The following is a 144,179-nucleotide window of genomic DNA, read 5'->3' as shown; positions in this document are numbered from 1 at the left end:
TCATCTTAAAATTCTGGAGTGTGGGAGGAAACTGAGGCAAACACAGAGAGAACATACAAACTCTACACAGACAAGGCCAAAGGTGGTGAATCAAACTCATGACCTCAGTGCTGCGAGGCAGAAGTGCTAACCACTAAGCTACAATGCTGCCCATGTTTATAATAGGTTGTAAAAAACAAATTCTGTGTATATGGTTGCTATTCGCCACTATGTCAGTCACTAAATACATTTTAAAGCCCTATACATTAATCTGTCTGAATGGTAATGGCTGGAAACTAGGGCTTTAAAAATATTACTCACCTGATGCCAGACCACCCCCATGACAAAGTACTGTGATGAAACGCATAGGTTTGTAGTGCTCAGAATGCACTGTTCTTAACATGATGGATGAAATAAGAGCAACTTTTATTCAACTGTATGGTAACCTGAAGTGCTTTTAAATTGCATCTTTTCTATGTGGTTTTACGAAATAAAAGAAAATTATTGCACTATGGAGCTCCCCTTTATTATACCTATTACTACATACCAACCCATGCTCATTCAAGTGTAGATAAGCCCTTTACGTAAATCACTACTATTTTAACTTCGTTAAATTTAAGAAGGACAAGTTCTGCCCATCTTCTCTATTCATCCACATGTAGCAATTCACCTAGAACTATCATCCCTGGAATAGTGCACCTCCTTGTATCTACCCAAAAGTGTTCTAAAACCATTTTTCATTAAGGAGTAAGGAAAAACAAGTCAGTGTAAATTACCTTGTTGTTAGGTACTGGGAGGGTCCTTTTGCCCACAATACTGTTATTAAAAGAAGAATCACTGACATCAGATGCAACACTGGACTTGTCAGAAAGCAAGTCCTCAGTGGAACCCAAACTGCTCAGATTTTTCCTTCCAGATGGACTAAATTTTTTAGCTGCTTTGGGCTGCAAAATAAGCAAATAGATGCAAGGGAAAGTCACAAGACAGCACACAAATATTGGGTCACTGAAGTGCTAAGCCTTTTAAATACTCATAAGTACAAATGCTCAAACTATATGCATAACATTTTATGAAAAGGTTTAGTGAATTGGTTTAAAAAATAGAAAGCAAAAAAAAAAAAAAAAAAAAAAAAACCAGGGCAGGGGAAGGAAAGGTGAGTCAGGTGGGTGATCTGCTTTAGCATCGTTTTTATTTGTGAACAGCAAACTTCGAACCTCTAACAGTGCCTAGCGTACACAGTTAAGTTTAAAAAACAAAACAAACAAAAACAGTACACTTGTGTTTAAAAACACATTCAAAAACATGTCTTTCAAAACAAATCCGAGTCAGTTAACGATGGTATTGAAAAAACATTCATGGCAATCAAACTAGTAAGATTTGATTGCATTTCTAATAGATTCATAATTTGAGCATCCCTAGTAGTAAAGCATCACAATACAAGTCAAATTCTGATAGCAAATATTTTCTATCTGATCATTCAGCGCAAGGGAAATAATTTTGGTCCTATGACACCACTAAAATCATATCAATATAACGATGTTTTTAAAGAAATACAGCACAGCTATAAATACCAGGAGTGACCAAAAACACAGTTATGGAGCCACATAGAAGATGCATCAAGAAGTGTACCAATCCAAATTGCAAATTAGCCGATTAGAATGGAGGTTGTGAGGGCTGAAGAACCTTCAACTGGGACATCACTCTTGCTCATCTAAAACTGAAAGTATCATTCATGCAGAAAAACTACACTACTAAGGCCTCTAAAAACATCAAATATCAATTGATGACTTCTCTTCATCTACTTTCCATACGAGTGCCAGAGGCATCAGGAAAACATTGCAGGAATGGGAGTTGGCAGATTGATAAAAAAAAAAAGTTTTCACAAATATAATTGCAGTTTTTGTCCTAGAACAAATCAGAAATGCCACATTGGAAGGGACAGTACATTAACATGGAAAATGATTGTTAAGGACCAGCTCCATTATGTTTATGTGATTGCAATTCCCAGCTCTTAAATCAGTCAATCAGTAAATAATGCTGCAGAGAAGGGCCAAACAGAATATAAACTGCCCCAATAAACACGACTTCCCTTGTCAATGAGGATAAGCATCCAAAGAGACATGAGTTTCTGCATGAGCACCTGTTAAAAGTTGGAGGTAATTCACAGGTTGTCACACTGGGTAGATATCAAGACAGTCATTAAAATTAAGTTAGCCTTTAAAGCATTACAATACACAGAGCCAGTACAATACATCCCCTAAACAACTAACCCGAAGAGTGGGCCACAAACATACGAGATGTTATAGACTTGGTAATGAAGTATAACTGTTAGATTTAATAATTTGAAATAGCAGGTATTCACATAGGCAATCACATATGAGCCATGGACATCAGTGGCTAACACTGTTGCCTTGTCATAATTGGTGTGCGTGTGGTGGTAGTGGGGGTTAGTGGCATGTGAATGTTCTCACCAACTTAATAAGGCTTCTGGGTGTTACAATTTCCTCACATGGTCCACAGACATACCAGTGCATTCATTTGTTTCATGGGGGCTGTGGTAGAGAAGTTACACCAAGCACCAGTCGGGCAGGTATTAATCTGTATGCTATACAACAGAAAATTTTATTCAATGTTCGATACATTAGTGCTGGGTAAATAAAGGATAAATATGAGCACGAATTTCCCTCCTGCCAATACTAACTGAACCAAGCAGGGTATCATGTCCAATCGCAGAAGACACTTCAATGCCATACTTGGAATTTAAGAGTTACCTACACAAAAAGGCCTTAAGATTAAACGCTTTTTTTTTTTTATATTCCCTAAATTAAAGGTCCCAAAACATGACCTGTTGAGGAGACAGTTTTAACAAAGAAGCCATCAGTGGTAATAGTTTTCACGATTACCTCTATTGCGACACCGAGGAGTCCTCCACCGAGGAGTCCTCCACTTTAAATCTGAATCTGTGGAAAAACAAATTTTAAATATAAGCAGTCTTTCCTCCATACCAACGCTGTAGATCTCCGATCGCAAGTTATTCCGACTAGTTAGGTGTCCGGCAGTAGACTTTCACGTCATTGCGACCTCCATCTCTTTTCATTTAAAGCGGCAATGTCGGGTTAGGTGTTTAAACACAACCTGCGGGGGCCTTACATTGCCGCTTTAAATGAAAAGAGATGGATATCGCAGTGACTGAAAGTCTACTGCCGGACACCTAACTAGTCGGAATAACTTGCGGTCAGCATCCTGCTGCGATCGGAGATCTACAGCGTCGGTATGGAGGCAAGACTGCTTATATTTAAATAGTTTTGTCACAGATTCGGATTTTAAGTGGAGGACTCCGCAGCGACGGAATTTTCCACATCGTTAAAGCGTACCCACCCAGAAGCCATATATGAATTTATGATGGCTACAACAAATCCAAATGATGGAAATAAAGTTTACCTTTCCTACAGTTAGGTGGCTGTTTTTCATATGCGTAGCAGGTGCCTTCACAGGTTGCAGCTTGCTTACAGTTTTACCAGTGTTTGGCAAAGGAACATTACTTTTCACTTGTTTAGCTTTAGACTTCTGCACAAGAGGGGAGACTGAGAGACTCTTGACTACTTTTGGTACTTTCAGGGGGCTGGTACAGTTTTGAGATTCCAGAGACTGATTTTCAGCATCTGTTTTGGGGACAGCAAGCCTCTGTTGCATTGAGGGAGGAAGCTGGTGGAATGGGCTATCCTGTATACAATAAGTCTCTCTTTTAATGGCAAGAGGGGTTTTGTTGACCTCATTAAATGTCTCAAAGAGGTTTAGTTTGGTCTTGGACTCCTGAACAAATTTCTCCACCACTGGGTTTGGTACAGTCTGCGCTGGCTCCCCATTCTTGTTGTCACCACTGGAAAAACACTCCAATTGCAGTGCTAGTAAGTGAGCTTCTTTAAAAATTTCAACAAATTTATCACCACTTAGAGGACTCCAGACACTCTGCTCAATATTGTGAGGTGGTGTCTTTTCCTTTGATTCCTGGTACTGCATGGCAGCACTAACACATTTCTCTTTGTGGCCAACTGGTCCAATGAACACTTCATCGCAGTCTTCATCTTCTTTAGCACTACATGAAACAGCAACATGCACCAATTAGATGATTCTACGTTCTATCCCAATTATTAGGCTTGCAAAGCAACAAATTAAATGTTACCTTGTAGGAGACAGCGATATATCAAAATCAAACTTCTCATCAGCCAGAAGGGTAAAACCTACAAATAGAAAAATTTGGAAATTAAGCTGCCTTATAAACAATGACAAAACAGTTCTTTAATATAGTTCCAACATTTTACACAGCACTTTACAGAGAATGTTTAAACATACACATTAGTCCCTGCCCCCATGGATCTTACAGTGTAAGTGCTCTACCATAAAAATAAAAACACATTATGGTTTGTTTGTTTTGTAGGAAGCCTAACCAAACACATGGAGAACATACAAGCTCCACATAGATAGCATCCCAGTCAGTAGAACCCCTGGCTCTAGCATTATGAGGCAGCAATGCTAACCACATCACATTTATTTGACTTGGCAGTCTGTACTTATGTACAAAGCTAAATGGAATAGATTCATAGGCTATTCCCTAGTGTAGTGATGGACAGTGCCTTTACCAGCAGCCCCAACTCCTTACTGCTTTATTTTATATTAATATAGCGCCAGTCAGCAATGCACAGAAAATTTGTAGTCATTCACATCAGTCCATTGGAGCGAACAATCTAAATTTCCTAACATACATACTATGGTCGCTTTTGTAAGTGTCCAATTAACCTGCCAATCAGTATATTGTTTGGAGTGTGGGAGGAACCCAGAGCACCTGAAGGAAACCCAAGCAAACACAGGGAGAGCATACAAACTCCATACAGAAAGGGCTCTGGTCACAATCTAACTCATGACCCCAGTGCTGTGATACTAACCATTTTGCCACCATACTGCTCAATTGTTCTCCCAGTAGAGATACTAGTCAGTCTTTATCTGTTTTACATTCCACCAGCCCAAACATCCCTTTCTTATTGTCGTGCTCATCTCGCAACATGTTTAGCACAGCAGGTCATATAATAAAATACAAACTGAACTTTCTTATTCTTTGCCCAGAGCAACCAACTTCTACATCACGTGACCTCCTCCATACAATGTAAGGCGGTCACGCAGCACAGGAGATCAGAAGAGGAGGGATATATTTGCACCACACAATCTCCTTCCTTCACAGGATTACTGCTTGCTTCTTTAAAACCAGGTAAGGAATTTTTTAGGCAGGATCTGTTACGCACTAGAGTGCTCGAAAAATGTTTTTTTTTGGTTCCACGGACATTATATATTATAGGAAGTATTAAAAACAAAAAGCACAACAGGATGACAGACGGTAACCTCTGCAAATCTACGTTGTGTCTGTTCTAGCCCCCTAACGTCCAAATGCTGGTGGTGAATCTGGTGACCCAGAAGACACACTGAATTGTTAGATTTGTCTCTTATAGCTTGTAAAACTTTGTGACTTCATAAACTCCAGGAGAAGAAACAGATTCTTAATGAATTTCACCTGTTTTTGATTTAATCTTGTAACATTTTGTCACAATGCAAAAAAACAAACTGGGAACCTGTAGAACAGTGTGTGTGTATATATATATATATATATATATATATATATATATATATATATATATATATATATATATATATGTCTAGTGGCGTGTGTTAGTCTGTCTGTGCGTGAGAAAAAAAAAACCAAGCTGCAGCGCCACCTGCTGGGCAGAGTTATACACTGACCTATATATTTCTTGAAGGAGAAGTGACAGTTGGGAGTGGTTGGTGGTTGCCGGGGGTGACAGTAGGGAGTTTTTAACACCTTAAGTAGCTTGATTTGACTAGAATGCATGAGTATCATGCACGGGTTAACTGACCTACTAAATTCTTAGTGTGTGTGGGGAAAAAAACCTCAAAAAAAGGGCTGAAATTTGGTATACTGACATTATTGACGAGTTGAGAGGTCAAACACATTTTCGTGAGGTAATTTTACCTCATGAACACACATGTGTACAGTGGCGGATTAAGGGGTGCGATCGGGGCGATCGCCCCCCCCCCCCCCCCCCTAGCAGGGGTTTGCTGCCGACGGCTGCACAGTATGTGCAGGTCCGTTTGGCAGTGACAGTGTGCTGCTGTGTTTTAAACACAATCAGAGCAGCCGGTCAGCACACTGTCCCTGCCTGTCACTGCCGAGCGGACCTGCACATACTGTGCAGCCCCCGGCAGCCTCAGAAGTCAGAAAGGGGGTGGGGCCTAAATCGCCCCGCCCTAACATCCCCCCGGGGAACAAACATTTTCTAGATCCGCCCCTGCATGTGTTGTGGCGTGTGTTAGTGTGTGTGTGTGTGTGTCTGTGGAAAAACCTATTTTCTCAGAAAGGGCTCATCCGAATGACCTGAAATTTGGTTTACGGACATTATTTGACAAAAAAATGCATGAGTATCATGCACGGGGTAACTTGTGTGTGTAAATATATATATATATATATATATATATATATATATACACACACACATACATACATATATATATACACACACACACTACAAAATGTCTAATCAAATCATATGATCTTCCCTGTGTCAATGACTATCAAGAAAGCAGCAAGGGTTCATAAAGTATATTTTTAAAAGGTCTCACTGTTCTGTGTTTTATTTTACCAAGAGATTGATGTTCTATTAGAACTTTGAGAATAAAATCATTGCTTCTGCATGCATGCTGCCATTGAAGACCATGTAACCACCACCTACATCAGAAGGAACAGTAAGCTTCTCAGTCAATCATAGGTAAGCTTCTAATTCACTCAACGCCCAACCATGTGATTGCTGTAAAATATAGCAAATTGCATATACTACAAGCTATGTGTATAACAACTCCTTTAAAAATGTGTTCTAACATAATATTTGAAACAAATCAAAGTAAAGTATGAAGAAAGGCTCAAATACATAAAATAGAAGCAACTGTTAATATGCACTTACCACTGACAGCATCCATTCTAAAGAACTTATTGTTGCTCTTAACTATGCCACCTATGCAAAAAAAACAAAAACAAAACACACAATATATCATAAACACATAATGTGACTTTAAACAGCACTGCAAAGAAGTCTGTATTGTTCATGGAGTGTCTATACAATTTTATTCATCCACGGACAAACAACCCCCCCCCATCCCTCCATCATAAAAACCAAATTGGACAACAACAATGATTTAGCTACACACATGTAGGTTTGTTTAACAAATTTGGTTGGTTCTCATTCAATTTGTGGTCTCAGTCTAAACCAGTGGTTCCCAAACTGTGTGCCGTTGCGATCTCACATGGGTGCCGCAGCCAGGGTCGGTGGTAAGCAAACCAGGGCTCTAATTGGTTACTATTTTGGCTTAGGGGTGCCTTGAAAAAAATATGGAGACCCTAAGAGTACCTCAAACTGAAAAAAAGTTTGGGATCTACTGGTCTAAACTATCAAAAGACAAACAGATTGATAATGCAGTTGGCTGATAATCAGCCCATGTGTGAGCTCAGCAGCCAACATAAATGAACAAAATTAAATTGACAGGACCAGACTATATTCAATTATACGCTAGGCAGAGCAACCATATCTGTATATATACACTGTGAAATAAGCATCCCAAAGACTAACTCTTCATAAAATACAATAGTCAAGAAACAATGGTAAATTTAGATTTTATAGATAGTAGACTGCAGCAAAACAAGTTATTGCATTGGGACTTTGCAAGTTAACTGCACCAGTGCCTTGAGCCTATTTGCACACAGGCTGCCAAAAGCACTGTGATAATGCAGAGATGTTGTACTGTTACCACTTAAAATGGGGCGCTATGAATAAATTAGTCACTTATCCCAAAAGTGCAGTAGGTGGTCCCAGTGTGCTACATCATAATTCAGGTAATGGGAAAGGCATTGTGTTACGGCATTCCACTATAATACGATCATATTTCATCAACTCACCCTACGAGAAGCAGCATATAAACGGTGTACGGGACAACCCAACAAGTTACTAGCGCTGTGGTTTGGTAGCGGCCGTGGACGGCTGCACGGCAGAGAGATGAGTATATAACGAGGCTGTTCGCGTCCCCGGCACCGGCCACTAACCTGCTCTTACACCGTGCTACCAAGTCACATAAACGGCCCACAATTCAAATATCCCTCTGACCTCTCAGACATGCACGTGACGAGGTACGTATATCACTGATTGGCTGGTTTAAAGAATTGCCCTGGAATATACGTTGAGCACGTACCGCAAAGCCAGCCGGGAAATGTAGTTTTTGTTTCCTTAAGCTTATTTTAGCAAAGAAGACAGTGTGGTAGATCGGTTGTAACATTACTTTATTTGTTTGTACAATGTATAACAAAATTCGTGATACTTTATACATAGTGAATTAATTGATTTGTTCTAAAGGCTATAAGCACTAACAAGGACTTCTTGAAACTAGTCCAGAAATAAAAGAGAATTACACATAATCAGGGATTTTGCTAGATTCTATGTTTTGGAATTTTTAGCTACTACTGGATATTCGACAGAGATATGCCAGTTCTCGGGTGGAAAAATGTGGAAAATAGTGGTACTAGTGGACACAGGTGGAGTGCATGTCCATTTGTCAGTGGTTTTTCTATTGCTGTTTTATTCTCATGCATTTTATTTTATGCTGTTCTGGCTGGTGTTAGAACTTTCCTAATAGTGGGGTTTAAACTTAAAAGCCTACACCTATATAATGTGATGTGATTTTTTCAGCACTGACCAAATACAGAACTAAACTTTCTGATATTAGATGTCAGACCCTCCAACATGACCCTTTCCACCCAGTAAATATGCTTTGATCCCTATTTCATACTGTGTCCTCCATTATGCTGCTTTTGCTCCCCTTCTGTCTCCCCTATTTTACACTGTGCCCTCAATTATGCTGCTTTTTCTCCATTTCTGTCTCCCCTATTTCATAGGGTGTCCCTTATTATGCTGCTTTTGCTCCCCTTCTGTCTCCCCTATTTCACACTGTGCCCTCCATTATGCTGCTTTTGCTCCCTTTCTGTCTCCTCTATTTCACACTGTACCCTCCATTATGCTGCTTTTTCTCCATTTCCGTCTCCCCTATTTCACTCCCCCCCCATCACTCACCTTTCTATTGCCTGCTTTCTTCTGAATTCTTCTCTTCTGTCTTTCTCTTCTGTCTTGCTTGTCGCGGCTCCTCTCTGTGCGATCTTCACAGAAAATTCCAGGCATGACGTCATCAGTGCGAGCGCAGCAAGGAGGAAAGAGGGAGCCGGAACTCCGCCACAAAGAGATAAGATACGTTTTCTTTCTTCTGGGGCTCCAGACCCTGCCTATGGGCCCCCTATGTCCGTGGTGGCCCCCCGGCAATTGCCCAGCATGCCCATGCAGAAAGAAGGCCCTGGTGTGGGCCCCACCACTCCCTTCCATGCCATACTGCCTTTCCATCATAACACTCTATTTACAGTACTTATCCTATACATGCCCCCAACATTATTTCACAATTTTCTTTTTCTTATTCAATAGTGTGACATATATATACCTATATACATATAATCCTCCAGACAGCACTGACCGCACTCATATCTACCCACATAATCCTAGATCTTTGTTCCTCTCAGGTCCTTCAGTCCCACTTGGTCAGATATCATCATATCCCCAAAGACAAACTCTCATAGCAGGCATTCTGGGGCTTTAGGACAATAGGTTGCACATTCATGCACCAAAACTTCATCCGCACAGAATTTGAATCCACATATTTTTATTTTGTAGCCTTAAGTGATACCCCTTTGAAATAATTCGATATATTTGTTTTAGTCTAACAAATAATCTAGTATATATGGGAAGGGTGGTGCCACCTTCTGTAATGTCAACAGTCAACTTATTCAACAGTCAAATGTAAATGAAATGGAAGCTCCAGTGTAAAATGTATTAATTGGAATGAATGAGGTAAAGAGAAAAATACGATTCAGTCAGGGATACGCTATTAGTAGGACACTTGGGACAGATTCAGTTCTGCATGAAGAGCTGCCAGGTATCACCATTATGTGCTGTGTGCATTTTTGGTTACTACAGCGCTGAAATCTTCACTTATTTTTCTTTGCACCTCAATGAGGTGTGCCTCCCACCAAATGCATGGACATACTTGCCCGTTTTAAATCACCCACTCAAGAATTGTCAATCTGTATACCTGTTGACCTAAAATACCATCCATAACAAAAGGCATCAACCTCCATACCTCATGGGCAAAAATACTGTCTATGACAAAGCGTATAACTGAATTTGTTGTACGCATTACGCTTGTCAGGTAACATTACAGACACCCAATCATACTACTGCAAGCCAGAAACTTCATTCTGCACAAGCGTAACTACATTTACACAATCTGAATATTCTCACCCGATATGCTTCATCTCCCCTTTAACCTGAAGGTTATATGCATATTCATATGAGGCTTGAAGCTTTTATCTTTAGAACTAGCACCCCTTGGTCATTTCCATTCATTAATTTTCTGTCCCAAACCCCTATCTTTATTGTACTTATTATGATATGTTACCTCCAGTAAATCACAGCTAACTATTTGAAATGATATCAACTGCTTACAATGTAATGCTCGCAATGTTTAACATCCATTATAAGCAATGCATACAACAGACTTTTAGTATGTGTAACTTCAGTTACATTTTGGATACATTTTGGTTATTCTGTCTTGCATGAGATATGAGACTGGACTGAATATATACAGTGTTGAAAACCAACCCAGAGACTTGGAAGTATATACATATGCAATTTTATCTGGATCTTATACCCACTGAGTTCTGAATTATTTCTGACAACATCACCACCATTGCGCTATTCCTCTGTTGTACCTATCAGATATATATATTGTGACAAGAGCCCGCTACTGCTGAAGCACACGCAAACAACTTCTTCCTTTTTATGTAGTTTTATTGTCAGGATGGTAAATGTTTTGACACCGTACAAATTTCACAGCAATTTTTGGAGACCCTAAACGCTAGCTAGACATAGCACAGCTCTCTCAAGACCAGCCAGCTTCCCCAGCGTTGGTCTCAGTGCACAAATGACACAAACAAGCTTTTATGCATGATACTCCTCCCCCAGCCCTAGCTTGATGGACAGGTGACACACCCACCTTCTCTTTAAGAGAAAACGCCCATCACTGGCTCTGTTTGCACTAACAGACACACCCTGTCTGTTTGCTGAGAGGAAATCATGTAAGTTAACAAAACTTTAAACTCCACATAAGTTTTTACTTGGTTTAATCTCAACCTAGGTGCATAACTGCGCCAATGTTTTATTCTGCTTGTATGTTTTCTCTGCCTCTTGTCAGATAAATGCCTCCCATTGTTACATATCCCTCCCCCTAGCGCCTCCAAGTAGGGGGACGCGGACTTCGCGAGGAGCGCATACTTTCGTGACAATGCATCTGCATTTTTGTGCAGAATCCCAGTTCTATGTTCTACTGAGAACTTGAAAGGTTGCAGTACCAAGAACCAGCGGGTTACCTTGGCATTTACCTCCTGGTTGTTCTGCATCCATCTCAATGGTGCATGGTCTGTCTTTAAGGTGAACTCTCTGCCTAGGAGATAATAGTGCAGAGCTTCTGTAGCCCATTTTATGGCGAGACATTCTTTCTCCACAGTGGCATATTTTTGTTCCCTTGGAACCATCTTCCGACTTAGGTACAGGACAGGATTTTCTACTTCATTCTTCTCCTGTGACAAGACTGCACCTAAGCCAACACCAGAAGCATCAGTTTGGAGGAAGAACCTCCGGGTAAAATCCAGTGCTTGTAGAACTGGGGAGGAACAAAGAGCTAACCGAAGATCAGACCAGGCGGTTTCTGCAGAATCAGACCAGGTTAATCTATCTGGACAACTTTTTTTTAACATGTCCGTAAGTGGAGCAGCTCTAGTGGCGAAGTGGCTTACAAACCGCCTGTAGTAACCTACTAAGCCTAAAAAGGTTCTTAACTGCAACTTTTTTTCTGGTCTTGCCCAATTTTTGACTGCCTCCACTTTGTCTAGCTGGGGTTTTACACGTCCTCGACCAACAACGTACCCCAAATATTTGGCTTCTCTCATGGCTATGGCACATTTCTCTGGGTTAGCTGTTAACCCTGCTGACCTTAATGAAGCTAGGACCGCCTCAACTTTGGCTAAATGTGATCCCCAGTCTGGGGTATAAATCACTATATCGCCCAGGTAAGCGGCTGCATAAGCTGTGTGAGGTCGTAGCAATTTATTCATGGCCCTTTGGAAGGTGGCAGGTGCCCCATGCAATCCAAAGGGTAGGACTTTATATTGTTAGAGACCATCAGGGGTGGAAATGCAGTCTTTGGCTTGGCCGTGGAAGTCAGGGGAACTTGCCAATAACCCTTTGTTAGATCAAGGGTTGTCAAATAATTGCTACCAGCAAGATTTTCCACTAGTTCATCCACACGTGGCATCGGATAGGCATCAAACTGCGACATACTGTTTAGGCACCTAAAGTCATTGCAGAACCTAATTGTCCCATTGGGTTTCGGGACAAGCACAATGGGACTATTCCATTCACTAGTGGACTCTTCAATTACATCTAACTGGAGCATCTTCTCGACCTCCTTTCTCACGTCCACCCGTCTGGCTTCTGGAATACGATATGGCTTCTGCTTGACAATGACTCCTGGCGCAGTGACAATGTCGTGTTCGATTAAGGTAGTGCGCCGAGGAATGGAAGAGAAGACATCCCTGTTCCGGCGAATCATTTCTTCAGTCTGTTGTCTCTGCTGAATGGACAAAGCTGGCTCTATGGGCACTTCAGACTTTTCAATGGCAGTACTCACTACCTGAGGAGAGGTTTCCTCATCATGCCAAGGTTTAAGGAGGTTAACATGATATATTTGCTCCTCCCTTCTTCTACCTAACTGGCGGACTCTGTAATTGACACGACCGACAGCCTCTAGAACTTCATATGGACTCTGCCAATGGGCGAAAAGTTTGGTTTCCTGGGTGGGAACCAGGACTAGGACCTTGTCCCCAGGCTTGAAAGATCAAACAACAGCACTTTTATCATAACTTTTTCTCTGTCGTTCCTGAGCCTCTTTTACATGTTGCTGCACAATGGGCCCTATCTTTCCTAGCCTCTCATACATTTGGGACACAAATTGTACCAGATTTGGCTCCCTGGGACCTTGCTGCTCCCACCCTTCTTTTAACATATCCAAGATACCCCTGGGCTGTCTCTCAAACAATAACTCAAAGGGACTAAACCCTGTTGAAGCTTGAGGTACCTCACGGATGGCAAACATCAAATAGGGAATAAGAGTGTCCCAATCTTTTTTCTCTTGAGCCACTCCTTTCCTGAGCATGTGCTTTAATGTGCGGTTAAAGCATTCCACCAAGCCATCTGTTTGTGGATGGTATACAGAGGTGTGAAGCGCCGTAACCCCTAGCAACTGGCACATGTCCTTCATCAGTTTAGACATGAATGGAGTACCCTGATCTGTGAGAATTTCTTTGGGTATTCCCAAGCGTGTAAACATCAATACAAGTTGTCACTCACCAGAGTGTGAGTGCCTCCACTCTGGTACGTGGTTCTCCATCTTTCCCGCTCACACCTGTGTTGAACCGCGGCCGTCCGCCATCCTGTCGCACTGCGCATGCGCAGGTCCCTTTAACAACTACACCTGACCACTAATGTGATTGATGGATCAATCACCCCTCCCTACTTAAGGCACCTGCAGCCTTAGGTAGTTGCCTGATCTTGAAGTCTCACTCCCAGTGAACTTCTATAGCTGTGTGCAGTTTCCAAACTGCTTCCAGCTCTACTCCTGTGTGCAGTTTCCAAACTGCTTCCAGCTCTACTCGTGTGTGCAGTTTCCAAACTGCTTCCAGCTCTACTCGTGTGTGCAGTTTCCAAACTGCTTCCAGCTCTACTCCTGTGTGCAGTTTCCAAACTGCTTCCAGCTCTACTCCTGTGTGCAGTTTCCAAACTGCTTCCAGCTCTACTCCTGTGTGCAGTTTCCAAACTGCTTCCAGCTCTACTCCTGTGTGCAGTTTCCAAACTGCTTCCAGCTCTTCTCCTGTGTGCAGTTTCCAAACTGCTTCCAGCTCTACTCGTGCTTCAGCTTCCACGCTGCTCCCTGCTCAACTCAGCGGCGGTTCCCATACCGCTACAACGCTTCACTTCTCAGCTGATTCCGGATCTACACTACTGGGTATGCTCTACTGACTATTGACTATTGCCTATTGCTCGCATACCAGTTGTATCCATTGTTGTTTGCTGCACGGGGTACAAGTACCCATATAGACTGTGTTACTGCATTGCTTCATTTAGGACAAGCTTTCACTCAAGCTACGATATCTCCTCACGCTACTACTTAGCGTTATTGTGCATATCTGCTGTGACCAGCTTCTCCTCACTGCAAGGCATCTACTCCATACAGACTATTCATTGTGCCTTCCATCTCTGCCTCACAAGACATTGCTCTACTCGCGCTGTTTCCATACAGCCACAGTTTGCCTTTCAACTTCACTCTCCTGCACCTGGACAAGTCCTCATACCTTCTCACAGCAGTGGTACAACTTGCTGCATGCAGACCACTGACTTCCCTGCTATCTACCCGCACCTGGACAAGTCCTCCTATCACAGCGGTGGTACAACTTGCTATATGCAGACCACTGACTCTCCTATTACCTACCTACACCTGGACCAGACTCCTCACCATAGCGGTGGTACAACTTGCTGAACGCAGACCACCGACTACCCTGCTACCTACCTGCACCAGTACTATTCTTCCCATCACTACAGTGGTACAACTTGCTGTACGCAGACCACTGACTCTTCCTCTACCTACCATCACCTATCCACGTCCACTCCTCATGTCTACATTATCTTCAGCCTCCAGTTTACTGCTCCAAGTCGCTGACTTTCCTCTAACCATAGCTGCAAGTTGCTGACTTCCTCAGACTATCTCTACTCTCCTGCTGTTGTGTCGCTCCAATCATTCACCTGCCTGCTTTGAGGTGCGTGCCATAACCCCGCCTCTCTAGCAGAGTTCCTTCTGGTGAAACTCGGGTAAGCAACTCCTAGTGCCCGTGACAGTAAGATCAGGCCATGACAGACCCAGGATTGGAACCAACAGTTAAGGAGATGCTGCAGCCAGAGCCGTAACTAGGGTGGTGCGGGCGGTGCCGTCGCCCCGAGCGCAAGCCCGAGGGGGCGCAGCAGCCGCCCGCTACCTTCCCCTCTGTGGCTCAAAGTAAAAAAAAAATATCTAAAAAAAATAAAATAAAATAAAAAAATATTGCCCCCCCCCCGCGACTCATGCAGGGGGGGGTGCAGCGAGTCGGGGGAGGGGGGGTCGGTTACCGCGAGTCGGGGGAGGGGGGGTCGGGTGCCGCGAGTCGGGGGAGGGGCTAGTGTGGTGGCTGGTCAAAGAATGATCACACTGTCTGTCAGACAGTGTGTATAAAGTTATTTGTCAGGACCCGCCCCCTCCCCTTCCAGGATGCTGTGCTCCGCTCCACCCCCCCCCTCTGAAAAGAAAGTGAGGAGCGGCCATTGCTGAGCAGAGAGAGTGAGTCCCCTGCATCTACTGCTGACTGCTATGCTGACCATCCAGGAGGGAAGAAAAATAGGTAAGTAAATGTTATATTGTAATTAAAATATATATTTAAAAAAAAAAAATAGGAAATAGGGTGCTCCATCCAGGAGCAAAAACTGAGGGAGTGTAGTGGGGAAGCAAAATCTATGGGGGCAGGGGACATGAAAATGTATAATGATTATTTTTTGGTATTGTATTTTTTGGTATTTTGCATTTATGTATTCTCCCCTGTCCCTCTCATCTACCCCATCTGTGCCACCTTCTCCCCAGTCCCTCTCATCTACCCCCCTGTGCCACCTTCTCCCCAGTTCCTCTCATCTACTCCCCCCCCATGTGCCACCTTGTCCCCAGGCCCTCTCATCTACTACCCCCTCTGTGCCACCTTGTCCCCAGGCTCTCTCATCTACTACCCCCTCTGTGCCACCTTGTCCCCAGGCTCTCTCATCTACTACCCCCTCTGTGCCACCTTGTCCCCAGGCCCTTTCATCTACTACCCCCTCTGTGCCACCTTGTCCCCAGGCCCACCTTCTCCCCAGTCCTTCTCATCTACCCCCCTGTCCCACCTTCTCAGTTCCTCTCATCTACCCCCCTGTCCCACCTTCTCCACAGTCCCTCTCATCTACCCCCCTGTGCCACCTTCTCCCCAGTTCCTCTCATCTACTCCCCCCCCATGTGCCACCTTGTCCCCAGGCCCTCTCATCTACTACCCCCTCTGTGCCACCTTGTCCCCAGGCTCTCTCATCTACTACCCCCTCTGTGCCACCTTGTCCCCAGGCTCTCTCATCTACTACCCCCTCTGTGCCACCTTGTCCCCAGGCCCTTTCATCTACTACCCCCTCTGTGCCACCTTGTCCCCAGGCCCACCTTCTCCCCTGTCCCTCTCATCTACCCCCTTGCACCATCTTCTCCCCTATTCCTCTTACTTGTCATCCTGCAGCCCACTTCCAGCACTGGGTTTATATGTATTTAAAAATCCAAATTTATATAGTGTATGTCGTGTAAAGTACAGGAAATAGAAAATTTGTCATTTTCATATTCATAATCTATGATTTCTATTTTCCTCTACATAGTGTCTATTGCAAAAAATACAGGTGTAGCCAAGGGCTCTTATATTTTTTTACTATAGTGAGAGAAATTTGTATAGGTTACACCTGTATTTTTGAGGCTACCAACTACACAGCAATACAAAAGAATTCATTCAGTAAAGTGCTAGCCACACCCCCACATTAGGTTGGCCACACCCACTTGGCAAATGTCACTCCCTTTTAGATGGGGGGCGCCGGTGCCCTGTCTCGCCCAGGGCACTAAAATGTCTAGTTACGGCACTGGCTGCAGCATCTGGTCACTCGGGTAGAACAACAGGATGTTCGGCAGCAACATCTGTTCCAGTGTTTCCAGACTCTGGCCACCCGAGGAGTTCCTCTACAAAATGTTTCAGCGACTGTTGAACCTCCAGCGCCTTCTCCTTCCCCAGTGCCATCCCAGGTGTCTACTGCTTCCACGCTACACCTGCCTACTCCCTCAAAATATGATGGAGATCCCAAGATGTGTAGAGGTTTTTTGAATCAGTGCTCTCTCCATTTCGAGCTTCAACCTCTACATTTTGACACTCACCGTGCCAAGATTGCCTACCTCATTTCTCCGTTTTCCAGACAGGCTCTTGCGTGGGCCTCCCCTCTGTGGGAGAGAAATGACCCCCTATTGGAGGATAGTGCACTCTTCATTTCCACGTTCCGCAAAATTTTCAATGAACCTGGCCGCGTTGTCTCTGCGGCTTCCAGCATTCTCCGACTACGCCAAGGATCACACTCTGTGGCCCAGTACGTCATTCAGTTTCGGATACTCGCCTCTGAACTACAGTGGAACACCGAGGCCCTGATAGCTGCCTTCTGGCAGGGTCTGACGGATAAGATCAAAGACGCATTGACCACACAAGAGTTACCCTCCTCCTTGGACGATCTAATTTCCCTATGTCATAGGGTAGACATGAGATTCCGTGAGAGGGAGTCTGAAAGAACAAGCACCTCTAAGGGGTTCACTCGCCCATCACCTCAAGTTCGTCATCTTCCCCCTCCAGTGGAACCCATGGAGGTAGGACATTCTAAGTTAACATCTAGAGAGAGGGATCGACGAATACAAAATAGACTCTGCATCTATTGTGCTGACCCTACTCACAGCCTGAACTCATGTCCTAAGAAGTTGGGAAATGCCAGGCCCTAACCAGTTCTGGAGAGGTAAGGTTAGGGTCCCTGGACACCTCTCCATCTTCTATGGATTCCAAAGTGTGTGCATTTGATGTTACCAACTTCTCAGCCACCAGATCTTTTATCTCTCAAGCACTTCTGGATTCCGGCGCTGCCGGCAACTTTATCTCCAGTGCTCTTGTTAACCAGTGATCCCTACCAGTGGCCCCGTTAAAAACCGCCATAGCGGTCACCGCTAAAGATGACTCTCGCATCATTAATGGACTTATCACCCACTGTACGACTCCTTTGACCCTTCAAATTGGAGCCTTACACCGAGAGAAAATCTCTTTGCTGGTCCTTCCTGCTACTACTAGTCCCATCGTTCTTGGCCTTCCATGGCTTCAGGTTCATTCACCACAAGTTGATTGGAGTACTCCCCAAGTCACATCCTGGGGCCCGGATTATCATCATAGATGCCTAACCCGAGTGGTACCACCAGGGCCGGACTGGGACTAAAAATCAGCCCTGGCATTTAAAAAACACACAGGCCCACCTGCTGTTGACTCCATGCGCGATATTGTTGCACGCTGAAGTGGCGTTGCTGTGTATCACACTTTGTCTTCAGCCCACCCTGATCAAATGTCTTGTTGTGCAAATCAGTTTGCTTAAATAACAAAAGCATACCGTTCCGACTGTGTGCGAAAAATAAAACGACTACAGTAAACCCAGGGCCTGAGCAAGGGTTTCGGTCACCGTAGGCAAATACACCAACAGCGCCTCCCAACCCCCGTTCCACCCAATGTATAGAAATACTCCTAAATATAAATATTCCAAAATATTCTTCAGCATTCAAATTTAGATTGATTGTGCCGTTGTCTCTTACCTGTTCTTGCTCTTCTCTCTTGCTGCTTTGTTGTCTTCTCGCTGGCTTCTGGAAATTTGGAGTCCTGTATTGAAAATGCAAAAATTTTACTATATTGCAAAATGTTAACAAACCCTTAATGATTAGGCTCTTTAATTAAAAAAAAACACTCCATTATGGACAGATAACACTACCCCATTGTACAGGCATATATAAGCAATATCTGAACATTTGTGGTCAATAAAATATTTACCTCTACCAACCCCATCTAATATTCTAGTGATAGCTGAGACCAGAGAGCAGCCATGTAACTGCCACACAAAACAGATATCATGCCCCCCAAAGCTGCTCTATTTTTTAAATACCACGCAGGACATTTTATAAACCCTGTAGACATATTCAGCCCCTCTCCCCCCCTGCAGACATTTTCAGTCCATCTTCCGCCCCCCTGCAGACATTTTCAGCCCCTCTTCCTCCCCCCTGCAGACATTTTCAGCCCCTCTCCCCTCCCTGCAGACATTTTCAGCCCCTCTTTTCCCCCATGCAGACATTTTCAGCCCCTCTTTTCCCCCCATGCAGACATTTTCAGCCCCTCTTTTCCCCCCATGCAGACATTTTCAGCCCCTCTTTTCCCCCTCATGCAGATATTTTCAGCCCCTCTTTCCCACCCATGCAGACATTTTCAGCCCCTCTTTCCCCCTCCTGCAGACATTTTCAGCCCCTCTTCCCTCCCCGCACGCATTTTTGTGTCCCGTCTCTTCCCCCCATGCGTACATTTTCGGGGTCCTCTCTCCCTCCCTCGGGGACATTTTCAGGTCCTCTCTTTCCCCCCCTGTGCACATTTTCGGGACCTCTCCACCCCACCTGTGCACATTTTCAGGTCCTCTCACCCCCCCTGCACACATTTTCGGGTCCTCTCACCCCCCCCCTGCACACATTTTCGGGTCCTCTCTTCCCCCCCTTCCTGCACACATTTTCGGGTCCTCTCTTCCCCCCCTTCCTGCACACATTTTCGGGTCCCCTCTCCCCCCTTCCTGCAAACATTTTTGGGTCCTCTCCCCCCGGGAGCACCATTTTCCCTGTGAAAAGAAAGAATACACTTTTTTGGGTCCTCTCACCCCCCCCCCTCACACATTTTCAGGTCCTCTCACCCCCCCCCTTCCTGCACACATTTTCGGGTCCTCTCTTCTCCCCCCCCCCCCCCTGCGCACATTTTTGGGTCCTCTCTCCCCCCCCCTTCCTGCACACATTTTCGGGTCCTCTCTTCCCCCCCCCCACCTGTGCACATTTTCGGGTCTTCTCTCCCCCCTTCCTGCACACATTTTCGGGTCATCTCCCCCCGGGAGCACCATTTTCCCTGTGAAAAGAAAGAATACACTTACCTCAACAGCCTCCGGGAATCCACTGTGCGCCCTCCACAGTCAATCCTACGCGCCCGCGCGATGTGACGTCTGACGTCACGCGCGGCCGCGTAGGACTGACTGTAGAGGGCGCACAGTGGATTCCCGGAGGCTGCTGAGGTAAGTGTATTTTTTATAAAAGCGCTGCAGCAGGGCCGGCCCACAGAGCCGTCATGACGTGTGACTTCATGGCGGCTCAAAATATAAATTTTATTTAATTTAATTGTATTTAATTTAAACGGGGATCGCAGGGAGCCGGACCGGCCCACACTGCCATCGGCCCTTCTGGCAGTTGCCAGAAGTGCCAGATGGCCAGTCCGGCCCTGGGTACCACTCAAAATCAACAGATCATCTATAACACCTGGTCCTCCGGGCCTTCCTCCACAGTATGCCCCGTTCGCTGACGTGTTCGATAAGGCGCAATCTGAACGCCTGCCACCTCATCGGGCATGGGATTGTCCCATAGATTTACTACCTGGCAAAAACCCTCCTAGGGGCCGTGTATACCCTCTCTCGCTACCAGAGACACAGGCTATGTCAGAGTATATCAAGGACAACCTTCATCGCGGATTCATTCGACCTTCCAGCTCTCCCGCTGGAGCGGGCTTCTTTTTCGTGAAAAAGAAAGATGGGACCTTAAGACCCTGCATTGATTATCGGGGGCTCAATGCCATAACCGTAAAAAATCGGTACCCGATTCCTCTTATCACCGAACTCTTTGATGGTATAAAAGGTGCTCGAATTTTTACCAAACTTGATCTCCGTGGCGCTTACAACCTAATCCGGATCAAGTCAGGCGACGAATGGAAGTCAGCATTCAACACCAGGGATGGGCATTACGAATACCTAGTTATGCCCTTTGGACTGTGTAATGCCCCAGCTATCTTCCAAGGATTCGTGAACGAGATCTTCCGGGACCTATTATACGTGTGCGTTGTAGTCTATCTGGACGACATTTTAATCTTCTCTCAAGATCTTGTCTCCCACCATCAACATGTGGCAGAAGTTCTCTCCAGACTGCGGAAGAACCTCCTATTCTGCAAATTAGAAAAATGCTCCTTCGAATTATCCCAAATTCCATTCTTGGGATACATCGTGTCCGGAGTAGGTCTGGAGATGGACCCAGACAAAGTTAATGCCGTTCTACATTGGCCCCAGCCAACTACCCTCAGGGCTATACAACGCTTCCTGGGGTTTGCGAATTATTACAGACGTTTTATCCTGAACTTCCCATCTAGTGCTTCTCCTATTGTGGCCCTGACCAAGAAGGGCGCCAATACTAAACACTGGTCCTCCGAGGCCCTTCACTCTTTCCAAAGCCTTAAAGAAGCATTTTCTACCGCCCCTGTTCTTCGGCAGCCTGACGTAAATCTTCCCTTCTTTCTCGAGGTGGACGCCTCCAATGTCGGACTAGGAGCTATTCTCTCCCAAAGATCTGAGCAACAGAAATTCCATCCTTGTGCCTTCTACTCCCGGGGTCTTCTACCCGCAGAAAAGAACTACACCATCGGTGACAAAGAACTGTTGGCAATAAAAGTCGCATTGGAGGAGTGGAGATATCTACTGGAGGAGGCTCATTATTCGGTAACCATCTTCACCAACCACAAAAATCTCCTCTATTTACAAACAACCCAATGTCTAAACCTTTGACAGGCGAGGGGGTCACTTTTCTTTTCTCGCTTCGAACTCATTATAACGTTCAAACCTGCTGCAAAGAACAGGAAAGCAGATGCCTTATCCCGGGCATTTGCCCCTCCTTCTGACATCTTGGATTCTTCCGATTATCCTATACTGGATCCCAAATGTGTGACTTTGGCCACTTCGTCCACCAATGTGCTACCGTTTGGAAGAACTCTTGTTCAGCCATCTCTACGCAAGAGAATATTGTCATGGTACCATTCTTCACGTTTCTCTGGACATTCTGGTGAACGAAAGACTTTTGAGATCCTTTCCCGGAGTTATTGGTGGCCTTCTATCAGAAAGGATGTCAGAGAATTTGTGGCCGCTTATGAGATCTGCTCTCAGTTTAAGTCTTCCCGCAGAACACCAGCGGGATTGCTCCAACCATTACCTATCCCTACCAAACCTTGGACCCATATAAGTATGGACTTTGTCACCGAACTTCCTCTTAGCAAGAGATGTAATACCATCTGGGTAGTGGTGGATAGATTCTCCAAGATGGTTCACTTCGTCCCTCTCACCGGATTATCATCTTCTTCTACCTTGGCTGACCATTTTATCAAATAAATTTTTCGAATTCACGGCTGTCCGTCCGAGATTGTGTCCGATAGAGGAGTGCAGTTCGTCTCCAGATTCTGGCGAGCCCTTTGTAAGAACTTGGGTATCCGACTGTCTCTATCATCGTCTTACCATCCCCAATCAAACGGCCAGACCGAAAGGGTCAATCAAGATCTCGAGACCTTCATAAGAATCTTTTCCTCAGCCAATCAAGATAATTGGGTAGATTTACTCCCGTGGGCTGAGTTTGCCCACAATAACATGTACCATGAGTCTTCAACTAAAACGTGGTTTACGGTCACCATCCGTCTCTCCCAGAGTTTCCTGCCCTCCCTCCCACCCAAGTCCCTGCGGTGGAGAGACTTTGTCAAAACTTTAAAACCATCTGGACTCAGGTGAGATCATCCCTGAGGAAAGCATCAGCCAGATACAAATTCTTCGCAGATAAAAAGAGGCGAGCCATTCCACCACTCAAGCTTGGAGACCGTGTATGGCTTTCTACAAAAAACATCCGCTTGAAGGTTCCGTCCATGAAGTTCGCACCACGCTTCATCGGACCATACAAGATCACTCAAGTCATAAATCCACACTCTGTGTGCTGCACGAGTGGTTCACGGACCCAGGTTATCTGTATGTACGTCTGTAGAGGATTGGAATTTCGCTGTCCACTTGAACTTTTAAACATATACATTCAATACCATGTTTTAGATACTGAAAAAGTGAACGTTTGTTTCAGCCTTCATCGTTTTTCAGAACTTTTTTCAAAACTCTTTTCAGAACTTTAAAATAGCAGGCACTCTGCTGAACTTTATGCTGTGTTTAATTACCTGTATACTTGCCAATACTTTGAGCTTGAAGATAGAGGAATTATATATGTCTTCACATTACGTTGTCTTTATCTACATTTGTTTGTTTGTGATTTAGATACATTACAGTACATTCATCTTGTATTCTATCAGGCGCCTGGGGATTACCCTGAGTTTACTTGAGGTTTTCTGCATACTGCTCCAAGTCGCTGACTTTCCTCTAACCATAGCTGCAAGTCGCTGACTTCCTCAGACTATCTCTACTCTCCTGCTGTTGTGTCGCTCCAATCATTTACCTGCCTGCTTTGAGGTGCGTGCCATAACCCCGCCTCTCTAGCAGAGTTCCTTCTGGTGAAACTCGGGTAAGCAACTCTTAGTGCCCGTTACACAAGTTCTCTAGCTATGGTGCTGGACTTTATGTTTCGTAGGGGAATTGCTTCTGGATACCTGGTTGCATAGTCAAGCACCACTAGTATATATTGGTGCCCACGTGCAGATTTTACCAGTGGCCCCACAAGGTCCATGGCTAGCCGTTCAAAAGGAACTTGTACTATTGGTATTGGAATGAGAGGTGCCCTGTACATGGGTTTAGGACAGGTTCTCTGGCAAATGGGACAGGATCGGCAATACTTTTTCACTGCCATGTGTACCCCAGGCCAGTAAAACCTAAGCAGAACTTGTTCCCGTGTTTTATCCTCAGACATGTGTGTGCGCTGCTTTTAACACTAGGGGTACATGGACCCGAGGAACCATTAATTGTTCTACTTTTTCCCCCTGTACATTAGCAACTCTATACAGAAAATTATTTTTAACAATAAAATATGGTATACCTTCTACAGGCTGGGCGGCTTTCGCTACCCCATTTACCTCAGTCACACTTTTAAAGGCATGTTCCAAAGTAGCATCATTAAGTTGGTCTCGAGCAAAAGTCCTGCAGAGGAAAAAAATTGGTATTGCGGACCAGTCCGTATCCTCACAGACAGGCGGGGTGGGCTCATCTGCTACATCCCCGACCAATGCTAGTTTGGACTGTCCATGTTTCCCCGCAGGTGGATGCTTTTATGGAACTCCTGCTGTGACTCCCAGGATGGCATTCCGGTTTGGCGGTTCCCAAAGATCGATGTCCAGATGTTGCGGATTCTTAGGCGGTTCCTTTAAGACAGGGCTTCCGACCGTTGCATCAGTTGCTGGCATGTCCGGCCGGATCCGCTCACCGAGGACATCATTAAACAGTGGGAAGTCTCGCCCCAAAATAAGTTGATATGGGAGTTTAGGTGCTTTGGCAGCTACCACCATAACAGTTTTGTCTTTGAGTGTGACTGGTAGTATTGTTCTTTCATACTCCTCTGTCGTGCCATGTACGCAAAGAACCTTCACCTTGGGCAACCGAGAAGTTATGGTTTCGGGTAAGGCAGAGCTGGAAACCAATGAGAGTTCACTCCCCGAGTAAACCAAGGCCAGAACAAGGTTTTGGTTGATTAGCACAGTCACCCGGAACAAACAAGGACTTCCTGATGTGGGACTCATGGTAAAACAGCTTGGAAATGCAGGCCCAATATGTGCCATGGAACAGTCCATGGGTTCCTGTAGTTTAGGACACTCTGCCTTAAAGTGGCCTGGCTCACCACATTCAAAACACTTCAGATTAGACAGCTTTGCAGCTGGCCCTCTGTCCGTAACAGTGTTTCCATTGGGCCCTGTAGCAAGGATTCTCAAACCTGGGTTTTGGCGTGGCAGCGGCTTTGGCACGAATGCAGGTTCTTTAGTCATTTGCTGTAGCGCACAAAACCTTTCTACCATGGTGGCAAGCTCTTCATAAGTTTGTGGGTCTGATTGCAGAACCCACCTTTGCAAATCGCGGTTCAGCCCCCGGACGCAGTGATCTAGCGCCAGAACTTCAATAATCCGAGAAGGCGAATTCTCCTCAGGCTGCAGCCATTTCTTTAAAATTTTAGAAAGCTCAGCCACTTGCGCTCTGACCAGTTTTTCTTTATCATAGCGCCATTGGTGATAGCACTGGTCTTGGCCTGGCCCAGAAACTCCAATGCGAGCAAATATCTCAGACTTTAGGCACAAATAATCAGAGGCCCGTTCCTCATCTAAATCCATATAAGCTCGCTGAGCTTCACCAGTCAGATATGGCGCCAGCCTCTCAGCCCAATCTTTAGGAGGCCATTTTGCCCTTTTTGCAAGTCTCTCAAAGGACACCAGATATGCTTCTACGTCATCACCTGGTGACATTTTCTGGAGAACTGGACCAGGTGGTTCATTTCTGTCATGCCTCACCTGGCTTAACTCCTCCCTTAAGAGCCTTGTGTTTTCCACCTGTGCCTCGGCAACTCGTAGCATCTGAGCTTGCTGCTGTTGCTGCGCAGCGGCCACATTCACGAGGGTTCTCAGTACTTCCTCCATGTTGACGTCTGCGCGGGTTGGGTAGGGGAAACTTGCTTCCTGAAGCATCCCCCTCCTGACACCACTTGTGGCACGAGCCCGCTACCGCTGAATCACACGCGAACAACTTCTTCCTTTTTATGTAGTTTTATTGTCAGGATGGTAAATGTTTTGACACCGTACAAATTTCACAGCAATTTTTGGAGACCCTAAACGCTAGCTAGACATAGCTCAGCTCTCTCAAGACCAGCCAGCTTCCCCAGCGTTGGTCTCAGTGCACAAATGACACAAACAAGCTTTTATGCATGATACTCCTCCCCCAGCCCTAGCTTGATGGGCAGGTGACACACCCACCTTCTCTTTAAGAGAAAAAACTCCCCATCACTGGATCTGTTTGCACTAAAAGACACACCCTGTCTGTTTGCTGAGAGGAAATCATGTAAGTTAACAAAACTTTAAACTACACATAAGATTTTACCTGGTTTAATCTCAACCTAGGTGCATAACTGCGCCAATGTTTTATTCTGCCTGTATGTTTTTTCTGCATCTTGTCAGATAAATGCCTCCCTTTGTTACAATATATATATATATATATTGTCACACATCGAAGTCCGTTGCTTTTCACACTCGCTGTCCGGCACGCTCACTCTATTCGTCCCTCCGCTCCAGGTGCAGAAGCTTATGCCATAATAATAATACTTTGCAGAACAGAAGGGGCATGGCCCTTTCAGAGCTCTGAACCTGTGATCATGTGTTCTGTCCTGTGACCTCGCCCTGCTCTTCAGCTGAGCTATTTAAACCTGCTCAGGGCACAGGCCTGTGCCAGAGTATTAGGCTGCATACCTTTACTCCAACGTTCCTGTGCAACTTGTGGCTAAATCATGTGTATCCTGAGCCGAACTGTTCCTGACTGTTCTTCTGCCTGTCGTTTGGTACTGTGTATTCCCGATTGTTGCTGACCCAGCTTGTTCTGACAATTCTTCGGTTTCCTGATTTGGCATTCTGCAGTCCATAGTGTACCAGTCCCGGCTATGTTGACTAATCTCTTCAACTTGATACCAGCTTGTCTTGCCTGGAGGCAGCGCAGAGGGCTGTGACCTGCGAACTTACCTGCAGCTAAGCCCAAACCTCCTTGCGGGGTCCCAGGTGAAAACCGTTGGTTCGTTAGACTTCACGCCTGTTATTGCCAGCGCTAATCAAGGTTGGCGAAAGTGAAACCACTTCTGCTAGAATTGTGACATACACACATATATATATACAAGTTAACCCGTGCATGATACTCATGCATTCTAGTCAAATCAAGCTACTTAAGGTCTTAAAAAGGTTCTTGTCATGCATTTGGGCCTAGCCCAGGCTTCCTCGGGGGAAGAGCGTTACTTCCCGACGCAAGCACCCTTTTTAATGTGTGTTCATGAGGTAAAATTACCTCACGAAAATGAGTTTGAGCCCTACCAAATTTCAGCCCTTTTTGAATTTTTTTCCCACACACACTAAGAATTTAGTAGGTCAGTGTGTGTTTATCTGCTAGTACCTCTGCTGAACAACAGAAACACCCTCCGAGTCACCCGCTGTTTATTCACCAGGCACCTGAGATGGGTGTTAAATCAATGTGTACATTTTTCTATTGATGATCCTGGATTAGGGATCCTATGGTCTTGTTCAACCAAACACTCATCCTGCAGTGCAAGATTGTAATCTGGAATTGATCTAGGTGTCCTGAGAGAGCAAAGTGGATTATTTTAGAGATATGAAAAACAAAAAGAATTTGGTGTAGATAGCATGAAATTAAAATTAAATGTCCTGACACTATTCCACAGGTTAAAAAACAATAGCCCAGTGCTGAACAAATCCAAAGAACCAAAGTAACCATAGTGCTTAAATTCATTACTGCTGGCTGTAAAATTTCGGAATGGGCAAATTAAGGGGCTGCTCCAACCAATAAAACCAAATACATGGGACTTTTATGATTTGGATTTAAAAAATATATACAGACATAAAAATATACAACATTAAGATGAACTAATACAACTGGAGATTATCAGTTGTATATAAAACAAGAACAGAAACAAAAACAGCAACACAATAAACAGCAAACAGCTTGATAGTTAAGTTTAACAAGTAATATAGGGAAAAACTTACCAATAAAAAGAAATGTAGAAATGTAAAAAAGATCTCTTAGAAACCTTATAATTAATCCATGGTAATGACAGTGTTTTCTTCTCATTAATGGACCCTAAGGGGGGTATCGCCAAAAATCCCACGCTGGAAAGATATTACCGTTAATACGGTAATATCTTTCTGGATTTCAGCTCGCGGCTCCCTGAGCTGCGAGCTGAAATCCAGCGAGTAAATTACCGTATTAACGATATTTATGCGCATGATTACCGTATTAATGGTAATATTTTTCGAGCGTGGGATTTTCGGTGATCCCGCCGTCAATTGAATACCCCCCTAATTATTCAGTCAGGGTAAATAGACAGGAGATGGTCAAGAGATAGCCAATGTATTGTTCAAACATAACCAAATATGTCAGTGTCCTCTATTTTGGACTTGAAGGTTGCTGAAGCTTATCATCAGGAGTAAAACAAAAAACAAAAGAACTAGGTGGGATAGGAGAATCAATAGCTCTCATCATGGTGAATATATTATATGTATTAGGTTACAGCCCACTGAACGTTTTTTTTGTTTGCTTGATATATAGCAACTTATTTAATAAACAGATATGGAAAATTTTATCAAGAAACCCATTACCCAGAAGGCTCTGAAAACCAGAAAGCATAGCCAAAATGAGTAATATGGGTCATCAGACTTCATCATATATATTTAATGAGAAGGAGAATACTGAGGACAATATGGAAGAAATTGTAACTTATAGCATGTAGATAGGGAGAACCTTAGTCTTTGTGCGGGACACTGGGCATCTTAATTGCTATCCATACCTATGTTGATGATCAAGAACAGACCTTTATAAATTTCCCATTAAAAAAATCAAACAAGTAAATAAAACAAATTTGGTGAGTTCCAATGTCCCATAAAAGTTGAAAAATGGTCAGGGAAGATAGGAGTTGTAGCCCACAGACACAGCTTCCATAGAATATCAGGATTATATGCTACTAGTTGGTAGTTACCTGAATCTGAAGCCGAGATGCTTTCCTGCTCTGTTGCTTTCCAGCTTTGCCCTATACCTGGTTGGAAATGTAACCAGCCACCAGTTACTGTAGTTTCTAATACCTGTTGGCTGACCTCTTCATCTATCAATGCTGCAGGCTGGACAAATGAACTGTGCCTGGGATGTGGTAGTACAGACAGGTGGCTGAGGCTTCATATCATGCTGGGATATAAGTTCTGGCTGTAAAGTAGCAGTGAGGACAGATGCATGAGTCTTCATGCCATCATGGGCTAAGAGTTCAGTGGTAGTGAGAGGTTGTGGGTGGCTGTAAGATTGTGGAGTGAGACTCATGGTAAGGGCTGTTGAGGAGCAAGATGCCATATTCTGCGGAACTCTGTAAAGTTCTAACCGGGAGAAAAATCTGGATCACACGACCATTTAACCTATAGCTTAACAAGCAATGGTACCTGGAGCTATAATTAGTAGATTACATTGAAGGAGTGATTGATCCAAGGTATTAATCTGATTGTCATTTGTAGACCCAGATAGATATTTTCCTTTCCCCTAGTAAAATTAAGCCAAAAGTCTTTTTGTGGTTTTTTTATCTTTTTTCTTCCTCCTGGATTAACATATTTTGATTTTGATAAACCGGTTAATCTTGATGGATCAGTGTCTTTTTTTCAACCTTATTAAGAATGTAACCTTTCACTTCCTATGGTCAACCAGGCTTGTTACCTAAAATAACCTTAGTATCAATATAATGCAAAACTAATTGCACAAATCTGCAACTTATTTAATAATCTTTACAAAGTCCTAATGCATAGAAAAAAAATGATTAACCTTTTAGCACATTTGCATGAAATAGCCAAAGTCTTCAGTTATAGTTTTGCAAAAAAGTATCCTTAGTAATTATTTGTGAAACCCTAGTTTAAAACCTAGTGAGTAGAATTTGTGTGAGTGTGTGTCTATATTAAGGGTGTGCACCGGCCACTTTTAGTGTTTTGGGTTTTGGGTTTTGGGTTCTGATTAGCTTGAGGTTTTGGGTTCTGATTTGTTTTGCCAAAACACCTGACGAAAGGTTTTGGTTCTGATTTAGGGTTTTGGGTTCTGATTTATTTTTAAAAAAGCATAAAAAGGGTTAAAATCAAGTTTTTTGTTTATTTTTCACTCCTACGCTATTATTAACCTCAATAACATTCAATAACAATCATTTCCACTAATTTCCAGTCTATTCGGACCTCACACCTCACAATATTGATTTTAGGTACAATATTTGATTTTTTTTGGTACAGCAGCAACAGTGAACGTATTTTGAAATAGCAGTACCTATTTTTTGTTATAGCAGCAACAGTGAACGTAGTTTGGAATTGCAGTACCTATTTTTGGGTACAGCAGCAACAGTGAACGTAGTTTGGAATTGCAGTACCTATTTTTGGGTACAGCAGCAACAGTGAATGTAGTTTAATATCTGATACGCATCTATGTGGACTGTGTAGTGGAGTGGCCCCGGTACCCAATTTGGTACCGGGGCCACAATATATCACCCTCAACTGGTCTGAATTCCACTGCACATATGGCTGCTCCTACATCCTCTGCAGCATATAGAGGGTGTAGTTCGAGCGCGTCACTACCTCTTGTTTTTGACGACCATGGTACAGAGCATTCATCATTGAGATCCCATCAAGTATGTCAAAGACAGACAGCGTCGAAGTGTTATTTGTTGACTTTGTGAACAAAAAAACTGTCCCTGTTGCAAATCTTCGTGCAATGAAGAGTGACTTTTTCATTTAAAGGCTCAAGCTTTCAAGTGTAGTTTTTATAACATCATTACACCAACAGGTAAAAATCCTTTTAATTGGGATAATGGAGCCACAAAGGAAATTGCACATATGTAATGCCCGCACAATGTTACTGGCGTTGTCTGACACCACAAATCTAAGTTGGTTAAGCCACTGAGAGATTATTTCCCTCAGTTTCTGGACTGATGCACCACTGGACTCAGCAAGGACAGAGCACTGGACTGATGCACCACTGGACTCAGCAATGACTTTTTTGATTTATTTTTTTTATATTTTTTTTAAAGGATTTTTGTAGAATTTTTCTTTTTTTTTCTTTTTATGGAAGAATTTTTAATACTTTTAAAATAAATATGCACTTAGCAGAACAAAGCAGAGGACAAAAGCACCGCTGGACTCAGCAAGGACAGAGCACTGGCAAAAGCACCACTGGACTCAGCAAGGACAGAGCACTGGACTGATGCACCACTGAACTCAGCAAGGACAGAGCACTGGACTGATGCAGCACTGGACTCAGCAAGGACAGAGCACTGAACTGATGCACCACTGGACTCAGCAAGGACAGAGCACTGAACTGATGCACCACTGGACTCAGCAATGACTTTTTTGATTATTTTTTTTTAGATTTTTTTAAAAGGATTTTTGTAGAATTTTTCTTTTTTTTTTCTTTTTATGGAAGAATTTTTAATACTTTTAAAATAAATATGCACTTAGCAGAACAAAGCACAGGACAAAAACACCGCTGGACTCAGCAAGGACAGAGCACTGGCCAAAGCACCACTGGACTCAGCAGGACAGAGCACAGGATAAAAGCATCACTGGACTCAGCAGGACAGAGCACAGCACAGCACAGCACGAGAAATAGCAGGACAGAGGACCACCTAACACACCCTCCCTCTTCCCTGATCATTGCCCGAGTGAAGATGGCGGCGGCAAGCGGGGAATTTAAAGGTTCCGAGTATCGCGAGATCCGACAGCGGGATTATGACTCAGAGCCTCGTTGTAAGTTTCAGAATCGGCGGGAATACCCAGACAGTGCTCGGATCAGACTCGGATCTGCACTGTTCGGGGGGGCTCGGATTCCAGGAATCCCAGTCCGCTCATCCTTAGTCTATATTAGGGAATTTAGACTGTAAGCTCCAATGGGGCAGGGACTGATGTGAATGAGTTCTCTGTACAGCGCTGCGGAATTAGTGGCGCTATATAAATAAATGATGATGATGAATTACAAAAATACAATTTTGATTGTAGCTAGATTGCTATCTGCTGTATGTCATGTCCAGATAATGCACACAATTAGTGAGGACTCACCAGCTCTGTGGTTGTAGTGTGCCACCTGGTGTCTATTGTGTGTACTAATATTCTGACCTGTTCTTGTAGCTGGTGGAATTTATCAGCTACTGGCAATTTCACGTTGGCTATTCCCTTCTGCAGTTCCTTCTCTATGTCTGGAATGTTAGCACTTTGTGACAGAAGGGGACATTCAGAGAAAATAATCTGTATTCCCAATTAAACAACTCTGCCCTCTACAATCTCTCTAATTGTTTGAGGTTTACAACCACATAACTGTTCATCACATTTTGCTGAAACGAGTATAAAGCAAAAGGATGGAAAAGTGAAACTGTATCTAGTGAAACTTCCCAATGCATGTCTACGCAGGGCTGCCACCAGAAATGTACAAATGTAACAGGCAGGGCCCCCTTCCTTTCTCCTCTCACCCCACGTTCATTTTTAAATTATACTCTACCCAACATTTGGATCCCCCCATTCTCTACAGTCACCCACCCACCATCCCCAGTTCCATTTATCCCCTGCAGTAGTTTACTTACCTCTCTGCGTCTTCTTGCTGTCTCCTTTCTGCTACTCTCTATTGACAGCAATGTGACGCTATTAATTAATCTGTCTGACACACAGCACCTGGGGGGTTGGGACTGTAGCAGATAGCGGCAGCTGTGGGGCCCCCACATCTTGGTAGTGGTGGCAGTCATGCTGCCTACAAGCCGCATCCTTAATTACATGCAGAGGTCTCTCCCCACACCACCTCTCACTTCTCAGGAGCAGCTGCTGCCTAGAAATGGCATCCGCTACCTTCCTTAGATTTGTTTGGGCCCAGGGCTGGTGGGGCCCCACTCTGCTGCTGGGCCCCATACTCATGGCCGGCGCCACCATTAGGCAGCTGCCTAGGGCGCAGGCCTCTGGGGGGTGGCAGTGTGGCCAAGAATAACATTGAATTAATCTTGAATTAACATAAATTAATAAGGGCGATCGCCCGGCCGCCCGCATTATAGCGCTCCTTCACACCTGCAGTGCAGTGCTGCTACAGACTAGCGCAGCACCGCATTTTCAAAACGTCGGGGCTTCCGGTGCTGACAGCGTCAACGTCACGACGCAGTCAAGAGGAGCCGACAGGCGCAGGCAAAGAGAGAAGAAAGAACCTGAGAAGCAGATAGAAGAAGGAGAGAAGGTAAGTAAATTAATAAGAAAACGGAAGTGGAGAAAAGAGATGCTTCAGAAAACAGAAAGGGGTGAGAGGAGATGCTTCAGAAAACAGAAGGGTGGGGGGGAGATGCTTCAGAATAAAGGGGGAAGAAGAGAGGATGCGACAGAAGAAGGGGGGTGAGAAGAGTGGATGCTACAGAAGAAGGGGGGAGAAGAGAGAATGCCAGAGAGGAAAGGGGGGAGAAGAGAGGTTGCTGCAGAAGAAGAGGGGGGGATAAGAGTGGATGCCAGTGGACAACAGTGGATGCTACAGGAGAAGGGGGGAGAGGAGATGCTTCAGAAAACACAAGGGGGGGAGATGCTTCAGAATAAAGGGGGGGGGGGAGAAGAGAGGATGCCACAGAAGAAGGGGGGTGAGAAGAGTGGATGCTACAGAAGAAGGGGGGAGAAGAGAGAATGCCAGAGAGGAAAGGGGGGATAAGAGTGGATGCTGCAGAAGAAGAGGGGGGGATAAGAGTGGATGCCACTGGAGAAGAGTGGATGCTACAGAAGAAGGGGGGAGAGGAGATGCTTCAGAAAACACAAGGGGGGAGATGCTTCAGAATAAAGGGGGGGAAAAGAGAGGATGCCACAGAAGAAGGGGGGAGAAGAAAGAATGCCAGAGAAGAAAGGGGGAGAAGAGAGAATGCCAGAGAGGAAAGGGGGGGGGGAAAGAGAGGATGCTGCAAAAGAAGAGGGGGGGGATAAGAGTGGATGCCACTGGAGAAGAGTGGATGCTACAGAAGAAGGGGGAGAGGAGATGCTTTAGAAAACAGAAGGGGGGGAGATGCTTCAGAATAAAGGGGGGGGAGAAGAAAGAATGCCAGAGAAGAAAGGGGGACAAGAGAGAATGCCAGAGAAGAAAGGGGGACAAGAGAGAATGCCAGAGAGGAAAGGGGGGAGAAGAGCGGATTCTGCAGAAGAAGAGGGGGGCGATAAGAGTGGATGCTGCAGAAGAAGAGGGGGGATAAGAGTGGATGCCACTGGAGAAGAGTGGATGCTACAGAAGAACGGGGGAGAGGAGATGTTTCAGAAAACAGAAGGGGGGAGATGCTTCAGAATAAAGGGGAGGAGAAGAAAGAATGCCAGAGAAGAAAGGGGGACAAGAGAGAATGCCAGAGAGGAAAAGGGGGAGAAGAGAGGATGCTGCAGAAAAAGAGGGGGGGATAAGAGTGGATGCTGCAGAAGAAGAGGGGGGGATAAGAGTGGATGCCACTGGAGAAGAGTGGATGCTACAGAAGAAGGGGGGAGAGGAGATGCTGCAGAAAATGGGAGGGAAGAATAGATCATGCTACTGAAGATGGGGGGACGAGAGGATGCTACAGAAAATGGGGGGGATGGAGAGAGGATGGTACAAAAGACGGGGCAGGGGGGATGCTACAGAAAATGCGGTCATAATGAAGCACCGCTGTTACTCACCATGCTGGTGCTACTCTAGGAGTCCCGGCGAATCCCCCCCGCCAGCACAAACTCTTCAGAAAGCAGTTTGGCAGGGAAGCATGCTTGAGGTGGATGGGGGGCATTTTAAAGAAAAGCTGGTGGGCATAAAGCTGACAAGGGCGCTTAGGGCAGTGGTGTATGGGAGATATGGGAAAGCTGGTGTGCATGTGAGTAAAGTTGGTCTTAGGCAGCTAGCATATGTGACAAAAACTGATGGTCAAGGGGTGGCATATGTGAGAATAGCTATTGGACAGATGGGCATGTGTGGGAAAAGCCGGGGACATGTCAGTGTGTAACAGGTGAATGATGTCAAGTTTTTTGTTTTGTTTTGGTCTGAAATCTAACATTTGGAGCCTCTCCTCTAGATATCCTGCATTTGCTCCTGGGTAGTGAAGCATGGACAGCATTCTGCGTCAGACATCAGTACATCTGGACATCAGTGCATCTAGACAGCAGCCTTGCCAGCTAGGAGGAGGTAAGAGTTATTATTTTTATATTAGAAATGTCAAGCATGTGAGGGTCTGGGAAGTGAGATTTTTTGGGGGAGGAGGGGCGGTAAACTTAAGCTTTGCCTAGGGCGCCGGGCAACCTTGCACCGGCCCTGCCCATACTGCTGTACTCCCCTGATGGCATCCCTGCGTCTACAGCTTCCTCTCTTCTCTTTATTCTTGCACTATTATGCCATCTAATTTTCATGATCTTTTTTCTAATTTCTCACTTAACTTTTCCACTTTACTAAATAGTTTCACTCTTTATCTGACATTCTAATACAGAGCGACTCTGCTCCCGTTCTCTCTCTCACCTGAAGTAACCTAGCTGCTGATCGATCTCACTGGTTTTCACCTCCTTCTGGTCACTATTTTCTGAATTCAGGCTCCTTCCTAGGTTCAGTGCTTTCTGAAATCAGCAGTATCAGTAAACCACATAATTGGATGATTTAAAATCAGGAAGAACACAAGAGTAGTGGAGATGTGAGGAAGAAGGGTTTGACAAATCAGAATAGACTACTTAAAAGAAGTGTAGTTAGGTATTAGTTATGATGTAGAACTGCTCAACTGAGGCTAAGAAAGAGGCAACTGTCTCACAATTGTCCTGTCCTCTTTCAGGTCACTATCTCTATACAGGTTCAGCTTCTTCTGCAGGTTCTGAAGATTCTTGTACTGGGAAGTAACTCATTGGGTGGGTATTGATTCTGAAGTAAGGGGTTTCTGTGACAAATTTGCTCAAGCTCTTTTTGTAAGCAGCGTTGTTTCATAGGACAAAGGTCTAGTGCTATGGTCACTGGGTAGAACCTTTTATCACATAATTTTTAGATGAAAACCATTATATAATAGCAACTTTTAATGCCAGCCCTGACCAAGTCATATACAGCCAGTGTACAATAGCAACACAATTGAAAATGTCCATTTTGCATAATTGTTACTCACACATGCTGAATTGCCACTATGGCTGCTATGAATGGGCAAAATATTTATTAACAAGTTATATAAAATTAAATTAAATTAATCCTTGTGGTGTATTGAAGCAGAACATTTGTGACGTATAACCCCTCATTATCCTGTCAATTCACAGACAGCAATGGTGACACATGCAGGATAACATTCTAGAAAGATGTAAGGTTTTTCAGACAGTGTGACGGAGAGACCACCACTCCCAACAATTATTTATATTGTCTAATCGGGGAGTTGTAGTCTGTAAAATAGGTATATTCGTCAGCCACACATTTACAAGTATGGGCTCTTTTCCAACATTTCAAATAGGTGCACAATTTTCAATGAACTGTAAATGCAAAATTAATATATAAGTCCTCATATAGAGGTTTACTTACTATTTAGAGAAAAGCCTTATCTTTGGGGAAAGTAGGTGTTTTCACTAGATATAGGGCCTATACATCTAGCTACTACTGGATTCCCCGGCTATCTCTAAGTATATGTACCGCTGCAATCCTCCAATCGCTATCACCATCTCAGCGATAGCACAGGACATTAAATTAAAAAGTATTTTATTAATTAATTTAAATAAAACATTTTTTAAATATTTTTATTTTCTAATTTTTTCGTAAGTGGAACTAGAAGCTCAAGTCAGGTCTTTCAATTCAACAGCGCATGTGTAAACTGACAAGCCAGACTGTGCTGCCTATACTGCTTGCTCTGGTGAGCACTGTAGTTTGAGAAAGACCATATTGTATCTCCTTGCTACAAGCAGCTCTGGGTCTGACAGCACAAACACCTGTACTGTGGTGTTATGGGTTGCTAAGCAGCAGTGCAGTTTTCAAGACACTTGTACAGAATTGATATGAAATTGTCCATCATTCCAACTGAAGGGAAAATAGATGATTTTTCCTCTTGGTTCACACATCGAATTTCCCTGTAAGATAAACTTTCAGCGACTCACAAAAAGTGCCCTTTTGTTTCCCATATGCAATAGAGTAGAATGGTCTTTGTGTCAGTCATAGTCATGAGCGTCAATTTTTGCTGACACCCAATTTATGTGCTATGGAAATGTATCAAATGGAATTCTGAACACTAATAATTATCATGTTCTTGTAATCAATGGTTAAGGGAATAGTAGATGGTGGTTGTTCATATTTTGATTAACACCTACACCCTTTGAAAAAGCTCCTTATCCAAATTTATGTCAGGCAGTTGTTATTACTTCTGTCTATTAAGTTATTTTAAATTAAAAATCCAAGTTGTGGTGAGGTGTGTGTGCACTGGATAACCCTGGGGGTCCAGAAGTGTGTGTGTGATCCAGAACCCTAATGCTTTTTTACTATAAATGAATCCTTCAATGTGTGTTTGAGTTTTAGCGGAGATTGACAGACTTAGGCTAGGTACGCACAACATAATTTTTCCAACCAGTGTGTTACGACGATTGTACCAACGACTGAAAAAAACAAAAAAAAAGTCCCGATCAGCATGCCCTATTCAATGAGTACACACTATACATGTTTTAAAAGATTTCCCCTCAGATCTGTGCACTTCATCTGTCATAGCTGTCAAACCCTTCGGCTGAAAAGACCCTGTAAACTCTATAGACATCGTGATCGTGAGTGCATACACACTGCAGTTCTCGAAGGCAGTTGGAACGAGACTTTTAAACAGTACGACCAAACAAATGAAACAACCGTAGATGTATTGTCACGGACTTACCTGATCCCCGCCGCTCCGTCCAGCCGCACTTCCGCATTCAGGACCATGTGACCGCACCCGGAGGCGGTCACATGACCACAACCCTAGAGGCGGGGATTTTGAATCCCCTTCAGTATAAAAACCTCACTCTGACACTCGCTGAGTGTCAGAGCAACACTTACCTGTTCCTGGCTCCTGCTCTTCGTGGATTGCAGTGTCTTCCTGTTTCCAGTGTCTCCTGTGTGCTGATCTCTGCCTGTTTGACTTCCCTGGCTCTCCAATCCCTGTGTACCAACCTGGCTTGTTGACTCCGAGTTGCCTTCTGATTCTGCCTGACTCCATTCCTGTGTACCGAACCGGCTTGTTGACTCCGCTACCACCGCTTCACTCCGCTGTACTACATCTTGAGGCGAACCTGGGGACCGCGACCTGCGACTCCTGGCAGCGAAGCCCACCCCGCCTTGCGGCGGTTCTTGGTGAACACCGGGGAGATCGTTAGACTCCGCATCTCAGGTTAGCCAGTGCTAATCAAGATTAGTAATATAGTATCCAGAATCTGTTACAGTTTGCTCTGACCATGGATACCACAGCTAAAGATCTGTTGGAGCATTTAGTAGGAAGGATGGATAAGCAAGAAGCTAACCAAGAGCAACTTTTAAAATTCCTCAATAGTCTATCCACTCGGTTGGATGTTGTCCAGAACACCCTAGTGGCTGGTGGATCACCTGGGCCGGCAGTGGCCCCTGTACCTCAGGCCGCAGCAGCAGCTTCTTCCTCGCAGCTACGGTTACCTAACCCACCTAAGTTCGATGGAGACCCTAAAAATTGCAGAGGATTTTTAAATCAATGCTCCATACAATTCGAGCTTCTACCTGGGAACTTCCCCTCCAGAAAAACGAAAGTGGCCTATGTGATTTCGTTATTGTCCGGTCAAGCTTTAGCATGGGCTTCCCCCTTATGGGAGAGGGACGACCCCATTCTACATAACTTCAACCTCTTCTTTTCCACCTTCAAGAAAATATTTGATGAGCCAGGAAGGGTGTCCAATGCCGCTTCCGGCTTACTACGTCTCCGCCAGGGAAACCAGTCTGTGGGGCAGTATGCGGTCCACTTCAGAACCATGGCCTCTGAACTTCGCTGGAACGATGAGGCTCTAGTAGCTACATTCTGGCAGGGCCTTTCAGACCGAATCAAAGACGAGTTGGTATCCCAGGAACTCCCTACGTCTTTGGACGACATTATCTCCCTCTGTGTCAAAATTGATTTGCGTTTCAAGGAACGTAATTCCGAGAAGGAACAGTCGCGGCGTAGCATGATTCGCTTGGCCCCCAACTTCCAAACCCCTGTTCTTCCCCCTGAAGAGCCCATGCAACTTGGGAGGACCCGCCTATCAGCCGAAGAGAGGGAGAGGAGATTTCGTAACAAGTTGTGTTTATATTGTGGAGAGAGTGGCCATCTTCTGAGTTCTTGTCCCAAACGCTCGGGAAACGACAGGGCCTAACGAGTTCTGGAGCTGTATCGTTGGGCCTCTTTTCTCAGTGTCAGTCAGTTCCCAATAGTAATGATTGCCTGTCTATTCCCATTTCCCTTCAGTTAGGACAAAAGACCTTCCCGCAGTCGGCTCTTCTAGATTCCGGAGCCGCAGGAAATTTCATTTCTGCCACAGTAGTTAAACAATTCGCTATTCCCACACAAGCCTTGGAACAATCCATCTTTCTGATGGCCATTGATGGGGGAAGAATCCCTGAGGGGTCCATCCTGGTACGCACTATTCCTCTTCTACTTCAGATAGGAGCACTTCATCGGGAGAAGATTTCTTTTCTAGTAATACAGAGATCTACCAACCCAGTCATCCTAGGACTTCCTTGGCTTCGTGTCCACTCTCCCACCTTGGACTGGAAATCTGGTCACATATTGTCCTGGGGACAGTCCTGCTTCTCTCGCTGCCTACAGAGAGGGGTTCCCCCGAATAGTCCCAGACGTACCCAAGAATTTCCTGTGACTCTCCTGCCTGAGCCATACCAAACCTTCTCTGATGTTTTTTGTCAACAAGAGGACACTAGACTTCCCCCTCACAGAATCTGGTGTTATGTGCGTACTGTCGCTAACCAATAACGATTGTTGAACCTCGATTTGTGTTTCCAAAGCACAAAGATTTATTCGCAATAAGTGGAATAATATGCTCAAGCGAAGTAATAGTAAATACAGCCGTTACTTATCACAGGCGCTCTGGATCCAGTGCAGTCATTCAATCCTGAAGTCTGGGGACAAGATGTCTCCACTCTGGATCACAAGCTGCTGCTTATATACACAATCAAATACAGTAATACAATGAAGAAGATATAGCTTGCATCTATTGGTCCGGGTCTCAGGAATGTCCAAGGGGTCGTCAATCATTGGCTGGTTCATCCTAAGGAATCCAAAGGAGGGAGTCATCTCTGCAGGGGGTATGCTCTGCTCTTCCCGCCAGGATTCCTTAGTCTTAAGTAGTTCATAATTCCCTATCATTCATAACTTGCGTATGCACTCTGCGATTCCCTCGCAGAATGAACCAAACAGTAGGATATGTAACAAGGTTCATTATGATACCACTCATGAGGTTATTCCTTTAACCCGTTCCATGTATTTCACTAATATGCATGTAACTCTGATATAACATATAAATACTACTATATTTCGACATAACTGACTATGTGCTGCAATTACCATTAATGTGTACTATTTTATAAGTATGCGTGTTTGTGCGAATGTATGGTAAAAGACCGATTACTGTTGCTGCCACGTGTAGTGGATGCGTACGCCCTTTCACGCCGTAGCGTGCCCTTGTACGTCTTAGCGTACCGTACGCATCTTTTCAGACAAAGACAACCAAGTTTGCTAGACTTTAATTGAAATTACTTTATCCAATTTGCTGACTTCGACACTGGGACTGTGGCATTGATCTGATACCTGGTAAACCCATTCCCAGGGGCCGTGTTTACCCCCTTTCCCTCCCGGAATCTAAGGCTATGGAGGAGTACATCCAAGAAAATCTAAACAGGGGCTTCATCCGCAAGTCTGCCTCCCCAGCTGGGGCTGGCTTCTTCTTCGTAAAAAAGAAAGATGGGGGCCTCCGCCCTTGCATTGATTACAGAGGCCTGAATGCCATTACCGTTAAAAATCGGTATCCACTGCCACTGATTTCTGAATTATTTGACCGGATCAAGGGTGCCACCATCTTTTCTAAACTTGACCTCAGAGGAGCGTATAACCTTATACGCATTAAGGAGGGGGATGAATGGAAGACGGCGTTTAACACCCGAGACGGCCACTTTGAATATCTGGTCATGCCTTTCAGGCTATGCAATGCCCCAGCCATATTTCAGAGCTTTATGAATGAGCTGTTTCAAGACCTCTTGTACCAATCTGTAGTCATCTACTTGGACGACATTCTCATCTTTTTTCAAGATCTAGCATCTCATCGTACTCATGTATTGGAGGTCCTCTCTCGTATCCGAAAAAATCAGTTATTTTGCAAATTGGAGAAATGCACCTTCGAGCAGAGACAAATTCCCTTCCTGGGATATATTATTTCGGGCACCGGTCTACAGATGGATCCCACAAAATTGAAAGCCATACTTGACTGGCCCCAACCTTCGGGCCTTAAGGCCACTCAACGCTTCCTAGGATTCTCCAACTATTATCCTCAATTTATCAAGGGGTACTCCTCTCTCGTGGCTCCCATCACAGCATTGACCCGCAAATCTGCTGATGCTGGTATTTGGTCCTCTGGGGCTGTCCAAGCCTTTATATTATTAAAGTCTCTCTTTTTATCTGCACCCATTCTTCAACAGCCAGATTGTTCTCGTCCCTTTGTCCTGGAGGTAGATGCTTCTTCTGTTGGCACAGGAGCCGTACTATCACAGCGAGGTCCTTCTGGAAAACTTCATCCCTGCGGATTCTTTTCCCGTCGCTTTTTACCTGCTGAGAGGAATTATGGGATTGGCGACAAAGAGCTCCTGGCCATCAAATTGGCTCTCTCCGAATGGAGACATTTACTAGAAGGAGCGCAATTCCCTATCACCATATATACCGACCATAAGAATTTGCTTTACTTACGCACTGCTCGATGTCTAAACCCTCGACAAGCAAGGTGGTCCTTATTCTTCTCACGCTTTGATTTCAACATCACTTTTCACTCAGGACTAAGAATACGAAGGCAGATGCCTTATCTCGCTCTTTTGATCCAGCTGACATGGAATCCTCGGAAGATAAGAAATTCATTGTAAATCCATGTCAAGTATTGGCAGCTACACACCTGAAAAAGGGTTGTCCTCCAGGCAAAACATTCATCTTGCCACATCTACGCACCCGGCTCCTTCACTGGGCTCATCACTCACTCTTCTCTGGGCATGCCGGCATTCGCAAGACCTGGGACTTATTGTCCCGAAGCTACTGGTGGCCTTCCTTGCTGGAGGATGTGAAGGGATTTGTTGCTGCTTGTTCCAAATGTGCTCAACACAAGACCTCTAGGAAGAAGCCTTATGGATGCTTGCTCCCATTACCCATTCCTGATTACCCTTGGTCACAGATCTCCATGGATTTTATCACGGACCTTCCCCCTTCCAAATCCTGTACTGTAGTGCTTGTGGTCACGGATCGCTTCTCTAAAACAGCCCACTTTATTGCTCTCAAAGGCCTTCCTTCTTCCTCCTCCTTAGCCGATATTTTTATTAAAGAAATATTTCGCCTCCATGGCTGTCCTCAACATATTGTCTCCGATAGGGGATCACAATTCATATCAAAATTTTGGCGGTCTTTTTGCAATAAATCCGGGATTAAGCTTGACTTCTCTTCCGCATATGATCCCCAGTCCAATGGGGCTACTGAGAGAACCAACCAAGAATTAGAGAAGTTTCAAAGAATATTTATCTCTAGTAACCAAGACAACTGGGTGGACCTTCTCCCTTGGGCCGAGTTCGCCCATAACAACCATTTTCATGAGGCCATCTCTAACTCCCCCTTTTTTGTTCTGTATGGCTGCCATCCTAGACTACCCACCTTCTCTCAAGTCTCATCTTCTGAAGTTCCAGCAGTGGACTCTCTGGTTCGTAACTTCTCTGATATTTGGGAACAAACCAAGACAAACTTAAAACAAGCAACTACTCGTTCCAAAAAATTCTACGATAAAAGGAGAAGAATGACTCCAAGTTTTGCAGTTGGTGACAGGGTATGGCTATCCACCCAGAACATTCGTTTAAAGGTTCCCAGTAAAAAATTTGCTCCCAAGTTTATTGGCCCATTTGCTATATCTGAGATTATTAATCCCGTAGCCTTTAGATTGAGTCTGCCTCCCTCCTTACGCATACCCAATGTCTTCCATGTCTCCTTGTTAAAACCGATGGTAACCAACAGATTCTCCACCTCATCCAGAACTCCTCCTCCTGCTGTGGATCGGGATCAAGTTGAATACGAGATTAAAACTATCCTAGATTCTCGTAAAGTTCAAGGTGCCATACAGTTCTTGGTGGATTGGAAGGGTTACCATTGACCTACATGCTCCCCGTCTACTTAAATCCTTCCATAAAAAATTTCCTTTGAAACCCTATTAGGTGTTCGGAGTCCACCTTTATGGCAGGGGGTACTGTCACGGACTTACCTGATCCCCGCCGCTCCCTCCAGCCTCACTTCCGCATTCAGGACCATGTGACCGCACCCGGAGGCGGTCACATGACCACAACCCTAGAGGCGGGGATTTTGAATCCCCTTCAGTATAAAAACCTCACTCTGACACTCGCTGAGTGTCAGAGCAACACTTACCTGTTCCTGGCTCCTGCTCTTCGTGGATTGCAGTGTCTTCCTGTTTCCAGTGTCTCCTGTGTGCTGATCTCTGCCTGTTTGACTTCCCTGGCTCTCCAATCCCTATGTACCGACCCGGCTTGTTGACTCCGCTACCACCGCTTCACTCCGCTGTACTACATCTTGAGGCGAACCTGGGGACCGCGACCTGCGACTCCTGGCAGCGAAGCCCGCCCCGCCTTGTGGCGGTTCTTGGTGAACACCGGGGAGATCGTTAGACTCCGCATCTCAGGTTAGCCAGTGCTAATCAAGATTAGTAATATAGTATCCAGAATCTGTTACATGTATGCTATGTGTGCTTTGTGGAAGTGACATGACTGCCATCCACTTGCCATTCAGGAAGTGCTGGCTGACAGGAAATACCTGGCAGCCATTTTCAGTTCTCAGTATAAACCACACAGTAAAGACATGGTCTCACTGTCCAGCCTCTACTTTTGATTTGAAATCAGACAATTCTACATGGTGTCAGAAGGTTGGCTGTGATGGCACAAGGTCTCCGACGCATAGATTCACTTGTTTTTGATGACGCCATCACGGACGCATGGCTCAAATTCAAGAAGGAATGGCGTGTATACTGCTGTGCTGGACTCTAAGACAAATCAAAAAATGTACAGGCATACACCCTGCTAAATTTAGCTTGTGCTGAAACTGTACATAAATCTGACACATTTGTCTATTTAGAGGGGGAGGATCAGGAGGATCCAGACACACTAATAAAAAATTTGATGAGATATGCTTACCAGTGAAAAATGTCATAATGGACAGACATGCATTTAACACTGTTGTGCACAGCCCCTCTGAAAGCATCCAGTTATGTGCTGCCAGATTGAAACTATTAGCAAAGAAATGTGAATATGGTGACCTATCAGGTGAGCTTATTAGGGACAGAATTGTGTGTGGGACTTATGATGATGTCACTCGTACACATCTCCTGCGGAAGAAGTCACTGACACTGGACACTGCTATACACATATGTATGTTATATGAGCAGTCCAGCAAAAGTGCAATCGAGTTGAAAAAAGAACCTGATATATGTGACCTCTGGCAACACGAGCAGCAAAAAACATGCTGTGTGAATTGCGGCAGTCGCCATTCCCATTCGTATCCCATAATAGGATATCAAATCTGACTTCGTACGCAGGGATATCACAAAATTTAGTGTTAATTTGTTACATGCATTTGTTTGAATGCTTGACATTTTGTAATCTATTTTTTGTTAAAACACTTTCCACTTCACCTCATTCTGCATTTCTCATGCTTTACTGTTTACTAGTTAGATGGAAGTGACTTTGTATGGTCTCTCAAAATTTTTAAGGTAGAGGTTGCAGCACACAACACCTTTTCTCAGTGCAATGGTAGTTACCCATGAAGAAGCAGACCATACCGCTGAAGAGAGTGTTGCAGATAGGGCACAAAGTAACAGGGGGGAGGTAGTGTGACAAATAGGGTAACTGGCAGTAGGGAGAGTGGAAGATGGGGTGTCTTGGAGCAGGGTGTGTGACATATGGGGTGACTGGCAGCAGGTAGTGTGGAAGATGGGGTGCCTGGCAGCAATGAAGGGAAGTGATGGAAGTGACTTTGTATGGTCTCTCAAAATTTATAAGGTAGAGGTTGCAGCACACAACACCTTTTCTCAGTGCAATGGTAGTACCCATGAAGAAGCAGACCATACCACTGAAGAGAGTGTTGCAGATGGGGCACAAGTCAGCAGGGGGAGGAAGTGTGGCAGGTAGGGTGACTGGCAGCAGGGAGTGTGGAAGATGGGGTGTCTGGCAGCAATGGAGGGGTGTGTGACAGATGGGGTGACCAGCAGCAGGAAAGGGGTGTGTGACATATGGGGTGACTGGCAGCAGGGAGTGTGGAAGATGGGGTGTCTGGCAGCAGGGAGTGTGGAAGATGGGGTGTCTGGCAGCAATGAAGGGGAGTGTGACTTATGAGGTGACTAGCAGCAGGAAAGGGGTGTGTGACATATGGGGTGTCTGGCTGCAGGGAGTGTGGAAGATGGGTTGACTGGAAGCAGGTAGTGTGGAAGATTGGGTGTCTGTCAGCAGGGAGTGTGGATGATGGGGTGCCTGGCTGCAGAGAGTATGGGAGATGGGGCGACTAGCAGGAATGAAGGGGAGTGTGACAGATGGGGTGACTAGCAGCAATAATGGGGAATGTGGCAGATCGGGTGACTAGCAGCAATGAAGCGGAGTGTGGCAGATGGTGTGACTAGCAGCAGTAAGTGTGGAAGATGGGGTGTCTGGCAGCAGGAAGTGTGGAAGATGGGGTGTCTGGCAGCAGGAAGTGTGGAAGATGGGGTGTCTGGCAGCAGGAAGTGTGGAAGATGGGGTGTCTGGCAGCAGGGAAGGGGAGTTTGGGGAAATGGGGTGTCTGGCTTCAGGGAAGGGGAGTGTGGGAGATGGGATGTCTGGCAGCAGGGAAGGGGAGTGTGGGAGATGGGGTGTCTGGCAGCAGGGAAGGGGAGTGTGGGAGATGGGGTGTGTGGCAGCAGGGAAGTGGATTGTGGAAGGTGGGGCAATTAGCAGCAATGAAGGGGAGTGTGACAGATGGGGTTACTAGCAGCAGGGAAGGGGTGTGTGATAATTGGAGGGTGACTGGAAGCAGGTGTGGAAGTCAAGTAGTTGGATGAAGTAAACCAAAATGATTAATATTGTTTTACTGTGCGATTGCGATTGATACGCCACAGGTTATGACGCAATCGCATGGGTTAATAACACACATATTACATTCACACTTACACTTGTAAATAACACACATTTATTAAGGTTCCAATCTACATTTGTTTATTAGTAAAATGCATTAGATTGTTTATACATAAATGATAATATTTTAAAAGTATCTAAGGCTTATGATATAGGAAATGTATGTTTAGTGTCATTTTGATCTGCACATTACCATCTCAAATCTGCTACTTTTGGCTTTGTGATCCCTTCCTGCGATCAATAGTTATGGAAGATCAAAGATTAATGAGCAAAATGACATTGTGTTCGGAAAACGGATAGGTTGTTAGAATCTGGTCTAAGTCAGTTCCCTAGCCACAGCAGTTGGGGTGGCATGGTCACACCTTATCAGAAGAATCCTTTGAATTAACCTATGACCAGCAGACAACAGGAACATCATTAACCCTGAGCCAATGAAGACTCCTAGACGTGATGCTTGTGTACATAATGACATCATCAGTAGTTTTTTCTATACTGAAACCGGATATTATCAAGCTGCTTCCCCTAGCTAGTTTTCTCTTTTCCTGACTACACAGCAGACATGATTACCTTATCCTGGGCCTGGATGAAGCATTAGAGGAGATGTAATGTATTCAATATTTTTATACTTTCCTGCTTTAGTGTAATATCTTTTATGCGTAATGATGGCTTGTTGTAAACCCTGCTATATTTTGCAATTAAATATCTTTGTGCTTTGGAACCACAATAATCGCATTGGACAATGTTTATTTGGTAAGCGATAACATGACTTTAATACAGGGAAGGGGAATGTGGCAGATGGGGTGTCTAGCAGCAGTGATGAACTAAAGCCAAAATTCCACAAATATGATGTAAATGACTGATAATCTGCTGCAAGAAAATTATTACTCCAAGTTATTGCTATTCATGGTGGATCTACAAGCTACTAAATCATGGGATGTACTCACACATGTCTTCTTCATAATGACACTGCAACATCTTTCATATTTATCACATATTTAGATTTGTCACATTTTTATGACTGGATGACTGTGAGTACTAGATAACTTAATGAGAATGAGAGAGAGAAAGAGAAGGACAGAGATAGAGAGAAATAAAGATAGAGAGAAAAAGGGAGATCACTCTGTGCCAGTGATAGTCAATGTGGAAGGGGTGACAAGCCGCCTGTTGCCCACCATATACCTCTATGTCTATGCTCTGGTTGTCTGAGTGACTGTGTGATGCCAATCAGAGCCCAACAGAGGCTTCCTGAGCAGGAAACTCTTCAGTATTACAGAGCACCACATCAGCTGTAGTGGCCCCACCCCTGGGGAAAACGGTGGGTCCCTCAGGCAGTGGGGCCCACTATGGATTTTACTGTACACCAGTGGGACAGTCCGACCCTGGGTTGCTTGTCAGTTTTTACCATCTATTCTTATTCTCTAGGCTTTTATTGAACAGAAGTTTCTTTAGATGCAAAGAACTACATCAGGCCTGTCCAACCAGCGGCCCTCCAGATGTTTGTGAAACTACAAGTCCCAGCATGCCCTTCCAGCTATCAACAGGTTGTCTACTGGCAAAGCATGCTGGGGCTTGTAGTTTCACAGCACCTGGAGGGCCGCAGGTTGGACAGGCCTGAACTACATCATAATCAAATTCTGTAAAGATTATTGAAGAGATTTTACAATAGAAAAAAATCTATACCATAATCAATTTCACAAAGAGCTCCAGCATCTCAATTGACTCTATTAACCTAACTAGCTACTTACACAAGTTTTTTAATATATTGTTTTATTTAATGGTGTAACATAGCCTGAGCCATCCACATATCTAAAACTTTACATATTATTTGAGATACTTATAACGTGCAGTCACAATATTGCGGCACACAACAATTCTTAACTTGGGATAAATAAGTTGATTGTCCTTTTTATGGTAATAAAAGTAGGCTGGCAGGTCTATTGGAATTTTGATAACATCATTATTTGCTCAGTAAGGAAACATTACTTGGTAGCAGCTGCAAAGGAGACATTTGACAGCATCTGTCATATCTCTATGGACACTAATTCCAGACAGCATTTGCTGGTGGGAGTGTTCTAAGTAACAGAGGGGTGTTGTTTACTCAGAAATCTGGACCAGATCAAACTTAAGCTTGTGTAGTAAAGGACTGGGCGAAAAGACTTCTGGATATCAAACACAACTGACTACACATCACAAGCAACGGCATGGTACGATTGTTATGGATATTTCAATTAAATTAAAGGAAAAATTGCTGAAAGATTCAGTATACACAGAACTCTGAGAACTAAACTAAGCTGCTAAATTCTGCCTACTGTGACAATGAATTCCTCCAGACGGTAAGAAGATGTGTTAGTCATTTAATTATTGCTGGTTAGAGGATACTGATGTGTTGCATGAACAAACTAAGTTTGTGAATACATTAACGTTCTACCCTGCCAATTTATTACACAGTTTATATTTAGCAACTGTAGAATACTAATAAATGATGCAGTGATTCAATTTTCAATATATGTAAACAATACATTTTAATATATCTTAACCATCACAACTGTACTTATTAAACATGCGTTAGTAAAGATTACACTCACAAATGGTCATTGATAAGAAGGTACTTTTTTAAAGACAGAAAATTGTACATTTTCTGAAAGCTTGATCATTAATACCAACATATGCATGCATTGTTGTGATCCTCTACAAGTTATCTTAAGATCAATGGATTTGAAGCATGCTGAATCTCCAGTGTTATTTATTTGCCAGTAAACAAATGTTATGGTAGGATTGCAACAACTGGCAATTCTGACCTCCTATTAAGGAGATAATATTTTTTTTGGCAGCAAGATCAATTGGTCTTTCACCAATTCTGTGAGTCATCCTAATGAGCAGTCTTTACACTGTGTGTACACAGTGATTTACAAAAGCAGGTCAGAGGGGGGCTTTGGGGGCTTGCAATGGATTTAACAGAAGGAAGAAAAAAAAAATAATCATAATTAAAAAATAAAATTAGTTTTTCTGTATATGATAGGATTCTGCAGTACTAAATAATAAAATATTTGGGTCTACAGTGTTACATAAATTGGCTCCCTTCCAATTGATTTACCATGATAGGCATTTTATCACTGCATATAGATGAGTGATAGTGATATTAATGTTTTTCTGAGTTGGGATAAAGCTTAGTCTACATTGTTTGTGCAGGAAACCTATACCAACTTCAAGCACCAACTGTAGCTATAATTATTATAATAGTATACAATATATACTAATTATACTATTATTATCATTATAATAATCTAAAATATGTGACCTTTTATAGACTACTTTTGAACATTATTTTTGAAACAATGAAATTCAAAATAGGCTAGATTTAATCTTATTATAATTATATTTTATTATAGGATATCTATATTTTTCCACTCTCATAAATGTTAAGTTGCAACAACCTGAAATATTGTTAGCCAACCATGTTTATGTAATTTAATGTGTGTGTGTATATCTATATATATATATAGTAGATGTAGATGTAGATATAGATTTGTTAGTTGTATTTTATTGAGGGAAAAGTATTTGATAATAAAATCTGTGGTGAGGGAAGCCTAACAAATCCCTCAGATACCCCTTTCAATAAAAAGGTTGTAAAAGAAATGTTGCAGGACACTAACTTAATTATTTCTGTTATTTCTGTGTTGTAAAGCACTATAATATATACATATACACATGATTATAACAACCAATCTGAATTTGTTGATTTTGTTTTTGGACATTTTTGGCAACCCAATCATCCAATGTATACATCAGAATATGTATGCAGCCATCATTCTAATGCACTGCAAGAGCCCCCTATGATTCTATCAACTGTCAATCAACCTCATCTATGCAATTTGGCCTTTCGCATATGTGTCCATATTGGTAACAGATCAGGTTGCTCAATTATCTGGCTGAACAAACTGAATTGCCCATTTTTGGCAAACTTTAACTTTCTCAATTGCCATTAATCCTAATTGCATTTGGTAACTTTATAATGGACATGCAAATAGATTTGTATTTAGTACAACAATAACATTTTATTTTTGTTTCCCTTCACCAGAATACACTCTCTTCGGGCTCACAGACAAAGGATTCCTGTAACCTATGCGGACACCTGGCAAAATCAGTCCTGCAGTTGTGCAGACCAATGGTCCATTGATGAACTAGCCACATACCTATTAATTACTATAATCATTTTAATTGCACTCTTGGGGGCTTGGGCAAAAAAGGACGTATATGTGTAGTTGATTCATGGAATTGATATAGGAAGATCTTCTCGACCTCTCTCTACTGAAAATAGTGACTGTCTGAAACCTGCAGTTTGCTTGGCTTTTCGGGCTGAAGAAAATTCCAGATTATTATCTTCAAAGTTTTATTTGAAGGGTATTTATAATTAGGAACAAATGGCAACAGGAAAGAAAACTTGAAGCAAATAAAAATGTTATTTATTGCATCACCTCTTCGTGATTAATAAAAGTTTACAATGGTTCTATATGGCTTGCACAGTGGAAATACATATTTTTAGTTTCAGTTATATAGTGAAGTGTGTGGCAATAGATAACAGAAAGTTATTCTGAATTAAAACACATAACGCTAAACAATATTCTTATGGTGATGCACATGTGCATAGATAGCTTTTTTTTTTGCTTCTCTTGTGTGACTTCATTTCATAACATTAAGAGCAGCACAACTAGTTTTCACACGACCATTTGATTTGGTGCTCATGTCTCTGTATTCATAGGCTTTGTCATAGTGTAAGATGGATATGAAAGTTTGTGGCTACACACATCTTCAAAAAGAGAGGCGAGCTGATGGGTGATCCACATGTGACAATTGCACTGTTTGCGCTATATCCAATTAATGTCAGTGAGTGTAAGCAGAAATTTAATGCGAGTGTGAATCTTATGGGGCAAAGCAATGCTAAAATGTTTGTGTTCTTTTAGTCATTTTCAGTGTCATGAGTGCCTATTGCGTTTGATTTATTTTCAATCTGCCTATAAGCATCTTTAGGCTATGGCTTAAATCAACCTGTAACTAATAAGTACATTAGAATTTGTGCAGGGACATATCACCCTGTAGCTAATCAGAGCATTAGAATGTTCATAAAAAAGTTAACACACATCAACAAAATGTGTAAGTACAGTGGCGCACACAGGGGGGGTTTCTGGGTCTCCAGAAACCCCTCCCCTCTGCTAAAAAAAAGTGCCCTACATAGCGTATACAGCACCGCCGCGAATGCTTCTTTGACAGCGCCGCGGCTGCTGTATAGTAGAGTGCTGCCTAAACGGAGCTGCTGCGCATGCACGACAGCTCTCGCTTTTTTTTTTTTTTCAGTGGAGGGGAAACCCCCCCTTAAAAATCTTCTGTGCGTCCCTGGAGTACAACATGCCTTTGTATGAAGCAGTTTACACAGTGCCTTTAAAACATATTCAGCCCTCATCTCCACTAAGGACCGGATTTTGAGTTAGGAGCCAAGCAAAGAAAAGGAGCAACTTTTCACCTGGACAAACCATGTTACAATGCAAGGGGTACAAACTTTCCTTTTTTTTCCACGCAATGGAAATACTTGCTGTAATTTCATGTAGCATACAAATACTTGATTTATTTTTACACTGAAATTAAAGTTGATCTATGACATGCCGTATCCCAAATATAAATCTGTCCCTAGATTTTAAATTTACCTCCCCATCCAATGCAACATGGTTTTGCCCAGGTGCAAATGTGCTCCTTTTCTTTGCTTTGCTCCTAACTCAAAATCAAGCCCTTAGTGCACACCTATAATTAGCTATATCTAGGCAGAAAATCTGTGTGGAATTAGACAAACACATAGAAGAGAGAATATTACACCCATTTAGACTGAAAGGATCCTTACATTAATTATAAAAAACACTTTAGGACATTTCATTGAAATTTCATGATCTTTGCATATTATTTATTTTTATAGCTACATTTAGCCACAAAGTAATACATTATTTATGTAGGCAAATTAGATTTTGCTATCCTGCCTCCATAGAGTATAAGTCCCAATTTCACTTTATGACGAAGACAACACTCAGCTTATCTGTACTGATCTGTCCCAATCAGAATGTAGCTATACAACTAATAGAGTGGCGGGTTTAATTTGATTTTTTTGTTTTTACTTGTCAGTGACTATTAACACCTAATCTGTGAGACTACAAGAAAATGGCAGTCATTAGTCTGCATTGAGGACTACTGCACAAATAGCAATTGAACAAACTTTCACCTCAAGCAGATATTCAATATCTATGCAACAAGAAAATGGCCATCACTCTGATAAATGGGATAATTATTTTTATACATTTACTACAAAATATTTTCACCTAATGTCTCCTCTGTATAACCAAATTTTGAAATGCAGTGCTGCATTGAGAATGAGATTAACAAAGAAAGGTCGGTACTAAAAGGAAAAATGTATGAGAGGATCACTTAACTGGGGAAGTGAGGTGGGGGGTTTTATGTGCCCCCCACCCCCACCTAAGTGTGTGGCTGTTTCTATAATCATTTTTATTTTATCTTCATTTAGAATTTTTTTTAAAAGTATATACCATGCAATAAGGCCTCACAGAAAGGGGGTATCTATATGTACAAAAGAACTGACCACAGGAGATCCACTAATTTCTTACACAGCTGAAGTCAATAAATGAAATGTGTGATTTGTGAAGTTATCTATTGCACCTGCGAACAATTGAACCTGCAAATACAAGGGCTATGAATAATTTTACCTTTACAAGTTTCTGTTTTTCATTTTTAGTAATCTGTGGAATTATATTTGCAATTATTTTTTTCTGATATGGTACTTAGTATTGAGTGGATCCATTTAAAAAAATCTTATTTCAATCTATTGCTAGTTCAGAACCTGCAGGAAAAAAATGTGACAAATATTTGGAGGCAGAATACTTTTTCAGGGAACTTTACTTCCAATTTGTTACTTCCGAAGATCTCCCAGGTGGGCTTGTACTCTACTATCATGCAAATCATACATGGATCTTGCTGATATAAACAATTTAAAATGATTTGTGAAATGCTGCCAATGAAGTCATATTTATTATCTCATTGCCATTAAAATTTATATCACAAGTACAATTTGTTCAATCAACTGAATTTGAAAATTAATAATGATATTAGTTTGACATTTCAATCACGTATCATTTTTTCCCGTGTTTTGCTCATCTCTCTGCAAGCCTTTTTTACATTTGTATTTGTAGTTATTATATAATGCTTTGTACCCAATTGTGAAATAAACATCTCGTCTAACTAATGATCTTTGATGTCATTCTAATATTTTAATTTTATCTCTTAGTGCTGTTAAATGCTTGATATCAAGTCATAATATACAAGAACAATGAGTGTATCTGTCTGTCTGATATATCTATCCATTAGACGGACTGAAGGAAAAATGCAATGCAATCTAGTGATGTGCATGTATCATGAAGCCAAGAAACAGACAGAGCTTCACAACTGACACGATTCATATGTGTAAAAACTGGTACATTTGTAAATGTGCAGAACAATTACTATAAACCAAACCAACCACTCAAAAAAAAAAGACTTTAACTTTTACAGCACCTTTTTTGTACACTTTTTCTCCTGGACCACGGACCTGCTCTGACAGAAAAGTCACAATGAAAAAAATCTGGAGACTAAACAAGAACCCAAATTGCGTCCTATGGCGACACAGACAAAAGAACAAAAAGGTGTACCCTCTGCAATGGCCACTTTGCCAAAATGTGAAAATAATCTTGGTCATGAAGCAGGAAAACCTTCCAGTCATGAAGGGGTTATATAAAACCCAGTGAGAGCTATTTTTGTGAGATATAAAATCAAAATTCTGCAAACAAATTTAGAACAAAAATAAATTGGGGACAACAGAATTAACAGTTTCCCACATATTGGTGTCCCCAGACACGTCTGCCACGGCTAGTCAGTAGAGAGTGTAATGCACATACTAGGGAACTGGACATTTGGCTGGAAATTTCTAGGTACCGCAAATCATGTCACAGGAAAAAGCATCCACTATACATGGGAGTGATTCAAATCCTTCATTTATTAATATGCTCAAGAGAAGTTTAGATTGTTTTTTTCATAACCAATAGAGCTTCTTTTAGGTAGAACAATAGAATAAATATCTTTATTTTATCACATTGATATAGGCTAAAACCAGATCAAATTAGAAAAAAATAACCTCTCCAGCAGAGTCGGATTTAGACCTCATGGGGCCCTAGGCAAGATACTGGTTTGGGGCCCCCTCCCTGAAAAAATCCATAGCACTATAGTTTTTAGCATAACATATAGCCTTATTCAGGGCCTGGCTGGCAGACTTTAGCCCAGGGGGGCAAGCACATAGCACTGTCCCATAAGTAGCGGCCCATTTTTAAAGGTTGGTCTCACCGCCAGCCCTGGGAGGGCCCTCTGGGGACCGCTGGGCCCTAGGCAAGTGCCTAGGTTGCATAGTGGTAAATCCGGCCCTGCTCTCCAGGTGTACTTTACACAAGGTTATTCTAGGGGCCGTGGGAAAAGGTTTTAGCTTTTTACATGCAGTGCTGTACCCTCATCACTGCAAAATATACCTTTGCTCACAAATCCTTAAGGTGGAAATAAGTGGGGGGTAAAGCTGGCGTGGGAGGACAAATGTCCATGACCATTTGAGAAATTTTGGTGTGAACTCCATTCCTGGTTGCATTAATGTATAGGAGATTAGGGGAAAATAAATGTTATATTCATTTTAGTAACCTTTTTTTTTTAAAATTTGGGAGATCCTTTACAGAGAGAAAACGGTGTGATGAATTTCTGCTGCACACAAATACTATTTTCTCCATATGTAAAACTTCTATTAGATCCAGGCTACATTGGCTGTCATAGTGCTGGTGTCAAGGGCGATCAGAGCTAGACCTCGCCATCACTCCTAAAGCATTTCCCACATTAAGAGGAATCCCAGATATGTAATAGTGACATCACCAGCTTTCCTATCACCCACAGAGAACTGACTTATGTAATGCTGGCTGGCTCCTGCATGCTTTATACTGTTTATTGAAGGCATTGAAAGATATAAACCAGTTATAGTATCATATTAGGCATGGTACACATCCAGGAGATTCTAATATGCTGTGATCCAGACACAGCTTTCTCAATTCAAGTGTAAGACTAAGGAAGTATACTATAATCAAAAAGAGGTTACCTGAAAGAAAAGCAACAGGGGTAAGATTGTGGGGAGGTGTTAGGCAGGGTAAGGGGGGGGAGGGGTGTAGCAGGTAGTCCTCCCGGATATGTTCATAAGTCCACCTAATAGGTACACCAATAAAGGGGTGAATTGTAGCCCTCACATAGTGGCGACAAAGTATTAAAAAGTAAAATGAGGTAGACTGTGGTGTTGTGCCCAAGCTGCCCCAGTTTCACAGAAAGATAATAAGGAGTTCCAAAGAACATTAGTCATCAGTTCTATTTAGTACATATATATATATATATATATATATATATATATATATATATATATATATATATATAATTTGAGGTCTGGGCACATCAGGTATCAGAAGGGAGAGAAAGATTTATTTGGGATCAGGCATGGCATTAGACAACTTTAAGATTAACATTTCTGATCTCAGTCGAGGCGCGTTGGAGTTTTGAGCAATCCAACCATATATGGAGTAATGATCCATTCTAACCCAAACCCAGCCCCACATTGATCCAGTCTTCAAAATCTAATGTCACGCATACTATTTGAGTTCATAAGGGTCTTTGGTATCTGAGGGAGATAAGGTCAGGAAGTTATAGAGCTATGACAATAACATTAAGCATTGAGTATTGGTTCTATATGTGAGGAGACTTGCAGAGGTATTATAAGTGTATGATTTTTAGGTAATAGTGGTAAACAGTGTTTGAGAGGCCATATGATGCCTGCAGGTCTGCAAATGGGGGGGAAGGTACCTGTCTTGGTCAAGTCATTCAATTAAAAACCTGACAACGGCTTTATGCCAAACCATATGTGCTTATAACACCCAAGGGGAACCCCATATTGTATCAGATGGGAAACAGTGGTAAGAGAGAGGGGGTTAGGGACTACAATCTTTTGCAGTGTTTTCAAATATTTAGTGAGTGGTATATTCCTCTTGTTGCTGCAGGCCACTGTTTACAGTGAAATCACAAAAGGAACAACAGAGGAAATGATGAAAGAGCCACTTATTCAATGTAGACCCAAACTTTCACCCAACATTTAAAAACAACAAAAAACTATTCTATTAGAATGAAACAAGTATTTTCAATGCAACAATGAAAAGCAGCAAATAAATACATAATGCGTGGGATTTACAATGAATGCAGTTATACATATATTAACACTATAAACATAGCAATAAAATTTTAAAAAAACAATATAGCAACTGGCGTGGTCGTTATACAATATCCCAAAAAACATCATACAATAAACTGTAATTATATACCTCAGACCCACACAATATAAAAATGAGAAAAAAAGCACATTATAGCAAATAGCCATTTTATCCTGGTTTGCTATCATCGAGAATAATTGGAGAATCATTCATAAGTAACCTCGTCTCAGCCAAAGTGCTATTTTAAAACATGTATACGTGTGATATTTCAAGGTATGGGGTAAGGTATTAATATAACTCTCCCAAAGTTCAAAATGACCTTGGTACGTATCTCTTTCTATAAGGATATTTACATATATTAATCTAAAACAAAGTATAATTTATTCTTAAACAAAGTAAGGGGTTAATCATATGCTGAAAGAACTATGCATGGAATTACAAGCAGGTGTGGGGTGGTGATGTCTAGAGCAATGCAATGTCACCTAAGATTGTGATTGTGTTTTTAAGTAGCCTGTAATTTCCACTAAACACTGTTGTTGGGACAGGTAATGTTGGTTTAGCATAGGGCAGAGTTAATGTCATGAAGTTATAAGTTGTAGTTGAGGAAATTGAAATCAAACCAGCAAGTATGGCTTTTTGCCACTTGTAAGAGAGGAGATTCATTCCATGGAGCTCTCTAGGTAGGTGGGCATGTTTAGAAAGAGGTGGGAAAATTTATTTTGTGATACTGAAGATAAATAGATCATGGACAAAGTGGGAAGGCAGAATTAGATACATCTGTGATCCCAGGTTGTGAGTAAAATAGGTTGAGTGGTAGACTGTGGAGAGTGCGAGATGGTATTGCTTTATGGAAATCCAAATGAGTTGGTAAGGGAGAGGGAGCTATGGTAGTGGTGGGGTCATCAATGACGATGTTGAAGTCACAAGAATGAGAGTAGGTATACCAGAAGAGAGGATATGTGGGAGCCAGACAGAAAAATGGTCAACAAATTATAAGATAGGACTACAGGATCTGTAAATGACTGTAATTATAAGAGAGAAGGACTGGAATAAGCAAATTGTAGCGACTTAAAAAGCAGAAAAAAAGAGCAGGAGGAGTGAGGATACAGTAATTGCAGTGGGTCTAGAAAAGGAGACCTACAACATTTCCCGATTTCTCACCAACCCTTTGAGTATGCGTGAAATACAGACACAGAGAAGAGTGCTGAAGCAGAGGCAGTGACTGAAGGTGACAGCATGGATATAGAAGGACCAGAAGAAAAAGGGACTTAGAGATAAACAAGTATAGAATGAAGGTTAGCTTGGTATAGAAAGATTGGTTGTTCCAGGAGGCACAAAACAATAGTGGTTAATATTTATAAATAAGAGGGTTTGGAATGAGGTAAGCAGTGTTACGATTTTTGGTGTAGAGAGATGAGTGGCAGGGTAGTGGTAGGCTAATTTGCAGGATAAGGTGGCAGATAGGGTTAAATTCTTGCAGAGTAACACTCCTAGGTTGACCATATACAGGTGGAAGGATCTACTGAAATAATTAGAATAACCGGAGGGGTTTATTGTATTTAAACCTGGACTGACCAATGCAAAACTAGTTAGCTGGTTACTAGGCAGGAGGTCTATGTCTAGCCAGAGCTAGGGTTGTGTCATGCCTCGGTCCCGCTTGCGGGCACCTGTACCGTTACCTCCCTCTCACAAGCAGTAATATCCTGGCATCAGTTGCTCACATGCATCGTTGGCAGTCTGATCTGCGTATGTGCAGAATCGAAGTCCACCTTTAGAAACTCCTCTCTTCCCTCATTTAAAGCGGGATCGTGGAGCACTATCTAAACCTCCTTTCTTCTGTTGCAGCTTGCTCTCCTCCCACATTGAACCCGCTGTTGCAGTGACTCCTCTACCATCACCTGAGTTACCTGTATCGTGTCAGCTTTGGTTCTCTCCACCCGCTGCCTCTCAGAGCTACCACTGTTCCTGTGACTTCTCTGCAGCCATCTCAAGTTACCTAAGTGGTATCAGCCTACTCTCCTCCAGCATTGAACCTGCTGGTCCAGTGACTTTTCTACCTCTACTCAAAGCTTCCTGTAGTGTGCCTATCAGAATTTTCCTCACAGTCAGCATAGGGATGCCGCTGTTCCGGTGAAACGGGCGCCTTCACCTGATCTACTCTTCGGTGCCACCCTCAGTCTCCTGTCTCTGTTTTGCTCCTCCTCAACTCTCTGCTGTACTCTTCCTCTCGGGGCTGCAACCTGCAGGATAGGTGCCGCTAAGCCCATACTCCCTTGCGGGGGTCCCTGCTGAAAACCACCTACTCGTTAGACTTTTCGCCCGTGAGAGAGCTCAGTCATTCAGCAGAGTCCGGGGATCCATTGTTCTACCGAGACAACTGTGACAGGTTGCCTTGAGTCATCCTCACACAAGAGGTGTCGTGTGTCATCTGCCGGCTGTCAATGTCAAAGGTAAATTGTCATTTCAGAAATTTGTTGTTTAGCACAGGAACCCATCTTATGCTTGAAGGATATGTTCGCATTTTTATGTATATATTTAAATGTAAAAAAAAAGAGCTTTTTTTCCAGGTAAAACATCTACAAAAATTGGCTAGATACACTACTATTAGTGTGCATTCACCGAAAGCAAAAATGATTCTATCTTGTTTGTCCCGGAGGTAAGGTGTCCAAAGGGCGCTATTTGGGGACAAAGGGTACAGCGTGCCGCAACTGCAGCATCATTAGCAGACATCAGATTTTCCACCGTACAATTTACTGTTACATGAAAACAGAGCACTGGCTAAATTAGCTACACTATCAGGTTGTTGGATGTATACCTACACAAGCTGCGTGTTGGTTAGAGAACAATCTATAGCAGAAGAGAATAAATCAATAAAGACAAGGATCGCAGAACCTGCTTGTCACACAGCAAATGAAGCAAATCAATAAAGTAGGCAACTGAGCTCATAGAATTAAGACTTTTAAGAATTAATTTGAGTACTGTTCTTGCACAGGCTGAAATTTGTAAATATGGTACTAGTCCTCTGGGTAGGAATGTACAAACTAAAATAACACTAGTCTCATTACACCTGCAAAGTTCAGAGGACTGAGCTAATACTAACATATTCTCACAAACTTGTGTCAGTTTTTACGCACTACATTTTCCTTACGAATACTTTTTGTTGACATTAAACATCCAAATTTGTGAACATGTTCAAAAAAGGATGTGAACCTGATGAAACATGCTATTGCAGGCTACCAAAATAGTGTCAAGCACTGTGCCAATATATTTCATGAAATATTCCAGGCTCTGTTGTTTTGTCAGCGAACCTAAACATACCTTTCATTTTCCGTGGTAATGGGCCAACAAGACAGCATGGAATGGTTAGTCTCAGGCACAAAACCGCTGCTTAAAATGCACTGTTTGCAGCAAGGCAACATGTTCAAACAGGTAGTTTATAAACTTCCCCACAAAATATTAAAATATTCACACATGTGTGACCTGCTGATTAGGCGTTACTGCACCAGCACAATATTACTCTTATCCTAACAAATTTATTACAGTTGTATGTGGGGAAAAAACAACTGGGTCTCAGGTAAGGAGAATCAAACATTGAAAGTTCATCTATTTTTTAAATATAGAAATGGAATTGTATGCCAATGTCTATAGTGTTAATGTTAAGATTATTGTTAGCAAAGTAATTTACACAATATAAAATAATAAAAAAATGGCACAAAAGTAAGGATTTAAAGCATGATGCAGTAGAATTGTAATTCACTTCTTCATAACCAAACCAGCTTTCACATTTTGGAATTAATCAGTAAAATGGGAATTTAAATTTTATTTCTTAGTCTACCCAAATAAGTTTTATATTGTCTTTTTTGGTAGCAAAATAGAGCACACATCTTGAATAAGCATTACTATAGGGAAGAAAATTTCCTATTATTCTCCTAGTTTTGTTATTTCTAAGTGCAGTCCCTGAAATGTATTCCCACAATTTAAATTCTCCTAAATATAGCCATACTAATAATGTGTACTTTATTCAAGGTCTGATGTAGGTATAGTAGCCATTTTCATTTTAACCTCCTCACCAAAAACCTACAGTTTTGACTATACTTACGAGAATGGATACACTTTTTTCTTTTTTGTCCCCTTACCCTACTTGTTTTCTACTATTCATCTGTTTGCCCATTTCTCATAATTCAAACCAAAACCCATCACAAAAGGAAAGAAAAAGCACAAAAAAAGAGACACCCCCCCTTCCTGTTAAGTAGACTGACAACTGTTTTTTTTTATCTCCAGATCTTTTGCATTTCAAAACTGCATGGGTGCCAGCTCACAGTATTTTTTTTCTCATGTTAAATATTTTAGAATGTTGCTATAGGTTTTAACTGCTAAATTTAATACTCAAAATCTGGCTGTAGTGTATTGTCTGGCCTGTGTTCACTGTTGGAATAAAAAATAGTGATCTATTGATCACTATAAGAAATGTTGTCTATATTCCTTGGAGAGACCCTGAAACAAACATGTTCTATTTTTTGTCTATCCAGCATCCAGTAAGTATAGAGTCTTAAACTGTGTTTCACTTTCTGTTGGGCATATGTATAACAGCCCAGGGGGTAAATTTATCAAGCTGCGGGTTTGAAAAAGTGGAGGTGTTGCCTATAGCAACCAAATTCTAGCTGTCATTTTGTAGAATGTACTAAATAAATGATAACTAGAATCTGATTGGTTATTATAGGCAACATCTCCACTTTTTCAAACCCACAGCTTGATAAATTTACCCCCAAACTATAGCAGCAGTAGCTCCTGGGCATGCATAGGGCTACTTATGTGGTTAAAACCAATATCTACAGAAATCTTTCCAGAAGGTTTTAATCAGTTACCTTTGCTGCATTGGCTTCCAGGTTGGAACAGGTTAACAGAGTTTCCCAAATCCAGTCCTCAGGGATTATCCAGATTTTCACAAATGAAATAATTAGTACAACTTGTAGATCTTCTAAAACGTGTAAGTCAGTAATATATAGCTAAGCAATGCACGGTTAGGGTTCTGGAGGACTAGATTTGGTAAATACTGGGTTAACAGAAACCTTGACCACTGACTTTGCAATACTTAAGTGCTGAACTTTTGTGTGTTTACTATGTTTCAGCTTTTGGCTGCGAATCGCGTATGCTGCTTATTTTCATTTGTTTAAACCGGACATCAGCTGTGAAACCGGATTGCAACTTATTTAATATTTGTGAACCGGACTTCAGCCGTGAATATTACCGCTGCTAATCTTTGTAATTGATTTCAACTGCAGTTCTTTTCCCTGTTTACTTGTTCTGCATATGGCGGGTGTCACGGTTGGCAATGAAGGAAATAGATCCCTAGGCTCTGCTGAACATGGTCAGGCCCACCCACAGGCGCGGAGTCTAACAGGACGGTGGTTTTCACCAGGAACCCCTGCAAGGAAGTATGGTCTGAGCGGCACCGAACCTGCAGGTCGCGGTTCCGTGAGTGAGTGTACAGCAGAACGATGTGGAGGAGCCAGGTGATGCAGGAAGTAACACTGGTACCAGTAGGTAAGTGGTAGAGACACAGGAACAATAGATATATATACTGATGGTCACTGAGGAAAAAGCAACATAGAAGAATAGTGGACAACAGCTGATGAGTCACAGGAGTAGTAGCTGTTCTTCCAGGTAGCGGTGAGAGAACCAAAGCTGTCACAATGGTGTACTCAGGAGTTGGTAATAGAGATACTGGAGCAGCCATAGTTCAACACAGGTCACGAGCTGGGAGCAGACTGAAGTAGCGGAGGTAACTCGGGGCAACAGCTGATGAGTCACAGAAGTAGTAGCGGCTCTGAGAGGTAGCGATGAGAGAACCAAAGCTGTCACAATGGAGTACTCAGGAGTTGGTAATAGAGATACTGGAGCAGCCATAGTTCAACACAGGCCACGAGCTGACAGCAGACTGAAGTGCAAGCTATCCACAAGGAGAACAGGAACCAGAACCACAGGCTGCAGGAAGTGAGCTTGAAGAACAGGCATCAGACAGGTGAATCCAGGAGGTTAAAATAGTGCTCCAATAACACTTAGCCAATGAAAGAGAGGAAGGAGATCCTAAAGTGCAACAGACCTTGCACATGCGCAGATCTGACAGTAGATGAATGAATGGAGTGAGCCTGACGCTAGAACATGCCAATTTCCAGATCAATGAGATGCAGGTAACGAGACAGGTACCCGTTTGCGGGACCGGAGCGCGACAGCGGGTCTTTGTCTCGAAGATAATTGGGAGTTTAGTCAGTATATGCCTGATTCATTAAGGGTCGCAAAAAGTAGGGTGCAGGAACAAAAGGGAATGTTCTCCCAAGCTTCCTAATCCAGGGGAGGGCCAAGGTTCTTTTCCCACTCGTCCTCATGAGGATTTTGAGAGGGAAGGGCAGAAGTGAAAAGAATACTATATATTTAAAAAATCATGCCCTTGTCCAAGGGGTGTCATCTACAAAGAGATTCAAAGAGGGCGAGATCCCTAAGAACATAGGTTGGCAGTAGGGATTCAAAGAAATGGTTAATTTGGACGAATTCGAAGGGACTGAGGATTTTGGATGGGGATTGAAGTTGGAGATCCACAAGGGAAAGCCAACGGCCGTTTGGAGAAGTCCACTGAAAATTTACAACCTGCACGAGTCCAGTTACGATGTGTCGTAGTGGCAGATTCAGGAGGGAACACCGGGTTGTGCCAAATGGGGGTTAAAGGGGATATCGCAGTTGAGAGTTTTAGTTTGGAAGAGTGGGAGTTCCAGAGCAGGATATCAAATTTGATGGAGGGGAGCAATTTAACAACAGGGGGCGACGCGTGGTTACTAAGCCCCCGAGAGGGTTAAGATCGGGCAGGATTATGTAGGCAGATTCTATGTCGAGCCATGAGATGGAGCCTGAGGGGGCATATGAGGCAACGATTTGTGAGAGATGGGAAGCTAGATAGTATAATTTGAGATCGGGGAGGCCTCTGCCGCCTCCAGGTATTGGTCGTTTTAGGATATTGGCTGAAATTCTTGGAAGTCTATGATTCCAGATAAAGCGGGTGAGGGTCTTCTGGATGTTGGAAGGGAAGGAAGCGGGGACAGCTACCGGTAGGATTTGGAAAAGGTATAGCCATTTAGGGAGAAAATTCATTTTGACAGCTATGATCCTGCCCAGCCATGAGATAATAAGGAGGTCAGATCGGATTGCATCCTGGAAATGAGAGGAAGTTCTCACAAAAGAGATGATTGTAACGAGATGTGAGGAAAACACCCAGGCACTTGATCTTACTGCTCTGCCATTTAAAATTAAAGTTAGACCGGAGATCAGTATCCCGAGGGGAGACATGGAGCAGCATGGCCTCTGATTTGGTGTAGTTTATCTTACATCCCGAAACATCACTGTAGTTCTGGAGAATGCCATATAGGTTGGGTAGGGAGATCAGGGAGTAGCTAGAGGGGCTTTTTCCTGACATATGTTTTGGAGTGTGGGAGGAAACCCACGCAAACACAGGGAGAACATACAAACTCCACACAGATAAGGCCATGGGCGGGAATTGAACCCATGACCCCAACGCTATGAGGCAGAAGTGCTAACCACTTCACTGTTCAAGTTATAGGTCAATCTCCCTCCTTAATCTTGATTTGAAAATCTATGCTAAAATTCTAGAAAACCATCTGAATACTTTCCTCTCCTCTCTGATCCATTATGACCAAGTAGGGTTTGTGACAAATAAAGGGGTTCAGGAGCGGTTTCCTGACAAAATAGAGGATATATATCTTATCATATATTCCAACAGTCATACATTATATATCCTCTATTTTGTCAGGAAACCGCTCCTGAACCCCTTTATTTGTCAGAAACCGCCCTCTGCGCACTTGTGACTTAGAAGCTTACTGTAAGAGAACACAGGATTCCAGCCCCAAATCTCACACTCGCCTCTTTCTCTAAGGCTACAGATTTCGCTGGTCCCGTCCCAACACAGATGCAGGCTTCACACCTCTCAGCAACTGCCACCACCTATGTATAAGGGCCGTAGCAAGCCTATGACTTAATCACCCAATTGTGCACACTCTGTGCTCTGGTAGCTAAATAGTTAACTCTTCTCACTCTGGTATCTAAAGAGTTAATCCAGCCAAGCAATCTGTTTCTTCTAAACAGGCAATGAATTTGTGTAGAGCAATAAGGACAGAACTATTTCATTTTAGATTTAATATACAAAAATACAATGCTTAGAGAGAATAAAAAAAACAGTTAGATAAAGATTTGACATACAATAAAAAAATTGCAAACAGTTATAAAAACAAATGGGATGAAAGTACAGAGCATCACTTACATATAATAATCTGTATGCCTGGGGCAGGCAGAAAAAATGGACAGTCCTTCAATTAGATTGATCCCCAAGAAGCTGACCCTTTGTCCCTTCAGAACACAGGTTTTTAAGCAACATGAAATGGGACGGTCTTCACAGGGGCAGCGTTTAATGCTAATTGGGGGTTGTGGCCTGTGACACTTTTTCAATCACCATTTGCATGTTGCCTGATTTACTAACCAATTTTACTATGTGATCTATTTTTTCTGTAGGGTGTTACATCGATCCAATTTTATCATTAATAAATCCCCTATGACTCTATCCATGTTTTGATATCAAACACTGCCGCTTCCAGCTGCGTAACATCGCTCGCATCCAGCCCTTCCTCTCCCAAGATGCCACCAAATGTCTTATTCACTCTCTGATCATCTCCCGCTTGGACTACTGCAACCTCCTCCTTACTGGCCTGCCCCAATCTCATCTCGCTCCCCTTCGATCTGTTCTTAACGCAGCCGCTAGGCTTATCTTCCTTTCTCGCCGCTCCGCGTCTGTCTCCCCCCTCTACCTATCCCTTCACTGGCTCCCCTTCCCCTTCAGAATCCTCTTCAAGCTTCTCACTCTTACTTACAAGGCCCTCGCCAACTCCACTGCACCCTACATCTCCACCCTCCTCTCTATTCATGCTCCTTCCCGCCCTCTCCGATCAGCCAATGACCGTCGCCTCTCTTCTCCCCTGATCTCCTCCTCCCATGCGCGTATCCAAGACTTCGCCCGCGCTGCCCCCCTCCTCTGGAACAAGCTCCCTCCCTCTATCAGAACCTGCCCTAATCTGTCCAGTTTCAAACGGGCTCTAAAAACCCACCTTTTTCTTAAAACCTTCCAGTCTCCCACTTAACTCCCTACCAGATCTTCTGCCTCTTCCCCTTCACTCCCCTTCCCTTATCCTCCTTCTCTCCCTCCCTCGTGTCTCTCTGTCTGTCTACCCCACCCCTTAGATTGTACGCTCCTTCGAGCAGGGTCATCTCTCCTCCTGTCTTCACCACTTTTAACTCTGCTCTCCAGCTACCTTGCCCTCCTCCTCCCCGTTCCCTCTTGCTCCCTCCTCTCCTCTCTGGGGGTTTCCCTGCCCTCCGTGCCCTCTTGGGCTCCGCCTTATGCGGGACCTTCCCCTCTCCCCTCCCCTCTAGCTGTGCTTTGAGATCTCGGAGTTACTGTGCATTTTGTTTACTGTATCGTGCTGTCTCACCTTGTATTGTACTTTGTTTGTCCCTGTACGGCGCTACGGATACCTAGTGGCGCCCTATAAATAAAAATTAATAATAATAATAATAAAAACACGCCTAAATACAGTGTATTCGCAGAACTTACACTCATTTCCCTCATTTCTCTGTGGGGCAGAATTCTTAATTTAACATATGAGCTGCCCTTCATCATGCTATTGCGGACTATGTGGTTGATCACTACTTTTATTGATTTTAAGGGGCATACTTTAAAATTGAATTCTTTCTTATGTCAGCACAAGGCCTTTTTGAGCCAGACCACATGCTGAGCGGTACCTAAACGTCTATTCAGGTGTCAAAAATAGGCTATATCTCACCCTGGGAGCTCTTTGAAGCTGCCCCTAGGTGACACTTCTATCTTCTCACACTGGGATGTGCAAAGCCATCCAATAAATTTACATCAGACTCTCTGACTTCACATTTCACACTTTAACTAAACTTATCAATGAATTAATTTGATATAACCTATTTACACTGCAGTTATGATTGATCCCTTATAAATAACTGCAAGCTCTCTATGTTCACGACAATACTAGTAGGTTAACTGGCTGCTATCAAAATTGACCCTAGTCGCTCGCTCTCTGTCTGTATGTTAGGGAATTTAGACTGTAAGCTCCAATGGGGCAGGGACTGATGTGAATGAGTTCTCTGTACAGCGCTGCGGAATCAGTGGCGCTATATAAATAAATGGTGCTGATGATGAGGAAGCGGATCTTTACCGTCTTTAGCGATAACTACGATTTTGGCTTCAAGCATTTCTGATGGGAGTGGGTCAACTCGGAGGGTTATGAGGTTTTGAGGTGAGGAACCAATAAGTCAGAAAATGTCTTGTAGTATGTGGCCGTGAAGCCGTCAGGACCTGGGGATTTACCATTTTTTTGTCCCTTGATGGTTTGATGGCTCTCGTCTATCGAGCGCTCTTCATTGAGAAGTTTGAGGGCTTGGTAGGATAGTTTAGGTAACCTGGCTTTAGCAAGAAAGTCAGCGATCAGGGCGGAGCGAGTTCTGTTTTGGAGAAGTAGTAGGAGCCGAGAGGTTATAAAGGGCGGTGTAATAATGTTGAAATGCTTTTCTAATATCTGCTGGGTCATGGGTTAGCTGGTTATGTGAATTATGGATAGCTATAATATTTCTATGGGTTCTAGCTGCACGTAGAAATGACAAGAATTTTATCAGCTGTGCCTTTTTCATAAAAAGTATGACGGAGCCATTTAAGGCGTTTGGCCGCTTGTTTAGAGAGGAGGTTTAACTTGGCTCTAGTTTCACGGAGGGCCATCAGGCTTGCAGGGTCCGGGGCCGCTTTATGTTGAGCTTCCAGAATTTGAAATTGAATGGAGAGCTTATTGGTTCGGGTGAGATATTCTTTTTTCAGCCTGGAGGCCATGCTGATCAGGTGTCCCCTCAGGACCGCTTTGTCCACACAGTGGATTTGGAGACTTCTGGAAGATCATTTAGCTCAAAGTAGTCCTCTAGTCTTGTCTTAATCTGAGATAGTGTTTTCGCATTGTGAAGAAGGGAGTCATTAAGATGCCAGGTCATTGGTCCACTGAAAGCGGAACAGTGGCCACTGCGGGAGAACGTTCCATAGTGGTGTTCAGAACAGTATTAAAGTCACTCACTACAATAAGAACCCCCTGTGTAAATCGGGTCAGTAGGGCATTTAGCTTGGTGAAGAAACGGTGTTGGCATTGGTTAGGGGCATAAACGTTTATTTGTGTACAGAGCTTGTTTAGCTTACCTAACAAAATGAGATAACGTCCATCTTTGTCAACGAGAGAATTAAGTTCAAATTTAGGTGATGTGCAAATAAGATCGAGATGAGATTTAGCTGAGTGGTCCCAAGCATGGTACGAGTTAGGATATAGCTTGGAGCGAAGCTCGGGGTGAGAGTTGTGTAAAAAATGAGTCTCTTGTATGAAAATTAAGTGTCCCCTATGAAGTTTAAGGGTGTTGTGAAGTTTTCTTTGTTTCTGGGGACTATTGAACCCTTTTTACATTAAAGGAGAGGGCACTAAGACCCATGTGCGATGAGAGAGAGGTAGATAGAAAGGGTGCGTGGCATGGGGGAGTCTGGTGGGAGGTCCGAGTAGAACTGAGGTGGTATCGGGGAGGCTCTTGGAACACATAGTGTGGAACATACTTCGCTTATCAAGGTCTACTTGAGTAAGGAAGGGGGCAAGGAGGAGGGAATGAAGGAAAGGGGCGGGGGTGTGGGGGGGGGGGGAGGTGGTCACGGGGCGGAATAGGCCGTGACCTGTGGTGTCGAAATTGGGAGGGGGGGCTATGGGCCGAAACGGCACATTGGTCAGCAAAGGAGCCTATAGCTCCAGGTGCATTGCGAGGGTCCAAATAGTAGAAGCGGAGTGCACACCCTCCCAGGGTCTCTGAGATGGGAAGCTGGAAGTGGGGGAATTGTGAAGTGATGCCAGGTAGTATGGAGGGGGCACAAGGGGGGGGGCGGGCTTAGAGTAGGGGGGTAGAATAGGGAGGGAGTAATGGGAGATACAAAGGGGTGGGGAACAGAGAAATATATGTAGCATAACCAGGGCCGGATTAACCATAGGGCTAACTGGGCTACAGCCCAGGGCCTATGGCATCCAGGGGGCCCTTGAAAGTGCTCAGCAGCAGTATTGATCGATCGGGGGCGGTCAGTGCTGCTGAGCACTTTCACTGCGATCCTTCTCCGGCGTGCTGTAGTCTCCTTACTGAGGAGTCTCACTCTCATGAGATCTCCTCAGTAAAGAGCGTACAGCACGCCGGAGAAGGAGTTAAGTGCCGGGGGAAGGGGGGGGTGGGCAGCTCGAATCACGGGGGGGGGGCCCTCACGGGGAAATGGAGGCCCCCTTAGCCCAGGGGCCTCCATTCCCTTAATCCGGCCCTGAGCATAACACAATAATACAACTATTCATTTGAACTATACAGAATAAACAGATATTACATTAACTCGTAGTGAACTAAGCAACATCACACCACATGACGCTTGTGTCACACCCCACGGTGGGCATCTAAAGAAAAAGAAAAAAGATGCCATTTGACCAGGCGGGCGTCACAGTGGCGGCCCGAACGGCAAATATGATAGGGAGACGTAAGGAGAGAGCTCCACCAAAGACTTGGAAATAAATAAGAACTGTTGGGCTCTAAGAGTCTAGGGAACGAGCCCTCAATAAAGGGGGGAACCTCAAACAGAATCCAAAGCCCAACAGATAGCAACAAACAACAACATAACAGAGAGAACATATAAATTAGACATATCAATGGAGAATTAAACCGAACAGGTAGATGGAGGGCTCCCGGTGTCAAGATTGACAGAATAGGGCTCTAAACCTAGAGGACAGAAGACGGGAGTCCCTAAGTGGTATGTAGCCTGCGAGGCAGGTCCTCAGTATCAGGGATCAGGTAACCTATAGTAGGACCCAACAGATAGGATCATACAAAATCAACATAATAACGCAATAAGAACATCTAAAACAGACAAATCAACAGTAAGATAAATCAGACTGATAAATAAAAGGTCTCCAATAATCAGATTGTTAGATTAGGGCCATAAGCCTTAGGAACACATGCCTACCGTGGAATACCACCCATGCCTAAGTGGCATGTAGTCTTCCTTTCTTCTGTGGACAATCCTGGGGTTGACCAACGGAAAGGAAAAGAAAAGGAGAGAAAAAAAAAAAGAAGAAAAAACCTGATAAAACGAATCAAGTGCCCGAGGGTCCAGTTGGTGATGCTGAAAGTCCCGGAACAGTGGTCCATTCCAAACGAAGGGCTTGATGTGTAGGCGATCTTGGTGTTATCTGTGGGAGGGGATACTCCCCTGAAGGGCCAGCATTGGCACTAGTGATGCCGAGTTTGGGGAGTAATGCCTGAGCTTCGAGAAGAGTTCTGGCCATAAGCATTGACCCCTGATGCCAAATCAGAATGCGGAAAGGAAAACCCCAGCGGTATTTGATGTCCCGTTCCTGGAGAAGTGTGGTGAAGAGTTTGAAGTCTCTCCGCTTGGCTAGAATCTCAGCACTAGGAGAGGTGGATGGGGATAATCCGCTTCAGGTCATCCTCAGCCTGTGAGGAAAGAAGGTGGTTGGGGGAGACGCAAGTACTAAGCCACAGGGGTCGAGGCTCAGGCTTGGCGATATCAAAACATTAGTCGTGTAGAGGCCTGGCAAGTAAAGGAGCTGTATATTAGATTGGGAGATGCAGTACTCTGGTTTGACCACCAGGTGGGAGCAGAGAGCTGCAGCAGGGACTGATTTCTCAGATGTTAAGGCCACTCAGTAGGTAAGTGCCAGTTTATTGCCAGTTTAGTGGGTTAGGCTTTTGTGACCAGTCCCAGTGCCGATCAAGGCTCAGGGGGGACCCCTATGGTAGAATTTATTGGCACAGGCTCCTGTGATTGGTAAAGGTAGGGTAGAGCAGAAGAAGGGGGAGTTTCGTCCCCAACAAACAGACTCCAGCAGGATGGTTGACAGCAGTTGAAAGGTAGGAGTCTGATTAGTGGGGCTGCAGATTGGGGGAGACTGGAGGACATCGCGGTGCGTTGGAACCGGGTCTCCTTCCAGTAACTGGCGGGCAGTGGGGAAATGAGGGTTAAATGGGTGCTCCGCTTGCAGTATCAGGGGCTGCAGAGATGAGGTCTGGGCAGGGGGCACCAAACAGGTTGAGTTGTGTGCCGGTGGTCTCAAACTCCGAGGAAGGCAGCTACAGTGGGTGGTCTGGATTGCGGCCGGGCAGATGGAAATACCGCGGGCGGGAGGCAGAAGCAAAGCCTCACCTCTGAATGGGCACAGCCGGAGGGGAGTTCGGAGTCTCTCCAAGCAGGTCTCGGGTCACAGTATCATCTCCTGTCAGTCCCGAACATAGGGGAGAGTGTGAGACTCGTTTGGTGGGGAATTTTAGTGTGGATGACGGAGCTTACTGAGGACGCGTCCGAGCCACACCCTGTGCATTTTTTAAACAAATACACATTAACCACGCATATGCATGTCTGCATTCAACTAGAAGTGGAACGAAATATACGTCTCTTGTTGAGTATGGGTCTAGGCACAATCTGTTCTGACAGACAATACACTGTAGGATACGTTAAATGCATATATGAAATATAAAGTCTCAATAGAACAAACGTATCAGAATGTTATTAATGTATACTGTACATAAAATGTATTTTTTACAGTTGCTCCGGATTGCAAACATGTTCTAGCATGCATAGGCGACAGTCACCATTATCACTGAGCACATACACCTGCACTGTAGCTGATGCAAGTGATAAAAAAGGAAAGACAAAAAACAAAACAAAAACATACCCTAAAGATGCCCAAAGCTTCAATTGGGTGCTGCTGCGTGAGCTCAAGCTCCGCACGCCCTTACTGTACATTGTCCAAGTGTATGCGTCCCTTCCTCTCCTTGTTCTGCCCATTAAATTGCAGGCTGTCGCAAGTATTCTTTGCATTAAAAGAATAATTGGATGTTGCTGTGCGATTTTATGCAAAGTACGGCACGTATCAGCATTCACATTCCTTAAAGATACAGGCCCATTTTGTCAGATTTCTGTGACTTTAGTTCTGCCCTCCCTACTATTTGATAAATTGGATCCCGATTCTAATCTTCTCTCTGTTGCTTCATTATGTGCATATCAGTCTTCGGCCTATGTTGTAACATTTGTTAAACAGGCTCCACTTTAACCTGAGATCCTGCACTACTATTATTTGCATGATCTCAAATGTCACAGACCAACTGATCCTTGTCAACAGATCCGTTTTTACTATTTATTTGTTATATTGCATCACTAGCACTTTTGGGCGCATCCTCTTGTTAGTTCTGTATGTTGTAGCAGAGGCCACCAGACACTGGAGTCTATATCTCCTGCTAAACACCATGAGTGCTGCAGTTTGTTACAAAACACAACATTTTTATATTGGACAGCAATCACAAAAGACGACACTTTAGACAAATGTATTTTATTTTTATTAAACAACTTAAGGAGGACAATCATATTTCATTTTATGCAAACATCAAAATGGTGGCACCCCCTTAACCCTGCAAATACTTCGACTCTCCAGGAGGCAGTCGAATATAAAAAGATAACCACTAAAACAGAGTAAACATTAAGTCAGCATGGGCATGAAGTTCTGTGTATGCTGGGTTGAAACCTTTACAATAACATATGTTTAATATATTCTACTTTGCCAGTGACAGGTAAAAAAAACATAAGAAAAGAAACTTGTTTTACAGAAATGTGCTAGAGAAGGTCTTATATCATCTGAACGAGTAGCACTGGATGTGTTTCAGCACTGAACTATAGTGATCATTCTGGCTATTCTGTCAGTGCCCAGATATGAATCACTGTGACACCTGTTTAGCTCCAGCAAGCTATTAATTATGAATACATAAACAAAACTATCCTAGCTTGACAGAAAAAGATTACCTTTGTTTACAATGGTGGCACTTTGTGTTTGCTGAAAGGGCATATGAAAAAGTGCCAGTTTAAAAAAATGTATGACAATCTATCTTTGTTGCCATGACTATCAACATGTGAATCACAGTAATTCCTGAGTGTCCCCAGTCCTCACTGTTATAACAGTGCAGGAAAAAAACAGAAAGGTATAAAGAAAGTTTTTCAGGAATGTAATACTAGTAAAGGTTTTAACAAGACTGTGTGGACTGGATCATGGTGGATGAAGAGGGAATCATGAAAGCTGAAAAACAGAAGGAACTTATTTAATAACTAAAATGTATTCTGATTAACTTTCTGGCATACATTGTAAAAGTGAAGATTGCTGTGGTTATCTTTACTTCATGGAGAAAAGTGGAGTCCCTTCTCAGCTGTTGGCAGTTGTAGGTAATGGCAGAGAAACCTGGCTGTCTGGACTACAATAACTGCTCACAAAATATATTTCCCAATTCTCTTAAACTACAGAGAACTCCGTGCTTGTTACTCTTTAAAATAATTTTAGTGGTCTATTTGACAAGATGTGAAGAGCCAAATGTGGTAGTAAACACCAGCAAAATGCGTGTTCACCACGTATTGTTTTTTAACATTTTTTTTATTTAGCATCTGCCTCTCGGGCCGGTCCCATAGTGGGCTACTTTGGGCTGTGTCACTGGCCAATCTGCATTTTTTCTCTTTAAAATGTATTAATAGGCTACTGAGCAGAGTCTAGCCCCCTTGGGCTAAAATTTGCCAGCAAGCCATTGGCAGCTTTAGACATCTCAGGATGGCGTTAACTGTCTTTTTCAATGAGATCCAGCTGAAGCCTCTTGACCTTCACAAGGTCCGCACCTGGATGAAAGCGTAAGTACTTTCTCCATTCGCAAGCATTGTTAGAAAAAAATAAAAAAAAGTTTCATTGAGGAGGGGTGGAGGTGGTTGTCTTCACAGGGGCTCCCAGAGAAAATGAACTAACAAACCAGACAGAGTGTATTAGCCTGATAAAAAAAAGTTGAAAAAGATCAAAGGAATAGTTGTCTATACTATGTGGTCATAAGAATTGAGAAAAGAGTGTCTTTCTCAAGTCAATTACAGAGAAAGTGTTTTATTGCTATGGAGAGTAGTTAATAGGAAAATAAGCTATTAATCACGCTAAACGCAAACACAGAAGTTATAGAACATAGAATGGTTGGCGCACTAAATTGGCTGGTGCCCTTGTTTATAATAGCATTATTGTATTCAATACAAATTATATTAAGCCTGTGGTGGATAAAATATGGTAGACTGACAGGAGACAGTTTGTCAATTCAGGCTCTTTGGCTAACTGGATCATATGATTTTTTTTAGTCAGACACTAGGCACATACGTAATACCAGCTTAATTTATTTATAAAAAACAAACAAACAAAAAACTCATTGAAGATGTACATAAATACACAGTACATAAATATAAAATTGTACCATACACTCCATGGATTTTACTGGAGTAGTGTGTGGTTTCAATTAAATACACCAAAAAGTGCTTACAAGACATCTTTCACTGACATTCTACAGATAACGGCATCCAATATAGAACCAATTTTTTCTTCTTGGGTAGCAATTTTATAGACCTGTAAATAAAACAAAAAAATGTAGACAGATTATGAAATTCAGGAAAGTGTCAACAAACTGATTTTGCAATAGAAAAGCTTGGTACTGCAGAAGTTGGAGTACAAAATTTAGCTAACACTCTTCCCCCTTCGTGCAAAGTTTTGTTGCACATAACACTACCCCCCTACATCATTAGATCAGCCATGAAACACAACCTTTTAAGCATTTACAATTCAGATCACCTAATGGTAATTTATTACAAGCACTCAATTAAACTAGATGTTCATCCATTCTCTTTACAAATTCATATGCCACAAGTAATAAGATGATTTTCAAATAGTTATTCATTTTCTGCTGAAAAACAGTTGAACACAGTTGAAAAACAAAAGCACCAAAAGTAATACTGAACTCAACAATATAAAAGTCTAACAGTAACTCTTGCAACCTGCAAAGTTCTACTGCAGTAAATAGAAGGGAATTACTACTTTATTTTCAAACTCGCTTAATACATGTCAGCTAAAATCTCCAGATTAGATTGCATACCTGTATTAAAGGTGTTTCTAACCAATCTCCTGTTTGGAGTCCATAAAGCTCAGAAAAACAGGGAGGGAAAAAAAATTAATCAACTGCCCATGAGTGATAATGATCATATACAAAGATATGATCACAGAGTGCCTACTCCAACAGTTACTGGAAAGAGTTCTGATACACAATACAATGGGTTTAAGTAGATTTTAAGAATGATGCTTCAAATTATAGAGAAAAAAAAACCCTAGCTAATAAGTATGAAGTATTATGGATTAAAAAGATTCCAGAAATAATATGCTTTTATCCCATTAGAAAGCATCAGAAATCATAATAAAAATAAAAAAAACCTTGAAAATGCAAAATAGGTTATATAAATTAAAACCAGATGGGATGTGTGTCGCTGCAGAATGCTGTGGTAGTCATGCTGGTTAAATAGACCTTCAATTCTAAATAAATCGCTAACAGTGTAAACAGCAAAGCACTATGACATCTCCTCCTGTATGCTTCACATGGGAACCACACATACAGATATTACCCACTCAACTTCTCTGTTTCTCACGAAAAAACGAATGTTAGAACCAACTATCCCAAATTTTGATTCATCTGACCAAAAGGACAGATTTCCACTGGTATGAAACCCACGGTCTGTGTTCCTTCTATTCTTATTTTTGTCCTCCAGTAATGGTTTCTTTGCAGCAATTCTATCATGAAGGCCTGATTCACAGTTTCCTCTCAACAGTTGATGATGAAACAGTTAAGATGTTTCTGTTGCTTGAACTCAGTGAAGCATTTATTTTGCCTCTAATCTGAGGTGCTATTAATAGGCGATTTCAGAGGCTGGTGGCTCTAAAACTTATCCTGTATAGCACAGGTTACTCTTGGTGTGCCTTTCCTGTGGCCATCCTCATGAGAGAATATTTTGTTAAAACGCTTTAAGGCGTTTGTCACTGCACTTTCAAAGTTGTTGCAATTTTCCGTATTGCTGACCTTCATTTGATTATGATGGACTTATTTATCTTTGCCAAGCTGAGCTGTTCTTGCCATATTATACTATTTATACCCCCCCCCACCTTGTCACAACAACCGTTTGCCATTAGGCAACAAGTAAAGCAATTCCACAAATTAACTTTCAAAAGACACATGTGGCAGGGTCCCCCTCACCTCCCACATGACAAGTAGACTGCTGCAGCATTGAACGGGTTATTACCTGATGTTGCTGTGCTGAATGGGTTAAACCTCAGCAATATGGTATTAAAGCTGTATTAAAGGGTATATTAATTTAAATGTAAACATTTGATGTATGGGCGCTGTGGCGCAGGTTAGTAACTGACGCACAGTGCCAGAAGGGGCCAAGTCCGAGCGCTGCGCGTGTATATATATTATTTTCATCTTGTTCATGTACTGATTTATGAGGCAATATGCCATGTTGGAGGAAGCTTGTTTTTGTAAGAAAGGAACCCCCATGCTAATTAAGTCTTTATCTCAGTGAGTGACCAATATATCTTTTTAGTCTGAATGCACAGCAGGGGGTCAATACCTTTTTATTCTGTGTAATTTTTCATCCTGTCTTAGAACTTGTCTGAATAATGGAACAGCAAGTGATTTTGAAAATCACAGTGTGATGTAAATTTTATTAAGTTTGAAATTGCGTTTTCTCCAAGTCTAGACAGTATTACAACCCGAGGGTAAACATCAAATGTAATACCTCAGACATTGTGGTGCCAGCTAGGATCTGGGTTACTCCCTCTGCCAACATGTGTGTCAGAACTGTACACCATGTTTTGTATTATACCATCTGAGCTTGTGGAGATGATTGGTCCCAATAACTAGTGCGGAACTGTCCTTATGAGGACTTCAGCTAATAAAGATCTCTGCTTCAAGATCCTGCTTTTGACGCCTATTTACCTGCTGTAATTCCGGAGACCTACAGATTAGGCCACTCAAATCCGTTATCTGGCTGTTCCTAGGTTGGGACCAAGCATCTAATAGCAACGTTCTGCCCACTACCCTGCAGCTCTAGCCAGTGTGATAGGCCAGGGGGAGCCATCCACAGCAATCCTGATCTGAAGGAAGAGGTCAAGGGTACCAGCTCAGGTGCCCAACAAGGGAGTACATTAGCAGCAAGAGTTACCCAGAAGGAAGAGGTTCTGGGTGCCAGTAAAGGATCAGTGGTGGTAGCAGAGCCCCTCCTACTGCGTTTAGAGGGGCGCAATTGTTATAAAGAAATGCCAGTGTGGCATAGGAGATCCACCCTGTCACAGCAAACATTTACATTGCTTGCCTTTAAAATGATGAATTAATAATTGTGGTTCAACTTTCTCCACCTCTAAATTTCACTGAAGGTCTAAAAGAAACCTACTTGTTGTGGGCGCATTTGAAAATATCTTATCTTTTTTCATTAAAAGTTTTGTTCTGGAAATAAATTCATACCTGAACAAAATATAAACACTGAACTTTATGCCTAAGAAACTAATTTCAAATAATTAAGCATAAACCTTTTGATAAAAATGTCTTTATGATCGTGAGAAACATACTTTCAGTCAGGTGTGTCCAAACTTTTGAATGGTACTGTATATACTCTATATGGACAAAAGTATACGGATGCAGCGACTGTAATGACATTGTATTCAAATACATATACTTTAATATGGAGTTGGTCCCCCTTTTGCAGGGATAACAGTTTCCAATCTTCTTGAAAGGCTTTCCACAAGATGTTGGGAGTGTTTCCGTGGGAATTTCTGCTCATTCATTCTGTAGATGGTGGACGAGAAAACCTGGTTTGCAATCTCCATTCCAGTTCATCCCTAAGGTGTTCGATGGGGTTAAGTTCAGGGCTCTGTGCGGGCCAGTCAAGTTCTTCCACACCAAACTCATCAAACCATGTCTTTGTAGTCCTTGCTTTCTGCACTGGTGCACAGTCATGTTGGAATAGAATAGGTCCTTCCCCAAACTGTTGCCACAAAGTTGGAAGCATAGCATTGTCCAAAATTACTTGGTATGCTGAAGCATTAAGATTGCCCTTCACTGGAGATAAGGGGCCTAGCCCAAACCATTAAAAACACACCCATACCATTTTCCCTCCTCCACAAAACTTCACAGTTGGAATAATGCTGTTAGTCACGTAACATTCTCCCAGCATCCACCAAACCCAGACTCGCCCATCTGACTGCCAAACAGAGAAGCGTGAGTCGTCATTCCACAGAACAAGTTTCCACTGCTCCACAGACGAGTGTATGTGTGCTTTACACCACTCCATCAGATGCCTGGCATTGTTCTTGGCGATGTGAGGCTTGCATGCAACTGCTCGACCATGGGAACCTATTCCATTAAACTCCCGCAGCACAGTTTTTGTGCTTACATTAATACCAGTGAAAGTTCGGAACTCTTCAGCTATGGAATCAGCAGAGCATTAGCGACTTTTATTCACCATGCGCCTTAGCAGTCGTTGACCCCGCTCTGTGATTTTCTGTGGTCGATTTGCAGTTGTTCCTAAACGCTTCCACTTTCTAGTAATATCACTTACAGTTGACCGTGGAATATTCAGCAGGGATGAAATTTCATGAACCATCTTATTGCAAAGGTGGCAAACTAATAAAGTACCACGCTTGAAGTCACTGAACTATTCAGAACGACCCATTTTGTATCACAAATGTTTGCAAATGGAGACTGCATGGCTAGGTGCTTGATTTTATACACCTTTGGCAAAAGGGTTTGATTGAAACACCTCAATTCAATAATTAACAGGTGTGGCCAAATACTTTTGTCTATATAGTGTATGTGCCATCAAAAGTGTGCAGCAAGCACAGAAAAACATATTTCCAACTGGGAAGTTAACATTGTTACACATATAAAACTGAGGTAGTAGGGACCTATCATATTTTCCCTAACCCTCCAGCAAACAAAGGAAATGTTCTTCTCATCCTTGCACTACAGAGAAAATAAAAACGTTGAACACAATCTCTATACACTGTAATAACTGATTACTTAGATAACATGATTATCTATGGTCACAAAATGCAAGACTATTTTTCCATACAGATATAAGGTAATAACACATTTTTAATGGTGTGACTAAAACCCCCAGGGTAAGGGAGTTAAATGAAGTTAGATTTGGTTTCTTCTGTGCTACTCTGCTGGAGTCTTATGGATACACATAATTCATTATATCATAGAGGAGATTAGAGTTTATCCCGGCTACATGATCCCAATAAGAACTAAACAATGCATTTAAAATAACCTACAATAACTTAAGAACTGGTGGCTTTTGGTACCTTTTTCACTTTTGAGAAGTCTGTTAGCTGTGACAGAGTTGCTAGAGGCACCTGCTGGCCTTCCACGTGAGAGATTACTTCTTCAAAACACAAAGTTTTAGTCCCATCGTCAGTCAAAACAACAAGAACTCCAGAATCACTGTCTGACAGGCCAAACTTTTTAAAAGCTTCCGAAATCTAAATGGAAAAGACATTCATTAAGTTAGACTTCTTTTTTTAGACGTATCTTGTTTATACAGATTCATTTCCTCAAGTAGTTGAAAAAAAGTAGATGTACGATAGTGCCCTCAATAAATGGTATTGCAACAACAGAAAGAAAGGCCTTTACTACTCTACTAGTTCTTCTCTAATCTCTACATTGGTCTCCATTTACCAGCCTACTACACTGTGCCTAATTTATCTTCTTGTTCAATAATCTCTCGCATAAAGCACTGTGCTTTTTAAGATAAAAAAAGTTAACTAGTATTCTACATTTAATATACTACAAATAGTAATATTTTAATAAAAGAGTGACAAACCAAATGATAGGTTGTTGAATTTAGTTAAAATTAGTTTTAGATTACTTTTGACTGAAAATAGGAAAAAACATAAAAAAAAAATCTTTCTATACAACCTGATGCTTAAATTTCCAGTGTTAAAATGTTTACTGTCCATAAGTGTTTATACAAAAAGCAGCCAACAGATGGAACATGTTTAAAAATTCTCTGTAAAGCACTGTATCAAATATTAGAGATTTATTATTGACCTTTATTTATATAGCTCCAAGGAAAAATTGGCTTAGAATAAATATAGAGTACAAATGTGCATAATGTTCTCTGCATTAAACATAGACTTGAAGGAATGTATCCATGTACTACATAGAGCAGGGCTGTCCAACCCAATCATACGTGGCCTATTAGAGGTCATTATGTGACATGCAAAAACTATTATGGAAGAATTAAGTTTCCTGATCAGATTTTTAAACATCAGCAAAGTTCAGTGGTTTTCATTTTCAAACAGCAGTAGCTTCATTACATGGCCAGATACGGAAAATATAATGATGCTTTACAAATGAGCAAGCTTGCTTTAGTGCCATTGCTCGACCAGCCATAGTGCCCTCCCCAATGCGTAATGAAATTGTGTGACTAGTAGTACGCTTTTGCAGACTCGCATTACTTCACCTGTGCATGGAAAAGGCAAAAAATAAAGTCAGGGCAAAGCACATTCCTATTTGAAATTCCCCTTATTAAATGGTTTTGAATTAATGCTAGATTATTTTCCTATTATTGGACTCAAGAAAGGATCTGGGAGATTGTCATATACTATATGCATATGGATTTTGAATTCTAGAATATTTATTAAAATTATTTACATTGAAAAGAAATGCACTTCTCATAACACCTACATCCAGAACGTCAATCTCGGGCATATCCCCCACACATTCCTTATATGCGGCTTGAGACAAAAGAAAAATGGATTGGCGATATTGATAGCTTTACATATAAAACTTTTAATTTTATTGACTCATATATGGAAAAGGACGTTAGAATCCTCATCCTTATTGGTAAACTAAACAATATTGTTTGCACTTTAGTGAATATATAAGCACCCAATCAAAGCCAGCATCTCATTCTGACTAAAGTAAGCCACATCCTTGCTAAAGTCCTGAGAGGTGAGATCCTTATGGCGGGAGACTTTAACACTGTTATAAATAATACTCTTGTTGATCTTTCCTTGTGGCCCACCCTGTAGATAATATTGATGCGCAGAAGTCAAAAGCCTTATCAGACCTTCTTAAGGTTCACCCCCTTTATTACATTTGGAGGGTTAAGGAACCAACAACACAGGATTACCCATTATTCTTCAATGTCCACAACTCCTATTCTAGGATTAATATGATCCTGCTCAGCCACAACTTAAACTTGGAAACTGCAAGCAGCACAAATACATCCCGTAGTTTGGTATGACCACTGGAATTAACTAGAACATGCAAATTCAAATTCTTCTGACTGATTATTTGCAAATTAATTACCTCCCAGAGACCTCCCCAATGGTGTTGTTAACGATAAATTATAATAATCGGTTAAAGCAATCAATCTGAATTGCTTATAAATTATTTTCCTTGTGTGCGATGTGATCACAATTCGACGAGACTAACAATTGCATGTCACTGCTAATGCGGTCGTGTGTAATTGCTTCGTAGTGGCGAGATGTAACCGCATCACTTTTGTTAATATCATTGTTCCAACATATTCACATAGATACTTATTTTGCAATAGAATATGCATATGTATTGCTAATGACAAGGCTTCCATTCATCAAAGAGGTCTGAGGAAATCAGAATTGCTCTCCCATTGAATTTGGTATTTACTCAAAAACAATCAATACCAAGGAAATACTAACTTAGACATTGGATACACTTAAGCTGTACTAATATTCATTTATTGAGTCTTTTTCCAGATTCAACATTACTTTGGGATGTCAAACATTCTCTAGTGCCTCTCACTATTCTACATTGAATTTGGTTAGTAAACTCTTCTCATTGTCCATTTCTGTGCTAAATTCGCTAGTTCTCATCCTAAAATCTCATTATCCCATATCTCAGTGTACTACTCTGACACATTAGAAGAGAGAATCCTAGTGAAGCTCTTGTGCTAGCTAACCCCGCAGGCTAGTCTTGGTGATATTTCTGTTCTGTTCATTTTCCCCTTTTTCATGCATCTGGTCATTATTGTACAATCTATTTGTTTTGAGTGTGTGATCCATGTTAATAAATACTTTTTGTGCTTTGAAACCACAGTGATGTAATTGGCCAATCACTTATTCATCTCTAATAGTATTATGGGAGGCTCACAAAGCAGTAATTAGAGGCCATCTGACCAGCATGGCATGTGGTTATAAGAAAAATAAAATTAACAATCATAAGAACCTATCTATGCAATTACACAACTTGGAACTGCACCATAAACAAACCTAAGATCACCGGATTCTGGATCAACTCAATAAGGGCAGAGTTGAATCTCCTCGTCTCCGAACAGACTACCAAGAACTTGAAATGGTTAAATCAAACATTCTATGATAAAGGAGACAAGGCAGATAGGATTCTCGCCTCTATACTGAGATCTACAGCCACATGGAATAATGTCCTTGCTATTAAAACAGTGAGAATTACTAAATCATAGGACCCTATAATTATCAGGCATGTATTCAGAGCATACAGTACTATTCCAAATGATAATTTAAAGCAGGAGAATCCACCTGGACCCCCACCTTATGAGGATGTCATAAATAACTTCCTCTCTAAAGTTGGCTTGCCTAGCCTATCTACCTCAGCAGTAGAACAACTGAACCTGGAAATATCTACTGATGAATTCACACAAATGATAAAGGGCTAAAAAACTGCTACATTTCATGGACCAGATGGATTATTGGCAGTAAAAGAATCTCAGAAATCCTAGCCCCCCACCTTTACTCCGTGTTTAATGTTGTTCTCCAGGAAACTCCCTTCCCGAGAATCATGCGAGAATAGAAATATTACATGAAGAAGGGAAAGATCCCCAGGAATGCGCAACCTACAGGCTTCTCTCTATTGAACAACTACATCAAGTTATATTTTAAGATTTTGGCTAACCATCTTAATCAAATTCTTCTGGACTTGACCCATTATGCTCAAGTGGGAATAATCCTTGGTGGGTTAGGCCAGGGACAAAACTAGAAGGGCAATTTATCTTAACCAAATCATAAATAGAAGAAAATATCCAGCGGTAATTCTGTTCGTAGATGACAGAAATTCCTGGACATTTATGTTTGAGACGGTTAAAACTTTTGGGTTTTCGGGCGAGTTTCTTACAGGCATCCAGGCAATGTATACATTACCACTGGCCAAAGTGATGGTGAATGGCAACCCACTAGGCCCCATTTCTAATGGGACTAGGCAAGGCTGCCCACTGTCATCCCTGTTTTTCACCGTAGTGATAAAAATCATAGTGGCATTAATCAGGAACTCCTCAGTGGTTCACCGGGTGTAAGTGGGGGGGGGGGGGGGTGCCAATTCAAAATTTCTCTTTTTGCAGATGACATCTTCTTGTCCCTTACCCAACCCCAAACCTTTATTCCTGCTGTTTACAGCCTAATAAACGAGTATGGGGCACTTTCAGTATATAAAATATTATTTTCGTAATCGGAGGCCATGCTTTTCAATGTCCCATTGCAAATTAAGACAGTTATCCAAACGGCTGAAAATTTAAGGTGGCAGAAACAAAAGATAGAATATTTGAGGTGTTAATTACCTCTTCATATGAGTCTTTATTAAATAGGGGAATTTCCCCTATATACTATCAAAACTGAAATCAAATTTGCTTTCCAGAAATAGACCTATTCATTCCACAGCTGGGCAGAATCCTAGCACTCAAAATTAATTTAGTCCTCAGGTTACTACCCTCCCAGTTAAAGTCCCAATCCTGGTCTTAAAGGAGCTTCAGTCAGGATTTCTCAAATTTATATGGAATGAAAAACCTTTTAGAACAATCCCTTTCTATTCTTAATAAACAGAGGTGGTAGAGGCTTTCCTGATCTGAAGCTAAACTATCTAGTCTCACATCTGAGTCAAATAGCAACTACTTTTGCCTATCGGGACACAATTGCTTGGCTAGATATTGAAACACGCTTTCTCAGCCCAAATTTTTTTTCATCTCTTTGGGGTTTGCCTACAATCCAGAGGCCACCCTTTACCGAACCTTCTCTGTTCTCTCAAATTGTCATTTTTATTTAGTTGAGACTTTTGCTTATGTATTTTCCACCAGCAGATGCTCTATGACACCCAAATCCATTTAAGGATATCTGTCTGAAGTCTTCATTGAGGAAGGGTACGATCTCATCCCGTAAGTCTCTTAATTGATATCACCCTCGGTTCTTAGAGCAGTCATCAAAAAGTGGGAAAGAGACCTGTGCGTCCCACCTAACGAATCGACGTGGGAGGAAGCAAGAGAGGGAGTTCCTACAGACTCCACTTCCACTCGCCTCAAGGAAAATGCATACAAAATCTGTTATAGGTTGTACTAAACCCCTGATAGAATATTCAAAATGTTTCCTACAGGTAGCCCCAACATAGCAAGTGTGGCAACAGGAGAACACTCCATTATCAATTCAATGGTAGAATAACAAACACCAACATATCCCAATTGCTTGCAACTCTCTCAACATCCCCAAGATGTTAATGTAGAATGTCAAAAACTGGATTCCCATTTACTGGCAGCAGCTAAAGGACTAATAGCCACAAATTGGGAGAAAACCAAACCCTCCTTACATCTCGGCCTTTATGAAGTATGCCTGGCATATCACAAGTATGGAAAAAATAACATTCTTTCTCCATAACAAACCACATAATTTACATGATTTATTTATTTATTTTAAACACAGAACCATAGTCACACGAGTTTCTCTAGAACACTCTCTACCCCTTGAGCCTTGAATCAAAGCTCCCCCCAACCTAACTTTAGACTCTACCTCCTCTCAATATTGCTTGCCAAGCAAAACTGGAACCTCCACCATAATATAAATAAATGGTGATGATGATGATGATAATATCTAAGGTAATACCTCTTTTTTCCCCCCTCATACTCCATTGTGTACTCTACCTCGCACATCCCCCCCCTTTTTCCATTTCGTACATCCCACCCATTTTTTCCCCCCCACTATTATAAATATAAGATAAAACATTCTGAAAATATGTTATGGTTTTGTATTGCAGAAAGTTGTTCGTGCATTTTGCTTTCTCTGTACCATTTCTTCCATAAATATAAAAAATAAAACATTATTTATATAGTACCTATAAATTACGAAGATTTTTGTAAATAATATTTAATCATTCACTTCAGTCCCTGCCCTAGTGGAGCTTACAAGCTGCTGCACACACACAAACAAGCAGGAGCTAATTGACCTTTGAAATCTGGAGCACCTTGAGGAAACCCACAAGAACACAGAGAGAACTTACAAAGTCCACACAGATAAGGACCTGGTCAGAATTAAACCCATGAGACAGCAACGCTAGCCACAGTGCTACTATGCTGATCAATGAAACAGTAAACAGTTGTTGCAAACATATTAAACTATTCAGCTATATTGGATGGTCAACACAAAAAGTAATGTAGTTTTACTTACATTATTGGTAGGTGATAAATTGAAAATAATCTCTGAATTGAAAGTTCTAGTTTTCATTTTTCTTAACAACTGTAGATGAATGGCTTTATTTGTTGCCATGAGAACCTGAAGCGGATCTAAAATCTGTAACATTAAACAAAATGAATAGGTTGTTGACAACTAAGGTGATAACTTCTCATGGTCGGTGACACTCCCTCAACCTATTACACTGCAGAGAATGTTCTAAAATACTAATCAAGATGCACTTTTCCTACAAAGCATAATGGCAAATCTTTATAGTTTTATTGTCATATTGTATTATTATAAAGAAACATTTTTACAGCACTAAACAATTAGCTAGTAAATAGTGTTTAACACACAAATATAGAGCAAAGTAGAGACCGCACAGGGTCCAGCCCTCAGAGACCTTACAGTAATGACTGCACCGTACTGCAACATCTCCACTTTTTCAAACCCGCAGTTTAATAAATATACCCCCTAATGGTCATTTCTCCATACTCATTCTCCTGGACCTTGCTGCTGCCTCTGACACGGTTGATCACCCTCTTCTCCTACACACTCTTCACTCCATTGGCCTTCGTGACACAGTTCTTTCCTAGTTCACTTCGTATGTATTGAACAGCTTCTTTAGTGTTTCTACCTCTGGCACATCCTCCCCTCCACTCCGACTATCTGTTGGGGTCCCACAAGGTTCTGTTCTTGGCCCTTTACTTTTTTAATTGTATACCTCTTCTCTTGGGGCACTAATTCGCTCATTTCACCTCCAATACCACCTCTACACTGATGACACCCAAATCTATATTTCTTTCCCTGACCTATCTCTTTCTGTACTATCTCATGCAACCAACTACCTTTCAGTTACCTCCACATAGATGTCCCAACACTACTTAAAGCTCAACATATCCAAGACTGAGCTTATTGTTTTCCCTCCTGCCAGAATCATCACCAGCCCTCAAATCTCCCTCACTGTAAACACCACAATTTCCTCAGTCACCCAAGCCCGCTGCCTTGGTGTCACTTCCCTCTGCCCTCTGCTTTATTCCTCACATCCACACTCTCTCCCAGTCCTGTCAACTTCACCTTAAAAACATTGCCAGAATACCTCTTTTTCTTACTCAAAATGCTACCAAAACTCTTATCCATTGTCTCATCATCTCCTGTCCTGACTATTGTAACCTCCTGCTATCAGGCATTCCTGAAACCCATATATCCACTGGCTCCCTGTGTACACCAGAATCAAATTTAAATTACTCATCCTTACCTACAAAGCCCTCAACAACACTACCTCTGCATACATCTCAAATCTCATATCAAAATACTCTCCCTCCCGTCCTCTTAGATCTACCTTTGATCTGCGTTTTGTCTCGTCTCTGGTAACCACCTCTCACTCCCGCCTACAAGACTTCCCACGTGCTGCTCTCCACTTAAGGAATTCCCTACCACGCTCAATCAGACGTTCCCACAGGACTTCAAATCTTTAGATGCTCTTTGAAAACTCATCTTTTTTTTTTTTTTTTAAAGGTGACCTTATCCCCGATAACACGATTCACAATAATGCATCCTCACAACTGTTCCAAACACCACTCTGAACCACATTAGCTCCTCTTGTTTCAGCTGTGCCCTCTTCCACTTAGAATGTAAGCTCTCTAATGAGCAGGGTTCTTCATACCCTTTTATATATGTCTGCATTTATTTTGTCTACCTTTTATGTCCCTGTTTTAGGCAAGTACTGTTTTCCCTACTGTACCGCGTTAAGGAGGACTGTGGCACCTTACAAATCTACGATAATAATAATTGGCCACTATAGCAGACTTATCTAAGATTTCAAGTAAGTTGCTAGATTTGCTGAAATGTCTGAGGACAATCACTGCTAAAAGCATGATAAATTGATTTATTCCTCCAACAACATATACCTGTATCTACCTCTAGATTGCACAATTGGCATTATATCTATCTTTCAAACCTCCTTGCTTGGAAAAAAATATTGAAACATAAAGCTGTATTGAAAATATTATGTAGTAAGAATAAAGATACTTACCATTGCAGGATTCAATAAAGCACCATCAATAGATCCATCCATTGCTTTCTGCCTTAGCTGAGGTGCATTTTTCACATTTTTAAATAAAAGTAGAGTAACTTTATATTGAGGGAACAGTTCAAGTTGATATGTAACATTCATTGTGACTTAGTTACACTCCCTGCAAAAAAATTGGATATACCATGTTAAAGATCTTACACGTAAATGCAAGTCTATAGACTGTGTGCACTGCCAATATTATCTACATCACTGAATAACTGATAATATTATACAACCTCAAATTGCTATTGTTTTCTATAGGTCTATGATTACTAATGTATTTAGTACATGACAAGCCTGCAGAAGAAAAGCTAGGTTTGTGCATGCAAAGGTAAGCTGGTTCCCTACAAATGCCAGTGAATCACTCTGGTAGGGAGAGCTTCAATCTCTTCACGTTTGGCTAACTATACATATTATGCAGTTTGTTCTGCTGTTGGCCTTGCATCTTAAACTAGCTACATGGAACCAATTCCATAATTTTAGACTGTACTGCTCCAATATTACTGCACGAAGACCTAATATAACTAGCAATGAAGATCAATCAGAGGTTAATATGGAAGTCTTTTCCACTCAACTCATTGTATATAAAAATGCAGGTTCCATATAGGCTCTAAGAATTATGTATTTGGGGGTTGGTTCACTGGAAGAATTAGGTCTAAACTACATAATTAGCCCCTAATCTGCACTATAAAATTTCATAAACCTATGTTATTATTCATTGATCCTGTAATATTAACAGGGCTTTCATAATTTGAGATAATAAACCAGGGCACCCATAGACCGCATAAATTTGTTTGGGCACCAAATAAAATAAAACACTTATTGTAACCACGTGTCCTGATAAATGGGCGCATTAGAAGTTTGAAATGCCAGATAAAAAGTATTTCTACTTTATTTGTAGGATTCACAATACTCCAGAGCGCCACCACACAATAAGTTAAACACAGCATACATAATCAGAACATGGACATGCAAGGTTGATGAAATGGTGCAGACGTGAGAACAAAGAGTAGTGAGGGCCCTGTTTGTGAGAGTTTACAATATAGAGGGAGAGAGCTATGCTGAGAGAACAGGAGCAAGTGACACTTGGAGTGGAGATTGGGACAGCAGTGGCTGGTACACAGTGGGTGTGAAGAGAATTTAGTAAATAGTTCGGTATTGAGAGTGCATATGAAATTTGTGAAGAGAGTCTGGTAGCACAACATATAATTTCTGGCGCCCTGAACAATATTTGAGAGAGGAGGAGGAAAGGGGGGGCTCTGTGGGCAGTTACTATGCTTTCACATTCCCCCCCACCCCCTTTATGTCCCCACTGTTCTCTTTAACATGTGCAGAGGCTGGTGCATGCTCAGTGAAACCCCAGAAGGGCTTATGCACAGACACCAGGTTCACACACATGCTCAGAAGAGTGGAGGCCAGCTTAGCTGATAAACAAGCATCTCTGACAGTCACGTAGTTGTTTCCAATCCCTGAGAAGGGTAAATGTCTGCCCCTTGGGGAGGTGTTGATGAAGGAGAGTATTTTTAATTGGATTGTGGAGGGTACGGGTAGACAGTGAAAGCATTTACAGAGTGGTATTGCAAACGTGGATTGGCAAAAATTGCCATTTGACTGATGTGCGGACACCACACCATATGGAAGAGGTAAAGACATCAGAAATTTACATACACACGACCCGAAAGGAGTCACAACTTGAGGAACTATCGGCAGTTGATTGTGAATTCATATTCACTACATGATCAGGTGATTGGAACGAGATTGCCAAACAGTACGACCAACCAAGTGAAACGACAATTGGCACTTTGGAACCAAAGTCGTTCATCATGTAAATATATACACTATTGTGATATGTGGCCAAACAGTCATTTATCAGGTGATTGAACCAATAATTGGATGTGAAACCTCTGGTGTGTACCTAGCCTAAGGAGCCTATTTATCAATTATTGCATTTATCACCTGATATTTACCTGTTCCTTTCGCATCTCTTCACTCCTGCATTTTCACAGGATTTACTACATGGTAGAACTTGATAGATAGGGCCCTACGTTCAGATGACCTTTTCTAGCGTGAAAAATAAATAGTTATAAGGTTTCTAGGGAAGAAAATGTGACTGTCCTTAGTAAACTGAACACATGGCAACCTTAACCATATATTTAACAAGGGCGTGAAACGTGTGGATAAGTACAGCAGAAAGCCGATAACCTGACAACTGACATAAAAAGGCCAGCTGACTACTGAAATCTTAAATACAGTTCAAAACCAATGTTATGAAACCTGCTGCTGTGCAGGAGAATGTGCCTGAGGAGACACACCACAAGTCTATGGGCTCAGTGCTCCCACACGCTGCCGGCCACTGGCACATGGATACTAACTCACCGCTATGAAACACTTAGCGCTCCTGGGTCTCATCCCCGGAAGACTGTGATATAATATAACGCGGGCTCCGGAACAATGTATTTGTTTCCGACCGGTACTTGCTGAGTGCTGCACACATCCGGGTCTGTCAAGAGACGGCGGTTAATGGGTGAGTTTTAATCTCCGATGGCTTCAGACCTATCTCCTGTTACTTTCTGTTTGTAGCGTTATGGATGATAGTCTATTGAGTAACCATAGGTGGCGTTACGTCTAATATGCTGCTGCTCTGTCAGACTCTATTATATAACATTACATTAATCCGTAATGTATACAATCGCCATTCCCCTGCTTGTTGCTCTAATAATCTGATGTCAGACAGTGAAGCAGGTTAGCCTGCTGTTGGTGGGATGGTGATGTCTTTACACTAGGTAGGCACAGATAGGCTTACTCTCTGCATGAGCCTTGTTGTGCACCTAATAACAGTCCTCAGTTGAAAACGAGCTAATGACCCCAGTTCTTTTCTTTTTAGTGAGTATGTACTGTGCTCATTTTGACCAGCAAAAATCCAAAATGAGTAGTTAGTGAGATTGAGTATGTTATAGTGCTGCTTTGTTAGTTACAGAGCGTCTCTATTTTTCAGGACTTTTCCATAGATTTTCCTTTGATAGTGTCTCTACTTTCATATATATTAAGCTATATCATTTATTATTGGGATGTGAAAGTTGTATACTGTATATAATTTTCAAAACACATTTAGTAAACTATACATTAAAGGATATCTCCACTAATGTGCATTTTAGACCTTGCATGCAATCCCTAACTTTTCTATATATACACTCTCTAGTAAAGTATATAGAAATGATCTCTCCTGAAGCTCCAGCCATCTTTGGAGACCAGGCTGTAGGTTCTACTTTGTACATATGACCCTTAAAATGTAAATAAAACACTATGCAAAAGTGCATTTATCCTTTTAATCATTAATGATACACATTTAAAAAAATGTTAAATTACATTATGGTCAAGGCTGATGTTTGTGCTGTGATTTGCAATTATGTTGTTCGATTGGTGGAGCTGAACCCTGATCTAAGGCACTGTCAACAGTGCATGCTTTTCCATATAAAAGCTTCAGAGGTGAAATAATAGGTAACAATGGAATGAGTCAATCAATAATCAGTCAACACATCTTTGCTCACCGAAGATGTGTGTGACATTAATTGCTACCAGAGGACTTGGTTAAAAACCAGTGGATTATATGCACCTGTCCAACGTAAAAGTGAATTGAAATTTTGTCAAGAATGGCTGAACAACCACTCCTACATTATTACATTGTGGTGTAAGAAACTTGGCAAAGTGATGCAGGTAACTGCCAGAATATAGGAGTGGTTTCTAAGTTAAAGTTTACCCATTAGAAATGTTTGAATTGCACAATAGCAGCCAGATAGCTTGGTTTGGCTGTTGTGGTCCATTGTAAATTTTGCAGCTAAATACAATGTTGGTAAAAAAAAATGTATGCCTACATATAGTAAGCTGAACCAATAATCATTAGAATGTAGTCTATTCATTCACTGGGAAGTTATGCCTTAATTAGTTCACAAGGAATTGACAACAGGGGTGTTTTTAATTCCTTGTGAATTAATTAAGGTGCAAAATAGATGTCTTCATTGTGTGTAAGCAACAAATATACTTTACAGTACAACTCCATTGAAATTGTTTTGTGTATGATAAACCCATTTCTGCTAACAACCAAATCTTGTGTTCCCACATCTGGGGCATCCAATAATAAGAAAAACTCGCCTCAATCAAAGCTTTTCAGTCCTTTGATGGTTCATTACTCACAGCCTCAGATTTGAATGGAATCTCTTGCAGATGCAGATTGTGTTGGCAACCTACCTTCTGTCAAGCTCCAAGCTGTGAACTTTGGAGCACTATAGTACAGGAGTGGCAAGGGAACTGTTTAGGTTTTGGCTATGGGTGCACTGTGGTAATTTTGGTGTGTAATTGTAAATGGTCAAGCAGGGCCATTTTAACAGCATTATGGGCCCCCTGGGCAAAGCAGTGCACTGGGGCCCCCACATACACAACCACTTACAGGAATAAACATGTTAATTATCAATACAATTAGTCTTTTATTTATTGTTACCTTCAACAAAATCGGTGTTTAAACATTAAAAAAAACATGCTGTTCAACTGTTTCGTATTCGCTGTATCCAGCAGAGGAGGGTTCAAAGGGCTACATATAGTCTCTTCACAGTACTTCACAATTGCTGCGGAGGGAACTTTTGAAGTGGGGATAAAAAAAATGATAAATGGCCAACATACCCATCACACCACTCCACGTGCTATCAAATCTAACTAAATGCCCGTTGCATGCCCATCAGATCTCTCCATATGCCTCTTACATCCACATCAGCTGCTTTTGCTCCCCTATTTCACACTGCGCCATCCATGCTGCTTTTGCTCCCCTTCATCTTTGCCCCCTGTTTCACACTATGCCCTCCATTTTGCTGCTTTTGCTCTCCTTCATCTGTCTCCCCTGTTTTACACTTTGTTCTCCATCATGCTGCTCTTGCTCCCCTTTCTGTATATCCTATTTCACACTGTGCCCTCCATTATGCTGATTTTGCACCCCTTCATCTGTCTCCCCTCTTTCACACTGCCCTTAGTTATACAGCTTTTGCTCTTTTTCATCAGTCTCTCCTGTTTCACACTCCCCCTTCACTTACCTCTCTATTGACTTCTTTCTTCTCAATTCTTCTTTTTTGTCTCTTCTGACTTTATTTGTCACCTTCATGGCTCCTCTCTCTGCGCTCTTTACAGAAAATGTCAGTTCGAGCTCAACAGAGAGGAGGGGAAGAGGGAGGTTGCCGGATCGCGAAGGAGATTAAAGAAAAAAAAAAAAAAAACCAATCTTTTTTTCTTCTGGACCCTGCCTTTGGGGGCCCCCTGTGCCTGTGGTGCCCCCAGGTAGTTGCCCAGCGTGCCCATGCGGAAAGAGGGCCCTGTGGTCAAGCATAAAAATACATACATTAGTATAACAGGACAATAAAAAATAAAACAAAAATTGAGTATGCAGACCAGTATTTAACAAAAACATACATAATAAAAAAAAAATAACTGGGGAAATAAGAGTACAACAGAGAAGTGAAAATGACCAATTTTAAGTAATGAAGGGGAGGTGGGAAATGGAGGGTTGGAAGGAAGTGATGTTCCAGGGCTAGTAGGGTGGAAGCGAATTCTAACCATCCCACAAACATAAACAGTTCTTTCTTAACTAAGCAATTACCATCCTTATGGGGGTATTCAATTGTTAGCGAGATCCCCGGAAAACGAGCGCTCTAAAAATATTAGCGTTAATACGGTAATTACTCGCTGAATTTCATCTCGCAGCTCCCTGAGCTTATTAACGGTATTTACGCGCATATTACCGTATTAACGGTAATATATTTTGAGCGCTCGTTTTTCCGGGGATCTCGCTAACAATTGAATACCCCCCTTTGATGTTTATAGTCGCATATAAAATTGCTGCATACAGGCTCTATCTATATTTCCACTAGCTGGAGGGGGAAGGAAAGAAACAGTGGTTAAGATGATGTTGGTTTGGAAGTTTCGGAGAAACACAACAACAATGGCAACTTAATTAAAAATGCACATTTGGCAATAAAGTAATGCAGAGTACACAAAGAGTGGAAAATTCAGCTGAGGAAAGTAGCTCTGTTGTTACTAGAGCTGTCCTTCATTCGGTTTTCAAATATCTGATAGTGTATGCTTAGCGAATTCCAAAAGCGATGTATAGATCTGTATGCTTCTTTGCATTTTTTGGTCAAGGTTTAGGTCAAAGTAAAGTTATATGCTCAAGGGAGTGGAATATATCAGGATGACCATGCTCCTGTACCATACGCAGGACATATGTAGTAACTGAATGGTTTGATGATCATGAAAATGATGTAGAGTATCCCACCATTTGTTTAAACAAATTTCACCCAATAAAATACTTATGGGAGATTTGCATACTTAATTTTATTATTACATTTCTCCTTATTTATTCTCCTTTCTCAGCGTGTAAAGTGCCAATCTTAACGTATCAAAAACACCTTTAATGCTATTGTAAATAACTATTAGGTGCAGATTCAATTCTAAAAAAAATTGCAGCGTAGTGTCCTGGAACGGCTGTGAGACACTACGTGGCTATTTTTTTTTTTTAATGACCGTGCCGTTCACTTTTGCTTGCGCCCCATAGAGGTGCGAGGTAAAAAGTAACGCTTACTTTTCCGTGTAAACGGTATTAAAGCGTGGAGCATCGTGTCCAATTGAATTTGCCCCTTATACATTACTATTATATATCATCAAAAGGTAGAGAGAAATATAAAATACTATATAAACTACTGAGCAGGAAACCACAGCATTCTAATGAGAGGGCGTTCCTCTGTCTGAAATATCTACATATCAGCAGCTAATCTATTGTAAAAATTAGCTAATGTTTATCTTTTCTTTTAGGATTTATGCTCCTCAGGGAATCAAGATGGACAAGTTAGAAAGTTATTACTTCTCTGCTCTATTCAGCGGTTGTTTTTTACTCTCCAGTTTACTGTTCTCTAAACTTAACCGAGAGCAGAGGGATGCATACATGGATGAGGTCTTCCACATTCCCCAAGCTCAGCACTATTGCAAAGGACACTTTAATCAGGTAACCATCACACATGCAGCTTCTCTTATTTTCTCACAGACGTAGTAATCTATGGTGAGGGCATGCTAAAATGTATATATATATTTATTTTTTAGGTGAGTTGCCACTTCATTTCTGTGCTATGCTTTTTTACTCTGGCATTTAGCGATCAGTTTTGTTAATAAAGGGCGAAAGTAATTTTAACGCCTAAGAAATCATCACGTGGAACAGTGACAGTTGATGTACCGGTACACCCCTTAAAGCCATGTCCAAGGTTTGAGATGTTTCTATGAAGGAAGATCTCTTTAAAACATAGAGCAATAAGTAATGACTAAAATTTAGCAAATGACCATGTAAAATAGTCAATTGACAATTTGGGACATTCCAAAGCTTTTCGTAGCTTCCACCTTTCCTGATCATTTAAAGAAACTTGATACAATCTGCAAAAATAAGTATACAAGCGTTTACATGTAAAGGTTATATTCTGTGAAACTCATTCAGTAACCGAGAGAGAATATTATCCTCCTAGTGCTGGTTCCAGAAATTCTTAAGTTCGTTTTACAATAAATTATTTTTGTCTGCTAACTTGGATAGGACCTAGAGGGGGTGAAGTTCAAAAGGATGTTATAATATTTGGTTTCAGCAGAGTCACATAGAAGACTGATGAAATCTTATAGACTCCAGGGGGGATAAATGTATTAAGCAGCAGATTCAGCAAGTCTTGCAGAATCTTGCAAAACTTGCCTTGAAGCCATTGCCATTTTAAATTTCTTCTGCAAAGTCGCCCAATATCGTTGACTTTCAGAATCCGCTGCTTAATACATTTACCCCCAGGAGTTGAAAATTTACAGTAAACTGTATTCCTCGATCTAATGCCACATTGTCGGGCACTCTGAAGAGCGAGTCAATTATTTGATGACCCGTCTGTGAATGAAGCCATGATAGCAAAGATCTCCTTGTTCCCTATGTCATAGTTTTTCTCTGGAGAGGTCATCTTTATTCCTATCGTGTGTAACAAATTGCCCCTGACTGCTGAATATGTCATAAGCTTTATTAATAAAAGAAAGTTCCAGATTATGCTAGATCAAGATATTGGCAAATAAATCCCTTGATTTTTAAAGAGAAAAAGTGGTCTCACCTATGTAGACAACTTTGCTAGTTGGGAAATTGCAGTGATAATATTGGGAAAGTTTGCTAATGAATCGCATGTAGATATAAGCAAATCTAACATTCTTTGAACTTGGTGAATCCACAACATTTTGAACTTTACTAGGAACCATGCATAACACGTATGGTGAGAGGTTAATCCAGTAACTGGATCTGAGTTTGGATTCACACTTTCCCACATTGATATATGGATGGTGCTTAAGGAGATGTTCCAACACCGTTGGTTCCTGATCTATCTGTAGAGAGGTCGAAAATATTTGTCTTTGATATAATTTCTGAAATGCTGTAAAGTCACTGGAGCATTGCACTGTCCAAATGGCATTACCCAACAGTCATATTGTCCACATTGTGTACGGAAAGCAGTTGTCCATTCATCTTGAGGGCTTATACAAATTAGATTTACAGAGTATGTATCGTTTAACTTGTCAATTTTTTGCTGAAGCAAGTCTGTCCATTAGTTAGTTATTTAAAGGAAGAGGATGGCAATTTTTTATAGTGATTCCTTTTTAATTCTTTGTCATTTTATTCAAAGACCAAATGAACCACCCTTCTTCTTTTTGCAAAAAAATAGTGTGCCTGCTATAGACCTGGAGGCATAGATTAATCTCTTTGCTTTATTATCATGAATGTGGTCTCTGAGAACCTTCAGCTCTGGTTCTCCTAGTGGATAAGTGCAACTGAAGGTATAGCAACTCCAGGAAACAATTTCTAGCATTGCCGTACCTACTCAGTGAAGAGGGAATTTGATAGTGCTCTTTTTATCACATACATTGAGAAATTCCTGGTACTGTGAAGGTAGTAGCTCCATTACCTTAGGATACAGAACTTTCACTTACAGAAGTGGATGAGAATCACAGTCTAAGTCCTTAAATGGTAGGACAGATTCCTAAATATAACACAATAGTCATAATTATCATTGGGTCATTCCATGTCAGTTCAACCAGGGTTGTCCACCACCCATCTCAGACTTTTGTGAAAAAAAAATTTAGTTAAGAGAGGATGTCAAAACAACTATTTCTGCCAAATATCTTGACTGTCTGACAATTAGTTGATTAAATATTGATTTTTCAATTTATTAAATCATTTACTAATCGCGGCTCCTTTTATCCAGTTTATTTGAAGTATCATGGGTGTTTATTAAGGAATCGCCACAAAATTTGGACCCCTAAGGTAACTCTTCCTCCCGAATCCAAAAATGCAAACCACATTACTTTATCTGCCTCATGTTTTGCATTAAGGCAAAAACGCACATTTTTCGAATAGAATTAAAAACGCTAGATTCAATTGACATTAGGGATCCCATTTTTTGGGGGGGGGGGGGCGGGGTGTGTGTGTGTTTAAAAAAAAGGTATAAATTACTACCACAAAAAAAAATCAGCAGGGTACTCTCTTTCATAGTGGAGAAAAAATAATAATGAAGTTGATGTTCGATTACTGTTGTACCGCATACATAATTTGCACATTGTTTAAAAACCATACCAAAAAAGTGAACTAAACTGAGGCAATGGGATAAAACTCCCATACAGGAAATGAAACAAACATAAACTGATGGGAAGGGGATGCCCTTTAGAGAGACCAAAACTGAAACTTTCCAGAGAAAGGGAGACGCAGAAAGAGTCAATCATGGCAGCTGCTCATTTGGTAGTCTTTTAAATACGGACTGCCATATTACTATCTACTCAAAAACCATTGGATTACATCGCTGGGACCACTTTATAGATGAAGAAAAAGAACTTTTGATTCTGAGAACTGAAGTTTCAAATGCAGTAACCAATGATCCTGAAACCTCAGTCTGCTACCATCATGAAACACTTCTGCTACTAAGATATGAAGAATTTCAGAAAACATGCCGGAATCCTTTCTTGTCTCACAAAAAAGGAGCCAGAAAAAGCTTAAAAGTTATGTCACTGAAGTGGAACAAAGAACATGGTGACTGTCAGCTTGTTGTATATTTTAGGCAAGATGATTGTGACACTTCAAACTGTGTGAGCCTGTGCGTTATTAGCAATACCCATGACCATGTAGCTATAACTGTGCACGTCTTCATTACGGTAGTTATGAACTCCACAAAGCCTCTAAAGGTGTCCTGTGGTATCTGGAACCAAGACTTAGCAGCAGGTCCTGTAATTTGCTAGGTGGGGCCTGCATGACTTGAACTTGTTTTTCCAGCACATCACACAGATGCTCGATTGGATTGAGATCTGGGGAATTTGGAGGCCAAGTCAATATTTTGAAATCTTTGCCATGTTCCCAAACCGTTCCTGAACATTTTTTGCAGTGTGGCAGGCTGCATTATCGTGCTGAAAGAGGCCACTGCTATCAGCCGTTACCATGAAGTGGTGGACTTGGTCTGCAGCAATGTTTAGGTAGGTGGTTTGTGTCAAAGTAACATCCACATAAATGCCAGGACCCAAAGTTTCCGAGCAGAACATTGCCCAGAGCATCACACTGCCTCCGCCAACTTGCCTTCTTCCCATAGGTACTTTGTGCTATCTCTTCCCCAGGTAAACAACGTACAGGCACCCAGCCTTCCACATTGTGTAAAAGAAAACGTGATGAGATCAGGCCACCTTCTTCCATTGCTCTGTGTTCTGGCGCTTATGTGCCCATTGTCGGTGCTTTTTGGCAGTGGCATCTGCAGCTACTCAGCCCCATACACAACAAGTTGCAATGCACTGTGTGTTCTGACACCTTTCTGTCATAGCCAGCATTAACTTTCCTTTCTTGGACTACTTTTGGTAGGTACTAACCACTGCATACCCCTGTTCTTTCGGAGATGCTCTGACCTAGTTGGCTAGCCGTCACAATTTCGCTCTTGTCCAAGTCCTCAGATTCTTACCTTTGCCCATTTTTCATGCTTCCAACACATCAACTTCAAGAATTGACTGTTCACTTGCCTAATATATCCCACCCCTTGACCAGTGCCATTGTTTAATGAGATAAATAAATGTTATTCATTTCCATTGTCAGTGGTTCTTCATGTTGTGGCTGATCATAGTATGCTTGCTGTAGATAATTTTTATTTAAAGAGGAAACAACTGGAAAAATACAAACAGTATATTGAAACGTAAGAGTGTTAATATACAAGGTGTCTCTATGTTTTATACATTATATCAATGAGGAAAGAGGGAGAAGGGGTGGGTGGGAGGTGGAAAGGCATGAATACTTTTACCGATATTGCTAATAAGTATACATGGAACGTGGCTAGGGAGAACTAAACCAAGCGATTAACTAAGACAGGTATTACTCACCAACAGCGTGCCGTACCCAGTCCGGGGGATCCGGAGGCGGCCCAAGAACTATATTCCAACTGTGGGGTGGGAGAGCCGTACTGTATAGGCAACTACGGCTTTCTAGTGAATGCCACGGGGCCCTTGTCAAAATTATGTGATTTATTGTGGAGGTAGTACGTTATGCTCTCCATGCTTGCGACATGCCAAATGAAAGACTGTAGTTCCTGCATGGAGGGAACATTAGGGTCTTTACAATACTTTGCTATTAGGGATTTAGCAGCTGCCAAGATATGGGAGATAAGCTTGTTAGACGGCTCGCTCTCATCGGGTATAGGGCGGGAGAGAAGGAAATGACCAGGAGTCCTTATTTATCTGTTGTTCTGACACAAAGTTTATAAGTGTAAGGACCATGTTCCAGAAAGGAACTATACGAGGGCAGGTCCACCATATATGTAGCATCGTACCTCTCTGGCCACATTCCCACCAGCAGCTCAGTGGCCGTTGGAAACATTCTAGACTGCTTGTCAGGGGTATAGTACCACCTATAGTACAATTTGCAGGCAGTTTCCTTAATTAATGTAGAGATCGAGCTCTTTGCAATCTCCTCCCAGCAAGAGTCATCTGGAGGAGGTCCCAGGACATTTTCCCATTCCTGCTCATGCCAGCCTGGTGTGTCAAAAGTATATTCTATAAGCCAATTATAGATCCCGGAGATCATCCCTTTTGGTGAATGGGGAATTTTGACACATATGCTCAAAGATGGTAAGGGTCCGGAGAGTATTAGGGGAGGGCAAGTTCATGGCGAAGTGTCGGACCTGGAATTATTCAAAGTAAAGCAGGTGAAAAGGTTTAAACCTGTGATAAAGATCCGACATGGAAGCCCAAGTTCGATTGACTGCCAGGTCCAACACCACCCGTATTCCCTGCACTTATCCAGTGTTTAAATTGCTGTTTCGAGTTACCAGGAGGAAAATGTGGATTGCCCCAGAGGATAGTCAGAAGTGAAATACGGGAGGACAATTTATATTTGACCCAGCATGTGTCCCACAAAATTTGAGAGATTGGAGAGAGGAGGCCTGTGGTCTTTCTATATTAGAAAGGACCCAAAGTGATGCCATGGAAGCGACCCCAGTGAAGTGGGTCTCCAATCCACCCACGCTATGGACTGGTAAGGGACGTAAGTAACCGCTAACTGAGTCATATGGGATGCCAAATAATAAAGTTTAATGTCTGGAAAGCCTCTACCTCCCCGGGCCCTGGGCTTCTTGAGCACTGCTACAGAGAGTCTAGGGGGCTTGGCACGCCATACAAAGTTAAATAAGGAAGAATGCAAGTCCCAAAACACAGTCCGCTACCTTCACCGGAAGAGTCTGGAAAAGATATAGAAGTTTAGGGATTATTATTATTATTATTATTATTATTATTAATTTTTATTTATAAGGCGCCACTAGGTATCCGTAGCGCCGTACAGAGACAGACAGAAACACGATACAGGGTGAGACAGCACGGAACAGTTAACAAAAAGCACAATAACTCGGAAGCTCAGTGTACAGCTAGAAGAGAGGTGAGAGCCCCCAGCGGGGTAGCTAGAGGGGTAGAAGGGCAGGAGGACCTCACGGATGTTTTAATAAAGACATGGGATATGAAGAAGTGCCTGGGGTAAGGAAAGCGAAAGGAGAAGAGAAGGAAAAAAGGGGAGTGGACAGGACCAGCATGCGGGGGCACATCTGGTCCGTGATGCCGGCCAGGAAATGTAAGGGGCAGTGGCAGAGAAGAGCTGGACAAGGTCAATATACCCATTATGGGGACATGGCCAGGGATACAGACAGAGAAAAGGCCTTGGAGTACCAGCCGTAGAATGTGGACGCCCACATTGCCACCCGGCTAGGGTAAAAGGAGCTGTAGAGGAAGCCAGGTGGGGAACGTCGTGAGGGATGGGGATCAATGTTGTAGATAATTTTGCAATTCAGTATTTGTCAGTTTTGATGGTCAACTGATCCTTAAGTTGCTGAAATACTGTTGTAATTCAAACACCTTCTGTCATTGACTTTGAAAGTCTTATTTCTTGTGCTTTAAAACCTATATGTTTTGTTTAAATTTCTTATAATTGCATGGAAGGAGAGTGAAGATTAAACACAATCTCTGGACAGTTGGTCACTGTCCAGTATCCTGAGCAGAATATTTAAGACTTAAATAAGACAAACAGGTAGAAGACCGATAGACATGGAGGAATCGGAGAGAAACTGGTTCAAAAACATGTCTTAAGAAATGTCATATGTAAGGCAGGTTTGTGATACACAGAAATGCAGATTGAGAGAAATCTGGCATAAATCGGGTTTGTACACAGCAGTGTTCTCCCCAGAAACTTTTGCAGGCCGGGTGACCTTAATAAGTAGCCGGATGGTGGCAGTTGTAATACTTTGCATTAATATTGAATTTTTTTTTTTTTTTAAAGTTATTGTCCACACCTGCCAGGACTGGTCAGACTAGTGCTCAGTGGTCTAAAAAAACACTGCTGGCTGTAGTGCTCATAGTGCCTGTTTATAATGGGAAAAACAATGGTTTATTCTATTATAACAGGTCTCTGTTGGGCTCCAAGAGCCGGGTGGTAAGTAAAAAACGCTGGGTGGAGCACCCGGGAAATAGGTGCTGGGGAGAACACTGCACAGAAATGCAAATAAAGTAGAAGTTTAACTGGATTTTAGAGCAGATTGGGACCACACAACTTAAGCATTAATCACAACTGGAAGTGACCATTTATCTTCCCAAACAGGAATGTGTACATTTGCCAATGTGAAAATTTTACAGTCACCATATGGTGGCACAAATATGTAATGTTACATCTTCTTTTTTCAATTTAAATACATATTTGCCTTGGTCATGAAAGCTTGTGAATTGATAGGTTGATATTGGTCCAGCACCCAAAATGTGTATTCTGTTGCCAGCATGCAGTCTTCCTGTATGTTAATTAGAATAAATCTTCCCGGCCACAAAGGACCTGAAAGTAAATTGCTGTATATATTGTATATTTATATGTTGCAGATGTTTATTTTATAATATTGCAATAGTTACAACTAGCAAAGTTAATCTCTTCTTCATGATGTACACAAAAAAACAAGCAAAATAAAAATACTATCAGATCAGCAAGCTACTGTATGTGCTAGGGTTTGCCATATGTGCAGTCATGATGCAGTAACCATATCTCTTCTCCTCGCAAAGTGCTCTGGGGATCATTGAATCCTGTGGCCAGTGTGCTTCCCAAATTTACACTATGACATATGCCAGTGTTGGCTAAGCTGTGACACTCAAGGTGCTGTGAAACTACAAGTACCAGCATGCCCTTCCAGAAATAAGCTGCTATATATTGGCAAAGCATGCTGGGACTTGTAGTTTCACAACACCTGGAGTGTCACAGGTTGGCCAACACTGCCATATGCTAAAGACAACTGCACTGGCAACATTTCAAAAAGTGTTCCCTGTTCTGAGATCCTTCGCATATGCTATGTAGTCCTTAGGTGTGCTGGCCTAGTGATCGATAAGCCATACGCCATACAAGTGGCAGAGATGCAATTAGCACATCCAGAATGTACCACTTGTAAAAATGATGAAAACCAAAATGTGAATAAGCCTTTGGGTAAATGTGTGATTGAAATGGCTATCTGGATGGTACGTAGGTGTTACATTTGTATAGTAATGCAATGTTGATATTGTTTAGTACTCGCTTATCGTTCCTGTTAGGTGCACTTAACCTTGAAGTGCACCAGATCCAGCAACTACCTTCACCTGATGCTGGGAAGAGCAGATGATGCCAGAGAGGTGTGGAGCTTTTCGACTTGCATGAACTTGCAGTAAATAGTGAGACTGTTTCTAGATGGAATGCAAGAAAAGCAGATTGGATGAAAAACTTAGAGGGAAATTGTGGGAGAAAGATGTAGAGAGAAGTGAATGGAAGAGATCCTAAAGTGAAAGGGTGAAATGGATTGAGCAAACTGGTCGGTTTCAGTTAGCTAGAAACCGCATCAAGTCGACAAGAGGGACTACATTAAGCAGGGGCAGAGAGGAGGTAAGGAACATAGTGTCACAATCTCCCCATCCAAATACAAAGTCCATGAGCATGCTCAGTAGGTATTCCTGATTTTCGTCACTCTCCAGCTGCTCCTGATGAGTCTTAAGTACTACCTTTTAAATAGGGGTCTTTTGCAGCTTTGGGAGGTCATTGTTTGTCACTACACTCTAATCTCTGAGCCATACTGCTCTCCCTGTGACTGTTTGTTTAGTTTTTAAAAATCTGAATTTTGGCTTCACCTCTAATGTAAAGTACTTCCATTATCTCTGACCTTGAGAGTGTTTGTTTTTTGGGCTATGCCTCTGTGTGCAAGCCAGCTACAACAGCTTTGTTTGCAGCTCAGCATATTTACAAGTGTTACCAGTGTGTTTCTGTGTGCATTCCCTCCGTGACTACAGTGAGTTCCCAGTCCTGATATTGCTCCGCCTGGTTACTTGCATCCGCTATTCCAGCAATGTTTTCTGCTCAGCATGTTTGCAGGTATAACTAATATGCTCTTGTATGCAGTCCTTACACTAGAACAGGAGTCACAGAAGTTATCTTCAGCCCTGCCTGGATATCTACATTACTCTGCCACCTTGTTTAGCTTGGCCTCCAGCCACTTAGGTTCTTCTGAACTCCTCTATCTTTATTTCTGTACTTGATTACACTTCATGCCTGGTTCATCTATACCCTGCAATAAAAAGTTCTTATTTTTTCCTAACTTTTTCCTAACATCGTTTTTGGACACTGTTTTGTGACAGACGACTAAAGAAAGGACTCCATGTAAATGAATTGTTAACTTTTCAAAAGTGTTTGTTGTGCTACAGCTTTGATTGTAGAGAGTTGCTCAAGAAGAAGAACAGTCTTTGTAATTAATAAGTCTGTTTTTGGTTTAACCATGAGTGGTCCCTAAATTTGGAAAATACATTCCCACTTTAATGGAGTAACCTGTCTAGTGTCCATACAACTCTAAAATGGTTTTCTGCAGTTCAGCTCAGTTCTCCATTCCCCAGTTCTTCTGGCCTGCTGTTAACTGCCCCATCAAGTGCCAGTCAACCTGAAATGGTTTCTATGCCAGTAAGAGTAAACGGGTGCAAATTACATTAGACATAGCAACCAAACAGCAAATGGATTTTATTGGTCTAGTGCAAATAATGTAATAAAAGCAAATGTATGGTCAGTATGAGTGTAGTGGAAATTTGTTAATTCCAGCTTTGTTGGAAAACAATCCTCAAAGGCTCGACTAAAGGAAAGCAGCTGGGATTATTATATAAATATGACAATAGAACTTATTAAACTTTATTTTCAGGAGGAGGAGCCCTTACCATAATAAATGTCAGGTAATTTATTTTTTTAGTATTATAATCACTTTGCATTTATAGATGCAATAGTGAAGAGTTAATTTCCTACAGTTCTGAAGTGACAATTTTTCACTGTATGAAATATAGGGAGGTTGCTAAACTTATTTATTGATGTTTGCAGATGAATCCTTATGTACTTAAGGTTGCTCTAAAACATAATCGTTTCAATATGATATTTTTTGTTGAAGACAAAATAATAGGGTGGCTTCATTTACAGTTGATAGAGCTCAATACAAATATTTTTACATTTTAATAGAAAATGAGCAATTGTGACATGGTGAAAAAAAATGTTTCAAGTGAGAGTGTTTTGAGTGCAGACTGTAAAGTGAAGAAATAATACATTGATCTGACAAAAAGCATATTCAGACTAATTCTTTGGCCCGCAGCACTGCTTTATACACTGGCTGGTAAGCGTGTGGATGTGATTTAATCATTTCAGACACATTAATGTGGACAATTTCTGTTTAGTTTTTGTGCAAAAGTTAATACAGCCAGGTTAGTTTAGCTGTATTTTGTATCTGTATAGCTCACAGTTATTCTTTGTGATAATGTATTAACCCCCCACCCTCTTCTTCTTTTTTTGTAGGGATGAGACATTTATAACTAAACAATAAATAAAATCAACATTATGTGACATATTCAGTGCTGTTGTAGGAGGGAACTCTAGTTTTTTTTTTGTTTTTTTTTTTTACCATCATCATTATTTTTACATGTATGCAGGTTAAGTGTATGTCTGTCTATTATCTAAACAAAAGTTAAGCATACCCTTATATAGGGATTTTTTTTGCCTGAGATTGTAACCTTTTTCATTGCGTTAGAGATTCTTAATTGGGGGAAAATGTACATTTATGTTTTCAAATGAACGTTGTTCTACGTATTCTGCACTTTGTAAGTAACCTCTGTTGACAGTGTGTGAGAGCACTTAGTTTTCAATATATTGTACTTAAGTGGTTATACTTCTCTACATCTTGTGTTTCACATTTTATATTCACTTTTACTGAAATCTGTCAGTTTCACAATAATGTATAAATAGAATTCATGCTACAACATTGGACACCTCTCCCCCAATAAAAAACCCTGAATGTATTTATATAATATACACTCGCATATATTGCACAGAGTTTGGTTCTAATATATGTATAATTTATTTTCCTTTTTTTTTTATTTTTATTTGGCACTCAATGATTGTGTTTCATTTTTCTTGATCTCAGTGGGATCCCATGATCACAACCCTGCCTGGTCTGTATCTGACATCTGTGGGCATACTGAAGCCTACTGCCTGGCTCTTTGGATGGAGCGAAAGCGTTGTCTGCTCCTCTGGAATGCTGCGGTTTATTAACCTTCTGTTCAGTCTTGGCAACCTGTATTTGTTCTATTTAATTATCTGCAGGGTGCATACAAAGGTAAGTTTCCAAGTTCATTAAGTGTACTTAAAGGTCTGTCATAGTTAAACGTGCTTCCTCTAGAGCAGGGTTTCCCAACTCCAAGTCCTCAAATTCCCAACAGATTATGTTTTCAAGATTTCTTTAATCATGCACAATGAAAGCTATGGGGGGAATTCAATTCCCTCCGAAGTACCGCTGCACGAAAACTATTACCGTTATTACATAATAGTGCCCGTAGTTACCGTTATTACGGTAGTTCTAACATCGGGTTAATATTACCGTAATAACGGCAATATCTATAACGCGTCAGTACTTCGGGGGGAATTGAATTCCACCTATATGTTTTTGGCTGGGTCTGGAATTATTCCACTTACTTGTTCCCATAGACAGAAATACTCTTAATATGACGTGGCTTTTAGGTATACCAGTACGTCTGTCATCTTGTTGATCAGCTATTGATGAAGAGGTACCCACCCAGTGCTTTAAGAGTGCTCAGATTAATTGATTAATAAAAATACTTGTCTGCTGTTCACCAAAACATATTGACACATGCCACTCTGTACAGCACAACATGATGAGAGTTGCCATGGCTTGCTTGATGTTAATAAAGTGTAATATAAACTCCGTTACAACATTTTATTTTTATGAGAATGGCATAATATTAATTAGAGGAACTTCAAGACCCGCGTAACCAGATCATTATTCAATTTTCTTTTTGGAGGTTTTCTGAAAGAAACAGGGTGTACATAGATCTTTTTAAGATGTGGTGGGGGTAATTTAGGTACAGAGAAGGTGTTGTGAAGGTGGTGTTACCCGTAATAACCAATAAGGTATTAGCTGTTATTTTTCCAGTACAGTTTAGAAAAAAAAGCTAATGTCTGATTGCTGTTGGCAAAAATCACCCTTTCAGTTACCTATGCAATAGTTTTTAAAAATGGCCCTTGATGTCTTTTAGCTCTGGACAGTATCTTCAGGGAGATGCATTGTGCGGTGACCAAAACCGATGACACCACCATAATAATAACTCTCCAATTTGTCACTTTCCAGTTAATTTACAAACCAAATCAGAAAAACACTTTACAGTCAACAATATTTAATGGGAAACACGAAGACATAAAAAATGTTTTGTTGTGTACTGCGCACTCAAGAAATCTTGATACACTTTTTATATTGGATACAAATGTAAAATCCCCCACCATTTTTATAGTTGGAAATAGGAGCTTTGTTTTAAAAATACAGAGCTCTCCTTTAAAGGTAAAGAAAATGCTTTTATGAGGTATTCTGGAGCTTATTAAAATGTACCATATTTTTCCTATGAACCATCCACCATCTAGTTACATTCTGTATGAATGGCAGACAGATGCCATGCGTTATCCGCATACATGCTGTATACACAATACTTTCATCCTAGATATCATGGCTGCCAAAGCCTATATATTATGCAGTTTCATATCGTATAGCATTGTATGTTGTCTTTAATGTCAGATCTAGATTATTTTGTTCAGTTTTTCTAATAAATACATGACCCTTTACACCATAAATGTACATGATAAAGAAAAGAATCAGTAATTTTACCATGATATTTCACATAATATTAATACATACAAATATACAAACAATGTTCTTTATTTAAAAAAAATACTCGTATAATTTAGTGAATAATTCTTAGAATGTGTAATCCAAACCATACCCCAGCTATACAGAAATACATTTATATATAACATAAGGTTGAATAGAAAAGATTCTTTTGAATGCTTTGTTTTCCTCTTCATCCACAGGTTTCAGCTTTGAAGAGAATTTTGTGTACCCTCACTTTATATTTGTTCCCCACTCTTTATTTTTTCACATTCCTTTACTACACAGACACTGGATCCACATTTTTTGTCCTTTTTACTTATTTAATGTGCCTTTACGGAAACCATAAAAGTTCAGCTCTTCTAGGGTTTTGTGCCTTCTGTTTTCGCCAGACAAACATTATATGGGTAATTTTTTGTGCTGGGAACGTTATAGCGGAGAAGGTGACAGAAGAGCGGAGGTCACGTCTGAAGAAGAATGACGAAAAGTCTTCGCCAAAGGAAACCGTTTCGGATGTAGTGGAAGCTCTAAGATTCCTTGTCCGCTACACCTTGTGTTCCAGGAACATAAGGACCCTTTTCCTGTTAACCTGGCCATACATCATTTTAGTTTTGGGTTTTCTTGCTTTTCTTGTAGTAAATGGTGGGATAGTAATAGGAGACAGAATTAATCATGAAGCCCTTTTCCATTTTCCACAGTTGTTTTATTTCTTTGCTTTTACACTGGTTTTTTCATTTCCCATCTTCATTTCAGTACAAAAAATAACAGACTTTATTAGATCTGTGTGGAGACGTCCTCTCCGGTATATAACCCTAGCTTGCATCTCTCTGTTTCTTATATGGAAATTCACTTATGTTCACAAATATTTGCTAGCTGATAACCGCCACTACCCATTTTATGTTTGGAAGAAAATATTCCAGAGACAAGAGTTGGCAAGATATTTCCTTGTCCCTGGTTATCTCTTTGCAGCTTGGAGTTTTGTTGATGCTCTAAAGTCTAAGTCTATATTATGGCTCCTGATGTTTTTTGTGTGCATATTAGCTTCCACGGTTCCTCAGAAACTCATGGAGTTTCGTTATTTCATCTTGCCATACCTTATCTTCAAACTGAATACACCAATTCCATCCGTAAGCAAGCTTCTCCTAGAGTTGGCACTTTATGTCACTGTCAATATATTAACATTCCATCTGTTTTTGAATAAAACATTTCAATGGCCAGATAGTGAAGAAACACAAAGATTTATGTGGTGAGCTGTAGGTTCATGACCTATTGTGATTTTGGATTTGTAGGACAAAAATGATGAGGCTATTTGGATATATAGTGTTTGGGTTAAGGAGACTGTTTTGTTTGAACAAATATAATTCTGGTATTATCAACGTCTTGCCATGGGCAACCTTGCAATCTTCTTTTTTTTTTTTTTTTTTTTTTTTTTTTTTTTACATGAATCTTTTATACCAGATGAAAGGATTCACCACTGCTATACATTTTTTTTCTAAGTAAATGAACAGCATATTTTTATTATACTTTGAGTATTCTGATTTTGAAAACCCACTATACAGCAAAAATAACGTTACAGATCATGTAAAAAGTGTCATGAAATGCAATAGCAGTGGTTTTTTTTTTTAAGTAAACTGATTAAAAAGTAAATTCAACCACTTGGGAACCATATTATTTCTCCTTTATTTTTTTTCCATATGTTTATGTTGAACACTAGGTGGCAGGCTTTCCTTGTGGATACCCAACATTTAATTAAATAAAGCTGTAAACATTCCTCAATGTCTATCCCCAACTGATGTAACAACATATAAATGTATTTTCTTGTTGCTTATTGTTGCTATGTAAAAATTTATTTTTGTATTAATAAAATAATGTTTTCATTAAACTGAAGTTGACTCTAGAAATATTCATGCTATTGAAAGCAATGTAATATGGCTGTGATCATTGAGAGCACTGCATCTCCCCTGTTTATTGGTTTTATTTTATTTATTTATTTTGTTTTTCTTCTCCCTACAGACAGCTGTTTTGTCTGTATTGGGGAATGACTTGCAACCTTATAACAGGCACACATTTATGTGCCTGTTTTTTTGCCTTTTCAGCTCTGCAATAATGTATAAATATAATTCGAAGGAAATGTTTAATCTTCCAAAACACATAGGAGAAGAGTCATAGATGTCAGGTTGCCATGCTGGTGACAGAAATCAGACAGCTTGGACAGGGATAGGAAGTAATTGCATCTATAATAGTCTGGATGGGGCCAAACACAGCCTTCAGACATCCCTGATGTTGTGTTTGGAGCGAGCACTCGTCAAGCTGTGAGATTGAATCCTCTTACTCTAAAGGGCATTGGGATGTAAAGAAGTCTGAAGTGAGTGAAATGTTGTTAAGGTTTGGGAGATGAGCTGACAAGTGTACAGTGAAAAATGTCAGATATGTTGTTTCACTTAACACTTTTCTTTATTTAGCACACAAGCAGCCAAACCATGTATAATTCTGGCATTGTACCTCCGCTGCATTAAAAGTTTATATTTACTTTATGGATTCAATATATTTTCATTGCAGAAGTAACCCTAACTGCAACTTAGAACTCTGCTATAAACTCCCTTTACCTTTTAGAGGTAGGGCTGGAATAGGAGGGCTTTTTCTTGTAATTAACCAGTGATTTAGGTCATCAATGTTCATAGTGTGCCACAGACTTCATAGCCAGAGGCAGGTGGGCACCCCCCTTCCCCTGGGGCTGGTCAAACAGTGGGCTTCCTTGGGTTTGAGTAACTGGGCTACCTGCATTTTTCTTCCTATAAAAAATTCCTAATAGGGTGCTGAGCAGTTTAATCAATACATCAAACTCGCTCATGTTTTCCAGCCCTAACCACACACCACTACTACTGCTTGTTAACAATTTTTTTTACAAATACTTAAGAACTTGTTGTAATGGGACTAAAAGGGATAACCTGTTTTATTTTATCTTTATACCTCCATTGTGTAATTTATTAATTTTTCTGTTTAATGAAGACAGAACTAACATGTTGGTTTCTCTGCCTAGATAAAACATAGCAGACAGGATTGACCTGATTTTAGGCTGTAGTCTAGTTTATTCAGTCCCTCTCCTAGCTTTGAATTCATGGTTTGGATCACTCCTATAGTAGCTGCCTCATTCATCCTCACATGCTCACCCATGGCCAACCTGGAGATTAAATTAAACTCTCCTAAAGCTAGCTCAATTTCAAGAAAACACTAAGCCACATCTACAGGAATATTTTGAGAATAATATGTCTGAGGAAATCCAGTTGCCTACAAATTTGGGAGGCCAATGAGGCCATCATCAGCGGGACCATTATACATTTTGCATCCAACAGACAAAATAACCTCTTAATTGATACTCAAAATCTTAAACTGTCCATAAATGCACTCAATTCATCAAAATGTACAGACAATTGACTAGGCTTAAAAGCACCTTATTAATTGAGCAAGCAGAACATAAATCATGGTGGCTTAAACAACAAAATTACGAGAAAGGTAATAAATTGGATTTTAGCCAACAAACAAAGCAAAAAAACTTCACAGACAATTGCAGCTTTAGAGATAAAACCACCACTCTAGAGAAGGACTGGAACCGCATCAGGTGTGCAATAGCTGAAGCCTCATTCAATTTGAGAGAAAATGCATACAAAATATATACCAGATGGTAATTTTGTCTCTTCGAAAGATGTATTTTCAGTCCTTCCCATTCATATATGGGAAATTTCAATTTACTTATCTCCGATCTTTGTATAACATTATATAAATATTGTATATTTATTGTATATTTTTGTGTGTTTAGTATACAAACCTCTATATACTACATCAAATATATTATTTATGACTAGGCCTGAAAGTAACTGGATTTACTAGTGGGGCTCTCCAAATCCATATCCAAGACCACTTACCAACTTGTAAAATGTTTGATTACATTTTAGTAAAGTTAGCAGATGAATATTACCATGATTTTGATTTTCACACATTAATATGTCTATTCATTAAATAGACTTGGCTTCTCTAAACCGAAACAATGGCAGTAATTGGTGTTTATAGCATGCAAATGTGTCATTACAGATAAGCGACACTCGTCACATTTGATTATCTGTTTCTACTCTCACAGTAAAACCCAATTGTATGTTTTACTAAACGGCAATCCTAACTCTTTCTCACTGAAGCAGAGTTGATATTGCATCACTTAGCAATGACACTTTCCATGCAGCTTAATTCCAATTAGTATGGTGCAGTGCTCTGAGCTGATCTACATATGTGGAACACTACAGCTCCGACTCCAAACACTTTATTTAGGAGCTTTCATTGCTTCATATAGGAATGCTGGAAATACTGTGATGGTACTCTCACCACTGAGTTTTTCCCTGGAACTCTAGCCTATTCCTTGGGCCCCAAACATGGTGGTGGATTTTCCTGGCCCTACCTGGTGCAGTTTTGGTGTCGATGTTGTGGTTAGTTTATACAAAGTACAAAAAACAGCCAAATACAAAAGCTCCAGATATTCTGAATACACTGACCATATATGTTCAGCATTAAATACATTTTGTATCAGAGAATCAAAAAGATAGCCATGTAAATTGAGCAGACTGGACTGCTTTATTTAGCTCTATATCTGGAATAAATAAGTAATCTACAGTATACTGCAAAATGAATGTGTTTGCCTTGGTTGTTTATACTGCACTGTAAAATAAGATGAACAGTGCTCATGCGCCAACATTGTGTGGTGTCTATGACAGTCAGATATGGTGATGCCTTTCTGACGTGTGTTGTTTCAGACCATACAAGCATAATACAGAGTGCACCCTGGATTGGCGAGGCAGCTACCAGAGCTCTTGGAATCTTCCTAAGAAATGGGGGAGATAACTGGTTTATGTGTTTCTAAGGAGGTGGTGAGGTTGTTAGACCTAAATAGATTTTTTAAACTGGCGCTTACAATTTAAGTCTGCTAGGGTCTTACCTGTCTAACCTATAAAACAGGTTTTGTTTTTTTTTTTATAAACCTCTATGGTGAAACAAAACATTTATGGGTTTAAACAAAACGTACTGATTGGATATTTAATTCACTTGAACAAACTCGGAGCTGACTTTCAAGTTCCCAATAGCTTTGGTTAAGAAACCCTAAAGTTCTCTATGGACAGTTCATATAAGGGTCCATTTTTAACATTAAGCAATTGAAATGTATGATTGGTAATTTATACATTCTCTTATCAGTAAACTGTTTTATAGCTGCTTCTTATCTGATGTATATGATGCTGATATAAGGCCTGTTGAGGATGTATTAAGCATGCCCCAAAATACCTCACCACGCTTAGGACAAATTCACTCCTCTATACTGTATATACTGCTGCTAATTGACCTCATTGACAGTTCATTGCTAGTTCCAACTGCCATAAATGCAGAGGACCTGACATAACATTTTCTACTCTGCTGGACATGGATGTTCCCTAGGTCCCCAAAATGTTTTGCCATGCGTTAAGAGTATGAATTACACTCTTCCAAATAAGGTAAATATTTACATATGGAGGAAATATCCAGATTGAGTATCTATTTGACAGTGTAGGCTCATGGCAACCTCAGTGCTTAATTTCCAATAACTTGATAGTTTACATGTGTAACTAATAGCAAGTGCTTGGTGACAGTTGCATGTACTTCTATTATCTATTGCTACTAGAATATCTATGTGTAACATTATCTTTTTTCTTTTTGTTTAAATTCGTAGTTTATTTTTACCTGTTGTAATGCATAAACGGATGATTGTATGAGCTTAAAAGTTAATCTGTTTCTATTATCATTTTTTGTTATTGCACAATCCTTTATTTAGCAAATAAAAAAAAAAAGCTTGTTAGCATTTTTATTTGTTAAGCTGTCTCAGAGTGTTAAAAGTGATACATGCTGCATTTTCGACACTGGGACAGCGTTTTCTAAAGAAAACTGTCATGTGTCTGTGAGTGTTATTATTTACATTTCCACAGAGGTAAATGGGAAAGCATATTAAGCACATCTTTGGAGTGCATTTGAAGCACAGGATTTCTTCAAGCAAAATATGTACAATTAATTAAAAAATGCTAATGTGCATGCTGCCGTAGTATAAATGAACATTGGCCATAATGCTGATTCAGGTGGCAATACTTGCTCTTTTAGGGCCCACTTTAGAGCTAGAAGTAAATTCAGCTAGAAGGACCAGTTTTGCTGCAGGGGATGCAAATTCAAAATAAATTGCATTTGCTCCCCTTGAATTTCAATATGATGTTTCCAGCTGCAAATTTGTACCATGTAGAAGGAGGATGGCACGTATTAAATATGCTACTACGTTCACACTATACCATGCTTGTCTACTCTCTTGGAATGTCCAGGTGACCTTCCTGACTCATGGGAGTGTAGTGTAGGATCTCGGATTTGTATGGAGCAACCTGAATGTTAATGTTTGGGAAATTTCTCTAGTGAGATTTCTGAGCAAAATAGTGGAGTGATATATGTTAAAAGAGAATCTCTGCCAGAGGGTTGTCTCTACAAAATGTGCAGGGGGGTGTGTCAGGCGCCGTCCGCGCACTCACCATCAGTACCAGGTATGGGCACCTTCCTTTGCCGGCAGCTCTTCCTGTTGCTAGGCAATGAAGCGCCGACCTCTTCCTCCAGGTCTCTCATTGCGGTGCGCATGTGTGTCCACTCGAGTCTCTGTTTCCAAGCAACGGGATGCTTCTCTGCACTTCCTGTTGGCGATCAGCTGTTCGGGCTGCTGGTTCCTCTGCCACCAATCAGCGAATGGGTTCCACTATTTAAACCTGCCCCCAACACTAGGTAGGCACCAGCGTATCTAGGTCTTTCTATGCTTCAGCGTTCCAGCCTGTTTCCCAGCTCTCTGACTGACCTCCTGTGTACCGATCTTACCTGGCTTGCTCTAGTTCTGCTTCTGAATCTCCCTTTGGCCTGATTGCTCCCGCTGGATCCGACCTTTGGCTTGCTGACTCCAATTTGCCTATCCCTTTGATACCACGTTTGTCAGAATGGTTTTACCTCTGCCTGCACGACCACGTCTGTTCACCATCCACTCCACTGATAGCTAACCTGGAGGGCCGCTACCTGCAAGTCCCTTGCAGCAAACTCCCTTGCAGGGGTCCCTGGCGAAGACTGGGGGCGTGTTTAGACTCCCAGCCTCCTAGCTTAGCAGCGCAAGTATCAGCAAGTGGCCTTCAGTCCCTGCAACTCGTGTCAGGTTGTCTCAGAAAATGGGATACTGCTGCAAAATAGGGGATCTAAAAATTATAGAATTCAGGTACTTAGATGTCAGGAATTTTTTCAATTCTAAATAGTCATATAAATGATAATAGACATGCTGTTAGGTGGAGCATGGCACGCCCACAACATATATTCAATTACATAATTTCACAAACTGAACATATGACAGTTCTCCATACCATATTTGTGTAGCTACATAGACTTCCAGTGCTGATCTCTTCAAATATGTGTGTAAATACCTTCCTTATGTTATGTGTGCACAGAGGAATTCCTCCTGTATACAGTTGTGGAAGTGGGCTGGTAGTATACAGTGGTATGGTGTGTGTGTGTATATGTATGTGTGTATATGTATGTATGTATATATAAATAAATATATATATATATATGTGTATATATATATATATATATATATATATATGTGTGAGTGTGTGTCTGGATCACTTATAAATAACATGGTATAAATTTATTTAAAAGAAATAGCACGGGGCACTTATTTATATAGCTGCAAATGTATTTATTTTTGATATTGTGTATATGTTGGTAAAGGAGATATCTTTATTTCTGACACCAGGGGAAGAAATTTGTTTGTTTTAACTTTGCTAGAGGAAATGCATTACTTCTGAGGTATATATCTGATACAATATGCCTTTGTGTATTCTGCAACTGGCTGAAGAAAGGACCCATGTTAATTTCATGTTAATTAGACCTTTTGATGTGTGAGAGTCCAGCACCTGAAGGCACAGGTAGGTTTAATTAGACTTGCTACTAGATGTCCTGCTTCTAAAACAAGATGCAGGAAATCACATCAAGTTTTAGGATATCACAGATAAGTGGAAATTTTGTTAGTTTTGCATTACATGTAAATCCATGTTTGGGTAAACAAATTGCATTGTGATTCTAAAAATAGCTCAGACCTCAGGGGCCTGGCTTACCCTGTGAGGCTGTGTTCAAATCTGTATAAAAAGCACTGTCTTGTATTGAAAGTTGTTCTTTTTGCTTAATCTGATCTGCATCCTGGTACCTTCAACCAGGTGAGCAAATAAACATCACTTGCTTTAAAGACCTGCTTGGAAACTTTTCTATCCCTGTGACCTACAGATTAGACCCAAAATCAAATCCGTTCCCAGCTGTTTCTGAGGTTTGGACCCAGCATTCAGTACCACCGCTCTGCCCACTACCCAGCAGCTCTGGCCAGTGTGATAGCCCAGGGGGGATCCATCCACATCAACCCTGATCCATAGCAAGGGGCCAGGAGTACCAGCAACGGGGTACACTCCCAGCGTCAGTTACCCAAAAGAAACCCGGTACTGGATGCCGATAAAGAGTCCAGTGGTGACAGCATTTGCAAGCCTCTCCTACTGCGGTTAGAGGGCTCATTTGGGATAACGAAACGGAATGGTGGCAAAGTAAGCTCAGCTGGTTCCCAGCAACAGCAGACAGGGTGGCATAGGCGGTCCATCTTGTTACAATATATATATTATTTATATATATATATATATATATATATATATATATATATATATATATATATATATATATATATATATATATATAAAATATTGCGACGAAGGGAGTTGTTTTCCACAGGCCTCTAAGAGATGAGTTAAGTATTTAGCAAACAGAGTTACACATTTGTACAGCTATGTGGCTAGGTTAAAGAGATATAAGCGGAGGACATATGTGTGACAAAATAGTAGTATACAGTGTTATTTAAATTACAAATTTTGAAGTGGTTTAAAGGAATTCTTTTCCACAGCTAACGGTAGCTGACTGAGTATGTCTGCACTGAGACTGATCAAGCAGAACACCCGAGGAGGACTCCACTATAAAGGCAAGATAGGAGTGTTATTTGCCCATCAAGTTAAGACTAGGGGCTAGATTTACTAAGCTGCGGGTTTGAAAAAGTGGGGATGTTGCCTATAGCAACCAATCAGATTCTAGCTTTCATTTATTTAGTACCTTCTACAAAATGACAGCTAGAATCTGATTGGTTGCTATAGGCAACATCCCCACTTTTTCAAACCCGCAGCTTAGTAAATCTAGTCCTAGGAGTGTAAAGTATAAAAACCTGACTTGTTCATTATGTGTTGTGACCGATGCCGAATAAGTTGGCTGGTAGCTAGGGAGCTGGTCTCTTAGTTTAGCATTAGGGTCACAAGAAAAATTGTGAAACTTTGTGTTATCAGTTACTTTGCCATCCTGACAATAGAAAGCAAAGTACAAAGCAAGAAGTTTTTTTTGTGTGTGCATCACCAGACGGGTGCCTGTGTGACAATAGATAAATACTGTAGACCAGCACTAGCGATTTAGTAGAAAATAGAACATTTTTATTTTCACACAAGTTGATGATGTAAAATAATAACTTTAGATTTTGTACGATATCGCCGGTGCTGGTCTTTTCCTGTGGGATCTATTGGTAACACTGCTTTTATATAATCTTTAAGGACCTTTTTGCACAGTGCTTAAAAGCATTGGTTATTATGTGCACATACGTGCATGTGCACCTTTTGTATGAGATGATTTCTATATTATTTTGTTGTTTAAATAATGGAATTGAATCATTAATCTGTGCTTTAAGTCCCATTGCTTTGCCTATCTCTCTCTATCTTCATTACCTTTTGTCCCCCATCACCATCTCATTTCCTCCATCATTATCATTCTCTTCCTCTTCAAGCTCTTCCCGCCTCCATCTTTATGCCCCTCTCCTCACCCACCTTCCATCTTTTAACCCTTTCATTGCCTCTCTTTACCAGCCTACCCTTCCTTCCTCCACCACATGTATGCAGATTGAAGCTGCACTTTGGCATCCTCTCGGAGCGATCAGCTTCTTCTGAGCAGGATGATTTTTCTGTAGAGCAGGACAGAGAGTATCGGATGCTGACATATCCTTTTTTTCCCTGAGCACTTTTATATCTGGCTCTCCAGATCCTTTGTAAGCTGATCACAAATGATTCTGGAGCTCTCACATACTGCCCAGGGAAATGGGAAAGTACACATGCAGAACTGATTTTCACCTTTAATAGCTAATACTGAAATAGTCCTACACATGCACCACAACTGATTTTTTAAGCAAGCAGATCTGCACATGTGTAGAAGTTGCTAAGTAATGGCAGTGCCTTACTTAAACACCTTAAGTAACAAATGTTAATTAGGGTAGATAAACTGCATAGACTAGAGCATAGCTACTTGCCTAGGCTTTTTTAATGTCTATTATTTAGTTAAGTAAAGTGCCCCTAAATGCGCCTACTTAAAGTTTAGAGCATCTGGGTGATTGTTGTTACTAGCAATGGGATGTGTTGCTTCAGCTCATATGTTTGCCTCCACTATGGCTAGGTGACATGTATACTTTTAAGAAGCTACCACAAATTAAATGTTTCATCAAAGAAAAATGTCTGCTTCAATGACTTTTCTAATTCATCTAATAAATCATAAGACTGCAAAAATGCACATCAAGCAATACGTATAATATAAAGGCAGCAAGTTTAACTTGTTGTTTTGGAAGTGACATATTTTTTCTGTAGGGTGATGAAAGTGAAGTGTTAAGATAAATGTACATAGCCTCTAATTAAATTGCTAATGTGCTAGGCAAATTGCGAATTGCACTTTCATTTACATATTTTGAAGGTGTGAGATGTATCTGGTAGCCGGACTGTAATTTGAGTTGATGCTGCAGTCAATATATTTAAATGAGTAATTTTACATCCCACATGCACCCACATCTTTTTCGATTATATGGTCAATACAGCCATGTCTGTGGTGTACACTTTCTATTGCTGAGAAATACTGTACAGTATATCTACACAAAAATGGTGTGAAGGCATCAGAAAATAAATGCCCTAAATACCATTTCATGGTTATAAGCTGTGCAGATATACACCAGATTGCAGAAGCACACTATGGACCTTATTGAGCCCCAAATCGTAGGCACAAATTGCATTTACTAAAAAAAAATGCCAGAACTTCGGATAATTATATACAGCTGGCAGGTACTTAGCATATGTGCCGGGTTTACACCACATGCATCCCATACAATTACACCCATGTTTATAATAATTTGTTTTGTTTGTAAAATATGTATTCGCTATTAGTTATCATAACAATACAAAAACCGTTCTAATATAATGTATTAGATATAAAATATCCGTCTCGCTTACGTGAAAACATTTATTTTTGCTTAACCACACACACAAAAGCATAATAATACTGTATATGCACGTGAAATGAAGAAACATCTATCGGCGTAGGGGGAACATTCTCAGACAATCACAAATGGTTCGCTATTGCTGGCAACCATCGCCAGTGCTGCTCCTAGAATCCTGTGCTCCCACATTTGCATGATTATGTCATTGTAGACACATGGTCACACTGGCATTGAGCCCTGGCTATACAATATCATTGCGTTGGTGATGGTAATGCCACTGTGTCTGCACTGGCTGCATTGCAATTCTGCATGTGCCAGAGCGCATCACAATTACAGATAGGCACACAAGAATTCCAGTGGGATTTTTGTGTTGCCTGTAAACTGTGTGGGATGTGAATGCCTGCAACAATAGCAGATAGTAAGGGGTAGCAGTGGAAGGGGGGCTGCCCTTGTGGTTAGGTGTAGGGCAAAGGAATCTAGCAGGAGCATGGAGATTTCTTACAACTTCTCAGAACAGATTCTGTTTTGTTCCCGGAGCAGGAAGTGACATGCAGAGCAAGCACAGTAGAGCAGGAAGAGGCAGAAGACCGGCCAGCTTGCTCAGATAAGTGGCAAAAGGAGGGTCAGTGAAGGAAAGAGGCCCTAGGAACTTCAGGGCCTTCAAGATGTTGCTTTGGGGCCCGAAAGCCCCAGTTACACCCCTGTTTGGCAAGCTCAAAGGTCCCTTTCCTCTGGTGTATTTAACAGTAAATTACCATTCCTTGTGTATTCTGCATATGGATTCTTGTTTCACACAGACATTTTGTGCAAATAGAAATGTATTTTTTGCATTTCCACATATTTTGTTCATAAATTAATTTTATTATTTTTAGAATCAGAAGGTCAAAACTACTGCATATATTTTATTTGAAGTTTATAATTATTACAATTTATCTTAATTAAAGTAATGAAGAGCATCATAGAAAAATGTAAAATCATGCAATTGTATGAAATAAAATAAATAGCCAAGTTCACTATATACAATATATTCTCTCTATAGCCCATTTCTGCCCAAAACGTAACATAATATAGCTTAGGATAAACAAAAAATCTGTTTTGTTCTGTTCTACTTACTATATGTAGACATTAATGTTGTAATTATTCCTGTGCGTTATAGTTATTAGTGTCGCTGTGTTAAAGTATCTAAATTTAAAACATGTTTCAAAGTGTTTCTCTTTTCTGGATATTTTCAAGTTAGCAACACAATGCATATTTTTCAATGGACTATAAAAAAAAAGTGGTGTATCACTGCTTACAGTAATAGAAGTAGTGTGCTCTAAAAATGTTCCCCAGCCTTTTGAATAGTCTGCTGTTAAGAATAGAATGACTGATGGAATAGTTCTACTCACCATAATTTTAGCCTCCTACAGAGAGATTGTCTGTCTCCGTCAGATGGAAAATTACCGTTTTTATTGCAAAGTAGATCTACAATCGTGAATTCATTGGTTATAGTACTTGTCCTTGAGTCATTTTTAATCTAAAAGCATTACAATCATTTTTGTAAAGATGGTGTCAGTAGTTTTGTCATTTAATTGACAAGGAACAGGATAAATTATTCTAGTGAATAGACTATGTAATTAGCGACAAATAGCTCTATTCATTTTCATGTCTGCAAATATATACTATATTACACCAATACTACTGCTTGTCAATTGGGAAAATGGAAATATTTTAACTCCCATAATAATACTCAGAATTTACATTTTATAGACTTAGATAATGCTATTTAGAAAAAGCTGCAAATGTAAACAAATGTTTGTATTTTTAACTGAATGTATCTCTGCAATTCAAAATACTGTTTATAGACACGGCCAGGTCAAGATATGCTGCGGGAACATGCTGGCACTTGTAGAACTACCAACATATTCTGGCAGCCAGGGTACAATTGAAAATGTGGTTCCACTAACCTACCTAATATTAAAACCCACACACACTTGCCAGACTGTGGGCCTCCCTGCTATAGTGTGACCATTCTAGCCTGGCATAGCCTAAGGCTGATTTCCAGTTTTGCTGGGGGGCCCTGCATTAGTGGTAACCAGTCCAGTCCAGTCTGGTTGCTCATTTAGGAGGTGGGGATGGACACGCTATTAACAGTAAATATGCATGTTGACAAGTTTTCCTATGGCTTACCACTACAGCAAAACGCAAGTGTAGTGCTGTATATCTGTTCCTTGAGAAGTGTTTGGTAAATTACTATCCAGGCCCTGCTTCTAAGGCCTTTGATCTTGTAGACAAATTTTGCCTTATTGTTTGACCGATTATTCTGATTCTTAATTTTACCTGTGATTGGAAAAATGTTAAAATACATGTTATTTTATCTTTATCTAGGATTTGTTTTCATTGTTATAGAAAAGTACTCAATTGTCAAGTAGCAACTAAGATCGCTAGTCTCAGACCCATCCCTGTCAAAGACTACTATAGGTCACAGGTGCCAGTTAGCTAACATTGCTGCTGGCAGTGGACTAGTTATAGCTAGGAGCTTCTAATAATGTACTTTGTCCCCCCCCCCCCCCCAGCAGCTTTTTATTACATTATATTATTAATTACCGTACTTCACTTAAACATTAAGAAGAAGAAAATCTGGTTTTACAGGTTGGCATATAAAAAAATCGCCCATCTAGAAAAATTACTTTTAGTTCCCACCACACCAGACAATCCACATTTCTAACTTATCCTCACTCCAACCATAAGAGATTTATCCCTAAATGTCTTTTGAGTACTACATCTGTTAATAGTATATCCAACTTAAGCACAGGTCCAAAGCTTGGTCTCTTTATTAATATCCCATTGATAAGAACTGTAACACAATGGGGGGTATTCAATTGTTAGCGCTAACGGAAAAAAACGAGCGCTCAAAAAATATTACCGTTTATACGGTAATATTGCGCGAGAAAAGCATCAATACGGTAGTTTACTCGCGGAATTTCAGCTCGCAGCTCAGGGAGCAGCGAGCTGAAATTCTGCGAGTAATTACCATATTAACGCTAAGATTTTTTGAGCGCTCGTTTTTTCCCGTTAACGCTAACAATTGAATACCCCCCAATGAGTCCAGATTTGCCCCTGAAAAACACATATACTATACCCTCCCTTTACATCTTATATTCCCCATTCATTTCAATTCACCCATGTTCTACTTGTAATTACCCGGGCCCGGGCATGTTAGGGGGCTCGGCCTGGGCCCTTGTGCCGACGATTTTTTTTTTCTAATTTTTTTTTTTCATTTATTCTTTTTTTTTTTTTTTGCGGGGGGCGGGGGAGCAGGGTAGTTAAGAGAAGAACAAACCATACTCACGTGATCGCGGCGCCGGCATCCCTCCTCTCTGCTGCTCTGTGCTCCATTCAGACTGTCTGAATGCCGGGTGTGACGTCATCATGTCACACCCAGCATTCAGACAGTCTGGAGCAATGGAGCACAGAGCAGCAGAGAAGACCAAGAAAGAAGAGAGAAGAAAAGGTAAGTGAAGGGAGGAAAACGAGGGGGGGCACAGAGGGGTTAAAAAATGGGGGGGGGGGGCAGCATGGCAAGGTGGGGTTAAAAATGCGGGGCAGCATGACACAGAGGGGTTAAAAATGAGGGTGGGCACCATGACACAGAGGGGTTAAAAAATGAGGGGGACTCAGGGGTTAAAAAATGAGGGGGGGCAGCATGACACAGAGGGGTTAAAAAACAGGGGGGGCAGCATGGCACACAGGGGTTAAAACACGGGGGGTATGGCACAGAGAGGTTAAAAAATGGGGGGGGCAGCATGGCACAGAGGGGTTAAATAATGGGGGGGACAGCATGACACAGAGGGGTTAAAAAATGAGGGGGGGCACAGCAGGGTTAAAAAATGGGGGGGCAGCATGGCTCACAGGGGTTAAAAAATGGGGGGGGGCATGGTACAGAGAGGTTAAAAAACAGGGGGGGAAGCATGGCACAGAGGGGTTAAAAACGAGAGGGGGCATGGCACAGAGGGGTTAAAAAATGGGGGGGCAGCATGGCAAGGTGGGGTTAAAAACGGGGGGCGGCATGACACGGGGTTAAAAAATGGGGGGGGGCATGGCACAGTGGGGTTAAAAAACGGGGCAGCATGGCACAGTGGGGTTAAAAAACGGGGCAGCATGGCACAGTGGGGTTACAAAACGAGGTGCATGTCACAATGGGGTTGAAAAGGGGGGAGGCATGGCACAGTGGGATTGAAAAAGGGGGGGGGAGCAGCATAGTATAGTGTGGTGAAGGGGAACCAGGTGAAGGGGGCAAAAGCAGCATGGAGGGCACAGTGTGATCATAAGGCATGGCGATGATGAAAAGGCACATTATTGTAATATTGGAGCTGGAGGAAGGCCTAATTATTAATCGTGGGTGGTATTGATTTAATTGCCAGGGTTGTTTGGAATTATCTAAATGTAGCCATTTTTTCCAAATTGGACCCCCAGCATTCCAGGATCCAGACAAGCCGCAACTAAAGAAACATGCAGCCACAGGTGGTGAAAGTGAGAAGAACAGGTAGGAGAGAGCAGGACAGTATGTGAAATGTTGTGATTCTAGTAGGGACAGTGCCAATTTTTGGTGAGTGTTGTGCCCAATGTAAGGTGCAGGCCAAGACTGAACTGTTTGTGTACACACTGCATTCTTTCTATACTACACTGTGGTGTTAGATGTCCTGAAAGTCAGGAGTGCTTGGACATATGTGACGCTCCGGCGAATTGAGAGCCTATTGATTTTGATGTGTTAGCCACGCCCCAATGGCGCATTTGCCTCGCCCCCAAATGCTTGACCACACCTCCGAAAAATTTTGCACGGCGCAATTTTTTTTAGCATACTCGACTATAAAGGGGGGCACATGAATTTGTTGTACCGGGGCCCTGAATTCCTATTGGCAGCCCTGCCTGCACCTCTACATATTACGCAAATTGCATACTTTTCACAGATGTAATTTATGCCTATGTTTTTTACATAAATTGCATCTAATTTTACAGGAGGCCCTGAAAAATTAGTTTTGATGTGGTTTATTTCAGATGCAGTGGACACATCTAGGCACACAATGGATTAATCACATCTCTAAGCTTGCTAGTATACTGCTCATAATGAACAGCAATTACATTACTTGATATGAACTTTTGGGTACACAATTTTGATGAGATCGTAAACTGTGAGCCTCTTGTGAAACCTTCTGCTTTCTGCCTGGCAGTAGGATTTAAGTATTTCATTACAACAGCACATCTTGATACTAAACCACCCATTTTTCACCATTAAAAAATGCAGCTGACTGTTTTGAGGTTAAGCACAATATTTATGTGCCCTATATATAAGAGCTATAGAATAATACAATGTAATGGTTTACTTCTCCCTCTGGCTATTGAGGGCTTAAAGCTTCTTTAAGGCAGAATGTTCTGACTTTATGTTACAGGTAAAAGCAATTTTTATAAACCTCCATTTAGCCTCTAACCTCTAGAGGGTCTTGTAGTAAAATGTTTCTACAGCTATGTTTTATTGCTAAAGTCACAAATATTGTTGCACAATTTAGTCTGTAACAGCAACATTATTCACTAACTGCTTTTTTATGAGTTCTTTTGCCAGGAGCTTCTAGTACCCAGGAGACAAATACAGTTAGTTACTGTGGAGTATTAGTGATAGTTTGCAACAACTGAGTTTGAGAATGCAGCATTGAAACCTATCAGTCTAGTTGCGAGAAAATGAAATGGAATTATAATCTAATAGTTTCAAATAAAAATTTCATTATCTACGTATTTTGTCTTGTTACAGTGGAAATGTGCTGTAGGTTACATGTCAATGATGCAGCATCAAAATGTTGCACACATCAGCAGAACAGGCTGTTTCAAAGAGGTGCGAAGTTCTGACAATACAAGATTTGCTATCGCTTCACCATTCCATGGAATGTCCCTTTTCTGCAAAAATTGAAAATCTGAGTTTATTTGTTACAGGATTTATTTTCAGCCTTTATTTTAACTTAATCCAGATCCAGCTTTACTTCAAAATAATTTTTTGTACAGTTGTTGTTTGCGAAAGCCATAATTGTGTATGGAATGCAAGATAGACATTATTATTTGTTTATAAAACATTCTTTAAACTCTAATTGTATGTTGTAGTTGTACTCTAAACGCCTGTTGGCGTTTAGGAAATTTGTTCCTATTCCAAATTTTTACTGTGGTGGTCTTCAGAAATTATATCGGTATATTTTATTTGGATTCAAACACACTATAAAATATGAAAAACTATCATTCAGATACAAAAGATTTAAGCGTGTTTGTGCAGTGCATCCAGAATTATCTTTCCTCGGGGGAAAATTTGAATGAAAATGAGGACTTTAATTTTCATCATGTTTTAGACAAATATTCCTACTCCAATGTGTAATCTAAAAGGACACCACTTACATTCCTCTCTCAATCAATGCAGTGTTTGTCGCATAGGTCACCGCAAATTACCAATAAAATATCACCGGGGCAGGTGTTAAATTCTCCACTACCTCAGCGGTACTGGCCTGGACAGGTAAGGTTTGGGCTTTCAGTTCTACAAAAAAAAATTGATTAAAATATTTGTACTAAATATTTTAAAACATGCCTAATGAAAAAATTGCAATTTGTGCGACATATTGTCTACAAGAATCAAGACTAGAAAGGGCAGAAGTCAGAACTAGAAAGTGAAGGAGTCAGGACTAGAGAGGGGAGGAGTTAATTGCTAATTTTATTGCTAAACTGCCCTACCTAAAAGAAAAGTCTAGATCCGCCACAGCTATAAATAGAGCTTGGACAATTCATTCTGTTATGAGGTGTGGTTGGGATAGGGGTAAGGATAAAACTAGCTTAACAGAACTAGCCCAACAAAACAATGAGTCAAACATACAACAGTTGAAATTCATAAAACTGATGTTGACTTGGTGTACCAGAATTAATTTACTAATGTTGGTTATTAATTTTTTTTTGCCTAGTGGCTAACACACCTATTGTTTGGTGATATCTGTTGCAATTACTAATTGTCACAAACCTTATAAACGGTGTGCATGCACATTGTGCTTAAATTTAGTACTGCCAAATCAGGAGAGCATAGGTGCAGCAGCTGAAATTCATACAATTGATGTTTATTTGATGTACTATTTAATAAACATGATAACTGCTTTTTCCTTGTTTGGTAACATTCTATATTATTATTATTATCATTTATTTGTTAGGCGCCACAAGATATCCGTAGCGCCGTACACAGTACAAACAGTGGACTATACAGGGTAAAACAGTACAGAACAATAAACAAAAATACCAATACTTCAGAAGCTCCACACAGGCTAATACAATAAGCATGGAGTAGAAGAACAGGTGAGGAGAGAGGAGGGAAGACGGCCCTGCTCATGTGAGCTTACATCCTAAGGGAGGTTAGACAGAACAGGCACAAGTGGAGCTAGAATAGGCAAAGGGAAAGAAGGAAGAGCGAGTGCAGGAGGTGAGGTGGTTAAGTAGATGGTTGGTAGGCTTTACGGAAGAGGTGAGTTTTCAGTGCACGTTTGAAGGAGCACAAAGTAGGAGAGAGACGGATGGAGCAAGGGAGGTCATTCCAGTGAAGGGGGGCTGCCAGGAAAAAGTCCTGGATTCTGGAGTGGGAAGAGGTGATGAGAGTGGAGGAGAGGGAGGAGAGGCGGCGATCATTGGCTGAGCGCAGGGAGCGGGCAGGAGTGTGAATGGAGAGAGACATGTAGGGGGCGGTAGAGTGGGAGAGAGCCTTGTAAGTGGTGATGAGGAGCTTGAAAAGGATTCTATAGGGGAAGGGAAGCCAGTGTAAGGCAAGGCAGAGAGGGGAGGCAGAGGAGGAGCGGAGTGAGAGGAAGATATAATTAGCACTGTTTTGTCATTCTTAATTATTCAAAACTGTCAATGTTTACGTTTTCAGCACCCTGTTGTAATATGTATGCTTTGATTTATTATGGTATAATAACATTAATTAGACATGTTGAAACCTAAAAAGTGTGTGGTAAAAACAGACCTAAACAGACCCTAAGAGAAGTCATTGATTAAACTGTAAGCAACTGCTGTATTGTATTTGATCAGGAATGCTGGGGCTTCAGCCACAGACTCCAACAATTTTAAAACAAATTATTTTATAAATTATGCTATATAATCATTATTGGCAAGTTTTACCATGCCAATTGGTCGTGGGTAACCTGCCCACCTATCTTGTCTTTTTTTACAGAATGCTATGTCATCAGTGACTGACTCTTTGAATAATAAGTCAGATTATACCTGCACTGCAACCAGACTGTAGATAGCTATCCAATAGACATATCTGCTGGTTCTGCTGATCATATTATAATAAATCCATTCAAATGTGATCAATATTAAGTGTATGTGCAATGTAAAAGAGAAATCTCAACATGTATCGCACACTGTATGGATTAGTAAAATACTCAATTGAAAAAGAACATCCTTAACAAATGGAAAATCAGTCCAGCGCTACTGTATAGGAATAATTAAATGTCCAACATATAATATCCAAAAAGAGCTGCAACTACAAAATATTCTGGACAACATCCTCCCTGATTACACTGTCACATGTGTGAAGGCTGCAAGATGTCAATTCTGGAAAGCAAAAACAGAAGTGATTTTTTCACAAAAGCAACAATAACAGAATTGGGAGAGAATGGTGTCTCTGACTAGATACTTGATTAACATATTCAAGTGTACTTGCAGCAACACCAATATGAATCCTTAAGTTCACAGAAACATGATAAGTTATCATTCAGAGATCAGCACAAATATAAAATGTAACAACTAATTAGAAACATAGTGTAATACTATTTAAAACCAAATTAAGTTTTACATGCAAAGGTAATTTTAAACTGAATCTTATAACAACCAGATTTCTAATATTAACCACATTTTGGGCAACACTGACTACAGGTCTAGTTATTTGGCTGTCAGGCCTAATGTCCGGAGCCTATAAGTTTGCATCTTGAAAGCCACCCAAAAAATGTAAATATGTATTGCTTCTGGTTTGCACATAGTGAACTAGTAAAACTTAGACCAGGCTTGTCCAACTCGTGGCTCGCGGGCCGCATGTGGACTTCATTTCCAAGTAACGCTAACTTCATTTCCAAGTAAGTTTAATATGTTAACTATGTTTTCTATGTTTTTTTGGATGATCAGCTATCGTTAGTGTTTTTTATGTGCGGCCCAAACCAACTCGTCGTCTTCCAATGTGGCCCAGGGAAGCTAAAAGGTTGGACACCCCTGACTTAGACCTACCAATCTGCAATTCATTAAATAACCAGAAACTGCTACATGCACCTGGGAGCTCTCCTATTCCGTTATTTGGGAGGATCTGAAGTTTGAACTTGTATTTCATGTTCCTCTCTCTGTGAATATGGCTTTTTACTGATGACAGTAAAATATGCTAGTTGTTTGCGAACTAGAATCAAACTTGCCTAACACTTCCAGAAACATTAAAAAAGCCTAATATGTGCGTATTAATTTATGTTTATGGATTACTGAGACTCCCTAATATGCAGCTGTTTACATTTCAGATGAAACAACTCCTCAGTCACTCCTCTCCCCTCCCTCCAACTGTACCGATTTAAGTGTCACAGTCCTGATATGAGTGGTCTGACCTTTGCCACTTTGTCCTGATTGTGGGAATGTATGGGAGTGTTTAGGGAAGGGGTGGGGGGTGAGGAGCAGCCTAGAGCATCAGATGCAATAAGCACCCCCCATTGTGTGTGGCCATGACCTGTTGGGGTATGGCCCACCCCACTTAGATATGGAGTTCTTCTTTAGAGATCAAATGGCACCGTGGCATTATCTGGAAAAATGAAATCTATTACCATGTAGCCTGTGTAATATGGGCTTGACTATCTTTCATTCACTTTTATTTCTAGAGTTTTGACTGGGACATAGAATAAGTATATGTGACAGATTTCTGGTTCTATTTATAATTAATAACATATTTTTAATTTTTCTGTAAAAATTAAGCGTTGTCCTTGATGATTATACCTCTATTGTAAAAAAAAAAAACAGCCGGATTGTTTTTCCAAGTTAGTTTATAAAATATAGAAACATTTTTCTGCTTTTTCCTGGTGAATCTTTTACCTTAAGGGAAAGGCCATAACAAATCTGAATATTTAGTATGCATTTCTTTCCTACTGATTTGCATGTGTTTTGCAACGTGTATGTGACAACACACTGATAAAAAATGTGCTATATGGTAACTATATATGTGTGAAGTTTATACAAGTTTATACATAACATAAACAAACACGTTGGTTATGTAATGGGGCATTTCTGGTGAAAAGTTGTTGCACATTAAATTATAATACGAGGTGTGCAAAAAATGTTTAATACCTATACCTCCTGGGTATCATTTTTTTTTATAAATGTCCTCCAATGTATCCCCAGGGCCGTCTCTTCCATTGGGCACGATGGGCAGGTGCCCGGGGGCCCTGCAGGCAAGGGGGGCCCGTCCGATTCCTATTTTTTTTATTTTTTATTTTTAAAAATAGCTTGCGGTCACATCAGCGGTGATCCAGGTCCCTGCCTGGTCCCCTCATTCGTGCTATGCTCACAGTGAATGCTGGGCGTGATGTCACGCCCAGCATTCACTGCAACCACAGTACGGAAGAGGGCAGAAGAGACTCAGGGGCGCGAAAAAAAGAAGAGGATCGGACTTAAGGGGTAAGTTAAGGGGGCCCCTATATATATATATATATATATATATATATATATATATATATATATAGTGTGTGTAAAAAAAAGTGATTATATATATATAATCACGTTTTTTTTTACATACATATATATTTTTTTTACACACACACACACACACACTATATATATGTAGAGAAAAGATGGAGGAGGCGCACAGTAGTGTAGTACAATAATATAAATAGAATCATACACGAATCCACAGTGGGACTTTATCACCGGTGAGAAGGAAACCAGAGACCACAGTGCATCACCCAAGTGAACCAAACATGTGGATAATTCACAGCATAAAACAAGGGTATAGCAGATGTCAGGCCCCTCAGCATAAATTACAGGTCACCCAATCCAAATTTGTACGGGTGTATGCGTACCAGAAATAAAAACTTTTGCGCTTATCTGTAATGTTATCCCATAGAGCAGTACGATCAGGTCACAATCTCTTCACTGCCAATTCATAAGGCAAAGGTCCTCAAATGACAAAAAATTAGAGCATGTCTAGTAGCAGATATTCAGCCTCTTAAGACAGGACCACCTTTCAGCAAGTTTAATAACAGCAACAGCACAGTGAATAGTCTCAACGCGTTTCGTCTGCACCAGCAGACTTCTTCAGGAGAAAAAAGTTGTAATTAGCCCTCTTAGCGGCGTTTGTATAAATAGTGCGCCGCACCATTTTGCGCGTGCGCACTCCAAACCGGAAGTTAGCCGACTGCGCATGCGCACCAGCAGCTGTCCGTCATATATATATAATCTCTATATTTTTTTTATTTTTTTGGGGGGCCCGGTACACTGCATTGCCCGGGGGCCCATAAAGTAGTTAAGGTGGCCCTGTGTATCCCCCCTCATACAATGGTGTATTTTGCTTTCACATTTTTTGTTTAAGCTTTTGGAACAGTTTGTAAATTATGATTTAAGTTTTAAAGGTATCTGAAGTCCAAGCGATGCATTTTATATATAAAACCAAGTGCTTCGCCTGTTTACTCAGAAACTTTTACCTGGTTGACAATAATGGAATTGTATAATATATTAAGAGTGTAGACATACTTTACTTCCTATTGCTACAAGAGAAATGATATCTAGCAAACCAAGCAAGATTGTGCTTATGTCCCTGATAGCCTAGGGTAATAGTAATTGGTATAGGCTTGGCACGGAAAGCAATATTTGCAGACCCTCTTTGGGTTATATATGAATAACTAAAACAAAACATTTCAATTTATCTCTACTTTATACCTTAATTGTAGCATCTATTACAGAAGTGGTGTTGAGAATTGCAAACAATTTTCCAGGTGGATTTCCATAACTTCCATAAACGTTGGCGATTAATCCAGTATATTACTTACCTGGGGCTTGGGCCCTTCTTGTTCCAGTGGCACTTTTAATGATAACCTGCCACCCTTATGAGAAAATCCCCTGTCACTCACCGGACTGTGAGTGCCATTTCCCGTGTGTTCAGGAACCGTGGCCGTCCGCCATCCTGAGGGTCTGCGCATGTGCAGTCCTTATCAAGCCTTCAATACCTGTTGCTTTTAATTGATTGGATGATCAGGCAATTCTCCCTATTTAAACCACCTGTGATCATTACCTGGTTGCCTGATATTGGAGTCTCATTCCCCATGAGCCTCTGAAGGTGTTCCTTTGTTCCTCGTGTATTCAGCTTCTGCTGATTCCTGTTTACTGCTATTGTGGTTGCCAGACCACTTCAACTCTCCTGTGTTCATCGTTCCTGCACTCAGCTGATTCCTATTCGCTGCCTCCGTTACTACTACAGAGTTCCTGCTCACTTCAACTCTCCTGTGTTCATCGTGCCTGCACTCAGCTGATTCCTATCCGCTGCCTCCGTTGCTACTACAGAGTTCCTGCTCACTTCAACTCCTGTGTTCATCGTGCCTGCACTCAGCTGATTCCTATCCGCTGCCTCCGTTACTACTTCAGAGTTCTTGATTGTCTCAACTCTCCTGTGTTTATCGTGTCAGCTCCCCGCTGCCTCCGTTACCACTACTACTGGATACCAGACCGCCTCAACTCTCCCGTGTTCATCATGTTTCCAGTTTCACTTACTACTGTGTCACGGGCACTAGGAGTCTTTACCCAGGGATCACCAGGTGATAGGCTTACCAGAGCAGTATAGGTGGTAATATGGTACTCTGGTAGCAGGGTGATCACGGAACAGGAAATAGCAGATGATGAGATGCTCAGGAAAGTCTATGACTAGCAGCACTGGCAATATGGAGGTAGTAATACACGAGGAACTGTATGGACAAAGGACATGTGAAGGTAGTCAGTGGTCTGCGGTAGCAAGTTGTACCACTGCTATAGTGAGGAGGAATGTCCAACAGAAACGAGGAGGTGATGAGAGTCAGCGGTCTGCGGATAGCAAGTTGTACCGCTGTCAGAGTGAAGGAATGGAATCCAAGTGGAGGTATCCGGGGAGTCAGTGGTCTGCGTTAGCAAGTTGTACCACTGCTATGTGAGAGGATACTGGAACAGGTGAAACTGTAAACAGGAGTCAGTGGTCTGCGGATAGCAAGTTGTACTACTGAATATATATGTGAGGAGGTGCACGGGGAGAGACTGCAACACAATATATACACGGGCACCTTGACTTTGATCCACAGTAATATGCACAATATAAATGTATAAATGACTGAACAACACTGCCAATATAGAAAGTCTCTTGAAGTAATCCGGCATAAGATAACACAGTCAATGATGGCAATAGACTCAGCGGATAGTACACTCCAGAGGAGAACCAACACAGTCCAGCAAGGTATGCAATACACAGCACAGTCAATGGGAAGTATGCATACCGTGGTTCAGGAGAAGGCAGTCAGACAGGAGTGCAGAGATACCTGAAGGGCAGGAGGCCAGCAGGATACAAGTCCCTGGATGGGTGAAGCAGGGGTCTAGCAGGTGCAGCGCACAGGTAGGTAGACCAGCAGGGAACACAGGAAGGCGTGGAGAGCGGATCAGCAGTAGATGGATGAGTAGCGCTGAGAAGTAACAGCAGCGGGTCTCTGCGGGAACACGGAGGTAACCAATAGCAACCAGCAGGTGCAGTAACGATGGGACACCGGAGCAGAGTTGAACTGGAACAGATGATCACGGAGAGTAGCGGGTAGCAATAGTGGCAGCAGACTCAAGGAAACACGGTAGAGTAGACAAGGACTGAAGACTGAAGCGCACAGAGGCAGCGGATAGGAATCAGCTAAACAGTCACGATGAAACACAGACGAGTTGCAGGTTGAAGACTGTAGTGCACGGAGGCAGCGGATAGGAATCAGCCAAACAGTCACGATGATGAAACACAGACGAGTAGCAGGTTGAAGCCTGTAGTGCACGGAGGCAGCGGATAGGAATCAGCTGGCAGTCACAATCATGAACAGGTGAGTGGATGTGGTTGAAGCCTGTAATGCACGGAGGCAGCGGATAGGCATCAGCTAACAGTCCCAATGATACCTGGTAGAGTTGAAGTGATTAGAAGACTGTAGTGCACGGAGGCAGCGGATAGGAATCAGCTCACAGTCACGATGATACAGTAGATGGTAGAAGTGGTATGGGAACCACAGTAGCAGAAGTGGTTTGGAAACCACAGAGGTAGAAGTGGTTTGGAAACCACAGAATCAGCAGGGCTGAATAAACAGGAAACACAGGAACACCTTCAGAGACTCATGGGGAATGAGACTCCAAGATCAGGCAACGTGGTGTTGACCACAGGTGCTTAATATAGGGAGGTTGCCTGATCTGCCAATTAAGTTAAAGGAACATACACTGGAGGTATAGAAAGGGCTGCGCATGCGCAGTCCCTCAGGATGGAGGACGGCCACGGTTCCTAAATGTCCGGGAAGAAGCACTCACAGTCCGGTGAGTGACAGTACCCCCCCTTTTAAAGGTGGGCACAGAACGCCTGGAACCGGGCTTGTCCGGATTTTTGGAATAAAACTTCTTCAGAAGGGCAGGAGCATTAAGATCTTCAGCTTTGATCCATGAACGCTCTTCAGGACCAAAGCCCTTCCAATGAACGAGGAAACGGAGGACTCCTCGCGAAATTTTTGCATCCAATACCTCAGTAATCTCGAAATCCTCCTCCTGATGAACTTGAACTGGCTGTGGTGCTGAGGAAGGAGTCGAGAAACGGTTGATGATGAGAGGTTTGAGCAAGGACACATGGAAGGCATTGGAGATCCGAAGATTCTTAGGAAGAAGAAGTTTAACACATACTGGATTGATAACTTGAATGATCCTATATGGACCAATAAAACGAGGGGCGAATTTCATAGATGGAACCTTCAAACGAATATTTTTGGTAGATAACCAGACACGATCTCCAATTTTTAGTGGTGGAATAGCCCGCCTCTTCTTATCTGCGAAAGACTTATATTTGTTAGATGTCTTCTTTAAACAGGTTTTGACCTGAGACCAGATATTTTTGAAGGTCTGACAAGCAGTCTCCACAGCAGGAACTTGGGTGGGCGGGAGGGCAGGAAATTCCGGAAAAGACGGATGGTGACCGTAGACCACAAAGAATGGAGTTTTGGATGATGACTCATGGTACATGTTGTTATGGGCGAATTCAGCCCAAGGGAGCAATTCTACCCAGTTGTCTTGGTTGGCTGAAGAGAACATCCTAATAAAAGTCTCAAGATCTTGATTGACTCGTTCCGTTTGTCCGTTAGATTGCGGATGGTAAGACGATGAGAGTGCTAATCGTATGCCCAAGGTTTTACAAAGGGCCCGCCAGAATCTGGAAACGAATTGTACTCCTCTATCTGACACAATCTCAGACGGACATCCATGGATGCGGAAGATTTCTTTAATGAAATGTTCAGCCAGAGTAGACGAGGAAGGTAAACCGGACAGAGGGACGAAATGAGCCATCTTCGAAAATCTGTCTACCACTACCCAAATAGTATTGTGATTCTTACTTGGTGGCAAATCAGTAACGAAATCCATACTAATATGGGTCCAAGGCTTGGACGGAATGGGTAGTGGTCGCAGCAACCCTGCTGGAGTTCTGCGGGAGGATTTGAACTGAGAACATAAATCACAGGAAGCAATAAACTCTTTGACGTCTCTCCTCATTGAAGGCCACCAGTAACTACGAGAGAGAATCTCAAAGGTCTTATGTTCACCGGCGTGTCCAGAAAAACGAGAGGCATGAAACCACGAAAGGATTTTCCTCCTCAGAGTAGGAGGCACGAGGGTCTTCCCAAATGGTAGCATTTTGGTGGATGAAGCAGCCAGAGAAATACATTTGGGGTCTAGAATAGCATGGTTGGGAACCTCTTCTACATCAGAGGACGTCACAAAAGCTCGAGATAGAGCGTCAGCTTTCTTGTTCTTAGCAGCTGGTTTGAAGGTTATAATTAATTCAAAACGGGAAAAGAAAAGAGACCATCTTGCTTGACGAGGGTTCAAGCATTGAGCAGATTGCAAATATGACAAGTTCTTATGATCCGTGAAGATCGTCACCGGATGGCGAGCTCCTTCCAACAAGTATCTCCATTCCTCTAATGCAGCTTTGATGGCCAGCAACTCCTTGTCCCCGATAGTATAGTTTTTCTCTGCGGGCAGAAGACCCCGAGAGTAGAAGGCACAAGGATGTAATTTTTGTTGCTCCGAGCGTTGGGAGAGAATAGCTCCTAAGCCCACATTAGAGGCATCTACTTCTAGGAAGAAGGGGAGTGTCACATCAGGTTGTCGCAGAATGGGAGCAGACGAGAAGGACTCTTTGAGGATTTGAAAGGCTTGGAGAGCCTCAGATGACCATTGCTTAGTATTAGCCCCTTTCCGAGTTAAGGCCACAATGGGAGATGCAATGGATGAGAAGTCTTGAATGAAGCGTCTATAGTAATTGGCAAAACCTAAAAAACGCTGGATGGCACGAAGAGTAGTTGGCTGAGGCCAATGTAGTACAGCATTTACTTTGTCTGGATCCATCTTCAGGCCAACTCCGGAAACTATATACCCCAAGAATGGAATCTGGGGTAACTCGAATGAACATTTTTCCAATTTACAGAACAACGAGTTTTTCCGTAGTCTGGAGAGGACCTCTGCCACATGTTGGTGATGAGAAGGCAGGTCCTGTGAGAAGATCAATATGTCGTCCAGGTAGACAACGACACATACATATAATAAGTCCCGAAAGATCTCATTGATGAAACCCTGGAAAACCGCGGGGGCATTACACAGCCCGAAGGGCATTACTAAATATTCGTAATGCCCATCTCTGGTGTTAAACGCGGTCTTCCATTCGTCACCGGAACGGATTCTAATTAAATTGTAGGCACCACGAAGATCCAACTTAGTAAATATCCGAGCTCCCTTGATGCGATCAAATAGCTCAGTGATCAGCGGAATGGGATACCGATTCTTGATAGTAATGGCGTTGAGTCCACGAAAATCTATACAAGGGCGTAATGATCCATCCTTCTTTTTGACGAAGAAGAACCCAGCTCCAGCGGGAGAGGTGGAAGGTCGAATGAACCCACGCTGGAGATTCTCCTGTATGTACTCAGATGTGGCTTGAGTTTCAGGTAACGAGAGAGGATAGACCCGACCCCTGGGAGGAGTCTTGCCAGGTAGAAGGTCGATCGGACAATCCCAAGAACGATGAGGAGGAAGACGTTCAGACTGAGCTTTATCAAACACATCGGCAAATGAAGCATACTGAGGAGGGAGTCCCGGGGAGGAAGATGAGATGGAAGATTGCTGTACTTTAAGAGGAATAACTTGAGAGAGACAACGATGGTGACATTCAGGCCCCCAAGACGTAACTTGAGGGGTGCGCCAGTCAATCTGGGGAGAGTGACATTGAAGCCATGGAAGGCCTAAGACAATCGGACTTGTCGTAACAGGAAGAATTAAAAACGAAATTTCTTCATGGTGTAGTACACCAATCTGAAGGGTTACTGGAGACGTACTCTGGGTGATGAGACCATTGATGAGACGTGATCCATCTATAGCCGTCACAGTAATGGGTGTTTTTAAAGTGATCACTGGTAGGGACCATTGATTCACTAGTGATTTAGAAATGAAATTTCCTGCTGCTCCGGAATCAATCAATGCCTGTGACTCAAAGGATTTGGTAGCAAAGGAAATCGTAACATCGAAAGCGCAGACTTTAGATTTCATAGACAATGGAGAGGACTCCAGGGACCCTAACTTCACCTCTCCAGAACTAGTTAGGGCCTGGCATTTCCCGATTTCTTAGGGCAAGAACTGAGCATATGTGTGGAATCAGCACAATAGATACAGAGTCTATTCTTTACTCTTCGTTTCCTCTCTTCTAAAGATAATTTGGAACGTCCTATCTCCATGGGAATCACAGAAGGTGAAACTGGACGAAATTGAGGGTTTAAACGAAGAGGTGCTTTAGCAGAAGTTGTTTTCTCAGATTCTCTTTCACGAAATCTCATGTCTACACGATGGCAAAGAGAGATCAAATCTTCTAGTGACGAAGGAAGCTCTTGGGTAGTCAGTGCATCTTTAATTTTATCGGAGAGCCCCTGCCAGAAGGCGGCAACTAATGCTTCAGTGTTCCACTGAAGTTCAGAGGCTAAGATCCTAAATTGAATGACATACTGTCCTACTGTATGGGAGCCTTGTCGCAAACGAAGAATGCTGGAAGCAGCGGAGGTCACACGACCTGGTTCATCGAACACACTTCGGAACGTGGAAATGAATTTGGCACTATCTTGTAGAATTGGATCGTTTCTTTCCCACAGAGGGGAGGCCCAAGCCAGGGCTTGTCCAGAAAACAATGAGATAAGATAGGCCACTCTGGAACGATGGGTAGAAAAATTTTGAGGTTGGAGTTCAAAATGGACTGAACATTGGTTAAGGAAACCTCTACAAGTTTTGGGGTCCCCGTCATATTTTGACGGAGTAGGCAGGTGAAGCGTAGGAGCTGTAGACACCTGGGATGGCACTGGGGAAACGGAGGAAAGCACAGGAGCTTCAATACTAGCTGTAACAGTCTGTCCAGATGTTCCTTGGGAGGTTAACGATTGGTAACATTGAAGTAACAGCTGTTGGCGAGCATCCTGTTGCTCCACACGGCTGACCAGATGCTGCAGCATCTCTTTAGCAGTAGGTTCCGTATCTGGGTCTGTCATGGCCTGATCTTACTGTCACGGGCACTAGGAGTCTTTACCCAGGGATCACCAGGTGATAGGCTTACCAGAGCAGTATAGGTGGTAATATGGTACTCTGGTAGCAGGGTGATCACGGAACAGGAAATAGCAGATGATGAGATGCTCAGGAAAGTCTATGACTAGCAGCACTGGCAATATGGAGGTAGTAATACACGAGGAACTGTATGGACAAAGGACATGTGAAGGTAGTCAGTGGTCTGCGGTAGCAAGTTGTACCACTGCTATAGTGAGGAGGAATGTCCAACAGAAACGAGGAGGTGATGAGAGTCAGCGGTCTGCGGATAGCAAGTTGTACCGCTGTCAGAGTGAAGGAATGGAATCCAAGTGGAGGTATCCGGGGAGTCAGTGGTCTGCGTTAGCAAGTTGTACCACTGCTATGTGAGAGGATACTGGAACAGGTGAAACTGTAAACAGGAGTCAGTGGTCTGCGGATAGCAAGTTGTACTACTGAATATATATGTGAGGAGGTGCACGGGGAGAGACTGCAACACAATATATACACGGGCACCTTGACTTTGATCCACAGTAATATGCACAATATAAATGTATAAATGACTGAACAACACTGCCAATATAGAAAGTCTCTTGAAGTAATCCGGCATAAGATAACACAGTCAATGATGGCAATAGACTCAGCGGATAGTACACTCCAGAGGAGAACCAACACAGTCCAGCAAGGTATGCAATACACAGCACAGTCAATGGGAAGTATGCATACCGTGGTTCAGGAGAAGGCAGTCAGACAGGAGTGCAGAGATACCTGAAGGGCAGGAGGCCAGCAGGATACAAGTCCCTGGATGGGTGAAGCAGGGGTCTAGCAGGTGCAGCGCACAGGTAGGTAGACCAGCAGGGAACACAGGAAGGCGTGGAGAGCGGATCAGCAGTAGATGGATGAGTAGCGCTGAGAAGTAACAGCAGCGGGTCTCTGCGGGAACACGGAGGTAACCAATAGCAACCAGCAGGTGCAGTAACGATGGGACACCGGAGCAGAGTTGAACTGGAACAGATGATCACGGAGAGTAGCGGGTAGCAATAGTGGCAGCAGACTCAAGGAAACACGGTAGAGTAGACAAGGACTGAAGACTGAAGCGCACAGAGGCAGCGGATAGGAATCAGCTAAACAGTCACGATGAAACACAGACGAGTTGCAGGTTGAAGACTGTAGTGCACGGAGGCAGCGGATAGGAATCAGCCAAACAGTCACGATGATGAAACACAGACGAGTAGCAGGTTGAAGCCTGTAGTGCACGGAGGCAGCGGATAGAAATCAGCTGGCAGTCACAATCATGAACAGGTGAGTGGATGTGGTTGAAGCCTGTAATGCACGGAGGCAGCGGATAGGCATCAGCTAACAGTCCCAATGATACCTGGTAGAGTTGAAGTGATTAGAAGACTGTAGTGCACGGAGGCAGCGGATAGGAATCAGCTCACAGTCACGATGATACAGTAGATGGTAGAAGTGGTATGGGAACCACAGTAGCAGAAGTGGTTTGGAAACCACAGAGGTAGAAGTGGTTTGGAAACCACAGAATCAGCAGGGCTGAATAAACAGGAAACACAGGAACACCTTCAGAGACTCATGGGGAATGAGACTCCAAGATCAGGCAACGTGGTGTTGACCACAGGTGCTTAATATAGGGAGGTTGCCTGATCTGCCAATTAAGTTAAAGGAACATACACTGGAGGTATAGAAAGGGCTGCGCATGCGCAGTCCCTCAGGATGGAGGACGGCCACGGTTCCTAAATGTCCGGGAAGAAGCACTCACAGTCCGGTGAGTGACATACTGCTTCCTGAGTATTGCTTCTTTGATTCTGGATTACCTGCCGTGCGCTGCACCAACCTGATTACCGCTTCCACCCTCCAGTGGTCTCTCCTCCTGCCGGCCTTCAGCCTTCAGGTATCCCTGCACGTCGCTCTGACAGCCTGCTCTCCTGAACCGCGGTATGCATACTTTCCATTGACTTTGCTTTTGTATTGCATATCCATCTGGACTGAGTTGTGTTCTTCTCCGGAGCCTCCCATCCACTGAAGCTATTGTTACCATTGACTTTGTTTTCTATTGCCTGGATTGCTATTGTGACTTTGTATACTTCAAGCAACGCTGGTCAGTCATTGTTGTATTGTGGATATCATCGTGGGATCAAGTTCTGTGTGCCCCGTGTATACTCTGCTTTACATTCATCTCCTCGTGCCCCTCCTCACATATATATAGCAGTGGTACAACTTGCTGATGCAGACCACTGACTCCTGTTCCCTATGACACCCATTTCAAGTATCCTCTCACATAGCAGTGGTACAACTTGCTACACGCAGACCACTGACTTCCCCGTTACCTACCTTCACCTGGATTCCATTCCTTCACTATAGACATCGGTACAACTTGCTATACGCAGACCGCTGACTCTCACTACCTCCTCGCTACTCCTGGACATTCCTCCTCACTATAGCAGTGGTACAACTTGCTATACGCAGACCACTGACTCTCCTCACGTTTCTTTGTCCATCTGGTTCCTCATGTACATTCATCTACTCATTACCAGTTGCTGCTAGTCATAGACTTTCCTCGAGCATTCTCTCACCATCTGCTGTTTCTCCTGTTCCGTTGTCACCCTGCTACCAGAGAACCATAGTACCAGCTATATTACTCTGGTAAGTTCATCATCTGGTGATATCCTGGGCAAAGACTCCTAGTGCCCGTGACAGTAAGATCAGGCCATGACAGACCCAGGTGCGGAACCTACAGCTAAAGAGATGCTGCAGCATCTGGTTACCCGTATTGAACAACAGGATGTTCGCCAACAACATTTGCTGCAATGTTGCCAGGCGTTAGCCTCCCAAAGAACATCTGTGCAAAATATCACAGCTACTGTTGATGCTCCTGTGCCTTCCTCCGTTTCCCCAATGCCATCCCAGGTGTCTACTGCTTCCACGCTACACCTGCCTACTCCCTCAAAATATGATGGAGACCCCAAAACATGCAGGGGTTTTCTAAATCAATGCTCAGTTCATTTTGAGCTTCAACCTCATAATTTCTTTACTCATCGTTCCAGAGTGGCCTATCTCATTTCCTTGTTTTCCGGACAAGCTCTTGCATGGGCTTCCCCTCTGTGGGAAAGAAATGATCCATTATTACAGGATAGTGCCAAATTTATTTCCACGTTTCGAAGTGTATTTGATGAACCTGGTCGTGTTATTTCCGCTGCATCCATGTCACGGGCACTAGGAGTCTTTACCCAGGGATCACCAGGTGATAAGCTTACCAGAGCAGTATAGGTGGTAATATGGTACTCTGGTAGCGGGGTGATCACGGAACAGGAGACAGCAGATGATAGAGATGCTCGGGAAAGTCTATGACTAGCAGCACTGGTAATATATATGTAGAAATACACGAGGAACTGAATGGACAAAGGACACGTGAGGGTAGTCAGTGGTCTGCGGTAGCAAGTTGTACCACTGCTATAGTGAGGAGGAATGTCCAACAGAAACGAGGAGGTGATGAGAGTCAGCGGTCTGCGTTTAGCAAGTTGTACCACTGTCGGGGTGAAGGAATAGAATCCAGGTGAAGGTATCCGGGGAGTCAGTGGTCTGCGTTAGCAAGTTGTACCACTGCTATGTGAGAGGACACTGGCACAGGTGACACAGGAAACAGGAATCAGTGGTCTGCCTCTAGCAAGTTGTACCACTGAATATATGAGTAAGGAGGAGCACGGGGAGAGACTGCAATACAGAGGATACACGGGCACCTTGAACTTGATCCACAATGACATGCACAATATAATAATGACTGAACAGCACTGCAATAACACAAAGTCATAGAAACTATCCGGGCAAAAGATAACACAGTCAATGATGGCAAAAGTCTCAGCGGATAGTAAGCTCCAGAGGAGAACAACTCAGTCCAGCAAGATATGCAATACACCAGCACAGTCAATGAGAAGTATGCATACCGTGGTTCAGGAGCAGGCTGTCAGACAGGAGTGCAGAGATACCTGAACGGCTGGAGGCCGGCAGGATGCGAAGTCCCTGGAGGGTGAAGCGGTAATCAAGTAGGTGCAGCGCACAGGTAGGTAGACCAGCAGGGGAACAAATACTCAGGAAGCAGTAGTATGTAGAACTGGACTCCTGGAGGACCCTGAAGAGTAGCGATGGTCTAGACGAGATGAAAGCAGTGAGGCGCAGATCCGATGCAGACTGGCGAGTAGACACCAGCAGGAACACTGGGAAGCACGGAGAGCGGATCAGCTGCTGCCGACACGAGTAGAACTGAGGAGTAGCAGCCAGCAGGACTCTGCAGGTACACGGAGGTAGCGGATAGCAACCAGCAGGTGCAGCCACGATGAAACACGGGAGAGTAGAGCTGAGCTGGAACTGTTGAGCACGGAGAGCAGCAGATAAGAATCAGTAGTAGCAGTCTCGAGGAAACACAGGAGAGTTGAGATGAACTGAAGACTGTAGCGCACGGAGGCAGCGGATAGGAATCAGCCAAACAGTCACAATGAAACACAGGAGAGTTGAAGTGGTCTGAGGACTGTAGTGCACGGAGGCAGCGGATAGGAATCAGCTAACAGTCACGATGAAACACAGGAGAGTTGAAGTGGTCTGAGGACTGTAGTGCACGGAGGCAGCGGATAGGAATCAGCTAAACAGTCACGATGAAACACAGGTGAGTTGAAGTGGTCTGAGGACTGTAGTGCACGGAGGCAGCGGATAGGAATCAGCTAAACAGTCACGATGAAACACAGGAGAGTTGAAGTGGTCTGGAAACCACAGGAGTAGAAGTGGTCTGGAAACCACAGGAATCAGCAGCGCTGAATACACGAGGAAACACGGGAACACCTTCAGAGGCTCATGGGGAATGAGACTCCAAGATCAGGCAACGAGGTATGGACAGCAGGTGCTTTAAATAGGGAGTGTTGCCTGATCAGCCAATTAAGTAAAGGGACAGGTACTGAAGGTTTTGAAAGGGCTGCGCATGCGCAGACCCTCAGGATGGTGGACGGCCACGGTTCCTAAACACACGGGAAGAAGCACTCACAGTCCGGTGAGTGACAATCCAGCATCCTCCGTCTACGTCAGGGTTCTCGTACTGTAGGCCAGTACGTCATTCAATTTCAGATATTAGCCTCTGAACTTCAGTGGAACACTGAAGCGTTAATTGCCGCCTTTTGGCAGGAGCTTTCTGATAAAATTAAAGATGCACTGACTACTCAAGAATTACCTACTTCTCTAGAAGATTTGATTTCTCTTTGCCACCGTGTAGACATGAGATTCCGTGAAAGAGAGTCTGAAAAAACAACTTCATTTAAAGCACCTCTTCGTTCAAGCCCTCAAGTTCGCCCAGTTTCATCTCCGGCGATACCCATGGAGATAGGTCGCTCCAAATTAACTTCAGAGGAGAGGGACCGAAGAGTAAAAAATAGACTTTGTATCTATTGTGCTGATTCTACTCATATGCTCAATTCATGCCCTAAAAAATCGGGAAATGCCAGGCCCTAACCAGTTCTGGAGAGGTGAAGTTTGGGTCCCTGGAGTCCTCTCCATGTTCTACGGAATTAAAAGTTTGTGCTTTTGATGTTACAGTTTCCTTTGCTACCAAATCCTTTAAGTCCCAAGCACTTATTGACTCTGGAGCTGCAGGAAATTTTATTTCTAAATCCCTCGTGAATCAATGGTCCCTACCAGTGATTACTTTGAAAATACCTATTACTGTGACTGCTATCGATGGATTACGCATTATTAATGGTCTCATCACCCAGAGTACGTCTCCAGTAACCCTTCAAATTGGTGTATTACACCGGGAAGAAATTTCATTTTTAATTCTTCCTGTTACTACCAGTCCGATTGTATTAGGCCTTCCATGGCTTCAACGTCACTCTCCTCAGATTGACTGGCACACTCCTCAAGTTACGTCTTGGGGGCCTGAATGTCATCATCATTGCCTCTCTCAAGTCGTTCCTCTCAAAATACAGCAATCCTCCATTTCACCCTGTTCACCGGGACTTCCTCCTCAGTATGCTTCTTTTGCCGATGTATTTGCTAATACTCAGTCTGAGCGTCTTCCTCCTCATCGTTCATGGGACTGTCCGATTGATCTTCAACCTGGCAAGACTCCTCCCAGGGGACGTGTGTATCCACTTTCGTTACCTGAAACTCAAGCTACATCTGAATACATCCAAGAGAATCTCCAGCGAGGATTTATTCGACCTTCTACCTCTCCCGCTGGAGCAGGGTTTTTCTTCGTAAAAAAGAAGGATGGGTCATTACGGCCCTGCATAGATTTCCGTGGACTTAACGCTATAACTATCAAAAATCGGTATCCCATTCCATTAATTACTGAGTTATTTGATCGTATCAAGGGAGCCTGGATCTTTACCAAGTTGGATCTTCGTGGTGCCTACAATTTAATTCGAATCAGGTCCGGTGACGAATGGAAGACAGCTTTCAACACCAGAGACGGGCATTATGAATATTTAGTAATGCCCTTCGGGTTATGTAATGCCCCCGCTATTTTCCAGGGTTTCATTAATGAGATCTTCCGTGACTTGTTATATGTTTGTGTTGTCATCTATCTGGACGACATATTGATCTTTTCGCAGGACCTGCCTTCTCATCATCAACATGTGGCAGAGGTCCTTTCCAGACTCCGGAAAAATTCATTATTCTGCAAGTTAGAAAAATGTTCATTCGAGTTGCCCCAGATTCCATTTCTGGGATATATTGTCTCCGGAGTTGGTCTTCAGATGGATCCAGAAAAGGTGAATGCTGTGTTACATTGGCCTCAGCCAACTACTCTTCGTGCAATTCAGCGTTTTTTAGGTTTTGCCAATTACTATAGACGCTTCATTCAAGATTTTTCCTCGATTGCATCTCCCATTGTGGCCCTAACTCGTAAAGGGGCCAATACTAAACAATGGTCCTCTGAGGCTCTTCAAGCCTTCCAGTTTCTCAAAGAGTCCTTCTCCTCTGCTCCTGTTCTTCAACAGCCTGATGTGACGCTTCCCTTCTTCCTAGAGGTAGATGCCTCTAATGTTGGTTTAGGAGCCATTCTCTCCCAAAGATCGGAGCAACAAAAATTCCATCCTTGAGCCTTTTACTCTCGGGGTCTTCTGCCTGCGGAGAAGAATTA

At 42.0% G+C, this 144,179-nt stretch overlaps 3 protein-coding genes and 1 long non-coding RNA gene across 4 annotated transcripts in view; 2 read left to right on the top strand and 2 right to left on the bottom strand.

Moving 5' to 3' along the window:
• Nucleotides 1–8,199, bottom strand: part of GTSE1 (G2 and S-phase expressed 1) — a 15,028-nt gene extending 6,829 nt beyond the window's left edge. The window contains exons 1-5 of the mRNA XM_075208848.1: nt 7,994–8,199; nt 7,005–7,055; nt 4,163–4,220; nt 3,421–4,075; nt 756–923 (exon numbers count right to left, since the gene is read on the bottom strand). Coding sequence (XP_075064949.1) covers nt 756–923; nt 3,421–4,075; nt 4,163–4,220; nt 7,005–7,020 — 897 coding nt within the window. The 5' untranslated portion in view covers nt 7,021–7,055; nt 7,994–8,199. The remainder of the gene's footprint in view (nt 1–755; nt 924–3,420; nt 4,076–4,162; nt 4,221–7,004; nt 7,056–7,993) is intronic.
• A 39,921-nt stretch (nt 8,200–48,120) lies between these two features.
• Nucleotides 48,121–50,496, top strand: LOC142150022 (uncharacterized). The gene is made up of 2 exons (XR_012690976.1): nt 48,121–48,355; nt 50,101–50,496. It is a non-coding gene; the product is annotated as an uncharacterized LOC142150022 (long non-coding RNA).
• Nucleotides 50,497–71,903: 21,407 nt separating this feature from the next.
• On the bottom strand, nt 71,904–89,573 carry TPRKB (TP53RK binding protein). The gene is made up of 5 exons (XM_075208847.1): nt 89,369–89,573; nt 86,954–87,113; nt 84,916–85,038; nt 78,778–78,954; nt 71,904–73,998 (listed from the first exon to the last, which is right to left on the bottom strand). Exons 2-5 carry the CDS (start codon nt 87,092–87,094, stop codon nt 73,912–73,914), a joined length of 528 nt encoding a protein of 175 aa, XP_075064948.1. The 5' UTR covers nt 87,095–87,113; nt 89,369–89,573; the 3' UTR covers nt 71,904–73,911.
• On the top strand, nt 89,454–108,666 carry ALG10 (ALG10 alpha-1,2-glucosyltransferase). The gene is made up of 4 exons (XM_075208846.1): nt 89,454–89,516; nt 93,842–94,031; nt 105,031–105,222; nt 106,983–108,666. Exons 2-4 carry the CDS (start codon nt 93,867–93,869, stop codon nt 108,027–108,029), a joined length of 1,404 nt encoding a protein of 467 aa, XP_075064947.1. The 5' UTR covers nt 89,454–89,516; nt 93,842–93,866; the 3' UTR covers nt 108,030–108,666.
• The last annotated feature ends 35,513 nt before the right edge of the window (nt 108,667–144,179 follow it).

The sequence above is a fragment of the Mixophyes fleayi genome, chromosome 4 (genome assembly GCF_038048845.1).
Source record: "Mixophyes fleayi isolate aMixFle1 chromosome 4, aMixFle1.hap1, whole genome shotgun sequence".
Lineage (NCBI taxonomy): Eukaryota > Metazoa > Chordata > Amphibia > Anura > Limnodynastidae > Mixophyes > Mixophyes fleayi.
Note: the sequence above shows the minus strand (reverse complement) of the source record. Positions and strands in the feature narration are given on the sequence as shown.

Excerpts from the sequence above, each read along its gene's own strand:
- TPRKB (XM_075208847.1), bottom strand. The coding sequence starts at position 87,094 with ATGAATGTTACATATCAACTTGAACTGTTCCCTCAATATAAAGTTACT. Across the intron at positions 85,039-86,953 it reads CTTTATTGAATCCTGCAATG|ATTTTAGATCCGCTTCAGGT; the intron begins GTAAGTATCTTT and ends TTAATGTTACAG. Across the intron at positions 78,955-84,915 it reads ATTTATCACCTACCAATAAT|ATTTCGGAAGCTTTTAAAAA; the intron begins GTAAGTAAAACT and ends TTTTCCATTTAG.
- ALG10 (XM_075208846.1), top strand. The coding sequence starts at position 93,867 with ATGGACAAGTTAGAAAGTTATTACTTCTCTGCTCTATTCAGCGGTTGT. Across the intron at positions 94,032-105,030 it reads GCAAAGGACACTTTAATCAG|TGGGATCCCATGATCACAAC; the intron begins GTAACCATCACA and ends TCTTGATCTCAG. Across the intron at positions 105,223-106,982 it reads TCTGCAGGGTGCATACAAAG|GTTTCAGCTTTGAAGAGAAT; the intron begins GTAAGTTTCCAA and ends CTTCATCCACAG.